Source organism: Coregonus clupeaformis, chromosome 12 (assembly GCF_020615455.1).
Source record: "Coregonus clupeaformis isolate EN_2021a chromosome 12, ASM2061545v1, whole genome shotgun sequence".
NCBI classification, from domain to species: Eukaryota; Metazoa; Chordata; class Actinopteri; order Salmoniformes; family Salmonidae; genus Coregonus; species Coregonus clupeaformis.
Window position 1 is genome coordinate 44,134,719 of NC_059203.1, and position 144,179 is coordinate 44,278,897.

The 144,179-nt window shown below is 43.2% G+C and overlaps 3 protein-coding genes, 1 long non-coding RNA gene and 1 pseudogene across 9 annotated transcripts; 2 read left to right on the forward strand and 3 right to left on the reverse strand.

Moving 5' to 3' along the window:
- Nucleotides 1–376: 376 nt before the first annotated feature.
- Nucleotides 377–2,628, reverse strand: LOC121578677 (oxytocin receptor-like). The gene is made up of 2 exons (XM_041893063.1): nucleotides 1,512–2,628; nucleotides 377–1,304 (listed from the first exon to the last, which is right to left on the reverse strand). Exons 1-2 carry the CDS (start codon nucleotides 2,374–2,376, stop codon nucleotides 1,099–1,101), a joined length of 1,071 nt encoding a protein of 356 aa, XP_041748997.1. The 5' UTR covers nucleotides 2,377–2,628; the 3' UTR covers nucleotides 377–1,098.
- A 9,921-nt stretch (nucleotides 2,629–12,549) lies between these two features.
- LOC121578266 lies at nucleotides 12,550–27,883 on the reverse strand (annotated as a pseudogene).
- Nucleotides 27,884–29,890: 2,007 nt separating this feature from the next.
- Nucleotides 29,891–34,873, forward strand: LOC121578267 (PRA1 family protein 3). Its single transcript, XM_041892507.1, has 3 exons — nucleotides 29,891–30,218; nucleotides 33,422–33,639; nucleotides 33,780–34,873. Exons 1-3 carry the CDS (start codon nucleotides 30,040–30,042, stop codon nucleotides 33,956–33,958), a joined length of 576 nt encoding a protein of 191 aa, XP_041748441.1. The 5' UTR covers nucleotides 29,891–30,039; the 3' UTR covers nucleotides 33,959–34,873.
- A 6,714-nt stretch (nucleotides 34,874–41,587) lies between these two features.
- LOC121578268 (FERM domain-containing protein 4B) lies at nucleotides 41,588–111,740 on the reverse strand. Of its 6 annotated transcripts, XM_041892512.1 has the most exons (24): nucleotides 111,503–111,740; nucleotides 78,708–78,773; nucleotides 78,495–78,589; nucleotides 78,119–78,211; nucleotides 77,541–77,625; nucleotides 72,855–72,911; nucleotides 72,449–72,471; nucleotides 61,454–61,537; nucleotides 60,489–60,554; nucleotides 59,924–59,981; nucleotides 59,064–59,150; nucleotides 49,875–49,951; nucleotides 49,052–49,190; nucleotides 48,306–48,447; nucleotides 48,042–48,175; nucleotides 47,837–47,953; nucleotides 47,433–47,661; nucleotides 47,015–47,071; nucleotides 46,757–46,904; nucleotides 45,930–46,094; nucleotides 44,953–45,701; nucleotides 44,570–44,720; nucleotides 43,903–44,184; nucleotides 42,794–42,882 (listed from the first exon to the last, which is right to left on the reverse strand). In XM_041892512.1, exons 2-23 carry the CDS (start codon nucleotides 78,771–78,773, stop codon nucleotides 43,908–43,910), a joined length of 3,099 nt encoding a protein of 1,032 aa, XP_041748446.1. In that variant the 5' UTR covers nucleotides 111,503–111,740; the 3' UTR covers nucleotides 42,794–42,882; nucleotides 43,903–43,907. The 6 variants fall into 6 exon arrangements, with proteins under 6 accessions (XP_041748447.1, XP_041748446.1, XP_041748445.1 ...); XM_041892511.1 differs by lacking the exon at nucleotides 111,503–111,740 and having other exon boundaries at nucleotides 48,042–48,166; nucleotides 78,708–78,796; XM_041892509.1 differs by lacking the exon at nucleotides 111,503–111,740 and having other exon boundaries at nucleotides 78,708–78,796.
- Nucleotides 73,256–82,509, forward strand: LOC121578269. Its single transcript, XR_006002756.1, has 4 exons — nucleotides 73,256–73,321; nucleotides 78,539–78,607; nucleotides 78,693–78,803; nucleotides 82,405–82,509. It is a non-coding gene; the product is annotated as an uncharacterized LOC121578269 (long non-coding RNA).
- Nucleotides 111,741–144,179: the final 32,439 nt, after the last annotated feature.

The following is a 144,179-nucleotide window of genomic DNA, read 5'->3' on the forward strand; positions in this document are numbered from 1 at the left end:
AAATTGGAGTGGGTCTAGGGTTTCTGGGATAATGGTGTTGATGTGAGCCATGACCAGCCTTTCAAAGCACTTCATGGCTACAGACGTCAGTGCTACAGGTCGGTAGTAATTTAGGCAGGTTATCTTAGTGTCCTTGGTCACGGGACTATGGTGGTCTGCTTGAAACATGTTGCTATTACAGACTCAGTCAGGGACATGTTGAAAATGTCAGTGAAGACACTTGCCAGTTGGTCAGCACATGCTCGGAGTACACGTCCTGGTATTCCGTCTGGCCCTGCGGCCTTGTGAATGTTGACCTGCTTACTCACATCGGCTACGGAGAGCGTGATCACATAGTCATCCGGAACAGCTGGTGCTCTCATGCATGCTTCAGTGTTGCTTGCCTCGAAGCGAGCATAGAAGTGGTTTAGCTCGTCTGGTAGGCTTGTGTCACTGGGCACAATGACTATCTGTGTTCAAACATATGCAATGAGGTTTCTTTATAACACTGTCAGTATTTACATCTTTGTACACAGCTCCCTGTCTATATTCATTTTCAGTGACAGAAAAACGTATAAACATAGATGTGCTGTAACATTTTGCAGTGTGTCATCTACAGAAATAATTACATTTTTTTTTCTAAGATGTAGCTAGATGATCTAAGACTCATAGCCGCGGGAAGATGTTTGGGGGTGCTGCGATTTTTATTTTGCCTGTGCTATAGATGCCTATATCGGTCCCCTAATACAGGACTAGTAAATGCCTGTATTAGCTAAACATAATACATATATACACTATCGGTCAAAAGTTTTAGAACACCTACTCATTCAAGGTTTTCAAAACATTTGACCGGTAGTGTATATATATATATATTTAATACTTGCACTACAGACGGCTGGCTATATTGGTCGTCTAATACAGGACAAGTAAAAGGCCCAGTGCACTACTTTAAAAATAAAAAATAAAAATTGTATTCTGATTTTTCTGGGGGTGCAGCAGCACCCTCAGCCCCCCTATTTCCTGCGGCTATGCTTAGAGTGACCGGAATATTTCATATATGCTCTTTATATCTATATACACCAAGCTCTATCAGCCAGACTGAGCTCTGGTCAACTTGTTTCATCTGGAGTTGGAAAGGCTCTTGAAACTGTACAGCGAGCTAACCACAGTGGCATCCTCTTGTATGGAGTCATTCATGTCTGACTGGCTAACACACACCAAAGCCATACGTATCTTGGGGTGCTTCCCACTGAATAGCAGGTAGATGCAGGGGTTTGCACAGCTGTTCAGACTCGCCAGGAGCATCAGGATGGTGAAAGTTGCAGCTGAAATATTATCAAAGATATAAACACAGAATATTATCAACAGCATCCTAATGTATTTATATTCCTTAATACATATAGGAGGTTGTGCCAAAATGCCAAATAAATAGGCTATAATAAACATACATTGCAAGTAAAGTTGTAATCCAGGCATTAAAACATGTGACAAAAGGAGTGCATTCTTAGAAATACAGATTGAATAGCTCTTACTCTCAGTGGGTGCTTGGACATCCCAGACAGACCACAGCTGGACAGTGAAGAAAGGAGTCCAACAGATAATGTAGGCAAGAACAATGACCAAAGTCATCTTCACGGTCTTAATCCTGGCTTTGGACAACCCAGCAACGCTACTTGCCCTGGAGGGCAGCGGTTTGCCGATACATTTCGATACTTGATGAGTTTTCATGTGAAAGTTGATTTGAACAGCTCGGCAAATACGCACCTGGCACATGATAACAGTTATGATGGGCAAGACAAATATCACCAGAGTTGTCCAGGTCACGTAAGCTTTTAGTCCCCACGGTTTGATGAAGTCAGCCCAGCAGTCATAGACACCAGGCGCGATTTGAACTCGGGAGAAGATGAACACTTGAGGGAGACTGCAGATGAGGGATACAGACCACGCAACGCACACAGGCACGTTCCAGCGCGCTCGCCGCCTCTGGAAAGTAACCATGGGGTTACAGATTGCTTGGTAGCGATCAATGGTCATCACTACAATCATGTAAGTGGAGGCAAACATGCCAACGACCTGCAGGTATTTCACCAGGCGGCACAAAATGTCAGGACCGAAGAATCTGTCCGTTATATCCCACATCAGCTGCGGACAAACTTGGAAAAATGTGACCACCAGGTCTGCCAGGCAAAGGTGAAAAACAAAGACGCGCATCCTCGAGAGCTGCTTCCTCCGCTTCCACAGCACACATAGCAGTCCAAAGTTTAAGATTGCTGCACTGAAAAATATTATGCTTAAAAGGGCTATTTCAACTCGAGCCAAGCGCTCATCCCGGGGCAAATTCTCGGCCAATTCCGTTTCCAAACTTATATTACTAATATTTGAACTATTGAAACTCATACTTTCAAGCAAAATGTCACAGTTTTACAGATAAAAACGAAAACAATTTGGAACCTAAGCCAATGTCCGCGTCTGACTACAGGTAAAAGATGGGCTAGTACAGCAAATATTAACCAAAATCTGCCTAAATGTATGCAACTGAAATACACGTTGTCTATGTAAATGTTCACATATATATAACAGACTAAATAAATTTCCTATTTTCCAGCAATTGTTGAAAGTGTAGATCTAGAAAGCGTAGACGCGGGAAAACTTTGGAGACCGATAGCACCACCAATGCGCACAACGATGTGAATGAATAGAGGAGCAGCGGAGGCGAAGGATTTATATCTACGGATGCGCCGCATGAGGGAGGGGCTACCCTTCTCTACTTTACAATAACAAACAACGCCTTCTATATATTTACATTTTAGTCATTTAGCAGACGCTCTTATGCTGAACGACTTACAGAAGTGTGCATAGATTTTCATACCTTTTTTCGTACTGGTCGCCCGTGGGAATCGAACCCACACCCTGGCGTGGCAAACGCAATGCTCTACCAACTGAGCCCCAAAAAACAATACAACGCAATACATCTGAAAACAATATAGGCTACCAGCACTAAGGATCTCACTGCAAAAAGCAGAAAGCGGCATGCATTAATGTTCAAACATAGTTATTAGGACTAATGGCTACACAGTAAACTGCATAGGGATGTAAACTAAGGATTAAGAATAATATCATTTTGTATTTTGTTCTAGTCAAACTTGGGCTTTATTCTTGCCACTAACAAGTAACATCCTTTAGAAGAGAGATTCCTCACGAAACCAGGACAAAGAAAAATCATGATTTGGGGGATTTTCACGACATTTTATCCATAGAATGGTCCTTTGGAGAAAGGATTGTGTGTGTGTGTGTATATACAGTGGGGAGAACAAGTATTTGATACACTGCCGATTTTGCAGGTTTTCCTACTTACAAAGCATGTAGAGGTCTGTAATTTTTATCATAGGTACACTTCAACTGTGAGAGACGGAATCTAAAACAAAAATCCAGAAAATCACATTGTATGATTTTTAAGTAATTAATTTGCATTTTATTGCATGACATAAGTATTTGATCACCTACCAACCAGTAAGAATTCCGGCTCTCACAGACCTGTTAGTTTTTCTTTAAGAAGCCCTCCTTTTCTCCACTCATTACCTGTATTAACTGCACCTGTTTGAACTTGTTACCTGTATAAAAGACACCTGTCCACACACTCAATCAAACAAACTCCAACCTCTCCACAATGGCCAAGACCAGCGAAATGTGTAAGGACATCAGGGATAAAATTGTAGACCTGCACAAGGCTGGGATGGGCTACAGGACAATATGCAAGCAGCTTGGTGAGAAGGCAACAACTGTTGGCGCAATTATTAGAAAATGGAAGAAGTTCAAGATGACAGTCAATCACCCTCGGTCTGGGGCTCCATGCAAGATCTCACCTCGTGGGGCATCAATGATCATGAGGAAGGTGAGGGATCAGCCCAGAACTACACGGCAGGACCTGGTCAATGACCTGAAGAGAGCTGGGACCACAGTCTCAAAGAAAACCATTAGTAACACACTACGCCGTCATGGATTAAAATCCTGCAGCGCATGCAAGGTCCCCCTGCTCAAGCCAGCGCATGTCCAGGCCCGTCTGAAGTTTGCCAATGACCATCTGGATGATCCAGAGGAGGAATGGGAGAAGGTCATGTGGTCTGATGAGACAAAAATATAGCTTTTTGGTCTAAACTCCACTCGCCGTGTTTGGAGGAAGAAGAAGGATGAAAACAACCCCAAGAACACCATCCCAACCGTGAAGCATGGAGGTGGAAACATCATTCTTTGGGGATGCTTTTCTGCAAAGGGGACAGGACGACTGCACCGTATTGAGGGGAGGATGGATGAGGCCATGTATCGCGAGATCTTGGCCAACAACCTCCTTCCCTCAGTAAGAGCATTGAAGATGGGTCGTGGCTGAGTCTTCCAGCATGACAACGACCCAAAACACACAGCCAGGGCAACTAAGGAGTGGCTCCGTAAGAAGCATCTCAAGGTCCTGGAGTGGCCTAGCCAGTCTCCAGACCTGAACCCAATAGAAAATCTTTGGAGGGAGCTAAAAGTCCGTATTGCCCAGCGACAGCCCCGAAACCTGAAGGATCTGGAGAAGGTCTGTATGGAGGAGTGGGCCAAAATCCCTGCTGCAGTGTGTGCAAACCTGGTCAAGACCTACAGGAAACATATGATCTCTGTAATTGCAAACAAAGGTTTCTGTACCAAATATTAAGTTCAGCTTTTCTGATGTATCAAATACTTATGTCATGCAATAAAATGCTAATTAATTACTTAAAAATCATACAATGTGATTTTCTGGATTTTTGTTTTAGAGTCCGTCTCTCACAGTTGAAGTGTACCTATGATAAAAAATTACAGACCTCTACATGCTTTGTAAGTAGGGAAACCTGCAAAATCGGCAGTGTATCAAATACTTGTTCTCCCCACTGTATACAGTGGGGAAAACAAGTATTTAGTCAGCCACCAATTGTGCAAGTTCTCCCACTTAAAAAGATGAGAGAAGCCTGTAATTTTCATCATAGGTACACGTCAACTATGACAGACAAAATGAGAGAAAAAAATCCAGAAAATCACATTGTAGGATTTTTAATGAATTTATTTGCAAATTATGGTGGAAAATAAGTATTTGGTCAATAACAAAAGTTTCTCAATACTTTGTTATATACCCTTTGTTGGCAATGACACAGGTCAAACGTTTTCTGTAAGTCTTCACAAGGTTTTCACACACTGTTGCTGGTATTTTGGCCCATTCCTCCATGCAGATCTCCTCTAGAGCAGTGATGGTTTGGGGCTGTCGCTGGGCAACACGGACTTTCAACTCCCTCCAAAGATTTTCTATGGGGTTGAGATCTGGAGACTGGCTAGGCCACTCCAGGACCTTGAAATGCTTCTACGAAGCCACTCCTTCCTTGCCCGGGCGGTGTGTTTGGGATCATTGTCATGCTGAAAGACCCAGCCACGTTTCATCTTCAATGCCCTTGCTGATGGAAGGAGGTTTTCACTCAAAATCTCACGATACATGGCCCCATTCATTCTTTCCTTTACACGGATCAGTCGTCCTGGTCCCTTTGCAGAAAAAACAGCCCCAAAGCATGATGTTTCCACCCCCCATGCTTCACAGTAGGTATGGTGTTCTTTGGATGCAACTCAGCATTCTTTGTCCTCCAAACACGACAAGTTGAGTTTTTACCAAAAAAGTTCTATTTTGGTTTCATCTGATCATATGACATTCTCCCCAATCCTCTTCTGGATCATCCAAGTGCACTCTAGCAAACTTCAGACGGGCCTGGACATGTACTGGCTTAAGCAGGGGGACACGTCTGGCACTGCAGGATTTGAGTCCCTGGCGGCGTAGTGTGTTACTGATGGTAGGCTTTGTTACTTTGGTCCCAGCTCTCTGCAGGTCATTCACTAGGTCCCCCCGTGTGGTTCTGGGATTTTTGCTCACCGTTCTTGTGATCATTTTGACCCCACGGGGTGAGATCTTGCTTGGAGCCCCAGATCGAGGGAGATTATTAGTGGTCTTGTATGTCTTCCATTTCCTAATAATTGCTCCCACAGTTGATTTCTTCAAAAACCAAGCTGCTTACCTATTGCAGATTCAGTCTTCCCAGCCTGGTGCAGGTCTACAATTTTGTTTCTGGTGTCCTTTGACAGCTCTTTGGTCTTGGCCATAGTGGAGTTTGGAGTGTGACTGTTTGAGGTTGTGGACAGGTGTCTTTTATACTGATAACAAGTTCAAACAGGTGCCATTAATACAGGTAACGAGTGGAGGACAGAGGAGCCTCTTAAAGAATAAGTTACAGGTCTGTGAGAGCCAGAAATCTTGCTTGTTTGTAGGTGACCAAATACTTATTTTCCACCATAATTTACAAAAAATTCATTAAAAATCCTACAATGTGATCTTCTGGATTTTTTTTTTCTCAATTTGTCTGTCATAGTTGACGTGTACCTATGATGAAAATTACAGGCCGCTCTCATCTTTTTAAGTGGGAGAACTTGCACAATTGGTGGCTGACTAAATACTTTTTTCCCCACTGTATACAGTAAGTACCAGTCAAAAGTTTGGACACACCTACTCATTCAAGGGTTTTTCTTTATTTTTACATTGTAGCATAATAGTGAAGACATCAAAACTATGAAATAACACACATGGACTCATGTAGTAACCAAAAAAGTGTTAAACAAATCAAATAGCCACCCTTTGCCTTGATCACAGCTTTGCACACTATTGGCATTCTCTCAACCAGCTTCAACTGGAATGCTTTTCCAACAGTCTTGAAGGAGTTCCCAAATATGCTGAGCACTTGTTGGCTGCTTTTCCTTCACTCTGCCGTCCGACTCATCCCAAACCATCTCAATTGGGTTGAGGTCGTGGGACTGTGGAGGCCAGGTCTCCTGATGCAGCACTCCATTCCATCCCTCTCCTTTTTTATATATATATATATATATATATACACACACACACACATACACACACACACACACAGTGGGGAGAACAAGTATTTGATACACTGCCGATTTTGCAGGTTTTCCTATTTACAAAGCATGTAGAGGTCTGTAATTTTTATCATAGGTACACTTCAACTGTGAGAGACGGAATCCAAAACAAAAATCCAGAAAATCACATTGTATGATTTTTAAGTAATTAATTTGCATTTTATTGCATGACATAAGTATTTGATACATCAGAAAAGCAGAACTTAATATTTGGTACAGAAACCTTTGATTGCAATTACAGAGATCATACGTTTCCTGTAGGTCTTGACCAGGTTTGCACACACTGCAGCAGGGATTTTGGCCCACTCCTCCATACAGACCTTCTCCAGATCCTTCAGTTTTTGGGGCTGTCGCTGGGCAATACGGACTTTCAGCTCCCTCCAAAGATTTTCTATTGGGTTCAGGTCTGGAGACTGGCTAGGCCACTCCAGGACCTTGAGATGCTTCTTACGGAGCCACTCCTTAGTTGCCCTGGCTGTGTGTTTCGGGTCGTTGTCATGCTGGAAGACTCAGCCACGACCCATCTTCAATGCTCTTACTGAGGGAAGGAGGTTGTTGGCCAAGATCTAGCGATACATGGCCCCATCCATCCTCCCCTCAATACGGTGCAGTCGTACTGTCCCCTTTTCAGAAAAGCATCCCCAAAGAATGATGTTTCCACCTCCATGCTTCACGGTTGGGATGGTGTTCTTGGGGTTGTACTCATCCTTCTTCTTCCTCCAAACACGGCGAGTGGAGTTTAGACCAAAAAGCTCAATTTTTGTCTCATCAGACCACATGACCTTCTCCCATTCCTCCTCTGGATCATCCAGATGGTCATTGGCAAACTTCAGACGGGCCTGGACATGCGCTGGCTTGAGCAGGGGGACCTTGCGTGCGCTGCAGGATTTTAATCCATGACGGCGTAGTGTGTTACTAATGGTTTTCTTTGAGACTGTAGTCCCAGCTCTCTTCAGGTCATTGACCAGGTCCTGCCGTGTAGTTCTGGGCTGATCCCTCACCTTCCTCATGATTATTGATGCCCCACGAGGTGAGATCTTGCATGGAGCCCCAGACAGAGGGTGATTGACCGTCATAGCCCCGAAACCTGAAGGATCTGGTTGAAGGTCTGTTTGGAGGAGTGGGCCAAAGTCCCTGCTGCAGTGTGTGCAAACCTGGTCAAGACCTACAGGAAACGTATGATCTCTGTAATTGCAAACAAAGGTTTCTGTACCAAATATTAAGTTCTGCTTTTCTGATGTATCAAATACTTATATCATGCAATAAAATGCAAATTAATTACTTAAAAATCATACAATGTGATTTTCTGGATTTTTGTTTTAGATTCCGTCTCTCACAGTTGAAGTGTACCTATGATAAAAATTACAGACCTCTACATGCTTTGTAAGTAGGGAAACCTGCAAAATCGGCAGTGTATCCCCAGACCGAGGGTGATTGACTGTCATCTTGAACTTCTTCCATTTTCTAATAATTGCGCCAACAGTTGTTGCCTTCTCACCAAGCTGCTTGCCTATTGTCCTGTAGCCCATCCCAGCCTTGTGCAGGTCTACAATTTTATCACTGATGTCCTTACACATTTCGCTGGTCTTGGCCATTGTGGAGAGGTTGGAGTCTGTTTGATTGAGTGTGTGGACAGGTGTCTTTTATACAGGTAACAAGTTCAAACAGGGGCAGTTAATACAGGTAATGAGTGGAGAACAGGAGGGCTTCTTAAAGAAAAACTAACAGGTCTGTGAGAGCCGGAATTCTTACTGGTTGGTAGGTGATCAAATACTTATGTCATGCAATAAAATGCAAATTAATTACTTAAAAATCATACAATGTGATTTTCTGGATTTTTGTTTGAGTGGCTCCGTAAGAAGCATCTCAAGGTCCTGGAGTGGCCTAGCCAGTCTCCAGACCTGAACCCAATAGAAAATCTTTGGAGGGAGCTGAAAGTCCGTATTGCCCAGCGACAGCCCCAAAAACTGAAGGATCTGGAGAAGGTCTGTATGGAGGAGTGGGCCAAAATCCCTGCTGCAGTGTGTGCAAACCTGGTCAAGACCTACAGGAAACGTATGATCTCTGTAATTGCAATCAAAGGTTTCTGTACCAAATATTAAGTTCTGCTTTTCTGATGTATCAAATACTTATGTCATGCAATAAAATGCAAATTAATTACTTAAAAATCATACAATGTGATTTTCTGGATTTTTGTTTTAGATTCCGTCTCTCACAGTTGAAGTGTACCTATGATAAAAATTACAGACCTCTACATGCTTTGTAAGTAGGAAAACCTGCAAAATCGGCAATGTTTCAAATACTTGTTCTCCCCACTGTACATACATATACAGTGAGGGAAAAAATTATTTGATCCCCTGCTGATTTTGTACGTTTGCCCACTGACAAAGACATGATCAGTCTATAATTTTAATGGTAGGTTTATTTGAACAGTGAGAGACAGAATAACAACAAAAAAGTCAAGAAAAACGCATGTCAAAAATGTTATAAATTGATTTGCATTTTAATGAGGGAAATAAGTATTTGACCCCTCTGAAAACTTAGTACTTCGTGGCAAAACCCTTGTTGGCAATCACAGAGGTCAGACGTTTCTTGTAGTTGGCCACCAGGTTTGCACACATCTCAGGAGGGATTTTGTCCCACTCCTCTTTGCAGATCTTCTCCAAGTCATTAAGGTTTCGAGCCTGACGTTTGGCAACTCGAACCTTCAGCTCCCTCCACAGATTTTCTATGGGATTAAGGTCTGGAGACTGGCTAGGCCACTCCAGGACCTTAATGTGCTTCTTTTTGAGCCACTCCTTTGTTGCCTTGGCCGTGTGTTTTGGGTCATTGTCATGCTGGAATACCCATCCACGATGCCAAAGAGCTCCATTTTGGAGTTCTCCTCTAAATAATTCAGAGTTCATTGGCAAACTTCAGACGGGCCTGTATATGTGCTTTCTTGAGCAGGGGGACCTTGCGGGCGCTGCAGGATTTCAGTCCTTCACGGCGTAGTGTGTTACCAATTGTTTTCTTGGTGACTATGGTCCCAGCTGCCTTGAGATCATTGACAAGATCCTCCCATGTAGTTCTGGGCTGATTCCTCACCGTTCTCATGATCATTGCAACTCCACGAGGTGAGATATTGCATGGAGCCCCAGGCCAAGGGAGATTGACAGGTCTTTTGTGTTTCTTCCATTTGCGAATAATCGCACCAACTGTTGTCACCTTCTCACCAAGCTGCTTGGCGATGGTCTTGTAGCCCATTCCAGCCTTGTGTAGGTCTACAATCTTGTCCCTGACATCCTTGGAGAGCTCTTTGGTCTTGGCCATGGTGGAGAGTTTGGAATCTGATTGATTGATTGCTTCTGTGGACAGGTGTCTTTTATACAGGTAACAAACTGAGATTAGGAGCACTCCCTTTAAGAGTGTGCTCCTAATCTCAGCTCGTTACCTGTATAAAAAGACACCTGGGAGCCAGAAATCTTTCTGATTGAGAGGGGGTCAAATACCAATTTCCCTCATTAAAATGCAAATCAATTTATAAAAAAATGTACATGCGTTTTTCTGGATTTTTTTGTTGTTATTCTGTTTCTCACTCTTCAAATAAACCTACCATTAAAATTATAGACTGATCATTTCTTTGTCAGTGGGCAAACGTACAAAATCAGCAGGGGATCAAATACTTTTTTCCCTCACTGTATATACACATACACAGCTCTGGAAAAAAGTAAGAGACCACTGCAAAATGATCAGCTTCTCTGGTTTTACTATTTATAGGTATGTGTTTGGGTAAAAATAACATTTTTGTTTTATTCTATAAACTACTGACAACATTTCTCCCAAATTCCAAATAAAAATATTGTAATTTAGAGCATTTATTTGCAGAAAATAACTGGTCAAAATAACAAAAAAGATGCAGTGTTGTCAGACAGTTACATTGACATTTTAGTCATTTAGCAGACGCTCTTATCCAGAGCGACTTACAGTTTAGTAAGTGCATACATTTTCATACTGGCTTTTCCTCACTCAAAACTTTTATTCTCAACTCTTTTGGAATGGTCAATATTTATTTTTTGATTAATATTACTTTTGAGGTACTATTAGCACTGTTTTTGCCATCCAGCTGGTCCTATTCCAAGAGGATAGTGATGACCAGAGCAGTGGCTTTTCTACTTTTCCTCATTAAATAAGATTTGGTTCAGGTGATCACCTAATCAGTACCTAATTCAGTAGAATGAGGTGTGCCTGTGTTGGAATTCAACAGACACTGGAATGGAATGGCTGTCATACATGTAGAGATGCTGATTTAAGAAACATTTGCAGTGGTCTCTTCATTTTTTCCACAGCTGTATACACACACACACACACACACACACACACACACACACACACACACACACACACACACACACACACACACACACACACACACACACACACACACACACACACACACACACACACATATCCTTTAAAAAAATATATTTCCCTTTATTACTTTCCAACCCCACCACCCCTTCCCTAATCCTTTCCTTCTTGGTAAAATATCCATTATACAGCCAGTAGGCTGTATAAAAACAAAAGATAGTCCCACTAATCCCAAACCAGATGGGATGGCGTATCGCTGCAGAATGCTTTACGGTGGGAAATACACATGTGGAGATCATCCGTTCACCCATATCACGTCTCACAAAGACACGGCGGTTTGAACCAAAAATCTCCAATTTGGACTCCAGACCAAAGGACACATTTCCACCAGTCTAATGCCCATTGCTCATGTTTCTTGGCCCAAGCAGGTCTCTTCTTCTTATTGGTGTCCTTTAGTAGTGTTTTTTTTTGCAGCAATTTGACCATGAAGGCCTGATTCACACACTCTGAACAGTTGATGTTGAGATGTGTCTGTTACTTGAACTCTGTGAAGCATTTATTTGGGCTGCAATTTCTGAGGCTGGTAACTCTAATGAACTCTGGGTCTTCCATTCCTGTGGCGGTCCTCATGAGAGCCAGTTGCATCATAGCGCTTGATTGTTTTTGCAACTGCACTTGAAGAAACTTTCAAAGTTCTTGAAATGTTCCGTATTGACTGACCTTCATGTCTTAAAGTAATGATGGACTGTTGTTTCTCTTTGCTTATTTGAGCTGTTCTTGCTATAATATGGACGTGGTCTTTTACCAAATAGGGCTATCTTCTGTATTCTGTACACATGCAAAAAGGTAGGGATTTTGGGTCTAGAAATGACTGGAGGGATTAAACTAGCAAAAGAGTGGGTGGAATATACAGTAATTTAACATCCTATGCTTCATTTTTTCTCAATGTGTTCTGGTACCTCAGAGCCCCCCGGATATCCGCCCACCCCCTTCTCGCGCTCATGATGTGTTCCGGGACCTACCTCAAGAGCCCCCCGGATATACAATTTATCATAACTGTAAAATATCAGAGATCTCACTCTGGAACTTTGTTATTCCATAACCCTGGGAAAAGCCAAAATGTCATATGCCAACTTTGATTAATTATTTCTCATGCATTTAGGACCATTCTATGGATCAAATTTAGTCAAAATCATGTTCTTTTTTTGTCCTGGTTTCGTGAGGAATCACCCAAGACCTTCATTATATAGCATAAATATTTAATTGGAGAAACCACACTATACACAAGCTGCTTTCACCCTCAAGCCATTTGATGAGTCATTCTCAAAACAAAATAGAAAATTCCTGGATTAACAGGGTTTTTTCGCCCCACAAAGACTTTCTGAGATATGATAATAGGACATTTAAATGAATCCCACATTATTCATTAGCCTTTCATTGCTCTAATCTCACCAAGCACCATTGAGAATTGGCAAACTATCCAGTTTTCAGTTACTCTTATTGACTGAATCCAAACTAAACTCACAACACCAGATTTCCCAATCTCAAAGGCATTTCAGGGCAGGCAACATACAAATGGTTCTGGTATCTATAATGCCACAGATGCTGAGAGACTGCAGTGGCTCTGGTTGATTACAAACGTAAACTTTTTTCATAGACTACAAACTGAAACTTTTTTCAGACAGCTGTTCATCTGAGAGCACAATATCCAAACTCTAAGTGCTGCACTGGGATAAATTAGTTAATTTCAACATAGTAAAAATGTAGGCTTTCTCGCTCATTCTCATATCCAACACTCAGTCTAGAAAATCAACAAAGGTGTATGTGGGGGTAACACCTGCTAGTTGCAGACGTATACAGTTCTGTGATCCAGTGCAATCAACAGATTTCAGTCAGCAGAAGGGCCTTGCACACACACACTCACCCCCTTCCAGCCCTGCACACACTGTGTGTCTTGTTGACATGACTAAGAAGCTCATCTTTGTCCATTTGGTAACAGCTCTTTTTCCACACGTCTCGTAGGTTCTGTAGGATAGTGCCGATCTCCTTGCCAGAGGTAATGCCCATCTTCCTCAAGTCGTGCCTACTCACGGGGAAGCGAGGAATGGACCATCTGCACATCTCTGCCAGTAACTTGTCCTCCCACTGGTACTTAAACAGCTCACACACTTTACTTTGAGCATCCACCTCTCGACTCCGCAAACAAGATACATAGAAATGATCTACTAGACCATGTGCTGCTATCAGGTTAGTCCATCCAGTGCAAACTCAGTTCCAAAAGGACATCATCTAGACAGTCTTAAAATTCTAAATACAGTAAGTATCATTACATCAACTCATTTTGTTATGCAATGGCTGTGCTTACATCTATGATAAAGTCAGTGTAGGGCTTCAGGCTGTCTGGATCACCCTGCGATTTATGGAGGTCTCGTCTGTGTTTGACCAGGAACAGACCCAGGTTCTTCTCCTCCCTGGAGACCTTCAGCCTCAGGTCCATCTTCTCCACCTCTTCAGAGCAGCGGAACAGGGCAGACAGGACAGTCATGGGCTTGGGAGAATGGTCCTTCACATGCTGCCAGACCCGCTGCATCTCCTCCACGTCACCCTCTGCAGGTAAACCTGGGAATAAAAGCATAACTCTTCCATAACTATAATTATGGGACCATCTAAAAAAAAATCTATGCTCTGGCTGAGAACATTTCTAGTGATCTGTCACCATGACTCCTACATGCATACTTTAGGGTTTAGTTTGGATTCAGTCAATAAGAGTAACTGAAATAGTGGATAACTGGATAGTTTGCCAATTCTCAATGGTGCATGGTGAGATTAGAGCAATGAAAGGATAATGAGTAATGTGGGATTGGTTTAAATGTCCTATAATCATATCTCAGAGAGGTGGTCTTCTTTTAACCAATGCAGTGAACAGAATTAATGTTTATTTTATGGGAAGAAAAAAAAAAAGTTAATCCAGGAATTTTCTATTTTGTTTTGAGAAATGGCTTTAGGGTGAAAGCAGCTTGTTTATCCCACTGAACATTTAGGCTATTTAAGTGCTGAGTGAGTAACCGAAAGGGTTTTTTGGTTATTAAACAACTAATTGACCTAAGTCGGTTCAATTACTTGAATTGCATTTAGTTTTTTTTTGTAAACCCAACGCGCCGTTTCTCTAGAGAGGAATCAAATAATTCATAAGAGAAATCAAGTCACAAACTATCTGGGACGCTGGGCTGAAGGGAGTTGTCATTAAGGAAATATTAAACATAGTTCAGCGCAGAAACGTGGTAATTAACTAAAATTACCATAATCCATTGCAGCTGTTGTTTCCAGCTCAGACAAAGATGGATACACTTTTACGCCTGCTACGTTAGGTTAGATACACACAGACCGCATGAGAGAGGAATATACACAACACAATGATAAGAGAGAGGGATAGAGACAGTTTGATGTCTACCAAATGTGGACCTGACAGAGACTATGGAATATTGTCAATGTTTTGGTAATTGAATGTTCACTATTTTTGGCTTTGGAATTTCTATTAAAAAAATGTCATAATGCATTTAATGTATATATTTTAACAAATGTCACCGAAATTGAAAACCGTGATATTTCTTTAAATAATCTAACCGAAACGATCTCAAAAAGCACTAATTACTCAGCACTACTGTTTAATCAAGGTTTTGGGTGATCCTCCCAAAACCAGGACAAAAAAAGGCCATGATTTTTTGGGACTTTACCTACATTTAATTCATAGAATGGTCCTTTAGAGTAACGAATGATGACATATTTGACATCTCCCCATACCATAGTTCCTAGGGAAACAGGGCTTTCTACCTCACCTATGTACTGAGCCAGGCCCAGCTCATACATGACCTCTAGTAGGTGGGCAGCATGGTTGCCTAACACCATCTTTCAGCTAAACCCAGATGTGCTCCCCTGATATGGCTGCTAGACCACGGGCGTTCTCCCTGATAGCCTCCAGGGTGGCAGGGTCATGTTGCCCTGCCTTGACTGACACCCGACCATAAAACCTGGGGGCAGACCCGGAGATATTGACAAGGACAAAAACGACATGCAGATACCCTCACATACTAAAGTTTCATTTGTTAATAGCCATAGCCAAGTCCAAAATTAACACCTGGCCCATTTACACCCCAGACAACTCTGGATTACCTGAAGTACCATAATATTCTCAAGTAGTCCTCCTGAATCCTTTGCTCAGCGCTGCCAACAAACCGAACCTTTCGGTTTTTGAGGTCCTCATATCCATTTTGAGTCCCATCTAACCCTGTTTGGACAGAAATCAAACAAATGTTTTTTTGGCATTAATGTCAGAAGAGGTGAATATATACTATAAATACACCTAAACATGGAGTTGATGGTGAGGTCTCTGCGCCTTTCTGCCAGTCTGTAGTGAACCTCTGCATGCCGTCCATCAGTCTGAACATCCATGCGCAGTGTGGTCACCTCAAAGTTCTCATTGTGAAGCTATAGATGAAAATACAAATATCATGTGTTTTAAAGTCATACACACATCCTGTACAGCATCATTTGCACTGTGATTTTTCCCATCATGGAAAAATCTGATTGTAAAAAGAAAGGTAGCTAGTGAAAGACAACATAACTTTCTTTCACAACAGCAGTCTTACATCCTGTATCTTTAATTGGATTGCAGGGAATACTTGTGTATAGCTGGTCAAACGTAATGGTAATCTTGGGATGCTCTTACTCAGGCAGTCTGGAACATGCTCTTCATCTCCTCTGGTGTTGCCATGGTCGCAAAGTCCACATCCTCTGTCCGCTTCCCAGACAAGAGGTCCCGCACTGCACCCCCTGCTATCCTCAGCTCAAACTGCCTAAATACATAAGTTGATAAGATCTATACTGTTGACATGCATTGACCCCTGCATCACCCAATATAATTACAAAACAAGTAGACACACTGATTAATACATTCTGATCCAAACCTGCTTCTCAAGTCCTGGCCTCATCACTAAGTAGAGAAGAAAAAAAGAACTTGAGAGGGTGTGAGCGAGTGTGCGTGCATGTGTGTGTGCGAGTTTGTGTCTCGTGGGGGGGGGGGTTGAATCGCAGTGGTTGTTTGCTGAAGTGGTAGTTGCTTGTTAAAAATGAAATGTAATGTAATACAATGGCATTTCGGGTTATAGGTTAAAATCCTACACATGAACTGCCGACATTATTACGCACATTAATTGATAATGATGGAAAATAAGATATGCAAGATATTTGAATAAATCTTTTTTAAATAGCTATATAAATACACTGCTCAAAAAAATAAAGTGAACACTTAAACAACACAATGTAACTCCAAGTCAATCACACTTCTGTGAAATCAAACTGTCCACTTAGGAAGCAACACTGATTGACAATAAATGTCACATGCTCTTGTGCAAATGGAATAGACAACAGGTGGAAATTATAGGCAATTAGCAAGACACCCCCAATAAAGGACTGGTTTTGCAGGTGGTGACCACAGACCACTTCTCAGTTCCTTTGCTTCCTGGCTGATGTTTTTGTCACTTTTGAATGCTGGCAGTGCTTTCACTCTAGTGGTAGCATGAGACGGAGTCTACAACCCACACGAGTGGCTCAGGTAGTGCAGCTCATCCAGGATGGCACATCAATGCGAGCTGTGGCAAGAAGGTTTGCTGTGTCTGTCAGCGTAGTGTCCAGAGCATGGAGGCGCTACCAGGAGACAGGCCAGTACATCAGGAGACGTGGAGGAGGCCGTAAGAGGGCAACAACCCAGCAGCAGGACCGCTACCTCCGCCTTTGTGCAAGGAGGAGCAGGAGGAGCACTGCCAGAGCCCTGCAAAATGACCTCCAGCAGGCCACAAATGTGCATGTGTCTGCTCAAACGGTCAGAAACAGACTCCATGAGGGTGGTATGAGGGCCCGACGTCCACAGGTGGGGGGTTGTGCTTACAGCCCAACACCGTGCAGGACGTTTGGCATTTGCCAGAGAACACCAAGATTGGCAAATTCGCCACTGGCGCCCTGTGCTCTTCACAGATGAGAGCAGGTTCACACTGAGCACGTGACAGACGTGACAGAGTCTGGAGACGCCGTGGAGAACGTTCTGCTGCCTGCAACATCCTCCAGCATGACCGGTTTGGCGGTGGGTCAGTCATGGTGTGGGGTGGCATTTCTTTGGGGGGCCGCACAGCCCTCCATGTGCTCGCCAGAGGTAGCCTGACTGCCATTAGGTACCGAGATGAGATCCTCAGACCCCTTGTGAGACCATATGCTGGTGCGGTTGGCCCTGGGTTCCTCCTAATGCAAGACAATGCTAGACCTCATGTGGCTATGGACTGGCCCGCCCGTTCCCCAGACCTGAATCCAATTGAGCACATCTGGGACATCATGTCTCGCTCCATCCACCAATGCCACGTTGCACCACAGACTGTCCAGGAGTTGGCGGATGCTTTAGTCCAGGTCTGGGAGGAGATCCCTCAGGAGACCATCCGCCACCTCATCAGGAGCATGCCCAGGCGCTGTAGGGAGGTCATACAGGCACGTGGAGGCCACACACACACTACTGAGCCTCATTTTGACTTGTTTTAAGGACATTACATCAAAGTTGGATCAGCCTGTAGTGTGGTTTTCCACTTTAATTTTGAGGGTGACTCCAAATCCAGACCTCCATGGGTTGATAAATTTGATTTCCATTGATAATTTTTGTGTGATTTTGTTGTCAGCACATTCAACTACGTAAAGAAAAAAGTATTTAATAAGATTATTTCAATCATTCAGATCTAGGATGTGTTATTTTAGTGTTCCCTTAATTTTTTTGAGCAGTGTATATTGAGGTGAGAGCATTGGAAATGCTTTTGGCGGTGGACCTGCTTATGTTTTGTGGGTGGCACTATGTGATGTTTTCGATGGATGGGTCCTGGCCACTCGGGGGCATAGGGATCCGGGGGGACAGGGGTGGTATGCTGATCACTGGGATGAAAACCCAACTTAGGATGGGGAGGGGTTTTAGCGGGGGGAATAGTGGAGAACAATTGGAGGGTTATTTAGTAACATTGCAAATGTCATGGTATAGCTATATGGACACTCAATCACTATGGTATTTTCTATTGGTAAATTTACAAACATATATAATGACAAATAGATTTGAAACTTGTATCTCATTATGGTATGTGGTGAAATAAGTATAGCCAGTTATAATTGTAATGGCTTAGCAGATAATAACAAAAGAAGAACAATATTTACATGGCTCAAAGGAATATAATATCTATTGTTTACAGGAAACCCATTCAACAATTCTAGATGAAGTTGCGTGGAAAAAGAAATGGGGGGGGGGGGGGGAAATATACTTCTCCCATGGGCTAAGAAACTCAAAAGGGTTGATATTAATTAACAGTAATTTCAATCCGAATGTGCAAATTGTCCAAACAGATATGCAAGGTAGATGGATTATTTTAAATATGTTATTGGACCTTAAACAAATATGGCTCATTAAATAATGATGATCCACACTATAAATATATTTAATAAATTATCGACCTTGCAAGCAATTCAAGACTCTATTATTATGGTGGGAGATTATAATACCGTTTTAAATAGCTCAATGGACCGTAAAGGAAATCACACTACAAACAATCACCCTCATGCTCTTAAGGAAATTGTGAATGTCATGGATACATTAGAACTAGTTGATATATGGAGGCTTAAATATCCTGATCTAGTGAGATATACAGTGGGGAGAACAAGTATTTGATACACTGGCGATTTTGCAGGTTTTCCTACTTACAAAGCATGTAGAGGTCTGTAATTTTTTATCATAGGTACACTTCAACTGTGAGAGACGGAATCTAAAACAAAAATCCAGAAAATCACATTGTATGATTTTTAAGTAATTCATTTGCATTTTATTGCATGACATAAGTATTTGATACATCAGAAAAGCAGAACTTAATATTTGGTACAGAAACCTTTGTTTGCAATTACAGAGATCATACGTTTCCTGTAGGTCTTGACCAGGTTTGCACACACTGCAGCAGCGATTTTCGCCCACTCCGCCATACAGACCTTCTCCAGATCCTTCAGGTTTCGGGGCTGTCGCTGGGCAATACGGACTTTCAGCTCCCTCCAAAGATTTTCTATTGGGTTCAGGTCTGGAGACTGGCTAGGCCACTCCAGGACCTTGAGATGATTCTTACGGAGCCACTCCTTAGTTGCCCTGGCTGTGTGTTTCATGCTGGAAGACCCAGCCACCACCCATCTTCAATGCTCTTACTGAGGGAAGGAGGTTGTTGGCCAAGATCTCGCGATACATGGCCCCATCCATCCTCCCCTCAATACGGTGCAGTCGTCCTGTCCCCTTTGCAGAAAAGCATCCCCAAAGAATGATGTTTCCACCTCCATGCTTCACAGTTGGGATGGTGTTCTTGGGGTTGTACTCATCCTTCTTCTTCCTCCAAACACGGCGAGTGGAGTTTAGACCAAAAAGCTATATTTTTGTCTCATCAGACCACATGACCTTCTCCCATTCCTCCTCTGGATCATCCAGATGGTCATTGGCAAACTTCAGACGGGCCTGGACATGCGCTGGCTTGAGCAGGGGGACCTTGCGTGCGCTGCAGGATTTTAATCCATGACGGCATAGTGTGTTACTAATGGTTTTCTTTGAGACTGTGGTCCCAGCTCTCTTCAGGTCATTGACCAGGTCCTGCCGTATAGTTCTGGGCTGATCCCTCACCTTCCTCATTATCATTGATGCCCCACGAGGTGAGATCTTGCATGGAGCCCCAGACCGAGGGCGATTGACCGTCATCTTGAACTTCTTCCATTTTCTAATAATTGCGCCAACAGTTGTTGCCTTCTCACCAAGCTGCTTGCCTATTGTCCTGTAGCCCATCCCAGCCTTGTGCAGGTCTACAATTTTATCCATGATGTCCTTACACAGCTCTCTGGTCTTGGCCATTGTGGAGAGGTTGGAATGTGTTTGATTGAGTTTGTGGACAGGTGTCTTTTATACAGGTAACGAGTTCAAACAGGTGCAGTTAATACAGGTAATGAGTGGAGAACAGGAGGGCTTCTTAAAGAAAAACTAACAGGTCTGTGAGTGCCGGAATTCTTACTGGTTGGTAGGTGATCAAATACTTATGTCATGCAATAAAATGCAAATGAATTACTTAAAAATCATACAATGTGATTTTCTGGATTTTTGTTGAAGTGTACCTATGATAAAAATTACAGACCTCTACATGCTTTGTAAGTAGGAAAACCTGCAAGATCGGCAGTGTATCAAATACTTGTTCTCCCCACTGTACATGGCGGCGACTCAATCAAGCTAGTCATCTTGACTTGACCATCATATAATTGGCATATACAGTGAGGGAAAAAAAGTTTTTGATCCCCTGCTGATTTTGTACGTTTGCCCACTGACAAAGACATGATCAGTCTATAATTTTAATGGTAGGTTTATTTGAACAGTGAGAGACAGAATAACAACAATAAAATCCAGAAAAACGCATGTCAAAAATGTTATAAATTGATTTGCATTTTAATGAGGGAAATAAGTATTTGACCCCTCTGAAAAACATGGCTTAGTACTTGGTGGCAAAACCCTTGTTGGCAATCACAGAGGTCAGATGTTTCTTGTAGTTGGCCACCAGGTTTGCACACATCTCAGGAGGGATTTTGTCCCACTCCTCTTTGCAGATCTTCTCCAAGTCATTAAGGTTTTGAGGCTGACGTTTGGCAACTCCAACCTTCAGCTCCCTCCACAGATTGTCTATGGGATTAAGGTCTGGAGACTGGCTAGGCCACTCCAGGACCTTAATGTGCTTCTTCTTGAGCCACTCATTTGTTGCCTTGGCCGTGTGTTTTGGGTCATTGTCATGCTGGAATACCCATCCACGACCCATTTTCAATGACCTGGCTGAGGGAAAGGGGGTTCTCACCCAAGATTTGACAGTACATGGCGCCGTCCATCGTCCCTTTGATGCGGTGAAGTTGTCCTGTCCCCTTAGCAGAAAAACACCCCCAAAGCATAATGTTTCCACCTCCATGTTTGAAGGTGGGGATGGTGTTATTGGGGTCATAAGCAGCATTCCTCCTCCTCCAAACACGGCGAGTTGAGTTGATGCCAAAGAGCTCGATTTTGGTCTCATCTGACCACAACACTTTCACCCAGTTCTCCTCTGAATCATTCAGATGTTCATAGGCAAACTTCAGACGGGCCTGTATACAGTGGGGAAAAAAGTATTTAGTCAGCCACCAATTGTGCAAGTTCTCCCACTTAAAAAGATGAGAGAGGCCTGTAATTTTCATCATAGGTACACGTCAACTATGACAGACAAATTGAGATTTTTTTTCCCAGAAAATCACATTTTTAATGAATTTATTTACAAATTGTGGTGGAAAATAAGTATTTGGTCACCTACAAACATGCAAGATTTCTGGCTCTCACAGACCTGTAACTTCTTCTTTAAGAGGCTCCTCTGTCCTCCACTCGTTACCTGTATTAATGGCACCTGTTTGAACTTGTTATCAGTATAAAAGACACCTGTCCACAACCTCAAACAGTCACACTCCAAACTCCACTATGGCCAAGGCCAAAGAGCTGTCAAAGGACACCAGAAACAAAATTGTAGACCTGCACCAGGTTGGGATGACTGAATCTGCAATGGGTAAGCAGCTTGGTTTGAAGAAATCAACTGTGGGAGCAATTATTAGGAAATGGAAGACATACAAGACCACTGAGAATCTCCCTCGATCTGGGGCTCCACGCAAGATCTCACCCTGTGGGGTCAAAATGATCACAAGAACGGTGAGCAAAAATCCCAGAACCACACGGGGGACCAAGTGAAGACCTGCAGAGAGCTGGGACCAAAGTAACAAAGCCTACCATCAGTAACACACTACACCGCCAGGGACTCAAATCCTGCAGTGCCAGACGTGTCCCCCTGCTTAAGCCAGTACATGTCCAGGCCCGTCTGAAGTTTGCTAGAGTGCATTTGGATGATCCAGAAGAGGATTGGGAGAATGTCATATGGTCAGATGAAACCAAAATATAACTTTTTGGTAAAAACTCAACTCGTCGTGTTTGGAGGACAAAGAATGCTGAGTTGCATGCAAAGAACACCATACCTACTGTGCAGCATGGGGGTGGAAACATCATGCTTTGGGGCTGTTTTTTCTGCAAAGGGACCAGGACGACTGATCCGTGTAAAGGAAAGAATGAATGGGGCCATGTATCGTGAGATTTTGAGTGAAAACCTCCTTCCATCAGCAAGGGCATTGAAGATGAAACGTGGCTGGGTCTTTCAGCATGACAATGATCCCAAACACACCGCCCGGGCAACAAAGGAGTGGCTTCGTAAGAAGCATTTCAAGGTCCTGGAGTGGCCTAGCCAGTCTCCAGATCTCAACCCCATAGAAAATCTTTGGAGGGAGTTGAAAGTCTGTGTTGCCCAGCGACAGCCCCAAAACGTCACTGCTCTAGAGGAGATCTGCATGGAGGAATGGGCTAAAATACCAGCAACAGTGTGTGAAAACCTTGTGAAGACTTACAGAAAACATTTGACCTGTGTCATTGCCAACAAAGGGTATATAACAAAGTATTGAGAAACTTTTGTTATTGACCAAATACTTATTTTCCACCATAATTTGCAAATAAATTCATTAAAAATCCTACAATGTGATTTTCTGGATTTTTTTTTCCTCATTTTGTCTGTCATAGTTGACATGTACCTATGATGAAAATTACAGGCCTCTCTCATCTTTTTAAGTGGGAGAACTTGCACAATTGGTGGCTGACTAAATACTTTTTTCCCCACTGTATCCCAAATGAAATAAATGATCTCACTTCAATACATTTTAATAGAAAGTTAGCAAAAATAGATAAGCTCTTGCTACCATGGAAAGGTAAATACCTGTCAATTTGTGGAAAAATCACCCTGATTAGCTCTTTAGTATTATCCCAGTTTACCTATTTGTTTATGGTCTTGCCTACGCCTAGCGAACAGTTTTTTAAATTATATGAGAAAAAAATATTCCATTTTATTTGGAACGGCAAGCCAGGCAAAATTAAACGGGCCTATTTATATAATGAATATGAATTCGGAGGACAGAAATTATTAAATATTAAAGCATTAGACCTATCACTAAAAGCTTCAGTCATACAAAAATGATACTTAAATCCGAACTGGTTCTCTAGCAAACTAGTAAGATTGTTTCACCCAATGTTCAAGAAGGGACTTTTTCCCTTTATTCAGATTACAACCCCTCACTTTCAGTTATTTGAAAAGGAAATCATCTCCCAAATATCACTATTTCTAAAACAAGCCATAGAAAGTTGGTTGCAATTTCAATTTAATCCTCCAGAAATGACAGAACATATATTGCAACAAATATTGTGGTTAAACTCAAATATACTAATTGATAAAAAAAAACGTAATTTTTTTAGAAAATGTTTATAAAAGGTATAATCTTCGTAAATGATATTATCGGTAGGAATGGTGGAGTTATGTTGCATATGCAGCTAACAAAAACATATGGAAATGTCTGCTCTACCCAAAATTACAACCAAATAATTGCAGCATTACCGCAAAAATGGAAGAGGAAAGTGGAAGGGGGAGAAAGTAAGGAACTTGTCTGTCGGCCTTGTATTAAAGAACATAATTGGTTAAAGAAAATTGTGATAACTAAAAAAGTTTACCAGTTTAATTTAAGGATCAAAAGATTGACAGCCGTCCCATATAGATTGCAAAATAGTTGGGAAGAGATTTTTGATGTACCGATTCCATGGCATAGTGTTTATGAACTGATACGCAAAACGACGCCGGATTCAAAACTTAGAATTTTTCAATTTTAATTATTATATAAAATTCTTGCTACCAATAGAATGTTATTTGTATGGCAGATACAATCTTCCCAGCTCTGCAGATTTGGCTGTGAAGAGACAGAATCATTAGATCATTTGTTTTGGTACTGTCCATTTGAAGCTTGTTTCTGGACACAGGTCCAGGAATGGCTGAAGGATTGCAATATTTGCATGGAGCTGACCCTGCATATAGCACTACTGGGTGATCTGAAAAGTCATAGTCAATCAATCAATAACATAATAATAATACTTTTAGCAAAAATGTTTATTTTCAATTCACAAACTGTAGAAACAATGAGAATAGAAAGGTTCAGAACTTTTGTAAAACATCACAGTACAGTTGAAAAATATATGGCAAATAGAAATCCAATATGGATGGTGTTAAGAGATATATGGGAGGTGTTGAATGAGCTGAAGGATGGGACTAATAACAATAACTAATAACAACAAGATAACTAGTGTAAGACATGCTGTGTCCATAATAAGTATATAGGTTATATATTGTGAGCTTTTGTGAAAGAGCACAGTTAGAAAGATATGGCATATACAGTGAGGGAAAAAAGTATTTGATCCCCTGCTGATTTTGTACGTTTGCCCACTGACAAAGAAATGATCAGTCTATCATTTTAATGGTAGGTTTATTTGAACAGTGAGGGACAGAATAAATAAAAAAAATCCAGAAAAACGCATGTCAAAAATGTTATAAATTGATTTGCATTTTAATGAGGGAAATAAGTATTTGACCCCCTCTCAATCAGAAAGATTTCTGGCACCCAGGTGTCTTTTATACAGGTAACGAGCTGAGATTAGGAACACACTCTTAAAGGGTGTGCTCCTAATCTCAGCTTGTTACCTGTATAAAAGACACCTGTCCACAGAAGCAATCAATCAATCAGATTCCAAACTCTCCACCATGGCCAAGACCAAAGAGCGCTCCAAGGATGTCAGGGACAAGATTGTAGACCTACACAAGGCTGGAATGGGCTACAAGACCAACGCCAAGCAGCTTGGTGAGAAGGTGACAACAGTTTTTGCGATTATTCGCAAATGGAAGTAACACAAAATAACTGTCAATCTCCCTCGGCCTGGGGCTCCATGCAAGATATCACCTCGTGGAGTTGCAATAATCATGAGAACGGTGAGGAATCAGCCCAGAACTACACGGGAAAATCTTGTCAATGATCTCAAGGCAGCTGGGACCATAGTCACCAAGAAAATAATTGGTAACACACTACGCCGTGAAGGACTGAAATCCTGCAGCGCCCGCAAGGTCCCCCTGCTCAAGAAAGCACATATACAGGGCCGTCTGAAGTTTGCCAATGAACATCTGAATGATTCAGAGGAGGACTGGGTGAAAGTGTTGTGGTCAGATGAGACCAAAATCAAGTTCTTTGGCATCAACTCAACTCGCCATGTTTGGAGGAGGATGAATGCTGCCTATGACCCCAGGAACACCATCAAACATGGAGGTGGAAACATTATGCTTTGGGGGTGTTTTTCTGCTAAGGGGACAGGACAACTTCACCGCATCAAAGGGACGATGGACGGGGCCATGTACCATCAAATCTTGGGTGAGAACCTCCTTCCCTCAGCCAGGGCAATGAAAATGGGTCGTGGATGGGTATTCCAACATGACAATGACCCAAAACACACGGCCAAGGCAACAAAGGAGAGGCTCAAGAAGAAGCACATTAAGGTCCTGGAGTGGCCTAGCCAGTCTCCAGACCTTAATCCCATAGGAAATCTGTGGAGGGAGCTGAAGGCTCGAGTTGCCAAACATCAGCCTCGAAACCTTAATGACTTGGAGAAGATCTGCAAAGAGGGACAAAATCCCTCCTGAGATGTGTGCAAACCTGGTGGCCAACTACAAGAAACGTCTGACCTCTGTGATTGCCAACAAGGGTTTTGCCACCAAGTACTAAGTCATGTTTTGCAGAGGGGTCAAATACTTATTTCCCTCATTAAAATGCAAATCAATTTATAACATTTTTGACATGCGTTTTTCTGGATTTTTTTGTTGTTATTCTGTCTCTCACTGTTCAAATAAACCTACCATTAAAATTATACACTGATCATGTCTTTGTCAGTGGGCAAACATACAAAATCAGCAGGGGATCAAATACTTTTTTCCCTCACTGTAGAAGCATACCAGATGGACATCATGAAAATGATCGGAGGAAGTTCAGGATTAAAAACAAACAAAATATAATTATTGACTGTGTCCATAAAATGTATGTAGTATGTATAAGCATGAAGTAGAGGCCTAAGCATTGTTGTTCACTAGTTTACTCCAATTATGGAAGGGATGGTGGGGTTGGAAAGTAATAAAAGGGAAATATATATATATATTTTTTAAAGGATATGTATGTATATGTATGTATATGCGTATATGTATGTATGTATGTATGTAGTGATATATATATATATATATATATATATATATATATATATATATATATATATATATATGCAAGAGGGAAAAAAACAAAGAAAAAAACATATGGGGGTTTGGAAGTGATGCAGACAATTACATCGTTGGAAGTTACAATCTATCTGCAATATTAAAGCGGATCTACCCCCCCAAAAAGAAAAAAGAAAAAAAAGAACTTGTGAGGATCAACTTCTGCCAATGAATTTGCATGCCACCGACCTTCAAAGGCAACTATGAATTCCTAGACTTTGATACAGCTAAATTGGTTGGTAGTTAGCTAAGTCAAAGTTGATGATAATGTGATAAGAGTAGACCTGGCTTCTGCTCTCACCTGCTATGCCATTCAGTCCATCACTGAATAAGGACTGGAACTCTGTAGTCTTCAGCTGCATGGTAAAGAGACTTCTGGAACTCCAAGTGAGACGAACTCTGCTAATCACCACAGGATTCAGGATTCTCCCCCACCTCTAGATGCTGTTGAGCAGAGGGACTGTTAGTTATAGCTAGTTGTGGTTAGCTAGCTATGATGTGCAGTGGCAATGAATGAACTAACGTTAGTGGTGGTTGCAACACGCATTCAGCTAACGTAAGCTAACCCTAGTGACCAAGCAACTACCGTAGACATTTCATTACAGCTAGTAGCTAGCCTGCAGACATGGATTCCAGATTTCTCACATTCCAGGTTCCACTAGCTAACGTTAGATAGCTACAGTACAGTAGCTAACTGAAGCAAGCATATTGGCTCGGTGAGCGATATATATATATATATATATATATATATATATATATATATATATATATATATATATATTGTAACGACCCTGTATTGTGTTCTGTGTTCATGGATGTGTTATCGTTCTCATGGGTACTAGCAGGGGTTAAATATGCCGGGACAGATGGAAAGGTTGGGGGGTATGATGGGTAATCCCGCGGGATTTTGGGAATGATTAAATAGGGGTTACGGTCTCATATCTCTCTCTTCGGTTCGGGACCCTTGATTTGACATGTTCTATTTGTGTATGTTCGAGGTTTAGCGGCGTGGGTTGTGGCCTGAACAATAGCCCATTTAGGAATAAACCTGTGTTCTGCCTGTACACCTGGTGCCCGTCTCTCTTTTACTTTATGACCCAGCTGGGTCATTACAATATATATAAAACAAGTAAATCTGGTATACTTGTATCATCATGCTGCTGGGTATCAATTTCATGTGAACTGACCTTCAACAAAATGTGAAGAATTTCGCTACTTTGGGAGTGTTGTTAGAAACGCCCATTCCATTCTTGTTCAACAGCAGGAAATATACTTTCACAACACGAGCTTGCTGACCAATAAGAGTGCGGTTCGTCATAAAAAGGGCGGGGTAAAGACGAAACAACGTGCGATGTCATGCGAAGATTATTTGCATGAACTGTTAATTTGTTGTACACTTTTGCGTCCTACGTCTGTTCATTTGTTATGACTCTTGCGCAGTGTCACCGAACATTTCCCCAAAACGAAATACTAAATGTCATAATTTCACTTGTCATTTCAATTTGACTGAGCTAGACACAGATGAAAAGAGACTGGAAATATATGGTGATGACTCTTACATTTATTCATCAGATCACGCTAACATATATAAAACTTAATCAGAGAGATTCGTGTTGCACCGTATACCGAAACGTCGGTACTTTTTCGATACTAGAACATGAAAAACGGTTCGGTACTATAATTTGTGTACATACGGTACTTCTGTAAAATGTGTCTCACTTCATCTACTGATTGGGAGAGGATCAAGTCTTTTAGTGCATTCAAGACTACTGGGAACTCTAAAAAAAACACAATATGAGGTCATGACGTCAGTGATCTTCAGGTTGGAAGTCCGAGCTCTAGAAAGAGGTCCAAGTTCCCGAGTTGGAATTCCGAGTAGGATGACCGTTAAAAACGATTTTTCCCAGTCGGAGCTTGTATTTTTTTCCGAGTTCCCAGTTGTCTTGAACGCACTGAAGTCGGAGATGTCCGAGTTCCCATTTGTTTTGAAAGTGACATGTCTACAAACGCAGCAAATGCCCCCTTATAGTGCGAGAGCCCCATAGCTGATGCCTCATTCAAAACAACTTGCTTCTTCTATGCAAAAGTTGTTGATCAGTACAATAAAATAAGTCCCTAATTGTTTTTAATCTGTAGCCCCATGAAATCAGCCAAAACAAGCTCAATAAATCAATGCATGCACACACTCGTATTGAATATGAATGAAATTGTAATATAAATAAGGCTACATCTTTATTTTCCCAGTTTATCAATATTCTAGAGATATACCATTCAAATAAATGATTACCATTATGTTGTTATGTAGTTTGATTGGTAAAAAAACAAAGTCAAATTGATTGTATGATTGATTAATTAATGCATACGTTCAAAAATCATACATTTAAAATGTAATGATATTTAACTCAAAAGATCTGTCTGGATCAAGTGCCATTCTGTGACTTTGGCTACAAGCCTTTTTTTTGTAGTGGTATCATTTTGGTATTGAGTATGAAAATGTATGCACTCACTAACTGTAAGTCGCTCTGGATAATAGAGTCTGCTAAATGACTACAATGTAAAATGTAAAATGAGTATCTTGATGGCATCTAGCATCATGATGGTATCGAGTATCGTTATACTAAACCTGGTATCGAAGTCAAAATTCTGGTATCGCGACAACATTACTGGGGAGTGCCAATATGGCCGACCGGTGGCTTCAAAGCCGCTCAATGGCCAATACATGGCAAGCCCAACCCAGGGTTTATATCAATGAGTATATAAACCGTGGATTGCTGATTCTCTGTATCGGCCAGTGTGATGGTTTGAGAAAGAGGTCCACCTGTCAGCCATATTGGCACTCCCCATATGGCTTAGTCCTCCATAGGAATAAATGGAATTCTACAGTATTTCAATTAAATGTTTAAAGGACAAAATTACATGTATTTCAGTTTTTGTTGTTGTTGTTGTTGTTGTAGTGGTGACAGTAACACTATAACTTTTTAAAAAATTACTCTTTAAGGAAAATGTTTTTTTATATATATATATTTTTCATGTTTTATTTGTATGTTTAGTTCACATAATATAATTTAATGCATGAAGGTGTCTAATAGAATAAACGTGGAAAAAACAAATTTAGACATTCATAAATGCATTTCTATAGCTTCCAAAATATTTGTTTACGACGGTGGGGGTGTTCCAAGATGGAGGCGAATATGCTTCAAAACAGTACCCCAGGAAGTCATCTAGTATGTTTATAAATATTTATTTGTATACATCGTTTGGTTGACTGGTTGGTTTAAAAGCTATCGCGAGAAATTGAAGGGGTATTGTTTTAATGACAGTTAAGCGTTATCTTCCGTTTGCTGTAGCAATAAATACTTTCTGCAGCCTACAACAACCACATTAATTATATTTTATAGTCTTCATACAGTACCAAATGGCTAAGGTAGAACTCACACCGCTGCGACCCTGGGACGATTTCTTCCCAGGTTCTGACCGATTTGCTAAACCAGACGTGAGAGATTTACCTAAATGGAACAACAGGGTTGTCAACAACTTGCTTTACTATCAGACAAACTATTTGGCAATGGCTATCATGGTTTTCCTTATTGTGGGGTAAGTAGCATGAGACACTGTCCACAATTTTTTATCGAGAACATAAAATATCTGGACATCTGCTTTACTGTAGGCCACAATCACCTAGTCTATTCATCTAGGTTAACTCTAGCCATCACCATAACTGTTGTGTTGAGGTCCATAAAAGCTACAATCTGGGATTCGTTTTTGAGCAAAATGACAGCCCCGCCACATGTTTATGTATAGAGGCCTACATTATTTGTGTTTCTTGTTTTTTTGTGAACAATTGAGTATATGTTGGGTTATGATAGGGTAAAACAGTTGTGCTAAGAGCTGAGGCATAAGTTCTTCAAGAATAATTTTCAATGGGTAGCCTATACATGACCGATGAACCGATTCCCAGAACCAAGATTGTACCTTTAACTGATGCCTGCCTGAAATTAAAGTGTTGGGTGTCATTGGATAATTATACAGTGGGGAGAACAAGTATTTGATACACTGCCGGTTTTGCAGGTTTTCCTACTTACAAAGCATGTAGAGGTCTGTAATTTTTATCATAGGTACACTTCAACTGTGAGAGACGGAATCTAAAACAAAAATCCAGAAAATCACATTGTATGATTTTTAAGTAATTAATTTGCATTTTATTGCATGACATAAGTATTTGATACATCAGAAAAGCAGAACTTAATATTTGGTACAGAAACCTTTGTTTGCAATTACAGAGATCATACGTTTCCTGTCGGTCTTGACCAGGTTTGCCCACACTGCAGCAGGGATTTTGGCCCACCCTCCACACAGACCTTCTCCAGATCCTTCAGGTTTCGGGGCTGTCGCTGGGCAATACGGACTTTCAGCTCCCCTCCAAAGATTTTCTATTGGGTTCAGGTCTGGAGACTGACTAGGCCACTCCAGGACCTTGAGATGCTTCTTACGGAGCCACTCCTTAGTTGCCCTGGCTGTGTGTTTCGGTCGTTGTCATGCTGGAAGACCCAGACACGACCCATCTTCAATGCTCTTACTGAGGGAAGGAGGTTGTTGGCCAAGATCTCGCGATACATGGCCCCATCCATCCTCCCCTCAATACGGTGCAGTCGTCCTGTCCCCTATGCAGAAAAGCATCCCCAAAGAATGATGTTATTACCTCCATGCTTCACGGTTGGGATGGTGTTCTTGGGGTTGTACTCATCCTTCTTCTTCCTCCAAACACGGCGAGTGGAGTTTAGACCAAAAAGCTCTATTTTTGTCTCATCAGACCACATGACCTTCTCCCATTCCTCCTCTGGATCATCCAGATGGTCATTGGCAAACTTCAGATGGGCCTGGACATGCGCTAGCTTGAGCAGGGGGACCTTGCGTGCGCTGCAGGATTTTAATCCATGACGGCGTAGTGTGTTACTAATGGTTTTCTTTGAGACTGTGGTCCCAGCTCTCTTCAGGTCATTGACCAGGTCCTGCCGTGTAGTTCTGGGCTGATCCCTCATCTTACTCATGATCATTGATGCCCCACGAGGTGAGATCTTGCATGGAGCCCCAGACCAAGGGTGATTGACCGTTATCTTGAACTTCTTCCATTTTCTAATAATTGCGCTAACAGTTGTTGCCTTCTCACCAAGCTGCTTGCCTATTGTCCTGTTGCCCATCCCAGCCTTGTGCAGGTCTACAATTTTATCCCTGATGTCCTTACACAGCTCTCTGGTCTTGGCCATTGTGGAGAGATTGGAGTCTGTTTGATTGAGTGTGTGGACAGGTGTCTTTTATACAGGTAACGAGTTCAAACAGGTGCAGTTAATACAGGTAATGAGTGGAGAACAGGAGGGCTTCTTAAATAAAAACTAACAGGTCTGTGAGAGACGGAATTCTTACTGGTTGGTAGGTGATCAAATACTTATGTCATGCAATAAAATGCAAATTAATTACTTAAAAATCAAACAATGTGATTTTCTGGATTTTTGTTTTAGATTCCGTCTCTCACAGTTTAAGTGTACCTTTGATAAAAACTACAGACCTCTACATGCTTTGTAAGTAGGAAAACCTGCAAAATCGGCAGTGTATCAAATACTTGTTCTCCCCACTGTAGGTGCAGAGCGACTCACTTTAAAGTCTAAACATAGGAGCTACCTGCCATGTTAATTGCTACCAAAGCATATGTTGCCATTTTGTAATTTCTTACAATTCATCTGAATAAGCTTTCTCCTTCTATTGCCATGTCTGAAGGTTGGCAGCATGCTAGGCCTATTGCTTGGCTAATGCGAAGGGAGAATGAGTGCATGATTGGTAAAACAAAAAGTCTCCAGACCTATTTTGGGCATAGAGGATGTGGGCACGCTTCACAGGTTGAGAGACTCATGTCTTGCTACCGCCTGAAACTCTGCTTGCAAAGTCTTATTCCAAATGTAGTTAAGCTTTTCTGTTATGACGTTCACATTTAATTTCACAATCATTTTAGAAAATGAATATAAAGGCCTTGCTAGTGTCTCATTTGTTGCTTAGATTTATAATGACATTGTTATTTCACAAATGGTGAAACATAGTGGGATCCTGTCATGACTACATTACTAACAATTGATCACAAAAAGTACTTTAGAGGAAGAGTTTCCACTTTAAAAATGTGGAGTCCGTTTTTCTAAAAATAGTCATCTTTTGGCTAGGCCTACTTGATTATGATGACACACTGTTGCTATGGTGGTCAGCTACTAGGCCTCTAATCCCTGCTCACTTATCAGCTGCTGTTCTAGATAACAGGAATATGAGATGGATAGAGCACAGAGAGTAAGCTGTCCTTATTAACTGGGGGTTGGGGAAAGTTCACCATTGGAGTCTGGAGATGTAACGTCAGAATAAAGTTTGAGACAAACCATTGGAAATTATATCATTCCTAACATTGCTTCATAGGCTATGTCAAAACTACTTGCTGTATAAAAGTCCCTTCCATCCTTCATTAGGCAATATTATTTTGCCAGTTATATTAAATGTTACTGCTTTGTAATCTTTTTATTTGTAGATTCACTTCTGTAACACGTCACCATAATGTTTGAAATTGCTCTCATTGTGATTGTTAATGAAAAGTGTTTTGGGGTAATAATCATTTTCATTCGAAAAATGTGGAAGTCATGTTGATGTGTTGACAATCTTTCACCACTAGATGGTGTCACTGACTACAATGTATGAAAGATCAACTGTTCCACTCCACCCAGCCAGTGTATGGTCCTACCTTCTCATTATGTTGTCCTTCCCTGCAGGTTCCTGAACCCTATGGAGATGTTCATGGGCATGGCGGTGGTGTCGCTGGTCTTCCTGGGCTCAGTGTGGGCTGGAGAGAATAAGGCCATGGTCAAGGACTTTAAGAGGCAGAACCCCACATTATTTGTCATGGCAGTAATGGTCGCCAGCTACTTCCTCATGTCTCTCTTCGATGGTGTCATGGTCTTCATATTTGGGATCACATTTCCTCTTCTCTGTACGTTTTTTTTATTTAAATAATTGTTTCTTTAGACTACACTTTGTTATGTCATCACATTAGTTCTAGGCAGAGAGGTGTCATGCAAATTAAGAGTATTTACATTTACATTCATCTGCATCTATTTCTTTGGATTTCAGTGATCTTTGCACACGCCTCATTTCGCCTTCGCAACATGAAGAATAAACTGGAGAATAAGATGGAGGGGGCGGGGCTAAAGAAGTCACCAATAGGTATTCTACTGGATGCACTGGGCCAGCAGGAAGAGAGTCTGCAAAAGATCCAGGAATTCCTGGAGGGAAAACTAAAGGAAGGATGAGAACTCCACACAGACACACGCCACAGTCCCTGTGTTGTCGTAGGTCCCCTATCAGCCTCCTTGGCCTCTGACGGATGGGAAAGCATTCCTTTGCACACCCCCTTTTAACGTGCAGTCTCATTGCATGCAGTCAATGTTGAATAGGAATGATTGTAATACATCTCAGCTTGTTTGAAAACTTCAGCTACAAACCGTATAGCCTATTGCACATGCAGGTGTGTGTGTGTTTAGACTAGAGAACATGTGTTGAAAACACAAGCGTTAGTTTTACCTCAGGATATGTGTTATTCCACCCAGAACTTGTCAGGGCACTTCTTTCAAGTAGTGATGTCAGCAACACAATTGTCTCACATCCATGCTATGCAAACAAGTTGCAAATGAGTCTTCCCTGTTGAATGTATTTGTGTGTGTAGGTGGGCAAATGTTTCCAAATCCTATCTGCAATATTTATACAACCTATTTATATTTTGTGACTTTTGTAAATATAACAAGTGAAAATATTGTGGTGTTAAAAGCAAAACTGTGACCTGACTGATTGAGGTCACTTGGTTTTAAAAATAAACGAACAGAACTATGTTTATTGTTCCATGAATGAATTCACAATTATCTCGCAAATTAAGCAGTAGGGAATGAGCTTTTTAAAGTGCTGTGCATTCCCACTTTTATTGATGCAAACATTGCAATGTGAAAATGCTGATTTGTGGAGAGTAGAACTTTGCTACTAAGCTTTAGTACTTTTCTTATTGGTCTCAGTCCTCAACAAAGGATCTGGAGGTGTTTAATCTATGCTTAATTATTTTCAATTAAGAGAAACAACAGCCTTGCCTATGAATGAGAAATTGTGAAATCACTGTAAATTATTAGTTGTGAATTTTTGTTTTTAACAAATGTTAAATAAACATCATTGCTAAACTATTCTGACGGTAAGAGAGTTTCAAGTTTCATTTCGTACAGCGTGTTTCTTCTCACTAAATGTAAAAGTTTATTTAATAACAACATGGGATGGAAAGTAACCAGACATTCTACGTTAATAAAAGGACCAAACAAAAGAACCAAGCCAATGCTTTGTGTCCTAAACTATATGAGAGATATTTAATATTGTGAATTTCATAATCGAATGGTCTTTGAACAAGCGTTTGATTTATAACTTCAAAGGAATGTGGGATCCTAACTCATGTCCCATCAGCATTCACTCAGCACCTCACCCTGTTTTATCTCCACAGTATCTCCGGGGTGATGGATGGTGTAACTTCCACCTTCTCTCACTTGTCCCAATGCTAATCAATAGGCTGCAGTAGATTATTGTGAAGAGCGGAATACTGCACAGTCAGTGACAGAGTGGATTCATCTGCAGTCACTCAACGCCAAACCTCTGGATTGCTGTGTCAGCTACTTCGGCCTCTCATTGGCTCACATTGGAAATTCATTACAAATCATGAAGAATCACTCTATTGCACTCTGCACTTAAAAGCCTTGCACAGAAAGTTTTCAAGAACGTTTTATGATTTATGTAACAATAGTGTCTTTTTTAAGGGTGTGTGTGTGAGAGCGATGGAGAGAAAGAGAAAGATAGACGGCAGGAAGTGATGACCTGGGTGTACTCAGGTGCAGTGTTTTAAGAGTAAGAGGTAGAGAGAGTTCAGCTGCAAGGCCTTATCTGTCCTCTCAGAGAACTACACAAGTGTGATTTATGTCTCCTCCTGCTGTACTTTTCCTTCATGCAGACTACATTGAGCAACCTGGGAGCACACAAACACACAAGCCCCAGCGGCAGTAAACTCAAGTACAGTCTCAGAGCAGAGAACAGAGTGGAGGCATTTGTTCTCTCTCTCCCCTGCAGCTTTTGTACTGATTCACACAAACATGTCTGTTGTGTGAATCAGCTCGCCCAACAGGCATGTGTTTGGTGAATTGCCTCCTGATCTGAACAGATGTGAAGTGTGAGGCTTTAAGAACATATATGTTACTCTGGCAAGGAGCCCGGTGAGGAAACATCCTTTGTGCTGCAGAGACTCTCCAAAACACATGTATCTTTGTTGTAGTGTGTTTGGTATATTTTGAACAGGGATTCAAAAAAGTGTTTCCTAACTAGTCATTACTGGCATCCCATGACCAGTGTAATCCTACCTACAGGCCTTTCAACTTTGCTGTGTGAATGCATTTGACCACAGTTTGCTGACACAGCACATGTAGTTTGTATTTTTCATTTTGGCAGTTGTGTTCTCCTCATGTGCTGTTTGGGGATGACAGCATCTGTATCTTGTTCTCTTTGTTGCAACAAGTCAGTCATTGGGCATGAAATGGAGTAATTCAGCATAATGCAACATCATAAATAGTCAGCTCATCCAGGCACACTTCAACGCTGTCAGCTGGCTGTGCATGCGTTGATCCATCATGCCATCAGAACACTGTGTCAGTCTGTCATATCCGCATGAGACCACTTTAACCTGCAGTGCTATGATATATCTACCCTATATTACTCTTGTTTCTTCATGGGAAGGTTATGCATGATCTCATGAACATTGACCCCCAGTTTAGGTACAGAACACAGATCCAGCTATCCCCTACTCAACTACAAGTCAGGAGTATTGCTCCCTGAGCAGAGGTAGAATCTGCTGCCCTGAGGTGTGATGACCCATTATCATCCAGATTTACAGTTGCTTTACCCTGAGCAGGGTAAGCAGCAGGCAGGGTCTACAGTGGGGAGAACAAGTATTTGATACACTGCCGATTTTGCAGGTTTTCCTACTTACGAAGCATGTAGAGGTCTGTAATTTTTATCATAGGTACACTTCAACAAAAATCCAGAAAATCACATTGTATGATTTTTAAGTAATTAATTTGCATTTTATTGCATGACATAAGTATTTGATCACCTACCAACCAGTAAGAATTCCGGCTCTCACAGACCTGTTAGTTTTTCTTTAAGAAGCCCTTCTGTTCTCCACTCATTACCTGTATTAACTGCACCTGTTTGAACTCGTTACCTGTATAAAAGATACCTGTCCACACACTCAATCAAACAGACTCCAACCTCTCAACAATGGCCAAGACCAGAGAGCTGTGTAAGGACATCAGGGATAAAATTGTAGACCTGCACAAGGCTGGGATGGGCTACAGGACAATAGGCAAGCAGCTTGGTGAGAAGGCAATAACTGTTGGCGCAATTATTAGAAAATGGAAGAAGTTCAAGATGACGGTCAATCACCCTCGGTATGGGGCTCCATGCAAGATCTCACCTCGTGGGGCATCAATGATCATGAGGAAGGTGAGGGATCAGCCCAGAACTACACGGCAGGACCTGGTCAATGACCTGAAGCGAGCTGGGACCACAGTTTCAAAGAAAACCATTAGTAACACACTACGCCGTCATGGATTAAAATCCTGCAGCGCACGCAAGGTCCCCCTGCTCAAGCCAGCGCATGTCCAGGCCCGTCTGAAGTTTGCCAATGACCATCTGGATGATTCAGAGGAGGAATGGGAGAAGGTCATGTGGTCTGATGAGACAAAAATATAGCTTTTTGGTCTAAACTCCACTCGCCGTGTTTGGAGGAAGAAGGATGAGTACAACCCCAAGAACACCATCCCAACCGTGAAGCATGGAGGTGGAAACATCATTCTTTGGGGATGCTTTTCTGCAAAGGGGACAGGACGACTGCACCGTATTGAGGGGAGGATGGATGGGGCCATGTATCGCAAGATCTTGGCCAACAACCTCCTTCCCTCAGTAAGAGCATTGAAGATGGGTGGTGGCTGGGTCTTCCAGCATGACAATGACCCGAAACACACAGCCAGGGTAACTAAGGAGTGGCTCCGTAAGAAGCATCTCAAGGTCTAGCCAGTCTCCAGATCTGAATCCAATAGAAAATCTTTGGAGAGAGCTGAAAGTCCGTATTGCCCAGCAACAGCCCCGAAACCTGAAGGATCTGGAGAAGGTGTGTATGAAGGAGTGGGCCAAAATCCCTGCTGCAGTGTGTGCAAACCTGGTCAAGACCTACAGGAAACGTATGATCTCTGTAATTGCAAACAAAGGTTTCTGTACCAAATATTAAGTTCTGCTTTTCTGATGTATCAAATACTTATATCATGCAATAAAATGCAAATTCATTACTTAAAAATCATACAATGTGATTTTCTGGATTTTTGTTTTAGATTCCGTCTCTCACAGTTGAAGTGTACCTATGACCTCTACATTCTTTGTAAGTAGGACAACCTGCAAAATCGGCAGTGTATCAAATACTTGTTTTCCCCACTGTAGCTAGCCACATATATGCACTTGACATCAGGGGAGTGTGTTAGTGGTCCATAGACACATACAGTGAGGGAAAAAAGTATTTGATCCCCTGCTGATTTTGTACGTTTGCCCACTGACAAAGACATGATCAGTGTATAATTTTAATGGTAGGTTTATTTGAACAGTGAGAGACAGAATAACAACAATAAAATCCAGAAAAACGCATGTCAAAAATGTTATAAATTGATTTGCATTTTAATGAGGGAAATAAGTATTTGACCCCTCTGAAAAACATGGCTTAGTACTTGGTGGCAAAACCCTTGTTGGCAATCACAGAGGTCAGACGTTTCTTGTAGTTGGCCACCAGGTTTGCACACATCTCAGGAGGGATTTTGTCCCACTCCTCTTTGCAGATCTTCTCCAAGTCATTAAGGTTTTGAGGCTGACGTTTGGTAACTCCAACCTTCAGCTCCCTCCACAGATTTTCTATGGAATTAAGGTCTGGAGACTGGCTAGGCCACTCCAGGACCTTAATGTGCTTCTTCTTGAGCCACTCATTTGTTGCCTTGGCCGTGTGTTTTGGGTCATTATCATGCTGGAATACCCATCCACGACCACTTTTCAATGCCCTGGCTGAGGGAAGGAGGTTCTCACCCAAGATTTGACGGTACATGGCCCCGTCCATCGTCCCTTTGATGCGGTGAAGTTGTCCTGTCCCCTTAGCAGAAAAACACCCCCAAAGCATAATGTTTCCACCTCCATGTTTGACGGTGAGGATGGTGTTCTTGGGGTCATAGGCAGCATTCCTCCTCCTCCAAACACGGCGAGTTGAGTTGATGCCAAAGAGCTCCATTTTGGTCTCATCTGACCACAACACTTTCACCCAGTTCTCCTCTGAATCATTCAGATGTTCATTGGCAAACTTCAGATGGGCCTGTATATGTGCTTTCTTGAGCAGGGGGACCTTGTGGGCGCTGCAGGATTTCAGTCCTTCACGGCGTAGTGTGTTAACAATTGTTTTCTTGGTGACTATGGTCCCAGCTGCCTTGAGATCATTGACAAGATCCTCCCGTGTAGTTCTGGGCTGATTCCTCACCATTCTCATGATCATTGCAACTCCACGAGGTGAGATCTTGCATGGAGCCCCAGGCAGAGGGAGATTGACAGGTCTTTTTTGTTTCTTCCATTTGCGAATAATCGCACCAACTGTTGTCACCTTCTCACCAAGCTGCTTGGCGATGGTCTTGTAACCCATTCCAGCCTTGTGTAGGTCTACAATCTTGTCCCTGACATCCTTGGAGAGCTCTTTGGTCTTGGCCATGGTGGAGAGTTTGGAATCTGATTGATTGATTGCTTCTGTGGACAGGTGTCTTTTATACAGGTAACAAACTGAGATTAGGAGCACTCCCTTTAAGAGTGTGCTCCTAATCTCAGCTCGTTACCTGTATAAAAGACACCTGGGAGACAGAAATCTTTCTGATTGAGAGGGGGTCAAATACTTATTTCCCTCATTAAAATAAAAAATCAATTTATAACATTTTTGACATGCGTCTTTCTGGATTTTTGTTGTTGTTATTCTTTCACTGTTCAAATAAACCTACCATTAAAATTATAGACTGATCATGTCTTCGTCAGTGGGCAAATGTACAAAATCAGCAGGGGTTCAAATACTTTTTTCCCTCACTGTACAGGAGCCCATTGTTTATGTAGTCATGTGTCAGCTGCAACAGAAGTCGTGATATTCCAGTGCAGCTGTTGTCCAGAGAGGAGGTGGAGAGAGACTGGGGAAGACAGCTGCAGAATAATGTCTTTCTCTCCTTCTCTGCCTGGAACCCTCCCCAGAGTTCACTGGCATTAAGAGCCATAACACTCCAAGGAGGGATACACAACGCAAGCTGGTGAACTGTAGCCTCAATAGTAGGGTCAACAGTGGTGGAATGGTAGTAGGATACACTTGAAGTGCTGAGAAATGTGTGCTGGCTGGCTGGGGAGTGAGGAAAGAGGTGAAGGGTCACATTCTGCTCCATGGATGAGTTGAGGTGCCATGTTCCGGCATCACACTACATGGACAGAGTTTTGACTAGTCAGTGAGGTGAAACGCTCAAAATGTAGATAGAAATCTAATGAACAGAGCTGACTCCTTTCCCTATTCAGCATGACCATTATATCTGTACTTCTGTATTTCTTTTTGAATGTTCTTCAATGTTGTACCTTTCTGAACAGGCTCAAGTTTAGAGCAGTTTACTCTAGCTTGTCATATGTGGGATGGGCAGTGGGTGTTAGTCTTTAAACAAACTGGTTTGTCTGGTTTACAATTTAAGCAGACACAAAACCAGATAGACTACACAGTGGTCTGAAAATGGAGCCAAAGCAGCCTAAATGAGTCTTGAGTTCTGAGGCTAGCAACAGTCGTTTACAGCTATGACAGGTTATACTCTGCTACTCTGATATAGGTGACATGTTCTGTGTCATTGTCATATTGTCATATTTCACAGGCATATTTCATTCCAATAAGTTGCCACTAGAAAGTGCAGTGGGATAGATATACACTGAGTGTACAAAACATTAAGGACACCTGCTCTTTCCATTACATAGACTGACCAGGTGAAAGCTATGATCCCTTATTGATGTCACTTGTTAAATCCACTTCAAATCAGTATGGATGAAGGGGAGGAGACAGGTTAAAGAAGGATTTTTAAGCCTTGAGACAATTGAGACATGGATTGTGTTTGTGTGCCATTCAGAGGGTGTATAATACTGTGGCATTATGATAATGCCCTTTTAGCGTAAGAGCCGTTTGAAAAGACCACCTGAAATGTCAGTATTTTGGTGGGATGGTGTTTTGGCCTGCCTGGTGACATCACCAGGCGGTACATTAGTTAATAGGCCAATAAGAAAGAGTTCCAAACCTCTCTGCCAATAACAGCTAGTTTTCAGTTTACCCCTCCCCACTCATAGCACTCCCAGACAGTCTAGCAAAAATCTTGCATGAGAAATTGCTCTTTGCTAAGAAGCTATTTTTGTTTCTTTTTGACCATTTTAATTAAAAACAAATCACAGTAAGGTACTTAATTGTTACCCAGGAATTATTTGATATTGAGATAAAAACAGCTGCATTGGATATTTAAAGAGTCATTACATTATTGTCCTGAGTGCTAAGTTCATTATCTTAAGTAAAAAAACATTGTACTTTCTTTACGGTAAAGCTCAATGAACTAATTACACTGGAGGAATGGAGACAATTTAATTGAAGTGCTTGATTAAATGGATCTGGATTTAAATCCTGTTTTACTGAATCAGTAACTGGAGAGTTGTTCTTTTCAGTTATAACAGTGTTTCTCATAACAGACATAATAGCAACCATTTTAGAGAGTGAAACATGAATGAACTGAGGATATAGTTTAAAATGTTTATGTTTTAATTCAAACGCATTTCAATTATACAAATAACTAAGAACCAGCTTAATATTTGATTGTTTACTATATATATCTATACACACATACACACACATACATATTACATGCTTCTTAAAATACAAAAAAAATATCTAAAAACAGACAGAACCGTACAATCTATTTACATTATCAACATGTACATACACATTCCTTCTTGAGAGGAATGGAGAGCACCAGTCCATTCCAGCATGGGATGCAGTAAGCATTTCTTTTTTTAAACTCTGGAATTTTGTCTTGATAGCCCTGTAATAGACTTAGGATTAACATAACAGTCATTGATAAAGTATTAACATGGTCTTTGAAAGTATAAAAGCCGACATGGTTGAGTCTAGACTTTAATTGTTAGACTGTGAAGCATTTGGCAGTAAAGATACAATTACTGAGAATGAGAGAGGTCCAAATACTTGTAAATGGCTGGTGCAAAAAGACTGACAAACTAAGAATAGCACAAAGTGCAGTAGATAGCTACAAACAACGCTACCATAGAATGGGCTCTGGAAACTGGTAGAGACTGGAGAATGTTTCAGCAGGTCACCATTGGTAGCCATCCTCACACTAAAAATCCAATTTCAAGCCTTAATTTCAACATGTCTTTGTTTGAGAGATCATTGTAATGGTGAGCATACAGCTTCCCCAATTATTGGTCATGCAGGACAAGTTATGTTCATTGTCCTCCATCCTCCTACAGTCATCCCAGCCCCTCAGACTAATCCAACCAGCCACAGCACCAAGTGCAACTCAGTGTGCAACACAAGTGCCAACAAACACACAAAATCTAGCAATCCAGAACATTCAGATCAGGTGACCGTGTTGTAATTTTGCTTTCAGAGAGTGTACGCAGGTAGACCCACTTTGGCAATTCCGTGTAGGAGAAATCCAATCAGCTGTACATAGACTTTAGGTCCTTCCCTGTGTGAATTCCATAGTGTTGTTCTTTGATTCTTTGGATCCCTTCTTCCATCCAGAAAAACAGCTAAGTGCAGTCTGACCGCTAGACTATAGTTCCAGGTTTGGAGGAGCCCTCGTGCCAGTAAAGTCGCTGGTCGTCTGGATCCAAGCTGCAGTTTGTTTGGCTGTTGATGTGTACATTTGTTTGGCTATCAACATATGTTTCTGTTTGGCTGTTGATGAATGGATCTGTTTTGCTGTTGATGACTGGATTGGTTTGGCTGTTGATAAATTGATCTGTTTGGCTGTTGATAAATGGATCTGTTTGGTTCACATCTACATAGGATCTGCAACACATACAGGATACAAAAAAAGGTCAGGCTAAAAATAAACATTGCTGTAACACAATCCAAGCAAATAGACATGTCTCACTGGTGGAAAGATATTTGAATAATTTAACCCTGGGTTGTTAATTGATTGGGATTACTGGAGAAATGAAAATGGACACCAACTTTTAGAGAATTCTATCCCAGTTTGAAAATGACAAAAGGTGTTTGTATGTTTGACCCAGGATTAAACTTTTCTCACACCTAAAAACAAAAGCAGATGCACAGAACAACAAGCATCAAACACACCGCATTCAGATATCCAATATGCAGGGTCACATCTTCCACCACCACCACCACCACCACCACCACCATTGAGTAAAGAGTAGGAGAACAACCAAAGCAGTTTTGTGCTTTATTTTTTATTTTCTTTCTCTGCCACGTACAAAATGAGTCTCCACCAACACCATAGCAACTGTGTGGGTAGTTTGTTTCTTATCTCACCCTTTCTTTAGTGCGGTGCCTTTGATTAGGCTGTTTCATTTCGCTGGTCAGAACTCAGTACCATGATAGGCATCAGCGGCATACATCTCTAATGACCCTGGAGCCCTTGCTGGCCCCGGCTCCAGTCTATCACAGCGCCTCCACTCATACTCTGCTGGGGGACATCTGTGCACGAGAGGGTCAAGGGTGAGTGATAGCAATAATGGAGAGGGAGGAGGCAGCTTAAGTGGTGTATGTATGCTTAAGTGGTGTATGTATGCCTTTGCACACCCCATAAGAGAAATGTGACCGCTGGATGTCAATTGAAACTAGTAAGGCAGCTGAAAGAGATGGCAGACATGAACACCAATCGTAAAAGCCATGCAGTTACCAGAGAGCGATCGAGAGAGAGAGAGCGAGAGAGATGGCTCAAACAAACAGCTTTGATACTCCAGGAGGTTTTTAGCTCACTTTAAAAAAAACAAGCAAGCAATGAAGTCACGCTGAGGACAGACTGATAAGCAAACCCACAGACAGGCCTGGTAGCTGGTTACTTACTACTATCAAGGGCTACACTTAGCAAAGGACACTTTACTAAGTCTCTGGCTTCTGGAGCTGTGGGGCTGCTGCAGGGGACTAGAGCCCTGGCCTACCCGCCCTGGGCCCAGCCGGAGCCCACAGCGAGGGGAGGAGGAGGAGGAAGGGAAGGGGGAGGAGAGGAGGGAGGAGGAGGAAGCAGAGGAGGAAGAGCTGGCAGGGACAAAGCCACAGCATCTCTGGCCGTCAGGGCTGTACCAGGAGCCCTTAGAGTGCTGGGAGGAGGAGGAAGAGGAGCCGTATCTATGAAGAGAGCGGTCCAGTGGACAGTTAAAGCAGGAGAGGAACCACCATTCCTAATCCCAGTAAGAGGAAGAGCTGACCATTGGCTGCACAAACAGACGCGATACGCTATAATCCAATCCAAGCAGTCATGCTAATTGACTTGTGACTGAGTGAGCACCAACTATCAAAGGGTATTGTAAACTTCTGGGACATATCATGGTCAGTAAGGTAGCCTAATGTCGGCCACACTGGTCACAATGGTGTGTGTGACCGATAAACCAAAGAGCAGCTTAATTCTTTTCAGCGAGCATCCATTCTCCATAATGACACAGTATTGGTGCTTAGTGCCATGGTTCAGGGAGGTCTAATTAGGTAAGAAGCTGAAATGTAGCCAGGAGCTCACCTGCTGTAGGTGGGGTGGTAAGCTGTGCCGTAATGTGTTGTGCCATAGGAGGGGTAAGGCTGCTGCACCGGCAGGGGCATGTCGTACTCTACCATACCTCCACCCAGGTGACCTCGCCGGCCTCCTGCTGTAGAGGACTGCTGAGATGAGACTGGAACAGAAACAGGAAGAAAGTAAAGTTAGAACAGGATGACATAGCTCTGAGATAGAGCGCTAACGAGTGACTGAATGTTAGCGTTCGTTGAAATGCTTGAATGCAGAGTTGGCGGAGGCGCGTCGTTTTGCATTGCTCATACAAGTGAAACCAAATAATTGCCTTTGACTAACAGACTAGAATACCACTCTGTTTGCATGTGAGAGGAGAGTTGGCAGGCTGTCTGTACCTGAGGAGTAGGAAGCGGTTCTGCAGTAGGGAGCTGGCATGGTCTGGTAGCCCAGGCTCTGCTGGGAACCCCTCTGGTTGTAGTCATAGGCCTGTGGCTGCTTGTGGCTTGCGCTGCGGTGGTACCAGCCTCTCAGGTGCTCCTCCACCAGTGCCTTCTGGATGTTCTTGGTCACGTGTTCCGTCCTGGGCGGAGCTTGGCGGTTCCTGGGCGGCCTCAGCGTGGCGTAGGGGTTCTGGGCCATACTGTCCATTTCGTCATCACCATAGCGACTGCTGTACGCATCATGTCCCTGGTAGGCCGGCGCGGCGTTGTAGGAGGGGTGGACGTTGTAGTGACCCTCTACCTCGTTGTCGTACACTCTGTTACAGTAGGGCTCTGGCTCTGTGTAGCTGGGGTAACCCGTCACATAGTAGGCCGTGGTGGTGGGTCGCGGTGCCCGGGGGGGCTGGTATGTGTTGTAGCGGGTATCAGTCTGTGCCAGGTTGGGCATGCTGCCCGTGTTGGCGTAGATGTTGCCCTTCCTGCCACGCCGTCGGTCCCTGGGGCGGTGGGTATGGTTCCCGGGTGCCGTGTACTCCACGCTGGACTGGCTGGTGTAGGATGAGCCATCGTCCAAGACCTCAGTGCTGTTGCTGCGGCGTGCCAAGACGGACGTGGGCGCCGGAGGCGTGGTCTCAACCATGAACTGAGACTGGGACTCCAGACTGCCACTACGCTGGCGGAAATGCTGAGGACCGTCCTCCGACCTGGAAATAAACAATACCATTACAATAGGATCCTCTGTCCTTTTCATATAAAATAAATATGGAAAACTATGTTATATAGGGTTACAATACTTTGTACAGCGAACAAAGCTCTAGACAGGAGGTTAGTCTAATTGGGGCTCATGGCTGGTGTTGAGGCAGATGTGTTAGTGAACATCAGAGGCAGCTGTGTATGTGAGGGGTGTATTGGGGCATGGAGGCCTGGCCTACCTGAGCTGGGTACTGCTGTAGGCGTTGCGGGTGAGGAGGGGAGTGGGAGGCATGCTGCGTGCATCACGCGGCTGTCTGGAGGCAGGCTTGTAAGGGCTGATGTGGCTCGATAAGGCATCTCTGTGATTGTAGTGAAATGGTTCCTGGACTTCGCCATCATTTAATCTGAAACACATAAGAACAATGCTTTTTCACAGACTTGACTTCCTCAGGGTGAAGCTTGTATCGTGATAACACAACCTCTCCCTCTCCTCTCCTCTCAAAACATAAAAAAATTAAAGCTCTATGCTTGCATGCTGCGATTTCAGTCAAAACTTTCCCCTGGATGACAGTCATTTCATAGCTCATTGATCTTTCTCTTCATGGAACGGTAAACAAATAACATTACAAAAACGGTAGCTGTATGAAACCTACATGAACCACTGAATTCTGCTCTCCTCTCTCCCAACAGCATATCATCCATGTAATTTGGTAAATGTTCACACAGTGAGCGAATACGTTCAAATTCTGAACTTTTCCAGACTGCTTTTTTCCCCTCCTTGGGATTGTGGTCTGTTCCTTAGCAGGCAGAGACATGCTTACTGCTGTCTATTTTTAAACGTGGAGCGCGTTTGGGCTGATAAGAGGAGATTGTGGGGGCAGAAGGAGAGAAGGAGGCGGCTGGTAGGAATGCAGGCGGCCCTCCCTAGTTCTCCTTTACAGGTCTATACTGGCTGCTGCTACGGCTCTCTGGGCCCCAAGAATAACTAAAACACAGACTGGATAACAAAACAACCCAGAGCCAGTAGAGCTGAAGCCACTAGCCAGGCCCGTGCCAGTGTGCCTACCTGCTGTTGGTGCTGAGTTCCTGGAGCTGGTTGTGAGCGGATGCCCGTCGGTCAGACTGGTAGTGGAGACTCAGGGTGTCTGAGTGGTGGGGCCGGGGAGAGTACTGCACCGAGCGGGACCGCTGCCTCTGGCCTCCCAGATCCTCGTCTGAAACACACAGGGGAATGAACTGTCATTGTCACGGCCTGCTAAGAGCTATGGCGGATGATACAGAGGTTTAGCTAATGTATGTATGATATAACCTCCGCAGCACTCACCATCGTCCAGAGTAAGGCTGTCGGACAGGGAGCTGAGTTCTGCAGGGTTCACATCATCTGAGCAAAGGGGAGAAACTGATGCTAAGACATGCTACTGAGGCTAAGACATGCTACTAAGGCTAAGACATGCTACTAAGGCTAAGACATGCTACTAAGGCTAAGACATGCTACTAAGGCTAAGACATGCTCGTGTTGTTGGGCTTTTCATTAGAAGCCACAGTGCATTAAATCAATCAATCCACATCTGATAAAAATCCATGTCCTGAGGTCTAGTTTCTTTCAGACTAGTACAGACAAGGTTCTGCTGGCAGGAATTCTGATATATTTGATTCCTCTGTAAGCTACATTCAATATAAACCATGTTATCAATGTGACTGTTTGTGATGTCTGCCGGTTGATATGGCATGGTGTAGGCTACCTGCTATGATTATTGATGCTCTCTGGGTGGGCTTCTTGCCCATCTTGATCCTGTATTCGTTGATCTCCTCCTCAATCTCATGCAGCTTCCTCATGGCGTCCAGGCAGTTCCTCCTCCTCTTCTTCTTCACAGTCTTACAGAGCTCAGCCTCGTTGGCCAGTTTCTTTGCCGCCTCCACGATCTTCTGCTGTAGGGCAAACCTGCTCTCCAGGTTCCTCAGGTGGGGATCCTGCAGGACAACACACAGTACAAACTGATGCGATCAGTAACTTACACACAGACATGCAGTATGAAGTCTAAATATATGATTTAAATATTTCATTACAATGTCAATCAAGTCTAAGATTTATTAGCTAAAATTGTTATGACAGCCTGTGCTCCCATCCTGTGACTGCCACACTAACCGCGTCATAGGGGAAGAGGTCGTCCAGTTTGAAGGCTGTCCCCATGCGGCGACGGACCATGGGGGGCTTCTCACCCGAGGCCAGAGGGTACTCTTTAGGCAGCCTGCCTGTCAGCTCCTGGAGGAACAAAACAAAAACGGAACAATCAGCTGTGATATAATTACTTGAAATAATGAAAGACCTTGAGATTGCTAAAGATGCTTACAGCTTCTCGCAGGCATATCTTCTTGAGCTCCTCCAGTTTCTGAGATAGAGTCTCCTGCAGATCCTTCTGTTTCTTCTTCAGGTCAGCAATATTCTCCTTCTTCTGTTCCTCGCTCACCTCCGAGTCTGCTGATCCTGCAACAGGCAGACATTATAGTCAGACCATTATGACCACTCTAATCTCATCTAATCATAATTTGTCTTAATGGAGGCTATAAGACAGATATGTCCATCCAGCATTGTTCATTGTTAGCTTATTGTCTACCTGCTGAGATGAGGGATCCGTTGCTGGCCATGATGAGCTGGTCTTTACTCTCTATGCTGGACAGCTTACTGATCCTGGGCGCTCTGATCTCCGTCAGGTCCATGGTGATGTCACCCAAACTTCTGGCCGTGGTAACTTTGGACTGGAGAGAGACAAGGAGAGAAGAAAAAGTCAGTATTTCATCTTAATGATTGCGCAGTGCGATAAGAGCCCCATTTGCATGCTTCAGTTTAGGCTGGGAGCGGAGCCCTGTCTCTCTCTGTCATCAATCAGCCTCAGCACTATTCCCGGATGAGCACTGGTAGAAACCCCATCTGCTTCTGAATGGCTAAAAAAAACATCTGACTTCAGCCACACACACACTCATTCACCCCCTCGGAGCAACTCATTGCTCACACTCAGCTTGTGTAACGACAGCAATGCACAATAATCCACTAAAATATGCACCATCTAAACAAACACGTCCAAAAGGGCCCTTCCGTTGATTCATCAAATAAAACAGCAATGCAACTCGGCATTAAATCAAGAATCACCAAAGCTATGCTTAGGCTATTCTAACAATAGTATAACATACATAAGATACTGGGGCTGAGACATGTTAGCAAACGGAGGAGTAAAGACAAGGCCAGATGTGCATGGTGGAGTGGAGAGATGGTGTGTGGAGATAGATAGATACCGTGGTGAGGGCGATGAGGCCTTGAGATAAGGCTAGGGGGGGTAGGGGGGGTAGGAGAGGAGACACTCACTTTGCTCTGCTTCCTGTCCAAATAGAACTGGTGCTGACTGATGGCCATCACCCAGATGGTCTTAATCAGAGAGTGGCTGGCATACCACGAGTGGATGACCGATCCTGTCTGCCCAAACGTACGCCTGGACACTGTCCTTCTGTGGATTAACAGAGAGAAAGATAGACACACACATTTTTAATCACTCATGTTACTGCTAGGTAGGAGTCATTTCATCTCTTTAATCCAGACCGTGAATACCTGGACCTCGCGTGTAGATACACTTTTAATAACATTATATGATGGGTACTGAATCATACACAATCAGGGATTACAAAAACAATTCCTCGCATAAACTAACTCAACGTCCAAATTAATCTCATGACTGGTTCTGTAATTCAATACATTCATGGCGGAGAGATGCAGCAACATTAAGTCAGTTTTGCACCAGTGATTTTTAATTACAGCCAAGCTGGCTAGCAGCACCATATTAAACCTGTGATAAAGCACTGAGGCTAGAAGTGCTGCAATGCCCCGAGAACACAGACTGCAGCAGTCCTTTACAGCAGGAAGGAAGGCCTTCATTTGAGACTAGCAGGTTGTTGTATTGGAGACAGCTCATTAACACTAGGCTCTGAAGGGGGGCTAAAGGCAGCAGACAGACACCTTCTAAGTTAGTTGTCTAAGGCTTCGGATAACGATTCCGAAAGGCTAGTATTGGAATATAAGGAGTGATTTCTGGGTCTAGTCCAATAACATTTTCCAGTTCAAAACATTTTGCCATGTCGGGCCCTACAGAACTTAACCCAGGATCGATAGATGCATCCAGTATCGGTTTTCTCACCTGTGAGGGTCGTTCACCTCAACTGCAAATTTCTTCTCACGGAAATACAAATTATCGAGCTGCTTCCACTGAAACAACTGCAGACAGAGAGAAAAAACAGGACACACCACTTAGTAAATAGTACACGGGACCATGCCTTGTTTGAGTGAGCGCAGACCTACAAAGAGAAGTGGTTTGATACAGCGCTGCATGAAAACAAACATTTACATCCTTATTCATTCCAAACTGCTTGAGGCGTCCAGTGTGTTGACCATCGAAACACAAAGAAAATGCCACTAGCATGGGAAAACACTCTAGCTTTGTCCCAGACACACCAGCCTTTCTCTTGGCCCTGCCTCGTTAAATTCCAGTGAACTTGAAACATTAACAACAACAGCAGCCTCAGCAGCAGCTGTGAACAGAGGACAGCCACTCAGTCAGGTGGAAGGTCAATTTAGTTACTACTCAGTAATGAAGCCAGCACAGAGAGCAAGACTTGCCTAGCAAAAACTAAGCCTCTCATTTCATTCTGTCTGAAGGGAGAACGCTGAAAACAGGGCAAGAAGGAGTAAACTTTAGTCAGGGTGAAACATCTGCTTACAGTGAAAACTGGATTTATTTAGAGAGAGTTGGAGCTATCATGTTGTGTGAGAAACAGAGAATCCACCACTAACACCAGAATCCGGGGGTGTAGATTTATGGCAGAGTGACTTAATAAACATTCTCTACCAGGTACCAGCGAGCCAGCGAGCCAGTCAAAGCTCTAAATAATAGAACACATTACCCTGGACTACAGAGGAATATGGGTAATATATCATAGACTACCTACAGTCCTCAGCGAGAAATCAAAATGATCTCACAAGAAGCCCATGACACTACTGTGTATCATTCTTTGCAGTGTATTATGGCTATTCTTTCACTCCTCTATGATCTGCTCTTAGTACATTGAAGTAGCTTTGTCAAAAATATATACTGTCAGTCTGCTTTAAATTGGTGGATTAGACAGCACGTTAACATAGTTACTAACAGGTAACCCAAAAAACAGAATGACAACAAAAATACAACTGAATATATCCTGAACTACCTAGTCAGGTAAATGGGAACTAAATGGAGGGCTTACCAGAGCAGGTTTTAGTGCTTATTAAATCCCTGGTGAATTTTCAGGGTGCTGTTGAATCCTCTGGCTGTTTCCCACAGGGCTTCCTTGAACAATACGCTCGTCTGTTCTCAGGCAGACAGATAGGTGTTGCAAGAGTTTCAGCTGAGCAGGCTCCACCCCTCTCCCCCCACTGCCTCTGACATCACAGACACCTCACTCTATAATAATAATATAATATGCCATTTAGCAGACGCCTTTATCCAAAGCGACTTACAGACATGCGTGCATACATTTTTTTTTTTTTGTGTATGGGTGGTCCCGGGGATCGAACCCACTACCTTGGCGTTACAAGCGCCGTGCTCTACCAGCTGAGCTACAGAGGACCACACTACTGCAGCAAATTGAGTATGTCTGTGTTTATGTGGGCGAGCAAGGTGGTGTGTGTGTTTCTGTTTGTGTCAGAGTGACATTGACACATCCCTGATGTCAATACCATTCTGTTCTATTGACAGACAGTTTTGTAATAGACAATTATATAGTTATGCAATAGTGTGTGCAGACGCTGATACCCATGAATAGTATAGGTAGGGTATGTACCAGCAAACAAGTCCAAACATCATTACACAAAGTCAAACATTTGAAGACTGGGGCTCAGTGAAGTGTCCATGTTCTGTCCAGATAAGAGTGATCACACACACGTATTATGCAGTAAAAAACCTGGACATGGTTCAAACCCAGTTAGCCACAGGGGTAAAAGCCCTGGTCCTTGTCGTGTCTGGCATGTCCTTTCATGGCTATGTAGAGAGGTGCACACTGGATGTGCTGGGCGGTGGTGGGAGATACACACAGGCAAACTGTCATTTCATATAACCATACTTCTCATTGAGACCCTATTACAGAGCAGCCCCTTGCTTATCACCACTCTGACCTCACCCAGCTTGCACCACGCTACTCCCTCGCTCATTTACATTTTAGTCATTTAGCAGGCGCTCTTATCCAGAGTGACTTACAGTTAGTGAGTGCATACATTTTTTTATTCATACTGGCCCCCAGTGGGAATCGAACCCACAACCCTGGCGTTGCAAGCGCCATGCTCTACCAACTGAGCTACACGGGGCCCATGAATTCTCTCTGTGTTACTCACTCCTTCTCCCTCGATTACTCACTTCCTCTTCAGTCAAACCTGATGAACAGGTTGTGTACAGTGCACACAGAAAGGTATTCTACCTCTCCTCTTCTGGGAACTGACCATTGTTACTCTCTTTCAGTCTGCTTCAGTTCCCTTTATCCACAGATCTTAGATTAGCCTTCCAGTCATACCTAACTCTTAGTACCTCCATTACCCTCTGTGATGTGTTTTCTGTGTTCTAAATACCTTGCCAACCCCTGTTGTTTAGAGTGCTATCAACTCCAGCCTCCCACCGCTCCCCCAAGGCAAATATGTCAGGAATCTACTACTTTAGTCTTAATCATTAATAGCAGGCCCCTCCTCACCTCCGTGTGAATACAGGACAGCTCTCAGTCAGTTCTTAGAACTGGGCACTACCTGACAAGGAAGAATCTCTCATTACACCTCTAAAGTCACTTACTTAAACCAGCAAACCAAACTACCACAGGAAAATGTAAAACAATCTCTGCAACTGGCTAAATAAATTGCTGTAGCCAATAACATGAGTATATTAGGTAGCAATGTTTCACAAGATAATACTTCATACTTCAAGACTTTAGCCCCCCCCCCCCTCAAAAACAAAGAGACAGTAGTTTAGGATTCACAGTCTGTAAAGAGAAGCATCTCCAGAGATCCGGGGTAGTAAAGTGATCCCGTTTCTCCATTGCTGCTCCAGATGATACTGCAGGCCTAGCCTAATCAATTAGATTCCTAGTCTCACCGTGGATTGGGAGCATGGTAATTCCTGAACAATGGGAACCAGCAGCCTCCACACTTCCCACAGGCTCATCCCATCGTGGTGGACACCCCTTTCCAATTTACAACCCCCCTGGCCACTTACCACTCAATTAATAGTAGAGCACATTCAGAAAAGACACAGATAAGTCAAATTAGGTCATTCGATAATTTCAACAGAGACACATTTAATAGGTGCTCATGTGTGGCTGATGGTAGTGACTGCCAAAATATGTCAAAAATGTGACACACCTCAAACTCTGATTACAAGACCACACTGTCTGGACAGAGACCAGTCTAAGACAGTGCTGCTAACAGCCTTGAAACCACCACCAGAACTAAACATGAGGTGAAAATGGTGGAGACACCGTTCAGTCATCTGGAGTACAGAACAGTAGTTCCCCATCTCTGTCTTATTTCAGCTGTTACGCTTCTCATTAGAGGCTGAGCCCATGCCAAAATGCCTGTGGTCTCAGATAGTCCCAGAACGTTCTGATCAAGACCCAACCCTGAACCCACAACAACCTCCCCAGACCACCCCCCAGGGCTCTGTGACGTGACGGATGAAACCTCTGAGGAGGATAAAAAAATATTGTGTGTCAAAGGCCGTGACTCGCACCCCTATGCAGGATGCACATGGCCACACCCTTCTCATACCATGTCACATGGCACGCTGGCTGGTAACACTGAACATTTCCACCAGAAGCATGACAGGAGAGATTGCTACAGTCGACTAGACTCCACAAACACGCATTAAGGCTATGACTTTAACCCAATATATACTGGAATGAAAGAAGTGTGAAAATGGCTTGTATGGAATGGATTTGTACAGACACTGCCACAGCTGGCCTTTGATTTTAAATATTTGAGCAGCCTTTTACTGTTCCAAGACCAAAATGTATGGTCTGTCATATGATTATTACTGAAATAATTTCATAATAATTACTTGCTGAGAGGAAGAGTGAGATGGACTGAAACACAGACAGAGAGACGGGGAGTGAAAAAGAGCTCATGAATGATTCAAGCCTGTATGAATCAAGCTGGGCTTTAAAAGCTCTCTACATCACGGATGCTTGCTCCTTGGACCATCTTAGAAATCACTTTTCATTTATAGTACAGCTTTTGTATAAATGTGGTGCTCTAACATACATATGATTATCCTGTATGGTCGTCAGTCCTGTACCCACTCAAATGCAAACATCCCTTCTTCCATAACGTGTTCCATCTATGGCTATGCCTGAACACACAGTTCAATAGACAGACTGATCAGAATGACATGTTGGTTACTACTGAGATTGGGAGAATCTTTACTAGTCCTTTTAACCCCAGCAGGCAGGGATAGGGAGTTGTGGTTCATCCCATTCATTAAGTCGTGATGAAGCTGACATCCATGAGGAGGAGGATAATGAGAGGTTAAGCTACAGTAACTTCTTTTAGCGCATGTCAATGAACTCTGGGAAAACCTTACTTAAAAGCCTTTTCATCCCGACGCCCCAAGATTCCTCAGGGGACGAGTGGTGCAGAAGTGGGCTCCTTCTTCTGCAGCCCCCCTCAGCTCCCTTCCAAGCCCCTCACAGCCTCCCAAGCGTCTCTCAGCCCCCCTGCCAAGGTGATTGTGTTTTATTACTTGATCAATTGTTTGCTAACCGAGACACACACACACACACACAATGACAGGCCGCTTTGCATAATGAGTGTGGCATGCTGGGAGAAGGGCAAAGGGGGGCTGCGCTGAATACAAAGGGGGCCAGCCTCAACAGGAAGCACTATCAATATTCTACCAGATGACAGGCCCTTCTAGAACAGCGGCTAGAGTTGTGTACTTAAAAAAAAAAAAAAGCATATGAAAAGAAAAAGTCCACCCTTTCACCAGGGGACTGCTGAGGAGGAGTTCTGGCATGAATGCCCCCTCCTTCCATGGTCAGTGGGTTGGGTTGGCCTGGGTAGAGCATGGCTCCCTCTCAGAGCAGAGCCCCTCACAGAAACAGCCCAGGCTGGCTTGGTGCCAGCTCCTCCAGCCCCAGAGCCCTGCCTGCTCCCCATGGCGCGCCATAATTACACCTTCCACTGGGAGGGTTGCTGAGAAAGGAGTTGCAATACGCTGGGTTTAATAAGCGGGACATGTGCATTAATGCCTTGGCATTCGCTGCAACAGCATATCCAGCTGTGTCAACAGGGATCCAACATCGAACAGGTAAGACACATACTAGTAATGAAGCTGGCTGAGGAAAACACACAAGAGAAAAAATGTGCATAGAAAGTAACATAACAATCCCCTGAAAATAGAGTGGGTGAGAAGAAGGGAATTGCCAGGGACCTCACGATATGATATTATCACAATGCTTAGGTGCCGATACGATATGTATTGCGATTCTATATGGATTGTGATTCGATACTGTGATTTTATTGCGATTCGATGTTCCAAACATATTGCTCACCATATGTCTGCTGCAGAGGGACGAGAAAGAACCATGAGAAAACGAGTTTTGATCAGTCATGGAAATAAAAGTGCTGAAAACAAATTGGCTCCCAATCTATGAAGGAAAAATACTGGACTTTTGTTGCAAGTACAGCCAACTAGCGCAAAAATAATATTGTGACATTGTCAAAACGATACGATATATCGTCAAAAATAATATCCCGATATGGAACTATTATTTTCCCCCATCACTAGCGAGCAGAGGATGTTTAGAGGGATAATGATATAGATGACAATCTTTCTTTCAAAAGTAGCATTTTCTTTTTTTTACTTTGACCATTATTTAAGGCCAAAACTGTAACTAAGTTTCATATTTGTAATCACAGTCATAGTTATTACCATCACACCCTAAATGAGGAATACCACAATCTTATCACTATGGATGTGCAGCTTTCCCTTTCGAGACGATTTGATACGCATCTACATACATGGGCTCCGATACGTTTTAGTTTGAAACGATTCGGTGTGAATCAGTTTGATTAGAGGAACGATTCGGTGCGATATGATTCTATGCACTAACATTTGTTGCATAAACACATTGATTTTCCATTCTAAATTAAAACCTGCTGCTGATGGAGCTCATGAGCTGGGCCTCTCTGAGCGCGATCTGTCTGAGCCAACAAAAAGTGTGTGAGTGTGTGTAAATTATGTCTGTCGTATGTAGGCACCTGAGCTGAGCCATAAGGGAAACTGGGCGTCTACCACCCCATTATCAGTTCGAGGAGGAGGGAGACATATCCTTTTGAGCATGGTGAAGTTATTAATTACACTTTGGATGGTGTAGCAATACATTACATTTCACCATGAGGCCAATGGTGACTTTAAAACAGTTAAGAGTTTAATGGCTTTCATAGGAGAAAACTGAGGATGGATCAGCATTGTAGTTACTCCACAATACTAACCACATTTTTCACCTAATCGGCTCGGGATTGAACTAGCAACCTTCAGGTTACTGGCCCAATGCTCTAGCCCGAACTAGCAAACTTCAGGTTACTGGCCCAACGCTCTAGCCCGAACTAGCAACCTTCAGGTTACTGGCCCAACGCTCTAGCCCGAACTAGCAATCTTCAGGTTACTGGCCCAACGTTCTAGCCCGAACTAGCAACCTTCAGGTTACTGGCCCAACGTTCTAGCCCGAACTAGCAACCTTCAAGTTACTGGCCCAACGTTCTAGCCCGAACTAGCAACCTTCAGGTTACTGGTCCAACGTTCTAGCCCGAACTAGCAACCTTCAGGTTACTGGCCCAACGCTCTAGCCCGAACTAGCAACCTTCAAGTTACTGGCCCAACGTTCTAGCCTGAACTAGCAACCTTCAGGTTACTGGTCCAACGTTCTAGCCCGAACTAGCAACCTTCAGGTTACTGGCCCAACGCTCTAGCCCGAACTAGCAATCTTCAGGTTACTGGCCCAACGCTCTAGCCCGAACTAGCAACCTTCAGGTTACTGGCCCAACGCTCTAGCCCGAACTAGCAATCTTCAGGTTACTGGTCCAACGTTCTAGCCCGAACTAGCAACCTTCAGGTTACTGGCCCAACGTTCTAGCCCGAACTAGCAACCTTCAGGTTACTGGCCCAACGCTCTAGCCCGAACTAGCAACCTTCAAGTTACTGGCCCAACGTTCTAGCCTGAACTAGCAACCTTCAGGTTACTGGTCCAACGTTCTAGCCCGAACTAGCAACCTTCAGGTTACTGGCCCAACGCTCTAGCCCGAACTAGCAATCTTCAGGTTACTGGCCCAACGTTCTAGCCCGAACTAGCAACCTTCAGGTTACTGGCCCAACACTCTAGCCCGAACTAGCAACCTTCAGGTTACTGGCCCAACGCTCTAGCCCGAACTAGCAACCTTCAGGTTACTGGTCCAACGTTCTAGCCCGAACTAGCAACCTTCAGGTTACTGGCCCAACGCTCTAGCCCGAACTAGCAACCTTCAGGTTACTGGCCCAACGCTCTAGCCCGAACTAGCAACCTTCAGGTTACTGGCCCAACGCTCTAGCCCGAACTAGCAATCTTCAGGTTACTGGCCCAACACTCTAGCCCGAACTAGCAACCTTCAGGTTACTGGCCCAACGCTCTAGCCCGAACTAGCAACCTTCAGGTTACTGGCCCAACGCTCTAGCCCGAACTAGCAATCTTCAGGTTACTGGCCCAACACTCTAGCCCGAACTAGCAACCTTCAGGTTACTGGCCCAACGCTCTAGCCCGAACTAGCAACCTTCAGGTTACTGGCCCAACGTTCTAGCCCGAACTAGCAACCTTCAGGTTACTGGCCCAACGCTCTAGCCCGAACTAGCAACCTTCAGGTTACTGGCCCAACGCTCTAGCCCGAACTAGCAACCTTCAGGTTACTGGCCCAACGTTCTAGCCCGAACTAGCAACCTTCAGGTTACTGGCCCAACGTTCTAGCCCGAACTAGCAACCTTCAGGTTACTGGCCCAACGCTCTAGCCCGAACTAGCAATCTTCAGGTTACTGGTCCAACGTTCTAGCCCGAACTAGCAACCTTCAGGTTACTGGCCCAACGTTCTAGCCCGAACTAGCAACCTTCAGGTTACTGGCCCAACGTTCTAGCCCGAACTAGCAATCTTCAGGTTACTGGTCCAATGCTCTAGCCCGAACTAGCAACCTTCAGGTTACTGGCCCAACGCTCTAGCCCGAACTAGCAACCTTCAGGTTACTGGTCCAACGCTCTAGCCCGAACTAGCAACCTTCAGGTTACTGGTCCAACGCTCTAGCCCGAACTAGCAATCTTCAGGTTACTGGTCCAACGCTCTAGCCCGAACTAGCAATCTTCAGGTTACTGGTCCAACGTTCTAGCCCGAACTAGCAACCTTCAGGTTACTGGCCCAACGCTCTAGCCCGAACTAGCAACCTTCAGGTTACTGGTCCAACGTTCTAGCCCGAACTAGCAACCTTCAGGTTACTGGCCCAACGTTCTAGCCCGAACTAGCAATCTTCAGGTTACTGGTCCAACGCTCTAGCCCGAACTAGCAACCTTCAGGTTACTGGTCCAACGCTCTAGCCCGAACTAGCAATCTTCAGGTTACTGGTCCAACGCTCTAGCCCGAACTAGCAATCTTCAGGTTACTGGTCCAACGTTCTAGCCCGAACTAGCAACCTTCAGGTTACTGGCCCAACGCTCTAGCCCGAACTAGCAACCTTCAGGTTACTGGTCCAACGTTCTAGCCCGAACTAGCAACCTTCAGGTTACTGGCCCAACGTTCTAGCCCGAACTAGCAATCTTCAGGTTACTGGTCCAACGTTCTAGCCCGAACTAGCAACCTTCAGGTTACTGGCCCAACGCTCTAGCCCGAACTAGCAATCTTCAGGTTACTGGCCCAACGCTCTAGCCCGAACTAGCAACCTTCAGGTTACTGGTCCAACGTTCTAGCCCGAACTAGCAACCTTCAGGTTACTGGCCCAACGTTCTAGCCCGAACTAGCAACCTTCAGGTTACTGGCCCAACGTTCTAGCCGCTAAGCTACCTGCTGCCCCTAAGATACCATCACACTCACGTTGATAACACAACTTTACCTCCCTTTTCTCCCTCTCTTTTTCCACTTCTCCACTTTTATTCCATGACACTGGCCAAGAACACAAGCTTTTTGTTGCCGTTATTTACAGTTTGGTGGCTTATTAACCAGAGGAGTGGGGGTGGGTGTTGAGTTGGAGCGTAGGAATGACAAAAGGAACAAAAGCCACAGAAGGACTTATAAAGGGAGGCCAACCTACCTTCCGAGGTTTCAACTTGTCCTGTAAATCGTACTGTCCGATGCCTTTATAGCTGACTCCCAGCCACCACGGTAGGCCCTGCTTGTCCTGTTGAGAAGGAAAGGCACACCACTCATTAAGAGCAGCTTCAGTGGTACAGTTTTAAAAGAAGAAAGGGCCATTACTGTGGCAATTACCCCATTAGGCTAGCAGCACTAGCAACACAAGGAGATCAAATACATTGAAGCAGCCCTAAAAATCCACAGCATGAGGGAGTCATTTTAACACCAGCGTTTGATGTGCTCAGACACCCTGCTTTAATGAGTGAGTTCGGAGGGGGCTGGTGGGGATGAGGCTCTGGGAGAGAGTTGCTGAGAGGGATCACTCAATCATCAGTTAACTAAGCATGGGGCCAGAGCAAACACCCAGCTTAAGTCCCCTGTTCAGCCTCCAGAGGGAAAACGGCTGTATTTATATCTGAAATAACTACTTCTTAATAGGGTTGTCACAACACCAGTATTGCGATACTCAGAGGTATCGTGGCAAGGAAACCAAACATGTAGCGGACTGAATTTCTTGAGTAAAACAGCTGTAATGTTGGAAACAAGCAGCCTTATGTCATCATCACGTTTCTTTTCCAAGCTATAGCACACTATATTTTCCATACAGTAGGTTTTTTAAAGGACCAAAGAGTTTAGTCTGCTTTGTGTTTTCCTTTTTGCCATGGAAAATCAGGTATCGTAGTATCGTGATACTGGTATCATGACAACTCTACTTCTTAATAATATCAAACAATGTTAGTTAGATTGGAAAGCAAACATGAACACAACGGTACAGATGGTGGATGCTTTCTACTGTTTGATACAGGGTGCAGCTCTTACCTTTACTGGATAATAATGGACTCCATATGTAGGGAGGGACTCCACTAAGGCCAAATACCTTCAAAACAGAGGGGACACGTTAACAGTAATTCAGGCAGTTACACTTCATCAATGTCTGTGAGTGGCCGTTGTACAGAGGTTAGAATGGGCTTTAAGCCCCAGTCATTTACCAGACAGTCATTTACAGTGGCAGAGCCATCGATTTCTTTACAGGGCCTTGACAGAGAGAGGGAGAGTTCATTGATCAACTCAATGCCACAAATCATACACCCCGGGTGTAAATGACCTCGCTAGGCTAATCTCTCCCAGGTAAAACAAAGTAGACCACTGCCCCACGCTGCTGGCTGCCCACAGTAAGAGCTAGCTGTCCCCTAATTAAATGACACATTCTGGCAGAGCAACAGCAATCCACTTCAAACAACAACACCCAGGAGTAGTCGCTACAGAGTGGGCTGCGGAGGGAGTAGTGCTGATGAACGTGCTGGACTAGAGGTGCACAGCAGCTCATTTCCTCCATGCACTTGACCCAGATAAGCATAAAAGGACGATTCATTACATTACTTACTGCACAATGGCTTGCCCTCTGCTGAGGCCCTTCAGGTTCTCGTAGTGCTCGATCACTCGGTCTTCACTGTAAAAGAGAAATAAAAGCCGTAATGAATAATCCATCACCGATTGTAACACATCCCCAAACTGAAAGATGTGGTGAGACAGTCCTTCCCTGACACATTCTGCCTGTTCATGCAGACAATTCTGGCTGGCCTACGGACCTGGCCAGCCAATGGTCCTCATCTCCCTCTCAGCTCTCACACAAACATGCCATCTCGTTCCGACTGCAATCATTCCCCTTAACAGCATGGATTGATTCAATGGGGTTGGGTTAAATGCGGAAGACATGTCAGTTGAATGCATTCAATTGTACAACTGAATAGGTATCCCCCTTTCCCTTTCCTTAACAGTATGTAGGGATTGCAGCATACACACACACACACCCCTGTAATTCCAATCTGCCCATTGATCCAACTTCAGCTGCTGTTCATCAGTGAGCGGAGCTTCAGCCTCAGATGACCGCTGAGCATGCACTCAGACACTAGCACAGAGACACAGGAGCTCTAAACCAATGGCTGGCATGGCCGCCTGCCTCCCTCTCCAGCCTAGCTCCCATGAGGACATGATGAAGTCAGCACCTCCCTGGCTGTGCACGGTGCTCTCAGAGCAGATCCACTGGCCAGCCAGTCTAATTAACACAGAGCACTAATTAATACAGCCCATCTGAGATAAACAGGCTGCTGGTACCAGGCAGAACTCTGCGTGCATATCCACCCTCATCTGCATGGGAAAATAATTGCTTTGTGCATCCAGGTGTTAGCTACAATTAAAAAGCCTTTTGACGGGGATGGGGACTTGGTGGGGGAGGGATGGTATCGACAGGACTGCGGTCTGGTATCTATGGGACTGTGTGTAATCCACTTGGATTAATTCCCCCTGTGCATTTGTGGTTAAAGTGCTGTTAATAATGGCACTGCCTACCAGTAAACCAGGGAGGGGTGCTCTCTCAGGACTCTGGTGGGTAGAACTGGTAGCTTATTCAGGTCCGATCTGGAGCTTTCAACACTGGAAACACACAGATTGTACAAATGATTAACAGAGTTCATTCACAACAACATCCTTGTAAGAGTTGTTTTAACTTGTAAAGAAGGTGCAATTAATATCCAATAGGGCCAGGGGGCATTTTAAGGCTCCATAATAGCAACACTGCCTATTGGTACTCTTTTCATACACACACACACACACACACACATCTATATGTATATACACACATACATATTTATATATGTCATTACAGTTATTACAATGTCTAATTACTAGCCTAGATCTCTCTATGATGACTGAGTTCAATAAACCCCCATATCCAATAATGACAGAGCAGAACATCATGTGAAATATGAATATTCAAGTATTGTATAGAGTATTGTTGATGCGTTTGTGGTTTTACAGAACAGGTAAATTCCCAAGTCTTACAGCATGAACGTGATAACTCATAAGAAATGCAAAAGCAAAGGTGCAATGTCAACATTTTTCATATTTTTATGAGGCAGGCTATCGATGCTTCCCTACAGACTAGGTTTAATATCCACTTATGTCTTGCCAAAGTGCCTCAATGGAAGCAGATAAGAGCCCTTTTAAGTTAACAGAGGGTCTTCCTTAAAAGGTAATTTCAATAGTTATATTGTGTCAAGGCCCCTTTCATCTACAGTTGCGGCCAAATATATTGGCACCATTGCACTTTTCTTAAATAATTCCTTATTTCTTCTAAAATAAGTTAACTTTGCCACCACAATTTATATTGAATTTTAAGTTTACAATTGTAATTCCTGGGTGCTTTTTGATGTGTGTTTGTGGTTGTTGTCCTGCTGGAAGACCCAAAACCTTTAATGGAGAGGCAGTTTTTGAACACTGGGTTGAACATTGGATTCCAACACCTGATAATCTGCTGATTACATGATGCCTTGCTCAAGTTCAAAGCACCCTGGAATGTATCAAGAACAAATGTTGGAGTGGCCAGCGAAAAGTCCAGATCTGAATCACATCCATAACCTACAGTGAGGGAAAAAAGTATTTGATCCCCTGCTGATTTTGTACGTTTGCCCACTGACAAAGAAATGATCAGTCTATAATTTTAATGGTAAATTTATTTGAACAGTGAGAGACAGAATAACAACAAAAAAATGCTGAAAAACGCATGTGAAAAATGTTATAAATTGATTTGCATTTTAATGAGGGAAATAAGTATTTGACTCCCTCTCAATCAGAAAGATTTCTGGCTCCCAGTTGTCTTTTATACAGGTAACGAGCTGAGATTAGGAGCACTCCCTTTAAGAGTGTGCTCCTAATCTCAGCTCGTTACCTGTGCAAAAGACACCTGTCCACACAAGCAATCAATCAGATTCCAAACTCTCCACCATTGCCAAGACCAAAGAGCTCTCCAAGGATGTCAGGGACAAGATTGTAGACCTACACAAGGCTGGAATGGGCTACAAGACCATCGCCAAGCAGCTTGGTGAGAAGGTGACAACAGTTGGTGCGATTATTCGCAAATGGAAGAAACACAAAAGAACTGTCAATTTCCCTCGGCCTGGGGCTCCATGCAAGATCTCACCTCGTGGAGTTGCAATGATCATGAGAACGGTGAGGAATCAGCCCAGAACTACACGGGAGGATCTTGTCAATGATCTCAAGGCAGCTGGGACCATAGTCACCAAGAAAACAAATTGGTAACACACTACGCCATGAAGGACTGAAATCCTGCACTGCCCGCAAGGTCTCCCTGCTCAAGAAAGCACATATAAAAGGCCCGTCTGAAGTTTGCCAATGAACATCTGAATGATTCAGAGGAGAACTGGGTGAAAGTGTTGTGGTCAGATGAGACCAAAATGGAGCTCTTTGGCATCAACTCAACTCGCCGTGTTTGGAGGAGGAGGAATGCTGCCTATGACCCCAAGAACACCATCCCCACCGTCAAACATGGAGGTGGAAACATTATGCTTTGGGGGTGTTTTTCTGCTAAGGGGACAGGACAACTTCACCGCATATCAAAGGAATGATGGACAGGGCCATGTACCGTCAAATCTTGGGTGAGAACCTCCTTCCCTCAGCCAGGGCATTGAAAATGGGTCGTGGATGGGTATTCCAGCATGACAATGACCCAAAACACACGGCCAAGGCAACAAAGGAGTGGCTCAAGAAGAAGCACATTAAGGTCCTGGAGTGGCCTAGCCAGTCTCCAGACCTTAATCCCACAGAAAATCTGTGGAGGGAGCTGAAGGTTCGAGGTTGCCAAACGTCAGCCTCGAAACCTTAATGACTTGGAGAAGATCTGCAAAGAGGAGTGGAACAAAATCCCTCCTGAGATGTGTGCAAACCTGGTGGCCAACTACAAGAAACGTCTGACCTCTGTGATTGCCAACAAGGGTTTTGCCACCAAGTACTAAGTCATGTTTTGCAGAGGGGTCAAATACTTATTTCCCTCATTAAAATGCAAATCAATTTATAACATTTTATAACGTTTTTCTGGATTATGTTGTTATTCTGTCTCTCACTGTTCAAATAAACCTACCATTAAAATTATAGACTGATCATGTCTTTGTCAGTGGGCAAACGTACAAAATCAGCAGGGGATCAAATACTTTTTTCCCTCACTGTATGGCGAGAGCTGAAAACAGCAGTTGATGGAGGGAACCCCTCAAACATTAAAGAATTGGAGACGTTTGCTGCTGAAAAGTGGGCAAGCTCATTGATGGCTACAAGAAGCATTTGTTGGCAGTTACCTTGGCCAAAGGCAGCACAACCAAGTACTAGCCCCAGGGCGCAAATAACTTTGTCCATGCCATGTCTTTATTTTGACAATTTAAATTGTAAACTTAAGTTTACAAAAATATAATTGGTTTTGCAATGTTGAAAACACAATAAGGTGTGGAGACCTTATTATTATTATTATTTGTTTTACGTATTTGACTAGAAATAGGGAATTATTTAAGAAAAGTGCAAGGGCACTAATATCTTTGGCAGCAACTGTATGTGCTGGTACTTGTGACTCCTGAGTAGGGTTGCAAAATTCCAGGAACGTTCAATAAATTCCCTGGTTTTCCAGAAATCCTGGGTTGGAGGATACCGGATTTCCTGCTTATTCAAATCAAAAATCTAATTTTATTGGTCGCGTACACATTTTGCAGCTGTTATCGCAGGTGTAGCAAAATGCTTATATTCCTAGCTCCAACAGTGCATTAATAGCTAATACAAAACAATGCACGCAAAGCCAAAACATTTTAATAAAGGAATTAAGAAATATAAGAATGAGCAATGTCAGTATATGAATAGCAAAGGTGTGTACAGCAGAAGTTACAGTGCATTCGGAAAGTATTCAGACCCCTTGACTTTTTCCACATTGTTACGTTACAACCTTATTCTAAAATGGATTAAATTGTTGTTTTCCCCTCATCAATCTACACACAATACCCCATAATGACAAAGCAAAAACAGGATGTTTAGAAATTTGGGCAAAAAGGTCAGGTTGGATGGGGACCGTCGCTGAACAGCTATTTTCAGGTTTCTCCAGAGATGTCCGGCCTCTGGCTGGGCCACTCAAGGACGTTCAGAGACTTGTCCGGAAGCCACTCCTGCGTTGTCTTGGCTGTGTGCTTAGGGTCGTTGTCCTGTTGGAAGGTGAACCTTCGCCCCAGTCTGAGGTCCTGAGCGCTCTGGAAAAGGTTTTCATCAAGGATCTCTCTGTACTTTGCTCCGTTCATCTTTCCCTCGATCCTGACAAGTCTCCCAGTCCCTGTTGCTGAAAAACATCCCCACAGCATGGTGCTGCCACCACCATGCTTCACCTTTGGGATGGTGCCAGGTTTTCTCCAGACATGACACTTGACATTCAGGCCAAAGAGTTCAATCTTGGTTTCATCAGACCAGAGAATCTAGTTTCTCATGGTCTGAGAGTCCTTTAGATGCCTTTTGGCAAACTCCAAGTGGGCTGTCAGGTGCCTTTTACTGAGGAGTGACTTCCGTCTGGCCACTCTACCATAAAGGCCTGATTGGTGGAGTGCTGCAGAGATTGTTGATCTTCTGGAAGATTCTCCCATCTCCACAGAGGAACTCTGGAGCTCTTTCCTAGTGACCATCGGATTCTTGTTGGTACCCTTCCCCAGATATGTGCCTCGACACAATCCTGTCTCGGAGCTCTACCAACAATTCCTTCAACCTCATGGCTTGGTTTTTGCTCTGACATGCACTGTCAACTGTGGGACCTTATATAAGGTGTGTGCCTTTCCAAATCATGTCCAATCAATTGAATTTACCAAATATGGACTCCAAGTTGTAGAAACATCTCAAGGATGATCAATGGAAATAGGATGCACCTGAGCTGAATTTCGAGTCTCATAGCAAAGGGTCTGAATACTTATGTAAATAAGTTTTTTCTTTTTTTATAAAGTATCAAAAAATTCTAAAAACCTGTTTTCGCTTTGTCATTATGGAGTATTGTGTGTAGATTGATGAGGAAAAACCATTAATTTAAGCCATTTTAGAATAAGGCTGTAACATAACGTGGAAAAAGGGAAGGGGTCTGAATACTTTCCAAATGACCTGTATATAGGATGAGCCTTGACTAGAATACAGTATATACATATGAAGTGGGTAAAACAGTATGTAAACATTCCCTCCTGATTCCGGGAATCCTCCAACTGGGACTTTGGGAAAATCTGGGAATTTATTTCAAGTTCCCGGAATTTTGCAACCCTACTCATGATTATTTGTTTGTTATTGTTACCACATTTACATTGAACATTCTTTGAGGTTGGTGTGTACAGTTTACCTAAATAATCTATGATACCAGTACAACGAGTGAGACATAGCCCTACCATACTTTGTCAATTTGCATACCATTTCCTCACACACAATAAAATACCTAATTTAATCATACATGCAACAGGTACCTCTCACTTTTGAGTAATGATTAGTATGTAGAACGGAGAAGTCTGGAGGTGATCTAAAACACAGCAATAGCATGTTATCTCTCTGTACTAACTGTGTTGCACGTCACTGTCAAGGTCTGTCATAGTGAACTATGAGTCACTCCAAACACATGAGGGGGAGCACTTGCTCTACAATTACTGATCGCCAAAGAGGGCTATGACTTGGCAGGCCAGAGCACTGGAACCCAGAACAAAAGCCATTCACCAGTTTTGGCATGCAGTGTTAAAAGGCACTGTACAACTCAAGAGGAGAGCTTTTCAAAAATATGACTTGGCCTCTAGGACAGGACTCAGACCGGCAGGTCTTTCATATATTTAGCATGTTCTCAACTACTGGGACAACTTTTAATACTTATGTGTTGGTCCTTTTTCATTGAATGTATTGGATGTATGTACTAACAAAATAAAAAGCATGAGCTGAACTTACATTTTCAAATATCTCACTTGAGGTTTCTCTATCAACTTCAAAGTTAATGAAAAAAGCATGAAGAGGCCATAATGATCTAGTTATGTGAACCTGCTTACTCCACACAAAGGTGAAACACTACAGAGAGAAAGACTCACTTGAATAATTGCTCCCAAGCTAGCTGCTTCTTCAAGGTTCACTAGTTTCTGCTGCTATGGCAGTTCGTTCACTGCTATGGAGTTTAATGGCATACATTTTATAGGGCGCTGAGCCTGGTGTTGTCGGGTGATCTACTCTGAAGCCACATCGCCTTACGATGTGTGTTATCTTCCTGCAGCGTGGGCTGGGGGCAACTCCTCCACCCAGCCAGCCAGCCAGCCAGTGTGTAGGCTAAACACTCATATGTCAGCTATTTCAGTGGGCTGAGAGTTGTTCATTGGTAAGGAAATGCAGGGAAAGAGACTGGGGTGTGAAAAGAGATGTGGTCCACATTGCTGTGCAAGTCTCAGTAAAAGCAGCCTGAATCTACACTCCAGTGAGTGAATTGACAGTGCCAGGCAGGGGTGCTGTAACTCAGGGGTTCCTAACCTTTTTTCCCCAGGGCCCCTTTTTCACATAGCCACTAGCTTGATTTTGTTTCATTTGAGGGACCTAGGAAAATTGTTATTTTGATGCTCATTTCCTGCAATTCTACGTAGTTTGACAATACATATTTTAGATACACTATTTAATAATAATAATAATAATAATAGAAAATAAAGTCTAGACCCGATTTACGCAAATATTATTCCGCTACCAAATATGTTATGATAGTTTATATGAACACTACATTTTATTAAACATATTCTCTTCTACATAAAGTGAATAGATCAATTGATAGCAACAGAGTCACACATTGTATAAGATTACTTCCCAAGCAAAGTCCAATTTCTTTGACTTGTCAACTTTAGAAGGTCGTAACTCTGCTTCTGAATGTCGTAGAGACAAAGCAAATATATTCCCATGTGCATCAGGGCCGTGACTTCATAGGGCATTTTACTGCTTGTTTCAAGCTTAAAGCATTGCGGATTTCGTGAATTGTAAAAATACAATTAGGAGAGTATTCAGACCACTTGACTTTTTCCACATTGTTACGTTACAGCCTTATTCTAAAATTGATTAAATAAACTATTTCTCATCAATCTACACACAATACCCCATTATGACAAAGCAAAATCAGGTTTTTAGAAATGTTTGCAACGTTATTAAAAATAAGAAACAGAAATATGAGACTCAAAATTGAGCTCAGGGGCATCCTGTTTCCATTGATCATCCTTGAAATATTTCTGCAACTTGATTGGAGTCCACCTTAAGTCAATTCAAATCATGTCCAATCAATTGAAAAGGCACACACGTCTGTATAAGGTCCCACAGTTGACATTGCATGTCAGAGCAAAAACCAAGCCATGAGGTCAAAGGAATTGTCGGTAAAGCTCTGAGACAGGATTGTGTCGAGGCACAGATCTAGGGAAGGGTACCAACACATTTCTGCAGCATTGAAGGTCCCCAAGAACACAGTGACCTCCATCATTCTTAAATGGAAGAACTTCCTAGAGCTGGCCGCAAGGCCAAAATTAGCAATCGGGGGAGAAGGGACTTGGTCAGGGAGGTGACCAAGAAGCCGATGGTCACTCTGACAGAGCTCCAGAGTTCCTCTGTGGAGATGGGAGAATCTTCCAGAAGGACAACCATCTCTGCAGCACTCCACCAATCAGGCCTTTATGGTAGAGTGGCCAGACGGAAGCTACTCCTCCGTAAAACGCACATGACAGCCCGCTTGGAGTTTGCCAAAATGCACCTGAAGGACTCTCAGACCATGAGAAACAAGATTCTCTGGTCTGATGAAACCAAGATTGAACTCTTTGGTCTGAATGCCAAGCATCACGTCTGGAGGAAACCTGGCAGCATCCCTACGGTGAAGCACGGTGGTGGCAGCGTCATGCTGTGAGGATGTTTTTCAGCATCAGGGACTGGGAGACTTGTCAGGATTGAGGGAAAGTTGAACGGAGCAAAGAGAGACCCTTGATGAAAACCTGCTCCAGAGCACTCAGAACCTCAGACTGGGGCGAAGGATCACCTTCTAACAGCACAACGACCCTACGCACACAGCCAAGACAACGCAGGAGTGGCTTCGGGACAAGTCTCTGAATGTCTTTGAGTGGGCCAGGCAGAGCCCGGACTTGAACCCGATCGAACATCTCTGGAGAGACCTGAAAATAGCTGTTCAGCGACGCTCCCCATCCAACCTGACAGAGCTTGATAGGATCTGCAGAGAAGAATAGGAGAAACTTCCCAAATACAGGTGTGCCAAGCTTGTAGCGTCATACCCAAGAAGACTCGAGGCTGTAATCGCTGCCAAAGGTGCTTCAACAAAGTACTGAGTAAAGGGTCTGAATACTTATGTAAATGTGATTTCAGTTTTTTATTTTTAATACATTTGCAAACATTACTAAAAACCTGTTTTTGCTTTGTCATTATGGGGTATTGTGTGTAGATTGATGAGGGGCAATTTTTTTTTGTTTTAATCAATTTTAGAATAAGGCTGTAACGTAAACAAAATGTGGAAAAAGTCAAGGGGTGTGAATACTTCCCAAATGCACTGAGCAAAAATATAAAACGCAACATGAAGTGTTGGTCCCATGTTACTACATGAGCTGAAAAAAAATATCCCAGAAATGTACATCCCTGTTAGTGAGTGTTTCTCCTTTGCCAAGATAACCCATCCACCTGACAGGTGTGGCATATCAAAAAGCTGATTAAACGGCATGATCATTACACAGGTGCACCTTGTGCTGGAGACAATAAAAGGCCACTAAAATGTGCAGTTCTGTCACACAACAATGCCACTAATGTCAAGTTTTGAGGGAGCGTGCAATTGGCATGCTGACTGCAGGAATGTCCACCAGAGCTGTTGCCAGACAATTGAATGTTAATTTCTCTACCATAATCTCTACCACGTCGTTTTAGAGAATTTGGCAGAACGTCCAACCGGCATCACAACCGCAGACCACGTATATGGTGTCATGTGGGCAAGCAGTTTGCTGATGTCAACGTTGTGAACAGAGTGCCCCATGGTGGCGGTGGGGTTATGGTATGGGCAGGCATAAGCTACGGACAACGAACCCAATTGCATTTTATTGATGGCAATTTGAATGCACAAAAATATTGTGACGAGATCTTGAAGCCCAGGTATCTGTGACCAACAGATGCATATCTGTATTCACAGTCATGAGAAATCCATAGATTAGGGCCTAATAACTGATTTCCTCATATGAACTGTAACTCAGTAAAATCAATGAAATTGTTGCATGTTGCATTTATATTTTTGTTCAGTATATATATATATATATATATATATATATTTATTTATTTTTTCAAATCAAGGAATGCCCCCCCCCATGACATGTTGGCGCCCCCATGCCCCCTAGTTTGGAAACCCCTGCTGTAACCTATAAACCTAATGTATTAGCCTATACTAAAGGACATCGGACTGATGTGACAAAATCGACTGAAAAGCACTAGGTAGACTTACACTATGCGTCATCTACTACATAACATTTCAGCTAAAATTACAACCCCTAGGCTACATTTTTTTCTTTACACATCTACAGTGACATATAGCGTACCGGTATGAACATGGCCCTGATGAAGATTCAAGCCAAGGCACAACAGGAAAACACAGAGCGATATCTCGGCAGGGGGTTGGCTTTGACCACGAGAAATGACATCATAATGGTTAGTCCCTCTGACGCCTGGCAGTCTACCGTGGGCAAGGGGGTCTGCACTCTTAAGGCTCATCCCTCTTAGAACAGGCTGTATGTTGGAAGGGGGGGGGGGTCTCCCTAACTCCTCCACATCTAATCTCAGAGCTGCAGGGCCCTTTGCAATGCCTGTTTTAAGCAGCATATGTTTTATGAGGGGATTTGCCAACCTTCCTCTCCAAAAAGGTACAAATGAAAACCATCAGAGAGGAAAAAGATGTATTAGCCTAAGAACAACCCAGGAGAGGGTAGGCTGGGCTATATAGTTGGACAGGCTGCCATCCACACTGATTTTACAGACTTTGCTGACAGGGTCTGTTTCATTGTGCTTTCAGTCAGGACAAAGTGCAGCACATCCCCATGCCCTCACAGGATGAAACATTAACTCACCTAGCTGCCTGACACCTCTGGGCTAAACAATCTGAAAACTCACCCCTAACATACTGCAATACAAAGCTGTGAAGGGCTTCACTGGCCAGTCTGAATAGAATACAATCACCATCAACTCTGTGAAGTTTGCTGAGAAGTTGGCTTAAAAAAAAAAAAAAGGTCCTGCTGAAATTAGAGTTTTTGAGAGTACAAAGATAGGACTTTGACGTAGAAACAAACTGCATTTTCAGCATTAAATATCACGGTGTGCATTCACACCATACAATTCCTTACAGAGCAGAACACAAAGCCTTGTGCTCAGATAATGGCCAGGGGCCTCTAGAGGACCCAAGCTGGGGAAAACGCCCCACAGGTTCAGCCATATAACCAGCTTGTCCACTCTGACGGACAGGACAATATTTACTGATTACCTCAGCCCTCTCCTCTCCATCTGACGACTAAAATAACAAACCTTATCACCAGGTCAAGCCTTTCAGTGCTTTATCCCGCCACAAAAACATATGTCCTAGTTCTAAATAACATTCTGAGGGAGAAGATGAATGATTGTTATCTGTATCTTGTGCAGGCAACAACAATCTAACCCAAGACATACTTACACTGAACTAGATGCGGGGAAAGGAAATGCAATAGCCAGGACACAAACTCAAACAGAAAGCAATTGAGGTCAGGTTTGCCAGAGTAAAGCCTATAGCATTTGGCTACTGAGGAATGGAGATTGAAAACAATAAAACACGTTCCATTTAACACGTAATCAGAACTGAGCAGGAAAACAGCATCTAGAAACATCACTGTGTATGTTCTACAGATGCTTTTATCAACAGGGAATATATAAAACATAGAGTTGCATGTAAAGCAAATTTCAGCTCAATTTAACACCAAAAGAACAACATCAAGGAAATCATCAACTAAGGGAACTCCAAGATAAAACTCAAAATCTGAGCCAACGTGATTAACCCTTAAATGACCACTGCGACCCTCCCTGCCTGGGTTGTTCACTGAGCTTTGACCCAACACCACAGGTCTCAAACATTTGGTATAGACTACATAGAAGCATTGATTATGGGGTAAATAATAAATATGTGTAGATTGCTTACTGTAATATGACTGTAGACTGCTTAAGAAACTTAAAGCTTACACAAAAACGTGTTTCATGAGTTAGCCCAAGTAACATAACAGTTTTACTATTTAATACATGTTTTAGAACGTCCCTTTCCAAATAGCCTACTGTGGCTGTAAATGTGACTGAATGAGTAGCCTGTGCAAGCTGAAGCAATTTATTACAATGGTATTAAACAAAAGATGCATGCAGATCATCATTTCACAGAATTGACTGTATTCTAATAATAATACATATGTATTTATTTATCGATTAGTGTTAACATGAGTGAATCCTTACTTTGTGTAGTCTCCTTTAGCTTCCTGGGAGAAAAAAAAAATAGCACCCTTATTAGTGAGAATGATGATACAACAAGTAGCCTACTAGACTGGAGGACTTGAACATCAATAGGCCTATGTCATTGCAAGTCTTGAATGTTACTTGGGACTACGGGAACACTTTTCAATCTCACTCAGTGTTGAATAGCATTACAGCAAAGCATATAATTGTACGCTAAAGAACTACAATCATTGTAGTATAATGATTTCAAGATTGAAGTAAAAACTTAACTACTACACATTTCTCAAAATAAGGTTCCGAAACCCTAACCCTTTTTGTAACAGCGTGCATGCACAGTGTTCATTCAGTTTAGATTCAAATCGCTGATGAATGACAATTACTCCACAAATAACAAAAATGAATTTACCTGCAACGCGTAAGCAGCTAATTTGAAAACGTTTTCACTCTCCACTTCGATGATCTCCTGTCGTGAAAAAAACAGAAAATGCGAACATTATAGGGTGAAAAACAAGTGTACCGTGTTCGACCAGTAGCACTTGATTTGAGGCAAATCTCATTACCACCCGTACCTCCGCTCAACAGTTACCGACTGAACCATTGTCACTGAAAAGCGGGTGCGCATGTTTAAGGTTGAGTCGGAATTTTAGAAGAGTTTTTAATATTCTTCATCCACGTTCGAAACGAATTATTGTTATGTTTATAATAACATAGAACGAACGTCCATACAATAGTTACAAAAAGACAGTATAATCGTAGTTATTTATCATTTCAACCTCCTTATAATCAAAATGGTACATTCTGAGAGCAGGTTCACGTTCCTCCAGTGTCGAAAAAAAGTTCCTCCTGGCAACGTTGTATCACTATCTCAAAAATGTACGTATCCCATTACTTATTTATAGTGTGTATGATATCAAATGGATTTATATTAAGTTCCATACAGGGTTATGAAGTGGCAGTGCGCATGAAGTTTTTAGGTCACTCGATGGAGGACACGGTGGAGCTGTTGTTAGTTTGCTCTAGTACCCTCTAAAGTAGAAAGACAGACAGGCGGCTCAAGATATAAGACCATCTCCATGGCGTGGAGAAGATCAATGGGCGCTTAAATACATGAGTAGCCTCCCAGATAGCAAAAAATGTCCCCCTATTACATCTGAAGGATTGGGAATGGTATCCATCGTTTCCTCTAGGTAATTCAGCAACTTTAGGTGATAAAACTTATGCAGATGTCTGTTGGCTACTCTGCCTTACTGATGTATATATATATACTGAACAACAATATAAACACAGCATGTAAAGTGTTGGTCCCATGTTTCATGAGCTGAAATAAAAGATCCCAGAAATTGTCCATATGCACAAAAAGCTTATTTCTCTCAAATGTTGTGCACAAATTAGTTTACATCCCTGTTAATGAGCATTTCTCCTTTACCAAGATAATCCATCCACCTGACAGGTGTGGCATATCAAGAAGCTGATTAAACAGCATGATCATTACACAAGTGCACCTTGTGCTGGGGACAATAAAAGGCCACTCTAAAATGTGCAGTTTTGTCAGACAACACAATGCCACAGATGTCTCAGGTTTTGAGGGAGTGTGCAATTGGCATGCTGACTGCAGGAATGTCCACCAGAGTTGTTGCCAGAGAATTGAATGTTCATTTCTCTACCATAAGTCACCTCTAACGTCTTTTTAGAGAATTTGGCAGTATGTCCAGCCGGCCTCACAACCGCAGACCACGTGTAACCACGCCAGCCCAGGAACTCCACATCTGGCTTCTTCACCTTCGGGATTGTCTGAGACCAGCCACCCAGACAGCTGATGAAACTGAGGAGTATTTTTGTCTGTAATAAAGCCCTTTTGTGGGGAAAAACTCATTCTGATTGGCTGGGCCTGGCTCCCCAGTGGGTAGGTCTGGCTCCCAAGTGCGTGGGCCTATGCCCTCCCAGGCCAACCCATGGCTGCACCCTTGCCCACTCATGTGAAATCCATAGATTAGAACCTAATTAATTGATTTCAATTGACTGATTTCCTTATATGAAATGTAACTTAGTAAAATCATTGAAATTGTTGCATGTTGCGTTTATATTTTTGTTCAGTATAAATCTATGTTAAGTTTCAAGTTTTATTAGTCGTATGTATGGGATACATCATCCAATGAAATGTTTACTTTCAGGTTCCTTCCCGACAGTGCAACAATAATAAGAAAATAAAAGATATGAATACAAACAATGTAAATGGCAGTAGAATCTAATAATACATTTTAGCATAAGTATAATACAGGAGGAGGAAATAATGCAATAGACAGTATGAGTGCTATTGATTATCATTAATCAATGCATCTGCCAAAATTGAATTGCAATAAAAAAGTTATTGATGGTCAAAAGGTCAGCTTTCCAATGTCAGACTAATAAGGAAAGTCAACAGTGGGTGCAGAACTCAACCCTTTACAATCACTGCTAGATAACAACACTGCTTTCCTTTACAATTCTCACGTGTGTGTGTGTGTGTGTGTGTGTGTGTGTGTGTGTGTGTGTGTGTGTGTGACCATGTAATATGTGATGTATGTGTGTCTGTATGTGTATGAAATGTTACACCTGTTCCTCCAGTTGCATTATCCAACATGTACAGTGGGGGGAAAAAAGTATTTAGTCAGCCACCAATTGTGCAAGATCTCACACTTAAAAAGATGAGAGAGGCCTGTAATTTTCATCATAGGTACACGTCAACTATGACAGACAAAATGAAGAAAAAAAAATCCAGAAAGTCACATTGTAGGATTTGTAATGAATTTATTTGCAAATTATGGTGGAAAATAAGTATTTGGTCAATAACAAAAGTTTCTCAATACTTTCTTATATACCCTTTGTTGGCAATGACACAGGTCAAACGTATTCTGTAAGTCTTCACAAGATCTTCACACACTGTTGCTGGTATTTTGGCCCATTCCTCCATGCAGATCTCCTCTAGAGCAGTGATGTTTTGGGGCTGTCGCTGGGCAACACGGACTTTCAACTCCCTCCAAATATTTTCTATGGGGTTGAGATCTGGAGACTGGCTAGGCCACTCCAGGACCTTGAAATGCTTCTTACGAAGCCACTCCTTCATTGCCCGGGCGGTGTTTTTGGGATCATTGTCATGCTGAAAGACCCAGCCACGTTTCATCTTCAATGCCCTTGCTGATGGAAGGAGGTTTTCACTCAAAATCTCACGATACATGGCCCCATTCATTCTTTCCTTTACACGGATCAGTCGTCCTGGTCCCTTTGCAGAAAAAACAGCCCCAAAGCATGATGTTTCCACCCCCATGCTTCACAGTAGGTATGGTGTTCTTTGGATGCAACTCAGCATTCTTTGTCCTCCAAACACGACCGAGTTGAGTTTTTACCAAAAAGTTCTATTTTGGTTTCATCTGACCATATGACATTCTCCCAATCCTCTTCTGGATCATCCAAATGCACTCTAGCAAACTTCAGACGGGGCTGGACATGTACTGGCTTAAGCAGGGGGACACGTCTGGCACTGCAGGATTTGAGTCCCTGGCGGCGTAGTGTGTTACTGATGGTAGGCTTTGTTACTTTGGTCCCAGCTCTCTGCAGGTCATTCACTAGGTCCCCCCGTGTGGTTCTGGGATTTTTGCTCACCGTTCTTGTGATCATTTTGACCCCACGGAGTGAGATCTTGCGTGGAGCCCCAGATCGAGGGAGATTATCAGTGGTCTTGTATGTCTTCCATTTCCTAATAATTGCTCCCACAGTTGATTTCTTCAAACCAAGCTGCTTACCTATTGCAGATTCAGTCTTCCCAGCCTGGTGCAGGTCTACAATTTTGTTTCTGGTGTCCTTTGACAGCTCTTTGGTCTTGGCCATAGTGGAGTTTGGAGTGTGACTGTTTGAGGTTGTGGACAGGTGTCTTTTATACTGATAACAAGTTCAAACAGGTGCCATTAATACAGGTAACGAGTGGAGGACAGAGGAGCCTCTTAAAGAAGAAGTTACAGGTCTGTGAGAGCCAGAAATCTTGCTTGTTTGTAGGTGACCAAATACTTATTTTCCACCATAATTTGCAAATAAATTCATTAAAAATCCTACAATGTGATTTTCTGGATTTCTTTTTCCCATTTTGTCTGTCATAGTTGACATGTACCTATGATGAAAATTACAGGCCTCTCTCATCTTTTTAAGTGGGAGAACTTGCACAATTGGTGGCTGACTAAATACTATTTTTCCCCACTATATGGTAGCCTAGATGATTTCCTCCTCTTAATTATCACAAACATTATCTAATATTTGTACAACAACACAGCTCAGAGATTTCTGCTAGTCTGGCTGAGCTGTGTGTGGCATGGGAAATATGCACAGGTCTCAGAGAGAAGAGGGAGTGAATCAGGATATTGTTATTTTTCATGTTGTTACAGTGCAGCATTTCCAAAAGAAAGCCCTAAATCAAATTATATTTTGGAGGATTAGGGAACTATTTGGTACTCTTGGAGAAAGCCTGAAAGCCATCATTGTGTTAAAGAATGTTGTATTAGAGTAGCCTACATAAAACAAAAGCAGGGAAGTCTCTGAGAAGTCAGCAAGTCAAGTGACTTTAGCCCACATTACAAAATAACTCTGTAGAATAATTACTATAAAAACTGTTTTTGAAAGAGCTTAAAATAATGAATAGTAATGAGAATGGAGAGTGTCCAGTCAAACAGCTAGTCCTTACTGTATTTTGTAAATGATGTGTAGACAAGAATTATCTGGCCACCAACTGTGTTTCTGGCCCACAGGCTTGTTGTTTTAAGATATTGACGTCTGGAGCCAACTTTCAGTTCCAGCAGCCACTCATCCTATCAGCTAGAATGCCCCACTATAATTCCACAACAGGAACCTTTGGCTTGTAATTACATTTGTGGGATTATATTTTCACTCCTCAAATGATCACAGGTCATACAATTGGTTTATGTCTGAGCATGCAGTGGAACAGGGTAAGCACAATATGTGCATTGGCATGGACATTGAAGGACAGGCTATGGAGGACTGACTCGTGGTATGCTCAATACAATCATATTGAGTAACAAATGTAAGGAAAGTAATTACATCCACTTACATTAAAGACTGACGATTTGGCATTTAGGAAAAACAGCTCCACTGTTGTATTCTCTTTCAAGAATGTTATCTTCTCAATATAAAACCTGTAAAACACAAATAGACATGATGTAATTAAATGGAGTCCTTGAATTAGGTGTAAGGGTAATGCTCCTTGTAGCCTACCACAATTTAAGTCGTTCATATTGCAGAATATTACATTAGCACCATCTACTGGACATGACTAGCTACATGTGGTCAGGGTTACAAGTACCTCCGATCAACACTGGGGGAATTAACAATGTAGTAGCTCTTTGAGCCTTCTCTTGGGCAACATTTATAGATACCAACTTTTTTTTGTTGATGGATTTTCAAATAAACCACATATAGCCTAGTTCGCAAAGAGGAAGGGTAAATCTATGGATTTAAGAAAATGTAAGATACACTGTCAAAGCCTCAGCCTGATGGTAGATGTGATAGAGTACACTATGGGGTAGCCGGCTGGTACAGTATGGTGGTCCATACTGTAGGCTACCAGCTGAGAGGCAGTGAGAGAGAGAGAGAGAGAGAGAGAGAGAGAGAGAGAGAGAGATCACTCACCTGACCAGGAATTTGAGCTCCAGTGGACCAGTCTTTTTAGTGAAGTCATGATCCAGCACCCTGCGATCCAGCTGGAGCCAGTTATGCTGACCACTTTGGAAGAATACAAGCAGAGTTATAGGGTTATAGGCAGACTACTCTGTTAGAACTCATGTTACTTACAACAGATGCTATCCATTTAACTGTGGTGTCAACTGCTACACTGATACAAAGTTGTCTCATAAATTGCATCATTTCAACTTGTGTCATGGAGATGCAATCAGCAGCATGGAAAAGGAGCTAGACTGGTTTACACCCATGCACAGTATTTTGTATCTGACACCACAATATTGGACATATATCAGTGAACTAGAATGTAGCTAGGAGTTGTACATACGTGTCATCGATGAAGAATAGTCCAAAATACTCCTTCTCCTTCAGGTTAAAGTGTGAGGACACCAAATCTAACAGATCCCGGGACAAGAGCTTCGGCTAGGAAGATGTAACCAGGTAGAGTATAAATGAACACAAATCCATGAAGTATCCACATTAGAGAATAACGACAATTAAAAGTACAGAGGTTGAGTTTGTGTAGAGGGTGTGTACCTACCTGGACCAGCAGCTCCAGCTTCCTGTCGTCCAGGAGGTGCACCTGGCACAGCCGGCCCTCCGTCATCTGTGGGAAGGGAACAGACATGACAGCATGGTGAGTACACCTTCACTACACCCAGCACATCGACTACTACACCCTCACTCTAGTACCACCATCTAATTCCTGGTATCTCCATGCACTGTTGAGACCAAACCAGGGGCACGGAAGCTATCTTCCCTACATCCATGACCTTCCTCTGCACCACTCATTAACATGAACCAAATCGAATGATCCGAGCCTTTCCTCCAATGTGAGACAAGATAATTCCTCATCTACGGTATAGCAGTTGAATAGATCAATTGATTCCTTTTTCATTGCCCAAATGGATGTTAGTGTTCGGGTGCTGTCAGCACATTTTACAGGTATGTGTGTGCTTGCCGTGTGCTATTCCATGTCCTTGGGTGAGATTAGTGTGTGGCGATGTTTGGAGTGCACACCATGTAGTGGGCATTCAAACTGCTGTTTGGGTTGGTGATATTTTAAGACCCATAATCTGCTTTCCTTATTCTGTTACTTCTGAGAGTGTGTAGATGATAAAGGACATTTGTTTACAACACAGTTGTAAGAAACAAGAAACAATGAATGGTCTGGTAAAACTGAGAGATTTAAACAAAGAATGGCCATGTAAGAGGTCTGTGAAAGCTGCAGGGAAACCAGGGAAAGATGCTGCACAGGATTCGTGTCAATGTTGACTCAAGGCTGCTTGACACTCAGGAATGTGGCGAAGAAGACATTTTACTTCTGTGACTCGTTGGAGTGAAAAACATGTGGCTCCCAACTGGTTTGGCTGGCCTGGCCTCTGTGGTGGAAAGTGACGGTCCGTTAGGGACCAGTGACCACAGGGTGGGAATAGACATTCTGGGCTGATGTTAACTGCAGTCTAACATAACCTATTGTTCCCTTCACCACAACAGAGTTACTGTTATACAAGCTACTTTTTTGCTTTGTCTTTGAACACATAAACCTCATAGAAATGTACTCAATTGTGAGCATGTCTGGACCAAATTATGTAAACTCTCTTTTTCTAAACTCAAACTGTAGTTTCTAGGCATTCCAAAAACAAAATTGAATCTCTATTTCCCTTGAGAATTCAAGCCCTTTCAGAATGGTTCAATAGCCCACCTATAAGGCAAAGAACAAAAACACAATCATGGATTACTGGATGACAATCAAATTCTTCAAGTTTTTGTAACACAGAAGAAACTATAGGGCCTGTCTGCATAGAACAACATGTGTGTTTTCTGTGTAATCCGTCTTAATAGAGAGAATTATTGTAGCTGTTAACTACACAAGCTCCATTGTCTATGCAGGGATTAGTCACTATAGTAACCCTTTAAGGGATTGTGCGGTTGTCCAGTGCATGATCCACACCACATTACATTTATCAATGTTGCATTGTTATGGACAAATGACATCAAAACATAGAAACAAAGAGGTCAGTAGCTCCAAGGTCTAAAATGCTCACTGCACAACCAATTTCAGAAAGACAGAAACTCATAAAACATTTAAACAGACAACGCCTAAAATACCCTTAGACTATAAAGATGTACAATGTGCTGTGGATAAAATGTTGTTTTCACTCATTACATTTTTCCTAACACTAGTAGCATGGCAGTAAAATAAGAGTTTTGTTGGTGACTATCACCCTGAAGAAGGCACAGTGATGCCGAAACGTTGGTGTTTTTTAACCCAATACATTACTGGGAGGTTATACATATGGAGTGTGCAACTCTGTTTTTATAGCTTACAGTTTATTCACCGTTAGCCAGCACCTCTACACTAAATAATTTTCTCTGGGTGTGCACCAGCTTATGCTTTTTATTTGACTATCTATCCTAACAATTTTTTTACTTTAAGTAACTTTACGTTTTAAGAATCACTAAGGATGGACCGCCCCCCTGCACAAAGCTAGAGGCCATGGCTTTAGAGAGGTTGACCCGCAGGTTTAAAGGAAGGTCATGTGATGTGTAATAGCCATGACACAGAGGTCATCCCCCTGACGGCCTGTCATTAGGGCAGGGCGTTCCAGCCGTGGCCTCTTCACACGACCTCCAGCCACTGACCTACATGGGCTTAGCTCCAGCCCCGCAGCCTTAGCCCCCGCCTGTCATTGACTGCTTAACAGACATTTTTGAACATTTTCCAAATTTGACAGACATGTACATATAGTTAAAGAGGATGTCTCATTTGTGCACAAGCAAGATCCCATTCAGGTGTTCCAACAAAAGACAGCATTTCAAAAGTGCTTCACTTCAAACTGGGAGATCAAAAGACTGCCCATGCTGCTTCCTGATGACTTCCACATGTGACATGAGACCCCTGTTAAACCCGTCCTCACAGGCACAAACAGCAAACAGTAAACTTTTATCCAATAGACACCATAAACTGGACACTAACCATTCCAAGACAATCTATCAAAAACAATATGTCATTCTAAAAGTGAAATTAAAATGTAGTTTCCCTTTGGACATACTCCGTTATAGCCACAACATGATGGTTATTCTACAGACCCCAGACAACTCTTGACAGATATGCCCATTTACATGAAGCAAGATATCAACAAGACAAGTCAAATTAGAATAGATCAGATATGATCTTGCTCCAGGCACCTGTACCTCCCAGTTAGCAGCTGGCACAGTAACTGTCAACAGAGCAGTCAATAAAAGCCACATTGATTTGAGCAGCATGTACAGTACAACCTTTCCCCTGGAGTAAAGGGATTGATTAGTAACACAGTTTCAGCGTACCTGATAGAACTCCCCGAGCTGCCACCATGTCTGTAGGAAGCGGCGGGTTGGCATGAGCCCCTGAGAGGACCACCTTCTGAGGGTCTGCTCCGCCAAGCTCCACACAATCTGGCTGCTTGAGGCCAGCAGCTCCACCACTCTAGACATGAAGCTCACAGCCATGGCTGTCACTTCACCGCTCACTCACTCACTCACTCCCAGAGATCAAGGTTTGCAGTGCCCAGCACAGCCTTTCTCTACTGATACTAGTTGTAGAACGTCTGTGATGCTTGAGAGATTCTTGGCCCAAGAGAATGTACGCTGCTGAGTATGACACCGACTTCACTCTGTGTCTAGATGCTGTTGTGAATGTCAATACCCTGGAGGAACTTCAGTAGTAGTCTACTACTACACACACGCTTTACTATGTCTCTCTGCTGATGTAATCTGTGAGAGTCACAGCTCTGGAGTTGTAGAGCTGGAGTAGAGTCTCCCAGCCTCCCGCACTGGGCCCTGGTCCAAGACACAGCCTCACACTCACAGGACGAACGGAAGAGGGAGGGCACGACACAGCCACAGAGAACCAGCCTAAAGAAGCTTGGTCTGCTCACCACATAAACACACTTTACACACACATACTGTACACACACAGACTGACGGACAGCTCAATCACTCCATCTCCGCCTCATAAACATTATATTTACTTTCTGACTAACACTATAGTTTTTTTTCCTTGAGGTCGTTAACTCTGATGCCCAGTCTTTTTGCACACAGTGTACTGTAGTTGTTCACTCATTATCAGGGAAAGGATAAACTATAATGGTATTAAAAATATATATCATATCACATTAGATATTGTTATATAATAGTGTGAAATAGATTTGAGTGATTCAGGATGGTTTCTGAAGGTCATTCATTTTCTCTATAAGGTACTCCGGATACAGTTTCCTGAAGACAGCAGATGTCTCCACCCATCATATTCCACAGGAAAACTCAAAATAACCTGTATGATTTGGACCAGCAGAGGCGTTACAGCAGAAAACACTATTACTAAAACTGAAACTGTCTTTCTTTGGAAAATGTTCAATGTTGGAAACTGACAATAAACAGAATGTAATGCATATAGCTTAGGAAATGTGTTGAAGATTTCCATAGTGTTGCTTTTGATTTCAAACATTGACATTTGAAATACTGTTGAAATATTTGTTTATTTAGAATAAGCATTTTTACATTCCTTTTACCAAAGAAGGATGTTCATATTTTCCCAAAGAGCCACACACCATTCTGACAGAAACTGAAGAAAACAAGTGAAAAGAGAGAAAATGTGCTCTCGGCTGTAGAATCCCAATTATATAAGTCTATAGTTGAGTCAGACGATGTGTCTCATCTGGAAACAATATCCTGCTGTTTGTTTGAGTGATCCGAGTCTCCTAGAACACAAAATATTCTGCAGTCAACACGTACAACAGAACATGCTACAAAGCCCTCTGAACAACATCCGAGGGATTATCTGAAACAAAGTTGAATTAATACTCATAACAGGCCTGATTACTGTGGGGGTCAAATCAATGCTAAACCATTGTCTACATCATAAAAATGGGTTAATCAATTGTTCCCAAGCAGCACTGTCCACTGTGGCCAGAACATTAGCAGCTGTGGGATTGTGACTAGGAGGATGACACCGCAGTCTCAGAAGTGTAACCTGTCATCTATGGAAAATCAATCTCTCATCATCTGTTCCGTCTGCCCATTGTCCTGACTGGAAGGACATGGATGATTCTTAAATCCTTTGGACTACATGTGTATAGTCTTATAGTTACAGTGAGGGAAAAAAGTATTTGATCCCCTGCTGATTTTGTACGTTTGCCCACTGACAAAGACATGATCAGTCTATAATTTTAATTGTAGGTTGATTTGAACAGTGAGAGACAGAATAACAACAAAAACATCCAGAAAAACGCATGTCAAAAATGTTATAAATTGATTTGCATTTTCATGAGGGAAATAAGTATTTGACCCCTCTGCAAAACATGACTTAGTACTTGGTGGCAAAACCCTTGTTGCCAATCACAGAGGTCAGACGTTTCTTGTAGTTGGCCACCAGGTTTGCACACATCTCAGGAGGGATTTTGTCCCACTCCTCTTTGCAGATCTTCTCCAAGTCATAAGGCTTCGAGGCTGACATTTGGCAACTCGAACCTTCAGCTCCCTCCACAGATATTCTATGGGATTAAGGTCTGGAGACTGGCTAGGCCACTCCAGGACCTTAATGTGCTTCTTCTTGAGCCACTCCTTTGTTGCTTTGGCCATGTGTTTTGGGTCATTGTCATGCTGGAATACCCATCCACGACCCATTTTCAATGCCCTGGCTGTGGGAAGGAGGTTCTCACCCAAGATTTGACGGTACATGGCCCCGTCCATCGTCCCTTTGATGCGGTGAAGTTGTCCTGTCCCCTTAGCAGAAAAACACCCCCAAAGCATAATGTTTCCACCTCCATGTTTGACGGTGGGGATGGTGTTCTTGGGGTCATAGGCAGCATTCCTCCTCCTCCAAACATGGCGTGTTGAGTTGATGCCAAACAGCTCGATTTTGGTCTCATCTGACCACAACACTTTCACCCAGTTCTCCTCTGAATAATTCAGAGTTCATTGGCAAACTTCAGACAGGCCTGTATATGTGCTTTCTTGAGCAGGGGGACCTTGCAGGCGCTGCAGGATTTCAGTCCTTCACGGTGTGGTGTGTTACCAATTGTTTTCTTGGTGACTATGGTCCCAGCTGCCTTGAGATCATTGACAAGATCCTCCCGTGTAGTTCTGGGCTGATTCCTCACCGTTCTCATGATCATTGCAACTCCACGAGGTGAGATCTTGCATGGAGCCCCAGGCAGAGGGAGATTGACAGTTATTTTGTGTTTCTTCCATTTGCGAATAATCGCACCAACTGTTGTCACCTTCTCACCAAGCTGCTTGGCGATGGTCTTGTAGCCCATTCCAGCCTTGTGTAGGTCTACAATCTTGTCCCTGACATCCTTGGAGAGCTCTTTGGTCTTGGTCATGGTGGAGAGTTTGGAATCTGATTGATTAATTGCATCTGTGGACAGGTGTCTTTTATACAGGTAACAAGCTGAGATTAGGAGCACTCCCTTTAAGAGTGTGCTCCTAATCACAGCTCGTTACCTGTATAAAAGACACCTGGGAGCCAGAAATCTTTCTGATTGAGAGGGGGTCAAATACTTATTTCCCTCATTAAAATGCAAATCAATTTATAACATTTTTGACATGTGTTTTTCTGGATTTTTGTTGTTGTTATTCTGTCTCTCACTGTTCAAATAAACCTACCATTAAAATTATAGACGGATCATGTCTTTGTCAGTGGGCAAACGTACAAAATCAGCAGGGGATCAAATACTTTTTTCCCTCACTGTATAGTATAGTTTTCTAGTGCGGTAAAGACAAACACTTATTGAACTAAACAATCAACTGCAATAACTTTAACAATTTTGCAATAATGTATCTACTACAGATAAAACACAGTGTATCTAGCTCCATTAAGAAAATACCTTCAGGAGGAATTTAATTATTCCATTTCGACGTCAAAATTACAAAATACTTTCTGGTTAATATTTAAAATTGTATATTCAAAATGTTTTTTGATAAAAAAAACAGCTGCCTGTGTCCGCTAGATAAAGCAAGAACGTACAATATAAAACCAGTGCAGAACCTATAGATGACATAACTTACATTCTGTACTTTAAATTAAAGTGTAATCCCCTCTAGCCGTATCTACCATCCCATACTATGTTGAGACTTGGACCAGGCAGTAGTCAGATGATTCCCTCCACAGTGAGAGGGGAAATGTATGTTTGCTTCTATAACACATACAGGCATGCACGGGCTGTCTTCCATTGAGAGACAAAGGAACAGCCAAGCCAGAGGCCAAAACACACACACACACACACACACACACGTGCACACAGAAACCCCAGAAGACAGAAACACACACATGCACAATGCCCGCAGGTGCCTGCTATTCACAGCTGATGTGTGATTGTGCTCCAGTCGGCAGCTTTGGGGTAGAGGTAGGGGTGAGACCAAAACAAGAAACAGTCTGTGAATTTACAGACTGAGGGGATCCCAGGGGAAAGTAAGAACTGTATGCCTCTCTCGCCTCTCATCGGGAGTAACCACTCTTTATCTATTCCTAAAATCATCCATGTCCATGTCTCGAGTAGATTCTATTCAGCTCTATACACAGATGCCTCTGTCCACTTTGTCATTTCCCCTCACACTAGTCTCGCTTTGCCAACCTTATAGTGCAATGTAAGGGAATGAGACTACCCTCACACAAAATCCAAATTTTCAGTTCATCTGGGCCTTTTGAAGAATGGTGGTGGTGATACAATGCAGAGGAGCAGTGTACACTATTATCTGTCACACCCATCTGTGAAACCTTAAATATTTCCCTATAGTCCCTGATGAAAGAAAGTATGGATCTATCTTTTCCTCTCACTCTTCTGGTGCCTTATGCATTGTGAGTGGACAGCTCCAGCTGTCCCTCTCACTCTCATTCACCCATATGTCTCCATAATGAGAGACCCGCTGGAGAGGCTGGTACCACTGACTGCAGCATGACCTCACACTCTGGCCCACTCTTCGCTCTGAGGTCACACTCGTAAACACGTCACTGACAAGCCCCCTCCAAGTCATATATGCTCCACAGAGGAATTTATTTATTTCAGCGCTAATTATTGTCCTCATGACTTCAAGAGTGTGCTTTACCACCAATTGTGTTTTTTCTCTCCTTACGACCAGAATACAATCAATTGTTGTGGAGAATCAGGGAACTGCTGCCTTGTTGAACATACTGCAGTTTCCAGACATCACCAGTAGGCGGAGTAATATCACACTACTAGACTAGACTCCACTACTGAATAAGTGTAAGGCAGTGGTCTACAACATTCGTCATTTTGTTCTAGCCCACAGTGTTAGTGCTGGGCTGAAACAAAAGCATGCACCTCCTGTCATGCTCCAGAACAGGCATTGGAGACCCCTGATCTGGTGTAGCCTTTTACACTCTTATCTGTGTACGGGTTGAAAATAGCACTGATAAAAGCCTACATTGGAATGCAGTGGCTATACAGTAACATCCTATACATGACGGCAGACCTCAGGCTCTGCGCTTCACGGCGATGTATGGGTTTTGACTGACAGTCATTCTGAACTTGAGCACCGCGCTCGTCAATACGTTTTGCCCATCCCTCCCGCTAATTGGGCAACTTCTGCATATTTTTTGTTTACTGAGTGAGGGAGATGCTGCAAATTTAGAGGATTCTATGTATTTATTAAGATGAGACGTTGAGGATTATAATAAATACTGCTTTGATGTCATACAAGCAAGCCAAACAACCTTGAGTCCAAATGTGCACTTCACATTTCCATATCATAAAACTCATGTCATATACAGTGTCAACGTTTAAAATCACTATGTTTGATGTAAAGTTACAAGATGACGTAGTGTATTACTCTGGGTTATTCTGAACAGAATTAGTCTGTTTATCTACTGTGAAGAAAATTAGCCGCGGCACACGCACCTGAATGCATTCAAGTCTCTTTTCTATGCACACCAAAATTACGATCTGTTTCTCTGACTTGCATTGGCTAGTCATTGTTGGCAATAGGACAAGCTTTCAAATGATGCCCACCTGACCCAGATTGCGATTTATAAGGGAGCGTTTTTGGATTGCGTAACAACAGTAATTGTGTGATGGCAGGGTTGAGTTGGTCAGCCATGGTTTGCCAGTGCTGTGATAAGATCAGTGGCAGTTCCTCAGAGGAGGAAGGGGAGGATCATCCTCCTCAGTGAATTTCAGAAAAATCTAAATAGTGAAACATTAAAAAAGTTATCCTTTTTAGATAAAACTATACTAAATATATTCACATCACCAAATAATTGATTTAAACACACTGTTTTGAAATGACGCTCTACAGTAGCCTCAACAGCACTCTGTAGGGTAGCACCATGGTGTAGCCGGAGGACAGCTAGTTTCCATCCTCCTCTAGGTACATTGACTTCAACACAAAACCTAGGAGGCTCATGGTTCTCACCCCCTTTCATAACCTTACACCGTAATTATGACAACTTCCAGAGGATGTCCCACAACCTATAAGAGCTCTTGCAGCATAAACTGACATGTTGTCCACCCAATCAAAGGATCAGAGAATGAATATAGTACTCAAAGCATAAGCTACAGTTAGCTAACACTGCAGTGCATAAAATGTGATGTGTAGTTGACTCAAACAGAGAGAAAGACAATAGTAAATTCATTTCTTTAAAAATAAAGGACATCACAGTGCTTGAGGCGTCACTACAGACCCGGGTTCGATTCCCGACTGTAACTACCAATTGGATATCACCAAATTGGGGAGAAAAAAGGAGTAAAAAAAATACAATAATGAAGGAGAAGCAAGAAAGGGAGAGAGCGCGAGAGAGATATTTCTATGGATTTTTAAAACTTTCCCTTAGGTAGCGAATGTAGCTAGCTAGTTTAGTCCACTCAAACACCCGGCTCAAACAGAGGGGGATGCTATGTTAGCTGCCTATGGCTATCCAATACTGGAACTTTTCCAAGTCAAGGTTAGCTTTTGATTTTATTAATTTATTGCCACCGGAGCCCACCGGTGTAACTGCTAAACTGCTTGCTGACTGTACACTGTACTGCACGATTGTAGCGGGTTTACTAATGTGTTAGTTTTGTCAGAGGTGTGCTCTATACAGAAAATTGACATATAATTTAGTACCAGTCAAACATTTGGACACACCTACTCATTCAAGGGTTTTTCTATTTTTTTCTACTATTTTCTACATTGTAGAATAATATTGAAGACATCAAAACTATTAAATAACACATTTGGAATCATGTAGTAACCAAAAAAGTGTTAAACAAATCAAAATATATTTTATATTTGAGGTTCTTCAATAGCCACCCTTTGCCTTGATGACAGCTTTGCACACTCTTGGCATTCTCTCAACCAGCTTCATGAGGTAGTCACCTGGAATCCATTTAAATTAACAGGTGTGTCTTCTTAAAAGTTAATTTGTGGAATTTCTTTCCTTCTTAATGCGTTTGATCCAAACAGTTGTGTTGTGACAAGGTAGGGGGGGCATACAGAAGATAGCCCTATTTGGTAAAATAACAAGTCCATATTATGGCAAGAACAGCTCAAATAAGCAAAGAGAAACGACAGTCCATCATTACTGTAAGACATGACGGTCAGTCAATACGGAACATTTGAAGAACTTTGAAAGTTTCTTCAAGTGCAGTCGCAAAAAACCATCAAGCGCTATGATGAAACTGGCTCTCATGAGGACCGCCACAGGAATGGAAGATCCAAAGTTACCTCTGCTGCAGAGGATAAGTTCATTAGAGTTACCAGCCTCAGAAATTGCAGCCCAAATAAATGCTTCACAGAGTTCAAGTAACAGACACATCTCAACCTCAACTGTTCAGAGGGGACTGTGTGAATCAGGCCTTCATGGTAGAATTGCTGCAAAGAAACCACTGCTAAAGGACACCAATAAGAAGAAGAGACCTGCTTGGGCCAAGAAACATGAGCAATGGACATTAGACCGGTGGAAATTTGTCCTTTGGTCTGGAGTCCAAATTGGAGATTTTTGGTTCCAACCGCCGTGTCTTTTTGAGACGCGGTGTGGGTGAACGGATGATCTCCGCATGTGTATTTCCCACCGTAAAGCATGGAGGAGGAGGTGTTATGGTGTAGGGGTGATTTGCTGGTGACACTGTCTGTGATTTATTTAGAATTCAAGGCACACTTAACCAGCATGGCTGCCACAGCATTCTACAGTGTATTGCCATCCCATCTGGTTTGGGCTTAGTGGGACTATAATTTGTTTTTCAACAGGACAATGACCCAACACACCTCCAGGCTGTGTAAGGGCTATTTTACCAAGAAGGAGAGGGATGGAGTGGAGTGCTGCATCAGATGACCTGGCCTCCACAATCCCCCGACCTCAACCCAATTGAGATGGTTTGGGATGAGACGAACCGCAGAGTGAAGGAAAAGCAGCCAACAAGTGCTCAGCATATGTGGACACTCCTTCAAGACTGTTGGAAAAGCATTCCAGGTGAAGCTGGTTGAGAGAATGCCAAGAGTGTGCAAAGCTGTCATCAAGGCAAAGGGTGGCTATTTGAATAATCTCAAATAAGAAATATATTTTCATTTGTTTAACACTTTTTTGGTTACTACATGAGTCCATGTGTGTTATTTCATAGTTTTGATGTCTTCACTATTATTCTGCAATGTAAAAATAAAGAAAAACCCTTGAATGAGTAGGTGTGTCCAAACTTTTGACTGGTACTGTATATACACACACACACAATCCTTCCTCCAAAAGGACCATTCTATGGATAAAATGTCATGAAAATCCCCAAAATATTGATATTTCTTTGTCCTGGTTTCGTGAGGAATCACTCTGTTATGTGTGTCCAAACTTTTGACTGGTAGTGTACATGTACATATTACCTCAATTACCTCGACTACTAACCTGTGCCCCCGCACATTGACTCTTGTACTAGTACCTCCTGTATATAGCCTCACTACTGTTATTTTACTGCTGCTCTTTTTGTTATCAATTTTTTACATAACACTTATTTTTCTTAAAACTGCATTGTTGGTTAAGGGCTTGTAAGTAAGCATTTCACTGTAAGGTATACACCTGTCGTAGTCTGCGCATGTGACAAATAACATTTGATTTGATTTGAAGTAGTAGAGTCATTTTGGTTGTGAAGTGCATTATCAAAAAGCTTTGTTCTTTCTTGAAAACAAAATGTAATTCACCACTTGGCTGTCTATTGTATCACCCTGTCACAGGCCCTACCAGTCAACACCACCTCATAAGATGAGGAAGTACATTGTTTATGAGGATTGCCTGCTGCAGTTGTTCGAGAGATCCAGTTTGCAGCTGAACATGCAACATAGAGAAGACCAGCAATGGAACCCTCAGCATCACGCAGACATGCCCTCACTGTGAGCATTCCTATAAATGGAACAGGGAGGACACTTGAATCAGGTTGGTGACTTTTGACCTGGTCAAAGGTCAAACTGTTTTGAGTTTGTCCCAATTCACCTTCATAACCTAGCCTGGTGGAACCAGCCTGATCGCTGTGTTTACCATTCTATTTCACTTCATATATCATAATATCTGAAGTGAAATAGAAAGGTGAATGCAGAACTCAGGTTGGTGCAACCATGCTAATCATAACCACCATTGATAATGTAATCAGTGCTCTGTGTGTGTGTGTTTCTGTGTGAACAACCAGTATCTTTGATGAGGGGCCAGGAGCTGATCTACACTGCCATGCCCATCAATGGGGCTCTTGCAAAGACCTCACAAAGACCTTGTCAGATATCACCTATCCTAACTGCCATTGGTAATTGATGTTCACAGATGCATCTATGGAGCCAGCACTTGGAGACTTGCAAGATGATGTGATGGAGTCTGACCGACAGACAGGCTTGATATTGACGCCTCTGAATGGAGAGACCTGGCGCTCGGCATTAAAATCTTAATACACACAACATTTACTTGTATTGTCTTGTTTTTATTATTGAATTGAATGTTATCAGTCAGTATGGGGAGGGATAAACCCTGTGTATCCTGCACTGGGATCAGGGAACTCCTGTTGTATACGGGACACCACACAGGAAGGTATGACCATTCTGACATGTTTGCCAAGGTAGCCCCATTACCACCAGACAAAATGCCGATAGGCACAGTATCTGTATCGGATAGGAATGACAACGAAAGGTGAAAAGTGCACATTCTTATATTAACAGAACCTTGCTTCTATGGTATTATGTAAAGGGTTGCTTATTCTACATGGACCTGTTACTACATTTTAAAGTTATCAAAACACTTAGTTTAAAATATCTACATAAATTCAGCAATTGCATTCTTCTCATATTACTCTGTAGGCTACTGACCTATTCAAAGCGTCCTCCGGCATCTCACCATACATATGCCTGTAGTTATTGAACTCAACCTGCAGGAGATTTGTTTGTTCTAATTGAGTGTGGGGAAACAGCTGCGGGCAAGTTTCTGACACATCCAAGAAACACCCCCATCAAACCACACCCCCAAGCCAACTCACGTTTGGCTTCTGTCATGGCCGCCAGCATTTCATGAGGAACAAGCCAGAAAACGAGGCCAAATCAGTGGGTGCAGTTCCCCTTTAAGGAGTACATATTAGTCCTGAGTGTTACCTGACAATTGTTCACATAGCGTTTCATCTGACTAGCGAGTCCTTCGAGGAGATGATTACACACCTCAGGCATGCTCTGGCTCTGGTACTGAGGCAGCGGATGTCTGTTTCAATTTAGATAACTCTCAGTCCAATTCCATAACTTATCAGTATTAATAGGCTTGGGTCTATGGGGAATACAATGAGGGCATGACAGTGCTGCCATGATCATAAAGCATCTGTGTCCCCTAGCTAATTTCATTAGGATGGCAATTACCACGTACCGTAAGCGCTCCATTAATTGTCTAAAAGAGGATGGTCTCCCACAGTAGCAGACATACAGCTCCAGCACAGGGCAACAGCTGCTAACACAGAGCTACAGCTGACGGGCCACAGCCCCATTCCACATACAGAGCTACAGCTGACAGGCAGGCAGGCTAGGACACGAACACATACAGTACAGTACGGCTGAGGCAAGGGCAGCATGGTGGGCAGTGTTAGCATTCCCTTTCCTCTCAGAGATGACACCCATGCCATGCCTTCAGAGTGACAGGGACAGTGCCATGGCTTTACATGGAAAGCATGCTGACTGCTGCCTGTTTAGAAGCAGAACATGTGTCCAATCTGTTCCAGGTCATGACATCCCGATGGGGGCATTTTGTAGTCATAAATCAAATATGAGAGGATTAAAATAAATCTAATAAAACATTTAAAATAATCAAGTCTAGCAGTTATGCATAAGTGATTGGTTGATTACTATGCTACACGTCTCATATGTTGTAGTGTTTACCAAATTAAATCAAGTCTGATAACTTACTCTTACTCTTCCCCTGTGCTCCAATAAGCTCTCCCAATTCAGAATGGTTGCTATTAAGCACACATTCTGCATTCAATCAACCAGGGATGAAACTATAGATTCTGAGAAGGATTTGTATTTTCTTTCCCTAACAGTCAAACATCTCCAGTATGTCTGTGAATGAGAGGTCTCCATTATATGCCTTGAGGGAAGTTCTCAGTGCATATGTTTAATACACAGGACTCAATAATACCCAATTAAAGTCATGTGATAAAGCTCCAGTTGGTGAATGAGAGAGAGAGAGAAAAGCTTTTTGTGTGTGGGGGTGCGGTCCAGTCAAGCCCTGCTTTGTGCAGCCAGGCAAGGGGTGGAGGAGAGAGAGGGGTCTGGGGGTCAGTACTGCCACCACCGTCCCATTGAGATGTCTGTTATGACCGGGGATTTGGGATCTGGTTCTCTGCTTTCCAGGACACTGCTCTGAGGCCTGCTGGAGGCCCTGGCCTGTGACAAACACAGTGTGCATAACCCAGATGCCACCAAGCTGAGGGGGCTGAGGGGGTGGGACGGAGGCCATGGTGTCAGTCGCACACTGTCTGCCCCCATCAAATAAGCCCCCGGCCCCAAGGGATTGTGGGTGCTGCTGAGATTTGCAAAGGCAGAGGCTGTTAGAGAGAGAAAAAATTAACTAGAGCTGCAGGGTTTTAATATGATATGCAAGAGATGGAGGACATGAATGGTTACTCTCTGTGGGGGTCCTAAGAGACAGACAAAGACAGGGAGAGAGTAAGCGAGCAAACGAGAGAGAGAGAGACAGAAAGACAGAGAATGGTTAATATAACATGTATGCTGATTTCTCATGCTTGATTGTCTAGCTTCTCTAACGTACTTTATTTGTTTAGGTTGTTTAGGTATTCATAAATGAGGAAGTTACTTTATTCTATAAATGACATGAGTGCCAAGCTATGCCTGGTCAACAAAACGTCCCTGTTCAGTCATGTTGTAAAATAAATTTTTCTTGTCTTGTTTTATTCAACACAATAGCAAAATGCCTGTTTTTATTTATAGCTATGTTCAGCAATGACATTGTCCTTGTTCGGTAAATATAGATGAATTACCACCATCATGCCTCCAATTTCCACAGTAATTTGAATGGTGCCCAGAGGAAGGTCTTTAGCGACCCAGTGAAAAGGTTATACTGAATGCTTAACTAGGGCCATGGCGGTCATGAAATGTTGTCAGCCGGTGATTGTCAAGCAAATGACTGCCGGTCTCACGTTAATTGACCGTTAATTAACATAAACACATTTAGCATCTCCTGGCTTCCACGCATAGCCTACAAGCCACTGATGCAGACCTTTGGAACATCTACATTTATAATGGATTTATTGTGATGGTATAGGCTATAATAAATCAATTTAATATAGCCTATACCATCACAATAAATCCATTATTTATTTTAAACAGGATATGAAGAAAATGTAGAACAGAATAGCATACTCCGAGTTTTTCTTATGTTAGGCCCTGATCTGGCTATGCAATATGTGTCATGAATTCAGCCGAGGCAGCCCCTCCTCCTTGCTCGGGCAGGTTTCGGCGTTCGTCGTCACCGGCTTACTAGCCACTACCGCTCCATTTATCATCACTCCATTTGTTTTGTCTTGTCTTGTCTTGTCAATCACACACACCTGGTACTCATTCCCTCATTAGTCTGTGTATAAGTGTTCCCTCTGCTCCCTTGTCCTTTGTGAGTGATTGTTCATTGTGAGAGTGAGTAGCTCGGTTGAGCTACTCTTTCCTTGTATGTAGCCAAGGTGGATTTTTCCCTTGTGCTAGTTTCGTTTTGACGCTTGCTGCGCTTTATTCATGTAACACTGAATAAACTCTGGATTTCGGTGTTTTACCTCCTGCGCCTGACTCCGTCATTCACACCTCAACACAATATGGCTGTGGGCTACACTAGTTCATTTAGCACACAAGATTTGCTTAGAAGTCCATGGCATTATTTTACATTAGTTTATAGTATGAACAATACAATTTAACATAGCTGAATAAAATAGAAAGGATGTTTTCTCCCAAACATTTCTGAGGGAGTGCACACATGCGGCTATTCTGTGTTGAGCGGTTAACAAAGAAACAGGTCCTCCTATATGCTTAATTTAGAGTTATTTATGCAACTTTAGTTGTGATACAAACGTTGGGATATATGTTTTGATTTTTAAGGCTGCATGATGCAACTCTAATGATTTGAAAAAAGTTGCATGAAAGGCATGAGCTCTGCTTGCGCAGGCTGCACACACTTCATCAGTCTTTGATTCCCAATTTGACAAGCACTTGATAATGCCTTGAATTTCCCGACGGCATCCCCCTAGTGTGGCCGTAAGGCCCCCTAAAGAAATCCATACCTTTTGCGGCCAGCGGCCGTTGTGGCCTTGGGATTAATATATAATAATTATAATTCCCTTCTCCCGACTGCTTGTTCCTAAGCACCTCTCACTCACATGGCTCTCACAGATATCTCAATTCCTATTAGCCAATGCCGTCATGTGATCGGGTTCAAGTGAAGACAGACACATAAGGGATGCAACTGCGCGCGTCCTTCTTATCGAATTCCAAGGCGCATATTTAAGATGTTAGAACTGTCCAGATTTACTTTTCGTCAGCCAACAAGATGAGTAGGCCTAACGAACAGCAAAAGCACTAGCCTATGTCGATCTACTATCCCCCATAGTACAAAAGTTGACCTACTCTATTGGTCAACATGTCCTTCTGTGCGAGAAATAAATATTCCAAACATAGTCTGGGATAGTTGTGGGATGTGATAGATCCCAAATTAACACAACCACACGCATCAAAAAACCTTTTAAAATCAATGAGGCTGATGCAACAGATCAGAACGTTTATCTTAAAATGTTGATAAACCATTAGGCTATTTCTTCACACAAGCGCAGCAATGCGCACACGGTAATAGGCTACAAGCGCGAATGTTCCAAAATGCAATCAATTAGCAGGAAAACACCATTCTCAAAAGTGACCACAAATGCGATTATGTATGAAATGCTTTATTATAAAGGTGCATTTTAATGGTGAAAATTATCTTTACCAAACTTGAAACTCACGTTCCGACTATGTACAGTTGAAGTCGGAAGTTTACATACACCTTAGCCAAATACATTTAAACTCCGTTCCTGACATTTAATCCTAGTAAAAATTCCCTGTCTTAGGTCAGTTAGGATCACCACTTTATTTTAAGAATGTGAAATGTCAGAATAATAGTAGAGAGAATGATTTATTTCAGCTTTTATTTATTTCATCACATTCCCAGTGGGTCAGAAGTTTACAAACACTCAATTAGTATTTGGTAGCATTACCTTTAAATTGTTCAACTTGGGTCAAACGTTTCGGGTAGACTTCTACAAGCTTCCCACAATAAGTTGGGTGAATTTTGGCCCATTCCTCCTGACAGAGCTGGTGTAACTGAGTCAGGTTTGTAGGCCTCCTTGCTCGCACACGCTTTTTCAGTTCTGCCCACAAATTTTTTATAGATTGAGGTCAGGGCTTTGTGATGGCTACTCCAATACCTTGACTTTGTTGTCCTTAAGCCATTTTGCCACAACTTTGGAAGTATGCTTGGGGTCATTGTCCATTTATAATAATAATAATAATAATAATAATATGCCATTTAGCAGACGCTTTTATCCAAAGCGACTTACAGTCATGTGTGCATACATTTTTACGTTTGGAAGACCCATTTGCGACCAAGCTTTAAATTCCTGACTGATGTCTTGAGATGTTGCTTCAATATGTCCACATAATTTTCCTTCCTCATGATGCCATCTATTTTGTGAAGTGCACCAGTCCCTCCTGCAGCAAAGCACCCCCACAGCATGATGCTGCCACCCACGTGCTTCACGGTTGGGATGGTGTTCTTCGGCTTGCAAGCCTTCCCCTTTTTCCTCCAAACATAACGATGGTCATTATAGCACTCTTTTTACTGTGGATATAGATACTTTTGTACCTATTTTCTCCAGCATCTTCACAAGGTCCTTTGCTGTTGTTCTGGGATTGATTTGCACTTTTCGCACCAAAGTACGTTCATCTGTAGGAGACAGAACGCGTCTCCTTCCTGAGTGGTATGATGGCTGCGTGGTCCCATGATGTTTATACTTGCGTACTATTGTTTGTACAGATGAACGTGGTACCTTCAGGCGTTTGGAAATTGCTCCCAAGGATGAACCAGACTTGTGGAGGTCTACAATTAATTTTCTGAGGTCTTGGCTGATTTCTTTTGATTTTCCCATGATGTCAAGCAAAGAGGCACTGAGTTTGAAGGTAGGCCTTGAAATACATCCACAGGTACACCTCCAGTTGACTCAAATGAAGTCAATCAGCCTATCAGAAGCTTCTAAAGCCATGACATCATTTTCTGGAATTTTCCAAGCTGTTTAAAAGGCACAGTCAACTTAGTGTATGTAAACTTCTGACCCACTGGAATTGTGATTAAGTGAATTATAAGTGAAATAATCTGTCTGTAAACAATTGTTGGAAAAATTACTTGTGTCATGTACAAAGTAGATGTCCTAACGGACTAACAAGAAATTTGTGGAGTGGTTGAAAAACTAGTTTTAATGACTCCAACCTAAGTGTATGTAAACTTCCGACTTCAACTGTATGTCAGTTAGACTCTACACCGGTTGTAAAGAGGATTAATGTGCTTAATTTTAAGAAGTTATTTGGCCACTTTAGTTGTGATACAAACCTTATCAATACTTAAATAGCGAATGGAGGATGCTTTTCCCGTGGTTCATTTTCATGCCTGCAAGGTAGGCTATACTCCTGTTTTAAAGCGAAGCAATGTGTTTAATATTAGGAAAGTTGAGAAATGAATACAGTAGGCCTAGCCTATAGAAAGCTGATGGGATCCTCCTATTTTTAATAGAGGCCATCAAAACTCTGTTTTCTCACGCAATTGCATAGCCTATAGAAATGTTGTGCAACATAAGCTCGTGGGTTCTCATTAAGTGTTTGATTTGATTTTCGATTACATTTGCATTGATGTCAGAGTGATTAGAGGGACAATAGAGTGCTGAATAACAGGCAGTTAGCAAGTTTGGTAGGCTACTAATGACCATCAGCAGCATCAGAGCTTGGAGAAGCCTAGTTACCGTGACTTAACGGTCACATGGAATTTGACTGCGGTCATGACGGTGTGGCGGTAATACGGTAACAGCCCTATGCTAAACCAACTGTCAAGTACGCAGACACACACAGTGGAGATATATGGCATTGTCAATGCTAAAAATCAATGCTTCAAAGATCTATATAACCACCATCCGTAATACGTATATCTCTCAAATTAAACCCAACCCCATCATATCACTTACTGACTTCTTTGATACACTGCTCCTACTTGTACTTGTACAAATATAACATCATCCATTAGAGAGTGATAACTACTATAACTACTGGATATTGTAATGAGACTATCAAACAATTCTCTAACTACATTAATCAGATCAATTACACAGCTTTATCAGGCCAGCAAAACATGCATAGGGAAGACCTCCCTAACTGACAGAGGGTAATGAAAACCTCAGACCGTGACTACTCAGAGTGTGGATTTTATAGACAGAACAGTCCCTGAGGCATTAAGGGGAAAAACGCTAGCAGATACCCAGCAGTCAATGTGGATTAGTCACCATTGGTCCATTGCAGCAAACCACCAATGTGACAGAGGACCTATCAATCTGTCACAGTGTGAACACTTATCCCAGGGTCTGTCTAGTCCACTTCGGCGGAGAACTGAGCATTTGGAGATTCACGATTTGGCATGGAGGGGTGCTGGGGTGGGGGGTACATAAGTGCTGAGTGTGGTAGTACCAGTAAGTATTCTGACTGCTTCTGATACTCTACAATCCCTGGAAAGGATTGATAACACGCCGTCTCATATGTACACACAAGCACAACATATACAGTAAGACATTTGATTCCATACTGCTTACAGTAAAGCATAAGTGGTTTGTAGTATCAAAAGTGCCAACGGGTAAACCTGTATGTTTTTACATCGCTACTGCAGACTACAAGAATGATCTTGACAAACGTATCCCCGAAGGGTAGCATATCTTTCAAATATGAACAAGGTCACCACCCTGCACCCTTTAACACAACCTCCCCCCGGTCTCTGCATTCTCCCTCAGGGGTGAATATTACTTTACCATAGTGTGGATGACACCTGTTGCCACCCTCTTATGGGGAGGTGGTGGGGTCGTCTCTATTGCACGATCCCGAGGCATCCAGCTTTAGAGCCAAGCACACTGACACTGTATCAGGCTATTCTCAATGTTCAGTGTGGTATACTACGAAGCATGCTAGATCTGCTTAGGATTTTATAAAGCTAGCCAGCTTCAGTTAGCATCATATTCCAGGTCAGGCTTTATCCTTACTACGATGGTGGATATTGCTATTCCGCCTGCCGTTAACTCTAGCAGGCCAATTGTCCGGCAGAAGGAAAAATCCCATTGCAAAATAAGGCTTTTTAGCATAATTTAGTGGAATTAAATTTGCAAGTGTCTACAGTATTGTAGCGACCCGCACAGACAGCTGTGTGTTATGTGTTATGCTGTTCATTGGTTGTGTTGTACTTACCAGTACCCAGTGTTCGTGGGGTCAACCTGCTATCTGCCAACCACGGGAATGCCTGGAATGTTCTGGTGCCGGGCATCCTGGTGGTTGGTGGAGCGGGGGGTTTGGCAGTGGGGTGGAGTTCGCAAGTTCGCAAGTTTAAGACCATGCTTAGCCATTCTTCTCTCTCTTTCATCTGGTCTTAACAAGAGGTGGTCACGGTTGTTTTATACGGGTATCCTGGATTTATTTGGCGCGGGCTACGGCCAAACAGTAGCCTGTGTTGAGTTTGGTTAATAAACCGAGGAATTCGTCAACTCAAACCTCTGTCTGGACAATTGCTCATTTATGATCTAGCCAGGTAATTACAGTATATTAGTTATGCATCGTATGTATCACACGCGTACAGCATACAGATCCAGAGCCTTTGAGCAGAAAATCTGTCAGACAGCACGAGAGCTGCTGCTACAGCATCTCAAACAGCAAATGCATAGGCAACGGAAGGCAGGCTTCGTCAGCGAGTCACACACCACTTTGCAATGAACTGGAGGCAGTAGGCTATGCATTTTGAAAACATATACTTAATTGTTTGAAACCTGAACGTTTACCTTGCTTTAAAGTAGCCTAGCCAAAATCAGACCATATCCATGGAGGCAATTATTTTATATCAACTTTCTTTCATTGTCCAGTAGCCAAAGGCACAATCCTAGTCCTATTAGCAAACCATGCTAGTTGTTGCGTATTAGATCTCCCCTCTCAAAATTTCTAACGGATATTTTCATCTCTGTCATATGAAACGGCTCACATGTGCGGTGCGCTTTTGGCAACAGTGTTTTCCCGCTAATTGCATTATGGAACGGACATTTGCACGTAGCCTATACTGCCTTGTGCGCATTGCTGCACTTACAATGTGAAGAAATAGCCTAATAGTTCATCAACATTTTAAGCTAAACGTTCTGATCTGTTCACAATTTTTTTAAATGTAGCCTAGGCCTACTGGTTGCATGAATTTGGGATCTATCGTCCCACAACTGTCCCCGAGTCTGTTTGGAATAGGCTACTTATTTCTCGACAAGCTGACCAATAGAATAGGTCAACTTTTCTACTATGGGGGATAGTAGATTGACATAGGCTAGTGGTTTTGCTGTTCATTTCTCATCTTGTTGGCTGAGGAAAAGTAGCCTAAATGTGGACAGTTATTCTAACATCTTCAAAGTGCCCATCATAATTCGGTAAGAAGGACCGCATATTGTTGCATCTTCGATTTGCATGTTCTGTTAATATAAATTACTATAATCTAAAGCACAGGAGGTTGGTGGCACCTTAATTGGGGAGGACAGGCTAGTGGTAATGGCTGGAGCAGAATAAGTGGAATTTGTTCCATTCCAGACATTATTATGAGCCGTCCTCCCCTCAGCAGCCTCCACTGTGACTGTGGGTGGACGCCCTAATCAGGTTACACATCGAATGCATATGAATCCGGTAAATTTCTAAAATATTCGGTAAGTGTCTGAATCCGTTCAAATGTCTGACACATTTTCCTAACGGAAACTCTGCTGCGTGTGTATGTCGCACATGGCTAATCGAACGCCAAACTTTTTATTGAGACAATGCTGAAACATCAATCTACGGGCGAGTCAGTGCTACATTTTCATTTGTGCCAAAATCAAATGAAAGAAAAGTATATTGCAAATTCAGCAGGCTATGGTGTGAAAGGCTTTTAGAAGTGGCGTCTATATTTTATTACTTATCGTTAATGCCTTCTTCGGTGTGCTTATCATTGCTCAAGCCCCCTTTTTCCCACTCCCATTGCTCCTTCTTTCTGTAGAACAGTTTGTTGTGTTGTGGCCATAGACATGTAATCCATAGAAGGCTTTTGGAACCTCTAACCCTGGCAATTTGACTGTTCAACTCATGGGTACGCTAGCAATGGCTTCCAGTCTTGATTTGAATGGGAATAATCTATGGATTATACTTCTGTGGTTAGTTGCAGCTGTGAATTCGCCTTTCAAAATACAATCGCGCGAAAAACATAGTTTGGAAAGCAAATGCTGTCATTAAAACATTTGTAATATGTATTTTAACATTACTATTTTCTACACACAAAAAAACATTTGATTAATAAAATATTTAAATCAGTTGTCTTCCTCAAATGTAGGGAATGATGACAATCTTTGCGAGAGGGAGGGAATCTGATTTAATTGGTCCTCAACTCGTGGCTCAGACACTTCATTCAGGATAAATGGAGTTAGCCCGGAGTTAGCCTGCCCCGAAGCAGTTTAGTTCTGAAGCATTCGTTGCCATAGAAATGTACCTGGCTAAACGGTGAGCCACTTTCGTGGTACCGGTAATCCCGAGATGAACCAGAGTTGACCAAAGTTACCTCGCTAAGTCCTGAAACCTGCTTTGTAGTATAGGGCTCAGGTCATTATCAGGGGCTACACTCAACACGCAGGCTGACAACATTAATTAGCACTGCAGGCCATGCCAATGATTGATTGTGACTAAAGGGTAGTGCCATACAGAGACCTCTGCACACTAATGGGAGTGGTGATAACATACCATGGTGCTATGAGGGACTCCTGTTCCTGATGGATGGACAGTCTGTATGTGTTGTACACGTAACTGCTCCTGCTATTTGAGACACACTGTCCTTGCAACAATAGATTGCAGTGAGTGAAACATCACGTGATCATAAGATATCTGTAGCATTGAAGTGTGTAGGAAGTGACGAAGCCCATTTGAACCCTACACTACAGTGTGCAGCCACCCTTTACAGTATCAAAAGACAGTATTCCATTGAAGAACTCTCTATATTGTCTGTCTGTATCACAATGATGCAACAGGGCACCTTGTGTCTTTATATCAATCTCAGTGTTCCCTTTGTAACAGGACCGTATTCCCATATACAGTGAGGGAAAAAAGTATTTGATCCCCTGCTGATTTTCTACGTTTGCCCACTGACAAATGGTAGGTTTATTTGAACAGTGAGAGACAGAATAACAACAAAACAATCCAGAAAAACGCATGTCAAAAATGTTATAAATTGATTTGCATTTTAAATGAGGGAAATAAGTATTTGACCCCCTCTCAATCAGAAAGATTTCTGGCTCCCAGGTGTATTTTATACAGGTAACGAGCTGAGATTAGGAGCACACTCTTAAAGGGAGAAAATCTCAGCTTGTTACCTGTATAAAAGACACCTGTCCACAGAAGCAATCAATCAGATTTCCAAACTCTCCACCATGGCCAAGACCAAAGAGCACTCCAAGGATGTCAGGGACAAGATTGTAGACCTACACAAGGCTGGAATGGGCTACAAGACCATCGCCAAGCAGCTTGGTGAGAAGGTGACAACAGTTGGTGCGATTATTCGCAAATGGAAGAAACACAAAAGAACTGTCAATCTCCCTCAGCCTGGGGCTCCATGCAAGATCTCACCTCGTGGAGTTGCAATGATCATGAGAACGGTGAGGAATCAGCCCAGAACTACACGGGAGGATCTTGTCAGTGATCTCAAGGCAGCTGGGACCATAGTCACCAAGAAAACAATTGGTAACACTACGCCGTGAAGGACTGAAATCATGCAGCGCCCGCAAGGTCCCCCTGCTCAAGAAAGCACATATTCAGGCCCGTCTGAAGTTTGCCAATGAACATCTGAATGATTCAGAGGAGAACTGGGTGAAAGTGTTGTGGTCAGATGAGACCAAAATGGAGCTCTTTGGCATCAACTCAACTCGCCGTGTTTGGAGGAGGAGGAATGCTGCCTATGACCCCAAGAACACCATCCCCACCGTCAAACATGGAGGTGGAAACATTATGCTTTGGGGGTGTTTTTTGGGGGACAGGACAACTTCACCGCATCAAAGAGACGATGGACGGGGCCATGTACCGTCAAATCTTGGGTGAGAACCTCCTTCCCTCAGCCAGGGCATTGAAAATGGGTTGTGGATGGGTATTCCAGCATGACAATGACCCAAAACACACAGCCAAGGCAACAAAGGAGTGGCTCAAGAAGAAGCACATTAAGGTCCTGGAGTGGCCTAGCCAGTTTCCAGACCTTAATCCCATAGAATATCTGTGGAGGGAGCTGAAGGTTCGAGTTGCCAAACGTCAGCCTCGAACCCTTAATGGCTTGGAGAAGATCTGCAAGAGGAGTGGTCAAAGATCCCTCCTGAGATGTGTGCAAACCTGGTTGCCAACTACAAGAAACGTCTGACCTCTGTGATTGCCAACAAGGGTTTTGCCACCAAGTACTAAGTCATGTTTTGCAGAGGGGTCAAATACTTATTTCCATCATTAAAATGCAAATCAATTTATATCATTTTTGACATGCGTTTTTCTGGATTATTTTGTTGTTATTCTGTCTCTCACTGTTCAAATAAACCTACCATTAAAATTATAGACTGATCATGTCTTTGTCAGGGGATCAAATACTTTTTTCCCTCACTGTAGCTGTCTTCCTGTAGCAGTGATCAGGGCTCTCATTGTATTGAATGGATCAGCAGGGTGCTGGGTTCTGTTCCATGGGGCAGGTATTCCTCTGTCCTCTCGGCAGCAGCTGCAGCAGTGAGGGTGACTGACTGCTACTGGCTACCTGCTTAGTAGCTTGCTGCTGTGAATCTGAAGAGGTGGGGAGGGACAGCAGTGTGGAGGGGGACAGGACAGGTGGCCTCTACTGAGGGAGGGGGGCTCATATAACAACATTAATGATGCAGGGCTCATCCACGCGTGGGATATACACATTGTCTTCCATCTGCCAAACAGCACAGAAATTACTCCTAAATCCACAACATATACACCTTTCATGATCAGCACAGTCTACCAATATGATCAAACAGAGTATATGCTTGTACAAGGAGAGGCAATCTCGCAAACATAAGACATTAAGAATAAAGAGTACACTTCAGGATTTAGACAAGCTATTGAGGAGAAAAGTCAATATATATCACAGGTTCAGAAGGCTCTGTAGCTAGCTAGCCGTGTCTTTACCAAGCAAACCCCTCCAGCAGTAGCCATGGGAAACACTCACATGGGGATTTAACCACTGAGCAGTATTGATCACTCTGGTTTCAAGGCTTTGGGGTATGTCTGCTCCCTGAACACGGCTGCTTCCATGAACATCTCTATTGCTGCTACAGTGAGAGAATAATAGCTGCTCAGCTCTCTCCATCCATATTCATCCACCCAATCAGCACAGAGTTCTCTCAGTGGTCATTATCATTCAGGCCCTCAAAAACCTCTTAAATGAGCACTCCAGCTCCTCTGTGTGTGTGTGTGTGTGTGTGTGTGTGTGTGCATGTATGTCTGTGAGAGAGAAAGATGGAACGATATAGTGAGAAAGAGAGAGCAAGAGTAATAAAAAGAAGAGGAGAGACAGAGAGAGACACAGTAATTATAGGAAGGGTCATCGACAGCTCCCCCCAGCTTGCAGGCAAAGCAGCAGGATACTAAAGCATCCACAGCCAGCAGACAGACACAGAGTAAAGGCTAGGGATTGGGGTCTGCTTTGTTGGTGTTCTCATTTTCCAAGCCTCAGCGTAATTGAGTGCTGGTCTGCAACACAGAGGAAGAGACTAACAAAAACAAAAGGATGGTGCTTTCTACGCTGTGGTGCAGCTAATGTTGGCTCTTCTTAAGGAAATTATTACCCTACAGCCTGTGGCCTTCCTCACTGCACAACCATTGCCTGTGGTACCACTGGGACACAGGTTGGTCTATAGCTCAGGCTCCATCTTAGACCTGTTAGATATAGAAAAGGCCTACCTATACACCACAATATCCTCTGAGAGGTGGAAGGTGACCAAATGTACACACAGAATGGTTTCTCAAAATGGCTACATAGTTCATTCTTAGAGCTCCCCATAAATAGGCATATAAAAGATAGGTCGAATCGATTGCAAGCTATTTTCCGTTTCCATTTTGTGTATGAATGGGGCCATGCCCAAAGACCGAGTGTCTGGAATCTGGATGCTTGGAATTGTGACATTACCCGCATTATTCCCATGAGACAGGGGCACTTAATGTGAAGTGCCTCAGTCAATGTCCACTGACAAAAATGGGTAATCTATAAATCCATCCTTATATCCATCCTCTAAATTATGTATATGGAAATGCATGTGCTCTGGGAATCCTTAAATAGATTGCTTGTTGTCTTAATGCATTCTCTTTCATCTAAATGATATGGGCCCTGCCTCCCAAAGGAATTCCCTGCCAGCTGAGGAGCCCCTTTCAGGCCTAATCCCCATGCTTTCTGCTCTCTGCATCGCACTGAACACCAAACACATGATGAGTCAAAGCATGAAATGTATGTCATTGTCAGGCAGTAGGGGATTCAAACCTTCCACTCACGTAAGAGGACGAGTACAGTCACTCAGAAACCATAACAGAAAATAATCTAACAGTACAAAGAAACACATGTGCTTCCTAAATGTCTGCTAAATCAAACAAAAACATTCAGTTTATTTATGTATTTCAAAAGACTGTGCCTAAATTGACAAAGGGACATTTCAGAATGTCCATTGTTTAGTACATGAAAATAAATTACAGACTATTTGTTATATTTCAAGCCATCTATTTTGTGAAGTGCACCAGTCCCTCCTGCAGCAAAGCACCCCCACAGCATGATGCTGCCACCCCCGTTCTTCACGGTTGGGATGATGTTACTCGGCTTGCAAGCTCCCTCTTTCTCCTCCAAACATAACGATGGTCATTATGCCAAACAGTTCTATTTTTGTTTCATCAGACCAGAGGACATTTCTCCAAAAAGTATGATCTTTGTCCCCATGTGCAGTTGCAAACCGTAGTCTGGGTTTTTTATGGCGGTTTTGGAGCAGTGGCTTCTTCCTTGCTGAGCGGCCTTTCAGGTTATGTCGATATAGGTCTCGTTTTACTGTGGATATAGATACTTTTGTACCTGTTTCCTCCAGCATCTTCACAAGGTCCTTTGCTGTTGTTCTGGGATTGATTTGCACTTTCCACACCAAAGTACGTTCATCTCTAGGAGACAGAACGCGTCTCCTTCCTGAGCGGTATGACGGCTGCGTGGTCCCATGGTGTTTATACTTGCGTACTATTGTTTGTACAGATTAACGTGGTACCTTCAGGCGTTTGGAAATTGCTCCCAAGGATGAACCATACTTGTGGAGGTCTACAATTTACTTTCTGAGGTCTTGGCTGATTTCTTTGGATATTCCCATGATGTCAAGCAAAGAGGCACTGAGTTTGAAGGTAGGCCTTGAAATACATCCACAGGTACACCTCAATTGACTCAAATAATGTCAATTAGCCTATCAGAAGCTTCTAAAGCCATGACATCATTTTCTGGAATTTTCCAAGCTGTTTAAAAGGCACAGTCAATTTAGTGTATGTAAACTTCTGACCACTGGAATTGTGATACAGTGAATTATAAGTGAAATAATCTGTCTCTATACAATTGTTGGAGAAATTACTTGTGTCATGCACAAAGTAGATGTCCTAACCGACTTGCCAAAACTATAGTTTGTTAACAAGAAATGTGTGGAGTGGTTGAAAACAAGTTTGAATGACTCCAACCTAAGTGTATTTAAACTTCCGACTTCAACTGTACACCCTGCCATCTAAAGTGCGAGGGGCTTTGAATTGATTTCCACTGCTAAGCCTAAAGATTACTGTTGCCCCACAAACAGGCATTGACCAGCACTGCTTTGGGGCATGAACTTACATTAGGCACCACCATAATCAAGTTGAGTAGCCACACTAGTAGGCCTACTCATAAAAGCAAGCATACTGAACTAGAGAAACTATTTGAAATTCTACAAAAGTTCATAACATTGAGAAGAGAGAGGTCATTAACTTATTGCGTTAGTCTTTTTTTCCTATTATGTATTTTTGTGGTAATCTTTATTCAGTAAAAGGGTTTAGAGTATTGCCTGTAGACTACAATGCCCTGTTTGGAAAACCTATTCAACAGGACCTGCTCACTCTGTCAAATAACATGATTTGTACGAACCTGTATGACCACAGTATCGAATAACTACCAATCTTCCTGTTCAATGTGCATGAAAAAAAAACATTCAAATGATAGGTGTGTGGGAAAAACAGAAATGCTGATGACCAAATCTTAGGACAAAAGAAAGGATTGGTCTAAAGGTGGGAAATAACACTATTCCCAGGCCCAGGTTTCTGCATGTGTTGCCTCTGTAGGCTAAACAGTTACGTCTAGACAGAAAAGGTACAGTTGAAGTCGGAAGTTTACATACACCTTAGCCAAATTCATTTAAACTCAGTTTTTCACAATTCCTGACATTTAATCCTAGTACATATTCCCTGTCTTACGTCAGTTAGGTTCACCACTTTATTTTAAGAATGTGAAATGTCAGAATACTAGTAGAGAGAATGATTTATTTCAGCTTTTATTTATTTCATCACATTCCCAGTGGGTCAGAAGTTTACATACACTCAATTGGTATTTGGTAGCATTGCCTTTAAATTGTTTAACTTGGGTCAAACGTTTCGGGTAGCCTTCTACAAGCTTCCCACAATAAGTTGGGTGAATTTTGGCCCGTTCCTCCTGACAGAGCTGGTGTAACTGAGTCAGGATTGTAGGACTCCTTGCTCGCACACACTTTTTCAGTTCGCACACGCTTTTTCAGTTCTGCCCACAAATTTTCTATAGGATTGAGGTCAGGGCTTTCTGATGGCCACTCCAATACCTTGACTTTGTTGTCCTTAAGCCATTTTGCCACAACTTTGGAAGTATGCTTGGGGTCATTGTCCATTTGGAAGACCCATTTGTGACCAAGCTTTAACTTCCTGACTGATGTCTTGAGATATTGCTTCAATATATCCACATAATTTTCCTTCCTCATGATGCCATCTATTTTGTGAAGTGCACCAGTCCCTCCTGCAGCAAAGCACCCCCACAGCATGATCCTGCCACCCACGTGCTTCACGGTTGGGATGGTGTTCTTCGGCTTGCAAAGTCCCCCTTTTTCCTCCAAACAGAAAGATTGTCATTATGGTCAAACAGTTCTATTTTTGTTTCATCGGACCAGAGGACATTTCTCCAAAAAGTACGATCTTTGTCCCCATGTGCAGTTGCAAACCGTAGTCTGGTTTTTTTATGGCGGTTTTGGAGCAGTGGCTTCTGCCTTGCTGAGTGGCCTTTCAGGTTATGTCAATAGAGGACTCGTTTTACTGTGGATATAGATACTTTGTACTTGTTTCCTCCAGCATCTCCACAAGGTCCTTTGCTGTTGTTCTGGGATTGATTTGCACTTTTCGCACCAAAGTACGTTCATCTCTAGGAGACAGAACGCGTCTCCTTCCTGAGCAGTATGACGGCAGCGTGGTCCCACGGTGTTTATAGTTGCGTACTATTGTTTGTACAGATGAACGTGGTACCTTCAGGCATTTGGAAATTTCTCACAACGATGAACCAGACTTGTGGAGGTCTACAATTTACTATCTGAGGTCTTGGCTGATTTCTTTGGATTTTCCCATGATGTCAAGCAAAGAGGCACTGAGTTTGAAGGTAGGCCTTGAAATACATCCACAGGTACTCCTCCAATTGACTCAAATTATGTCAATTAACCTATCAGAAGCTTCTAAATCCATGACATAATTTTCTGGAATTTTCCAAGCTGTTTAAAGGCACAGTCAACGTAGTGTATGTAAACTTCTGACCCACTGGAATTGTGATGAAGTGAATTATAAGTGAAATAATCTGTCTGTAAACAATTGTTGGAAAAATTACTTGTGTCATACACAAAGTAGATGTCCTCACTGACTTGCCAAAAGTATAGTTTGTTAACAACAAATTTGTGGAGTGGTTGAAAAACGAGTTTTAATGACTCCAACCTAAGTGTATGTAAACTTCAACTGTATGTTTCTATTGTTTACACTCTGAAAGGCTAGATTGTATTGATGGGTCCATTATTGTACTCTGATTGTCAAATAACTTATCTGTGCTGGCTGGGCACCAGCGATGGAATCTTCTGTGACAGTTAATAGCTTTATTGAATTGGAAGCGCTGACCCCATTAAAAGCAACTGAACATCCTAGACTAAAGTCAACACAATGCTGTCCTGCTTTTGTACTCTACTGTAATGGTGTGTGTGTGTGTGTGTGTGTGTGTGTGTACACGTTTTACTATACTTGTGAGTACCAGAAGTCCTTACAAGAATAGTCAACCAACTAAAACAGAAAAGTGAGGACATTTTGCCAGTCCTCACTTGTAAAAAGGCTATTTTAGGTTTAGGGGTTAGGTTAAGGGTTAAGGGAAATAGGATTTTGAATGGGAATCAATTGTTGGGCCCCAAAAAGTATTCACAAGTATAGTAAGACATAGCTGTCTGTGTCTGTCTGTCTATGTGTGTGTGTGTGCGTGCGTGCCACTTATTTTATGAACCGCAAATTCAATATTGACCCCTTTACAAATCAGCCCCATGCTTTTGTTCAATATCACTGTAGCGACAGGGACAGCCATATTAGCACTGCCTGTTCTCAGCATGTATAGCTATTTCAACAACCATTGAATGACACAGGATATCACATGCTTTCTCTCTCCCATTGTTGGTCTTTCCCAGGAAACAGGAAACTCAGGCCGAAGTTGTAAGTCTGTGGCTGGCTGTTTGTTTGTGTCTGCCCGTGTCTGTTGTCTGTTATGTCTTTATTGTCCCCCTGGACTCGTGCCGTCCTCATAATTAACACCTTGTTGGTGCATTTCCATACAGGATTTACCCCAGTGTTTTTTACCCAAAAGGCCGGCACCCGTGTCTCACTGGGCCATGGCTTCGGCGGACCTGCTCTCACTTGGGGCCAAAGCCAGGCCACTGGGTACTTTTCAACTTGTATTTACATAACAATGGCTAACTGATCTTTAACACCTTCTCACAAAGCAACTGTTTTGATTATGCAGAGGTTGTTGATTCTGCTCTTCACAAGTCCTCACTGTCAGCCCTAGCTATGGAAACATGATTTCCCTAGTATAACATAAGGGTGTATACACTAGTGTAACACTGGTGTTACAGTCGAAAAGCAGCATGTGCATGTTTACAGCATATTTACAAGAAAACAAGCATGTTTTGGTGTGATACCTCAGTCGGTCATGTAATGTGGTCTCGGAGCATTTCGTATTATTCTGTACGTAAATTCACATTTAGTATGATATGTTACATTTCGTAAGGTTTGTATTAATTTGTGGATGTCCGTCACCCATTTTGTATGATATGTTACGAATTACAATTCGTATTATATGTTATGAATTTGCAAAATGTAAAATGTAAATGTTATGGATTTGCAAAAAGTATGATATGTTACGAATTCTAGCTAGGTGGTTAACGTTAGCTAGCTGGCTAACGTTAGCTAGGCAAGGGGTTAGGGTTAAGGTTAAGTTTAGGAGTTAGGTTAAAGGGGAAGGGTTAGCTAAAAGGGTCAAGGTTAGGGGAAGGGTTAGCTAAAAGGGTCAAGGTTAGGGGAAGGGTTAGCTAAAAGTGTCAAGGTTAGGGGAAGGGTTAGCTAAAAGGGTTAAGGTTAAGGGAAGGGTTAGCTAACATGCTAAGTAGTTGCAAAGTAGCTAAAAGTAGTAAGTAGTTGAAAGGTTGCTAATTAGCTATAATGCTAAAGTTGTCCATGATGTGATTTGAACTCGGAACCTTTGGATTGTTAGACGTTCGGGTTATACGCCCACTCATCCATCCACCCTACTTTCATTTTTGCCTTAAGTAACCATCTCTGTCTTAGGTAACCATACCAAACGTAACATATCATACTAATTTGAGCGTCCCGGATTTTCATGTACTATGTTACGTCTAGTCTGAGACCAGGCTGGGTCATCATCTGATAGCAGCAGTGAGAGTAAGTAAATGAAGGTGATGGAAAGAAATGCATGTGCATGTTCTCTTCTCATATTGGTAGATGATCTTATCTGAGATAAACAAATAAATTAACATTACTGGCAATGATGAAATGGCACAAACGAAGTAAAATCTATAAACTGCGTCAATACATATTATTGTACAGTGTCTAAGTCATAATAATAGGTATTCATACTGTAGGCCACTAGCTTGTTTAAAATAGTTAAGTGTATAACATGTGCCAAATAATGCACAATGCAACAGAATAAAGGAAGAGAACAGGGGGAGAGAACACAGAGCAGTTACCAGCTTAGGTTGGCTTAGAACTTAAGAAAAAAATAATCAGAGTGTAGCCTACAAAAGCAGGTGAAAATATAACTTACACCATAAACAAGTTGGGCATGGCACAAATAACAGATGTTTGCCAGCCTCATCAGTATTGATATCGATAAACATTGCTTCAATTATTAATAAAACATGATTGGTTTGTTTGAGAAGCAACTGGACAGTTCCTTACCTTGTCTTTATTGTTGCCGTTATGATCGATTTGAGCTCCAGGACTTTTTGTATGAACAGAAGGTTTTTACCGGCACCGATAAAAACAAATTATTCCACCGGCGTTCTCTCCTGCTGTAGCCAACTAAAACTCATAAAGAAGGTACAATTAACCGCTGCTCTTTCTCTATAGACTACTGATCTGTTGGAGCCCGGAAGCGAACCTGCCGCTCCGCATATCCTTATCCCGTACAGTCCTATCCATTCACAATCCGCCTCCTCCCCTCCTACCTTCAGCCAATTCACAGAACAGACGAACGTCCCACTAGCTGTGCCAGTAACGCGCTCTCCAGTGCGTAAACGCACGTTCCACGCACAAGCGATGTGGTGCTGCTGAACTGCCAATATCAACAAAGCCCTGTCTCTGCTCAGCAATCTCAGCTCTGCAAGCTGCTCTGCATTGAATGTAACACACTGTAGCTAGCTACAGTTGTTTAACTATTTACTGAACTATATCATTTATTCACGCTGGTCATTCACTTTAGTAAATGTTGAACAAACGTTGCATCCTTCAGTTATTAGAGAATAACCAAGCCCACCTGATGAAAACATGCGGGATCCCAACTTTTTAAAGTGTTGATGGTAGAGAGCTGAATGTGTCCTTTCTTGTGAAGGCCACAACCTATCAGAAACCTCAATTTACATGTCAAGATATTTGCAGATCACAGAAATGTGTATTTTGGTTTCAGGGGAATATAATTACAAGATATCAGTCTTGTCTAGACCACTGATTTCACACATGGCTGGTTCTGTGGAGAGGATACTGCTGCTCTCTCTCACACATTCATCTTGATCTCAGTGATAGTCTAACCAATGGGGTAATGAGTGTTCTGGACTTTGTCTGCAGAAAGTTCCACTTTTATGGGCACAGAGAGACCAAGAGGGATTTTTTTTTCTCTCACACAATGAACAATGATTGATCTATTAGGTGAAAAAGTAAGCTGGTAGAATTGAATATGATGAATTAGTAGCTTTTAACAAGCCCGTTACTAAAATGGAAATGTATTGAGTACTTGGTCAGTAGAATGTATGTGAATGTGCAAAAATGCATATCTTTCAACTGACAGAATTGTGGAACAAGTTGTAAGGGGAAGGAAGGGAGTGCCAGATCATTGTGGAGTCTGAACAATGAAAAAGCTCTGAAATCCACAGAAACTGCAGGACTACGAAATGGGAGGGATCAAAAAATGACTAAGATTACTGTAAGGTACACTACATTACCAAATGTATGTGGACACCACCTCGCCGAACATCTCATTCCAAAATCATGGGCATTAATATAGGGAGTTGGTCCCCCCTTTGCTGCTAAAACAGCCTCCACTCTTCTGGGAAGGCTTTCCACTAGATTTTGTAACATTGCCGCGGAGACTTGCTTCCATTCAGCCACAAGAGCATTAGTGAGGTCGGGCACTGATGTTGGGCGATTAGACCTGGCTCGCAGTCTGCGTTCCAAATCATCCCAAATATGTTAGATGGGGTTAAGGTCAGGGCTCTTTGCAGGCCAGTCAAGTTCTTCCAGACCGATCTCGGCCATGAAAACCCATTTCATGACGAACAGTTCTTGTGCTGACGTTGCTTCCAGAGGCAGTTTGGAACTCGGTCGTGAGTGTTGCAACCGAGGACAGATGATTTTTCAGCACTCTGCGGTCCCACTCTGTGAGATTGTGTGGCCTACCATTTCACGTCTAAGCTGTTGTTGCTCCTAGATGTTTCCACTTCACAATAACAGCACTTACTGTACAGTTGACTGGGGCAGCTCTAGCAGGACAGAAATTTGACCAACTGACTTGTTGGAAAGGTGGCATCCTATGACGGTGTCCCGTTGAAAGTCACTGAGCTCTTCATTAAGGCCATTCTACTGCCAATGTTTGTCTATGGAGATTGCATGGCGGTGTGCTCGATTTTATACACCTTTCAGCAATGGGTGTGGCTGAAATAGCCTAATCCACTAATTTGAAGGGGTGTCCACATACTTTTGTGTATATATAGTGTAGCTCAAAGCATTAACAGACAAACCAAAGGTGGGTGGTGCCCTCTTAGCAATCTCACCCTTGCATTCCCATTTGAAACAAATGATTATCCTTTGTGTCTAGGCAACCGACTGGTGTGTACGGAGGCAAAATGCTTCCTTCAAATAGAAATGAGTCACCCAGGGGACTGCCCCACCCCCATCCCCCATTTGTGGGGATTTCTGGTAGCGAGTGATTAGGCTCACCCCAGTGCCATGTGTGCACTAAGAATCTCTACCCCCAAATCTCTGCCTGGCTTCACGTCCCATGGAGATTACCACAGAAGGCCTTGTCACTTTGGCTGCGTTTAGACAGGCAGACCATTTCTGATCTATTTTCAACTAATTGGTATTTTGAGCAATCACATCAGATCTTTTCACATCAGATCTTTTTTTAGAGCTGATCTGATTGGTCAAATGCCTCACATAAGTATTTATTTATAGGCCACTGTTCTATTGCAGTTCAGAATAGGTCCAAATTATGAGGAAATGTACAGATCCTTTAAGAAAATGTTAAGTAATTACTGATTTTGAGAATATTTTGTAAAATTGTTTAATAATACAAAAATGAATACATTTAGATGAATGGCATGTACAGTAAGTAATGTTTTGATAGTTAATTTCAAAATACCATGCTGAGATATCGACTGATAAAGTGGAGGAATCATTGTTTTAGGCAGAGGAGGTTAACACCATGAATATTAAATAGAAGGGATTATGTCCCATCAGTGTCCCTCATGGAGCAGATGTTAACATGGAAAGGAGGGGTAACCTTCAGGACGGGAGAGACCTTGAGCTGATTGACACACTGTGCCCATCTCCCCGCTGGGGCCATTGTCAGTGTGCATCCTGTCACCATGCATCTCCAAGAATCTGTCTCCTTTTACATGCCTCAGGCCAGTTTAACTCTGACCACCACTACCATTAGACTTGACATTGGTTAACTGGTAATATGGTATTTGATGCTCAGACATCACCTCTCATTAACTTTGCAAACCACAACGTTTTCTTTGTTGTGAACTTGTGTACAATCCCTAATATCAAACAAAGGACATAAGAAGAATTGTGGGTGTTGAGTCCATATGGGCTAGTTTCTATATGGGCTATAGACATCCCATCTCACTCAGCAGAGCAGTCAAAACAGGTCGACTGTACAATAGTATTGTACTGATACAGCCACCAGCCTTCATTCTGCTTGTTAATTTCTTTGGAATGAAAGGATAAATGTAGTATTTTCCAGGTCATAGTGTATTAAGCCACCATTAGTCTAGTATCTCCTTCAGCTTTGTCCGCCCATCCCCCACTCCTCATTTAAAAAGAGGAGGGTAGAGTGGTTTTTCATTTGGCAATTTCCTTTATTTCTCCCATATGTGTCTCTCTGTACCTCCTGTTTCAGGTTATATGTGCTGCATTCATGCATTATGGTCTGCAAATACTCAAATGTTGATTTATGATCATATTTTGAGCTAAAGCCATACTATCAGCACTGAATATTACCTGAATTTATACCTGAAACTTTTTTGTAATGTTTATCTGAATGAAAGTGAAATGAATGATGAGCAACATATTAGACCAGACAATGTGACATAATATATCATAATATATGAATAGTGCAATTTTGTGACCCTTTAAAAAAACGGAGCATATTTACAGGTCAAGTGTGTATCATTAAAACACACTTTTAAATACAATAAAACTAAAACATTAAGATCTCTTCAAATATCCTCAACAACAAACAAAAAATCCCAGGGCTTTGATGATATCTGTTTCAATATACATAGATTACAAACAGGTAGGCTAATGAGTATTCCTGGACTTCCTCTTGCCTTACACTACCATCTAGTGGAGTGCACGTGGAACTGGACAGTCTGCATACACACTGATTCGCGTAGTAAATGGCTTAATTCATGCTAGATTTTTTTTTTAGGTAGACCTAGAATATTCTGGGAAGGCTATTAAAAATCACAGCCGTGTGCTGCTCTCTGCCAGCTAAGTATAAATAACACCGTTGTAGTTAGTGTAGGCTAGTTCATTATCTCTGGCTGTTGCTTTCTCTGTATCACCATGGAAAACAAACAGTTGTTGGCTAAACGCCATCTAGAGTGTTTAGAGGACATGACTGGAGAAATAACTTTCGTTTTCAAATGACAGTTTATCATCATTTTGTTTAGGCTATTTGTAGCTATTGTCGATACATGCTAGAATTTCACTTGGAAAGTATGCACTCAGACTCGGGAATTGTTCCAGATATTGTTGAAGAGCAAGCCCATGAAAAAACTGGTCAGTGCAGATTTCAACAACCTACTGCCTGAAGCTGGATGAATAAAACGATGATGATGATTAGTGATGTTGAATTTATGAATGTCCTTTATGATTGCTGATAGAAATATTTCACATTGATTTTTTCAAAAATATCCATTAGTCTGATAAACTAGAGTTATTAAGGATAATAAGAGTAGCTTCATTACAGTATGTGATGTAAACCTTGGGCCATTCGTTGTTTGGACTGGACTGGAGGTAATCCTAATGTGGAGACAACATGTGACTCAGTTACTGAACAGCATTACCCCTGGAATGAAGACGATTGCCTTTTCTCATTTGGGCAAAAGTCAGTCCTCCACGCTCTCTCCTCCGTCCTCCGTCCTCCGTCCACTCTCCTCCGTGACCCCTAAACACATAAGTGGTTAAGATGTTAATTCGTTAGTAGGCGAACGGAATGTCGTCCACCCCCGATAGCCACCTTACAACAAGGATAGTTATGTGTATCCTAACTGAGTCCTTCGTGGAAATGTTTAGAAATCTGGCACACAGCTTTTGTTTTGTCGGAGGAGAAAAGCATGCAAACGTTTAAAAACCATATGCTACTGTACTTGTTATCTATAAAAATGTCTTGCACAACTAACTTATATATATATATTTTATCACTTTGCACATTTATTTTGGGATCCACCCCCGTAAACGTCATTTGCCTGATGACGTGCGGTGGAGAAGGTTAGTCCCGCTGCCTCTCCTTAATTACTTTGGAACTTTTTCAAAAGGAGGCAAGAGAGGATGTAGGAGAGAAGACGCAAGAGGAGCAAATCCAATTGAGAAAAGGCTTTCCTGTGTTCATCCAATTTAACGCTTCAAGCACTGGAGCTGAGCACGTTAAAAAAAACAAATCTCTCCTTTCTCAGTGGTAAATCTTTATCACCAGAATGTAGCAAGTATAGAATGCTGGCAGGATGGCTTAAATCGTATTAATATAAATTAATCTTTATCATGGTAAGATAATATTGTCGTGGTGTGCTCATCAGGTTTGTACCTTTGTTTCAGGATTGTGCACAAATATTTGCACCCAAAACCAAATCTCACGTGTGCACTCGTGAAAAGGACTCTATTTACACAAATACAGTAGGGGCTATAGTGGTTAGGCATCACTGTGCCTGAGGTGATGCTATTTCACAACCTCACTACCTCGTATTGTTACGGGGCTGTCAAACTTCTTATGGATCAGAGCAGATCCTTGTTGCAGAGACAGATATAAGCCGCCTCCAACGTCGTTTTAGAGAATTTGGCAGTATGTCCAACCGGCCTCACAACTGCAGACCACGTGTAACCACGCCAGCCCAGGACCTCCACATCCAGCTTCTTTAGCTTCGGGATCGTCTGAGACCAGCCACCCGGACAGCTGATGAAATTGAGGAATATTTCTGTCTGTAATAAAGGCATTTTGTGGGGAAAAACCCATTCTGATTGGCAGGTCCTGGCTCCCCAGTGGGTGGGCCTGGCTCCCAAGTGGGTGGGACTATGCCCTCCCAGGCCTACCCATGGCTGCGCCCCTGCCCATAGATTAGTGCCTAATGAATTAATTTCAATTGACTGATTTCCTTATATGAACTGTAACTTGTTGAAATTGTTGCATGTTGCGTTTATATTTTTGTTCAGTATACTTTATAATGGACATTTCTGGGAATCTAGACTATGTAATTTGGTTACATTAATGCAGAAATGTGAGTGACATGTTCTGTAGATGGATTCAGAACAGAATGTCTTGATGGTTTTGGTTCAATTTGAGTGAATATTGTGGCTGATTATAATCTCTTCTCAATCATATTCCCATCTTGGGAAATGTTACTGAACCAACATACTATCTGATACTCTCCTGGGTTTGGTAATCCGAAAGAATATTAACAGCATTTTAAATATACATTGGAATACTATTTTGTCTGTGTGCTTGTGAAGTGAACACAAGATGGTGCTTGAACTCATTTGACTGTAAGCCGAAGGCTGTCTGAACTCCTTTAAGTTAGTGGATTCGGCTATTTCAGCCAAACCCGTTGCTGACAGGTGTATCAAATCGAGCACCATGCAATCTCCATAGACAAACACTGACAGTAGAATGGCCTTACTGAAGAGCTCAGTGACTTTCAACGTGGCACCTGTGATAGGATGCCACCTTTCCAACAAGTCAGTTAGTCAAATTTCTGCCCTGCTAGAGCTGCCACGGTCAACTGTAAGTGCTGTTATTGTGAAGTGCAAACGTCTAGGAGCAACAACAGCTCAGATGCAAAGTGGTAGGCCATATAAGCTTACAGAACAGGGCCGCCGAATGCTGAAGCGCGTAGCGTGTAAAAATCGTCTGTCCTCGGTTGCAACACTCACTACCAAGTTCCAAACTGTCTCTGGAAGCAATGTCAGCACAATAACTGTTCGTCGGGAGCTTCATGAAATGGGTTTCCTTGGTCGAGCAGCAGCACACACGCCTAAGATCACCATTCGCAATGCCCAGCTTCAGCTAGAGTGGTGTAAAGCTCGCCACCATTGGACTGTGGAGCAGTGGAAACCCGTTCTCTAGAGTAATAAATCACGCTTCACCATCCGACAGACTAATCTGGGTATGGAGGATGCCAGGAGAACCCTACCTGCCCCAATGCATAGTGCCAACTGTCCAATTTGGTGGAGGAGGAATAATGGTCTGGGGCTGTTTTTCATGGTTCGGGCTAGGACCCTTAGTTCCAGTGAAGGGAAATCTTAACGCTACAGCAGACAATGACATTCTAGATTATTCTGTGCTTCCGACTTTGTGGCAACAGATTGGGGAAGGCCCTTTCCTGTTTCAGCATGGCAATGCCCCTGTGCACAAAGCGAGGTCCATACAGAAATGGTTTGTCGAGATCGGTGTGGAAGAACTTGACTGGCCTGCACAGAGCCCTGACCTCAACCGCATCGAACACCTTTGGGGTGAATTGGAACACCTACTGCAAGCCAGGCCTAATCGCCCAACATCAGTTCCTGACTTCACTAATGCTTTCCACATGTTCCAACATCTGGTGGAAAGCCTTCCCAGAAGAGTGGAGGCTGTTATAGCAGCAAAGGGGGGACCAACTCCATATTAATGCCCATGATTTTGTAATGAGATGTTCGACGAGCAGGTGTCCACATACCTTTGGTCATGTAGTGTATATATATTTATACTCCGGACTCCGACATTGCTCGTCCTAATATTTCTATATTTCTTAATTCCATTCTTTTACCTTTTAGATTGTTGTGTATTGTTAGATATTACTGCACATTTTGCTACACCCGCAATAACAGCTGCTAAATATGTGAATGCGACCAATACAATTTGATTTGATTTAGTTACACTTAGGCCTACAGTGCATTTTCCGAGATCTCCAAGATCCATGATTCGTACAGGGTTTAAGTTCAATGTGCTAATTCAATTGTTAAATGTTTAATGACAAATAACACTGTCATAAATGTAATTAATGTAAGGAAAGAAAGGTAGTGTTTTATGTCACACGATCTGTGAAGACTCCAAGCATTAACTCATTAATTATAAACCACTCATGATTGTCACACCCTGGCTCTGGGACTCATTATGTTGAGCCAGGGTGTGTTCATTCTATGTGTGTATTTCTATGTTGGTAATTCTGTTGTGTTTAATTCTATGTTTGCCTGAGTGACTCCCAATCAGAGGCAACGAGTGTCAGCTGTTGGCTGGTTGTCTCTGATTGGGAGCCATATTTAAACTGTCTGTTTTCCCTTTGTGTTTGTGGGTTTTTGTTCCGTGTTCGGTCATTGATACCGTGGACGTCACGAGTCGTTTCTTGTTTTGTATTCATGTTTAAACTTTAACGAATTAAAGTATGTTTGTTCATCACGCTGCGCCTTGGTCTACTCCTTACCTCGATCGTGACAGAAAAACCCACCATGCAACGACCAAGCAGCGTGTCCAGGGGCAGCTCTTGGGCTGGACATGGGAGGAAGCGCCGGGAGAAGAGACGGTGGAGGCGCGCCGTAGAGAGGAGCAACGGCGTGATCAGGGTCGTCGTCGGGCGGTCGAGAGGCAACCCCAGAAATTTTTTAGGGGGGGGCACATGGCATGGACGACGGGGCTGACGGAGGCAAAAGAGGGGCGGATTCTGGAGGCCACCAGGTTACGGATACACCGCCCTGTACGTCCTGTGCGGATGCCTCACACAGAGTGTGTGAGGGTAGGCATTCAGCCAGGACGGGTTGTGGCCGCTCTTCACTCCAGGGCTCCTATCCGTCTCCACAGCCCGGTTCGGCCTGTCCCTGCTCCACGCACCAAGCCTACGGTTTGCGTCGCCAGCCCAGTCCGGCCAGTCCCTGCTCCACGCACCAAGCCTACGGTGTGCGTCGCCAGCCCGGTCCGGCCTGTCCCTGCTCCACGCACCAAGCCTACGGTGTGCGTCGCCAGCCCGGTCCGGCCAGTCCCTGCTCCACGCACCAAGCCTACGGTGTGCGTCGACAGCCCAGCCCGGCCTGTCCCTGCTCCACGCACCAAGCCTACGGTGTGCGTCGCCAGCCTGGTCCGGCCTGTCCCTGCCACTCGCACCAAGTATACGGTGCGCGTCGCCAGCCCGGCCCGGCCTGTTCCTGCCACTCGCACCAAGTCTACGGTGCGCGTCGCCAGCCCGGCCCGGCCTGTTCCTGCCACTCGCACCAAGTATACGGTGCGCGTCGCCAGCCCGGCCCGGCCTGTTCCTGCCACTCGCACCAAGTATACGGTGCGCGTCGCCAGCCCGGCCCGGCCTGTTCCTGCCACTCGCACCAAGTCTACGGTGCGCGTCGCCAGCCCGGCCCGGCCTGTTCTGCCACTCGCACCAAGCCAGGGGTGCGAGTCGTCAGCCTGGTAAGGCCCGTCCCTCCTCCACGCACCAAGCCAGGGGGTGCGAGTCGTCAGCCTGGTAAGGCCCGTCCCTCCTCCACGCACCAAGCCAGGGGTGCGCGTCGTCAGCCTGGTAAGGCCCGTTCCTCCTCCACGCACCAAGCCAGGGGTGCGCGTCGTCAGTCCAGCACAACCCGTGCCTGGGTCACCGGTGCCTGGTAAGGTACCGGTCAACTGCTCCACGATGGAGCTGAAGCTAACCGCTCCTGCTAAGTCCAGTTCGGCTCCAGCCGGCGGGGCCAGACTGGACCAGGGGCGCTATGGGGGGTGTATTGGAGGGTGGTGGTCAAGGCCGGAGCCAGAACCGCCGCCGAGGAGGTATGCCCGCCCAGCCATCCCCTGTTTTGTTTAGTTGAGGCGCGGTCGCAGTCCGCGCCTTTAGGGGGGGGGTACTGTCACACCCTGGCTCTGGGACTCATTATGTTGAGCCAGGGTGTGTTCATTCTATGTGTGTATTTCTATGTTGGTAATTCTGTTGTGTTTAATTCTATGTTTGCCTGAGTGACTCCCAATCAGAGGCAACGAGTGTCAGCTGTTGGCTGGTTGTCTCTGATTGGGAGCCATATTTAAACTGTCTGTTTTCCCTTTGTGTTTGTGGGTTTTTGTTCCGTGTTCGGTCATTGATACCGTGGACGTCACGAGTCGTTTCTTGTTTTGTATTCATGTTTAAACTTTAACTAATTAAAGTATGTTTGTTCATCACGCTGCGCCTTGGTCTACTCCTTACCTCGATCGTGACAATGATCTAGGGTGTAAAACATGTTTTGATTCGACTCGTATTAAATTGAATGTAGGCTACCTGTTCTGCATGTGTTCATGTGTGTAAAATTGCCTCGGCTGAGAGGGTAGGCTACCGGCAGTGGTGTAGGCCTAGTGGAGGGTAAACGCAAGTAAACGCCGTTTACCCACCTTTTTCAGAAAAATGCATTGAAAGTATAGGGAGCTTAACCTTTTATTTTTACCACGACCGGCAATCAGATATTAGCCACCTATTTTTTTTAACACTACATCATTGGCTAATGGTTGGCCTAGTCTAGTAAATTGACCGTGTGCGTTTTTCCCAGGACAGTATCAGCCCTATTTCAGTGGTCCCGACTTATCATGCTACAAAAAAGGTAAATTTGTCAGCAAGGAGCATCAATTAATGCAGACCTAATCAATGGAAATTTGAATTGTTTTAAGAAGGTCAAACCAAGGATCATTTTGCTATTTGATTCAGAATTTTAAGACCCCTTGAACTATAAAAAAATAAGATACAGCTAGTCCCCCCAAAAAAATCAAAAGGAAGTTTGTTCTTTAGTGTCTATCCTATATCTGAGACATTTAAGAAAGATCAGGAAACATTATTATATGATTATTATTATTTTTTACATGTATTTAACCCCTTATTTGTCACTAAATAGTCTCCATATACAGTGCCTTCGAAAGTATTCAGACCCCTTGACTTTTTCCACATTTTGTTACGTTGCAGCTTTATTCTAAAATTGATTAAATAAATGTTTTTCCTCAGCAATCTACACAAAATACCCCATAATGACAAAGCGAAAACAGGTTTTTAAACATATTTGCACATTTATTAAAGATTAAAAACATAAATACCTTATTTACATAAGTATTCAGAGCCTTTGCTATGAGACTCGACATTGAGCTCAGGTGGATCCTGTTTCCATTGATCATCCTTGAGATGTTTCCACAACTTGATTTGAGTCCACCTGTGGTAAATTAAATTGAATGGACATGATTTGGAAAGGCACACACCTGTCTATATAAGGTCCCACAGTTGACAGTGCATGTCAGAGCAAAAACCAACCCATAAGGTCAAAGGAATTGCCCTTAGAGCTCCGAGACAGGATTGTGTCGAGGCAAAGATCTGGGGAAGGGTACCAAAAAATGTCTGCAGCATTGAAGGTCCCCAAGAACACAGTGGCCTCCATCATTCTTAAATGGAAGAAGTTTGGAACCACCAATACTCTTCCTAGAGCTGGCCACCCGGCCAAACTGAGCAATCGGGGAGAAGGGCCTTGGTCAGGGAGGGGACCAAGAATTCAATGGTCACTCTGACAGAGCTCTAGAGTTCCTCTGTGGAGATGGGAGAAACTTCCAGAAGGACAACCATCTGTGCAGCACTCCACCAATTAGGCCTTTATGGTAGGCCAGACAGAAGCCACTCCTCAGTAAAAGGCACATGACAGCCCGCTTGGAGTTTGCCAAAAGGCGCCTAAAGGACTCTCAGACCATGAGAAACAAGATTCTCTGGTCTGATGAAACCAAGACTGAACTCTTTGACCTGAATGCCAAGCATCATGTCTGGAGGACAGTGAAGCATGGTGGTGGCAGCATTATGTTGTGGGGATGTTTTTCAGTGGCAGGAACTGGGAGACTAGTCAAGATCGAGGCAAAGATGAACAGAGCAAAGTACAGAGAGATCCTTGATGAAAACCTGCTCCAGAGCGCTCAGGACCTCGGAGTGGGGCGAAGGTTCACCTTCCAACAGGACAATGACCCTAAGCCAAGACAACGCAGGAGGGGCTTCGGCACAAGTCTCTGAATGTCCTTGAGTGGCCCAACCAGAGCCCGGACTTGAACCCGATCGAACATCTCTGGAGAGACCTGAAAATAGCTGTGCAGCAACGCTCACCATCCAACCTAACAGAGCTTGAGAGGATCTGCAGAGAAGAATGCGAGACACTCCCCAAATACAGGTGTGCCAAGCTTGTAATGTCATACCCAAGAAGACACAAGGCTGTAATCACTGCCAAAGGTGCTTCAACAAAGTACTGAGTAAAGGGTCTGAATACTTATGTGAATGTCATATTTCCGTTTTTTATTTGTAATTATGGGGTATTGTATTGATGAGGAAATAAAACAATTAATCAATTTTAGAATAAGGTTGTAACGTAATAAAATTTGGAAAAAGTGAAGGGGTCTTTATACTTTCCGAAGGCACTGTATACTTCCATGAATTGTTTTGACTGGTAACTGGGGACCTTCAGACGAGTCTTGTGAGGCCTGTGTGCGTCCTAGAACAAAACAACCGAAATATACTTGTTCGTGAGAGTCTCATCTTTCCATAGAGGGTTATAGTTTTGTAGGCCAAACCGTTCGGACGCTACAGACGATTTTGTGAGAAGACCGATTTTCGGGATGTCTCATGGTCTGACAAACATAGTCTGTCACCTTTGACCGCAGATGCGGAAGTGTTACATAGGCGGATGCTGTGGATTGAGACGCATCCAATGCAAAAAAAAACCGGATATCTCTACCTTAACCTGATGGATTTTTATGGGGATTTTTTTATTATACTAATTAGATTTTCGTGGGGGCGCAGACATCGACCTTAGGGGTTACTGAGTTGGTATCCCCAGTGAGTTAGGTGCATGACACATGCTCCCAAATTTTCCATGCTTCTTCTGAATTAAGCAATAAGGCCCGACGGGGTGTGGTATATGGCCAAAATACCACAGCTAAGGGCTGTTCTTAGGCACTACCCAACGCGGATACAGCCCTTAGCCGTGGTATATTGGCAATATACCACAAACACCCGAGGTGCCTTGTTGCAATTATAAACTTGTTACCAATGTAATTAGAACAGTAAAAATCAGTTTCTTACAGGGCAGGCAGAGAGGGAGGTTTTTTGTGGACAGCCAGACACGATCACCAGGCTGGAATACAGGGGCCTGACTGCGGTGGCGGTTGGCTTGGTCCTTCTGCCGACGAATGGCCCTCTGGAGACGGACATGGGCGGCGTCCCAGACCTGTCCGGCCCTGCGGAACCACTTGTTGACAGCGGGCGCATCGTTCTGGCTGGGTGTCCAAGGGGCCAGGGCCGGCTGGTACCTCAGGACACATTGGAAGGGAGTGAGCCCTGTGGAGGAGTGAACAAGGGAGTTCTGAGCATATTCTGCCCAGGGAAGAAACCTCGCCCACTCACCCAGCCGGTCCTGACAGTGACAACGAAGAAACCTCCCCAGCTCCTGGTTCATGCGCTCCACCTGCCCATTTGACTGAGGCCTATACCCGGAAGTGAGGCTGGCCGTGGTCCGATCTTCTCCAGGAAAGCTTTCCACACTCGGGAGGTGAATTGGGGGCCACGGTCCGGGACGATGTCCTCCGGAAGTCCATAGTGCTGGAAGACCTGTTGGAACAGGACCTCAGCGACCTGGAGAGCAGAAGACCAGTTATTGGAAAAAAACTGCATGATTTTGAGAACTGATCTACAACCACCATGACTGTGGTGAAGCCGTCAGAACGTGGGAGGTCGGTGACAAAGTCTATGGACAGATGTGACCAAGGTCACTGAGGCACTGGTAGAGGAACTAGTTTGCCTGCCGGGGCGTTCCGAGGTGTCTTCATTTGGGCACATACGGAACAGAAGTTGACATAGCGAGAGACATCAGAAGCCAAGTTGGTCCACCAGTATTTTTGTGCTAGAGAATGCAGGGTGCGCGTAAAACTAGAGTGCCCTGCCGTAAGGGTGGTGCGCGCCCAGATCAGCAGGCAGTCACGGACACTGGTTGGTACATTCACGCGCCCCGGAGTGGCTTTGGCAGGCACTGGGTCCTCCTGAGCCGCCAGGTGGATGTCTTCATCCACATCCCAAACGACAGGTGCAATGATGAGTGACGAGGGCAGGATAGGACCCCCCAGATCCTTCCTCTCTACGGTATGGTGCATCCTGGAGAGTGTGTCGGCTTTCACATTCTGGGATCCTGGGCGGTAGGACAGAATGAATTGAAAGTGAGTAAGAAATTGGGCCCACCTGGCTTGACGGGAATTCATCCGTTTTGCTGCCCGTATGTGCTCCAAATTCTGGTGGTCAGTAAGAATCCGGAATGGATGGACTGCGCCCTCCAGCCAGTGTCTCCATTACTCCAGAGCGAGGACCACCGCCAACAGCTCCCTGTCTCCAACTCCATAGTTCCTCAAAGCTTTTTAGAGAAAAAGGCACAGGGATACATTTTCTCTGGCTTACCGTGCCACTGGGAGAGGACCGCACACACACCCTCCTCCGATGCATCCACCTCCAGGATGAAAGGACGAGATGGATCTGGGTGTTTTAGGATGGGCGCTGTGGTGAACCTCTCCTTCAGCCTCTTGAAGGCAGCGTCATCCTCAGGGTTCCAGGCCAGCTTCTGAGGCCCACCCTTAAGGAGAGAGGTGAGCGGGGCGGCTATGGCGCTGAAGGACCTGATGAAACGCCGGTAGAAATTGGCGAAGCACAGGAAGCTCTGTAGGCCCTTGATGGTGGTGAGGACTGGCCATGACCTGACGGCGTCCGTCTTCACTCTTTCCATGAACACCCCCTGAGGACTGATCCTGTATCCCAGGAAGGAGATGGCCTGTTGGTGGAATTCGCATTTCTCCCCCTTCACCAACAGGATGTGTTCCCGGAGGGGGAGTAGGACGTGCTCCACAAACGTAGCCGAGTAGATCAGGATATCGTTGATGTACACCACCACCTGTCTACTCAGCATGTCTCAGAACACGTCATTGATGAAGGACTGGAACACAGAAGGTGCGTTGGCGAGGCCGTATGGCATGACGCAGTATTCATAGTGGCCTGAGGTAGTGCTGAATGCCGTCTTCCACTCATCTCCTTCCCGGATTTGGATCAGGTTGTAGGCACTCCTCAGGTCCAACTTGGTAAAGTACCGGGCCCCTCGTAGCTGCTCGATGGCACCAGAGGGAGTGGGTACCGGTACTTGGTGGTAACTGCATTCAGCCCCCTGTAGTCAATGCATGGTCTCAGTCCCCCATCTTTTTTGGCCACGAAGAAGAAGCTGGCGGAGGCAGGAGAGGTAGAGCGTCTGATGAACCCCTGTTTCAGGGTCTCCGCCACATACTTCTCCATGGCCTCAGTCTCCGCCATGGAAAGGGGGTAAATGTGACTCTTCGGGGGGTGTTGTCCCTCCAGCAGGTCAATGGCGCAGTCCCAGGGCCTGTGAGGAGGGAGACACGTAGCCTTTGATGAAGAGAAGACATCGGAGAGATCTGCGTACTCACGTGGAATGTTTGGCTGGAGGGCGGACTCCGGACTCTCCACTGACGTGGAACAACAAACCACCGCCAGGCAGGTCTTCCGGCATGAGGTGGACCAGGCCGTGATCCTCTTGGTGATCCAATTGATGGTGTGGTTGTGTAGTCTGAGCCAGGGCAATCCCAAGACGATCCGGTGAAGGGGTGACGTGACGATATGGAATGACAGCTCCTCGTGGTGCTCCGGTAGTGTCGGAATGGTGATGGTGATGGGGAGAGTGATGTGCGTAATGGTGCCTGATCCAAGGGGTTTATTGTCCAGCGAGGTGACGTGTAGTGGAGATGGCAGTGGCACGGTGGGCAACCCCCATTCAGAGACCAGCTCCCTATCTATAAGGTTCCCCGCTGATCCGGAATCTATCATTGCAGTAGAAATGGAAGAGAAGGAATAACCAGTCACCGTTATGGGAACTAAAAACAATGGTTTTGTGATAGGAGATGACGTAACACTCATGGAGCGGCTACGGGAGTCATACCCCCTAGATAGGGAGCTGCCAGGATATCTGTGGTGGTGTAGGGGGTGCTGCCCACCTCCATGGGTGAGGACTCGGAGGCAGGACGGCTTCCATAGCTGAGATGGGGTGAGCGTCGAGGCTCCGGGAGGTGTTGGGAACGCCGTCTCTCTCTCAACATGTCATCAAGACGGATGGACGTGGTGATGAGGGTATCAAGGTCCATCTCGTCGTCCCGACATGCGAGTTCCATCTTAATGTCCTCCTGTAAGCCTCTCCTGAAGACCGTGCGCAGAGCACGCTCATTCCAGCTGGAAGATGTCGCCACCGTGCGAAGCTCAGAGCGTACTCGGACTGTTGTAACTGGAGGAGACGCTCACCCCCGTCCTTTCCCTCCGTGGGATGATCAAACACCGCCCTGAACCGAGCGAGGAAGGTGGAGTAGGGAAGCGCCACTGCCTCCCCTTCTTCCCAGACTGCCGTGGCCCAATCCAGCGCCTTTCCTTTAAGTAGCGAAATCACTAGCACTATCCTGGCTTGGTCAGATGGATATGCCCCAGGCTGACGCGCCAGATAAAGTGAAACCTGTAGCAGGAAGCCGCTACATTTAGTAGTTTTACCGTCATAGCGCTCTGGTAGGGCGATGGTTCCCTCAGAAGTGGGTGATAGCACGGGAACAGGTGGATTGGGTGCACTTGCCGCTCCCTGAGGTGGAACTGGAGCGCTGGGCAGATTATGCAGAGTTTGGAGCACTTCCTGCATGGTGGTGTTCAACTGGGCAAGCTGCTGCTGATGCTGGTCGAGGCACTGGGAAACTCCTGTTGCATCCATGTTCGTGAGTGGTGTGTAATACTGTGACGAGTACATGAAGAGGCAGGACGCAGATGCAGGAATTAACAAGGTAAAGGTTTACTTAATAATGAGAAAGAGAATAACAAAGAGAGCGTAAACGACACGACACTAACAATTACACACAACAATGACTGAACAGTCCAGGGCTATATAGTGGTGGTGATGAGATGATGAGGTGCAGGTGCGCTGGAGGTGATTAGGGTGCGTTGGGTTTTCATTCCTGTGTTTGCCGAGGTGGTGCGCTCAGACCGGTGGCTCAGTAGACCGGCGAATCCGAGTGCCGGAGGGGAGCAATGGGAGGAGACGTGACAGATGTGCTTAATTGATCTCAGTGGTCTGGAACAGGATGGCCCAAAGATATTTATGATGTTTTGGATCTTCCTGAAATTAATTCCATTCAAAAAAGTAATTTGCTTTGGGGTAAGGATGTTTGGCATAACTTTGATATCTGTATCCAAAATAGTTTTTGAGAAGTACATTTGTGACATTTTGGCCTTACCCTTCTTTAAGACATTACAGTGATGTGTCTATAGATGCTACAAAGTCAGTCTTCATCTAAAACCTTACTGTGTGTTCTGAAATATAAGTAGTGTTTAGATTAAGAATACAAATTGTTAACATACATTTATGGATAACTAAAAATATATCTCAAAAGTACCCTTTTTGATTTTGTTTATTCTTAGACATTTTGTTTGGAACAAAATACTCTTTAAAAACTTCACATTTCCAGAGTGGGCTCTCTGGTACTTTTTAAGATTAGGAATTGCTAGTAAATAACAACAATACACACATTTTGCATGCCTTTAGACTTTTAATTTGACTTACCTTTAGAAAACACATGTGGCCTACAGTGTTGCGTGACTTATGTGAAAATTAATATAGTGTATTGGATGATGTTACACTGTATGGTACATAACATTTGTCCTTACTGCCCTATATACATGTATAATAATAATATTTTATATATATGCTATTTAGCAGACACTTTTATTCCAAGTGACTTACAGTACAATGAGTGCATACATGTTTTGAATAACGGTCCCAGCGGGAATCTAACCCCCAACCTAAGCATTGCTAGCGTCACGCTCTACTAACTGAGCTACACAGGACCATGCCCTTAATGGTTTGTGGCTATGATCAATGGAGGTCAGTCTGACACAGCCTGAAGATGAACCTATATGATGAGAAATATTCCCTGTTTTGTTCAGAAGGGATGGTCCTGTTAGCCCATGTAGTTCCTGTATGGCACAATGATGATTTGATATTTGTTTTGGTTTAGTCCATTTTTGTATCCTTTCCCCTGATGTCCCTCTGTAGCTTAAGTGGCCACAAACTCCACAAACCTCATGTCTTTATAAAGGCCTGCAGCTCAACATCTGTGTAGTTCCTGTAACTGTGTGGACATGAACAAGAGCCAGAGGAATCTTGCTTGTTGTTTTGGGCGGTTTCAGTCTGCATGAATAGTGGGATGGTATAGATATTTTAGGGTGGGGTTAAACGATCATGAAGCCTCCACTGTGCTGTAATATGGGCATTGTGATGCTAAGTGATAGTTGCAGACCGTGGCTGGATTTGACATGACTGTCTAATTAGTGCGATTATCACACAGCTGTGCAGGCTGAGAGGCTTTGCGGTGGTTTTATCAAAAGGATCACTTACCCAGGGAATGCCTCGTCCTGACAGTACATGCACTGCCACATCCATTTAGGTCTGGGATCGGCAGAGTCCGTCTTGAGAAACACATTGTACATTTCATAAGGGGAGAAGAGAGTGGATGGGAATAATAGTGATAAACGGAGAGGAATGACTTATTGCTCATTTGTATTATTGAACACGAGTAAGACTGCAAAGCTTGATTAGACTAGATGTGGAGTCTTGTTCCAAGAAGGCAGGTCAGTATTGTAGCCAGTCTGCTGTTGCCACGTCTCTGAGGTTATAGGGCCACAGGCCACTTCTAGGAGCTGAGTGGCCCAGTCTTGGTCACAGCTTTCCCAGAATTCCACTCTGATCAGGCATCAGGGGAGAATAGTCCAAGTTTAGATTGCCAACAGTTTCTCACTAGTACTTGGCCATTGTTTTAGTGTTTTTTTCTATGTAAGAATCTTCCAGCATCTCTCACTCTCCCCCACCAACCTCAGGTGTAGGATCTTAATTTGATCACTATTTTGTGATGAGAATTTTCCTGCACCGTAGGAAATACAGATGAGCTTTGTGAATTACATATATTCACTGAAAACCCTCACTATCACATGGTTTTATTAACAGTATTCCATTTTTCATGTAGCCTCATTTTGAACAGCTAATAGCCTAACCATTATGGACTAAATGTTCATGTTGCTGCAGGATTCTTTTGCTGCGACAATACAGGTCATATTAAGGTCCTACACCTGTACCTGCAGCTGCCCCTTATTTGCTAGTCTCTTGCTACCTACATAATAATGTATGTGCCTCTCTCATATATTGTTCTCCTCATGCTTCTAACAATATCTCTCCTTTCCCCACATACTCATAATTCCTCGCTCTACCTCCCTCTCTCGTTGAATTGTATTGTAATATGATGCCTCATCCTGCTCGTTAAACCTGGATTGCTCAGAATAATGCAATCCGCCTCTCACTGTATTGTGTGTGTGTGTGTGTGTGTGTGTGTGTGTGTCCTGACTGATTGTGTCTCTCTCCCCCACCTCTGCCCTGCTCTGGGTGGGCCTTGGCCTGCAGAGATCCCCTGGACCTGCATGGGTTCCCCAAGCCCCCCTGGAGCCCCAGCGTGCCCCCCGTGGTGACATCACACGTCCTTCTCCGCCAGCAGCTGATGCAGGGACAGCTACAGGAGCAGGACCAGTGGGAACAGGGGGAATAGAGAGAAAGGAGCACCATGCACCCCTCACAGCACCTCCTGCACTCCAGCACCCCCCAGACCCCCGCCATCAATGTCACGCCGCTCCCCAACCTGCCTGCTGTGACCCATGTGTCCATGGAAGTCCTCAAGCTAAGACGACCACAGTCCCAGGCAGGTAGGGTTTGACACTCTCTTTTCACCACTCTGGGTGGCGGTACTAGAGCAGCTGCTAGGAGGTAGAGGCATGGGTTCCCATCTGTAACTTTTGTCTGTCTTTCACTGATAGATTCCTAGGTACATGGGTTCTCATTGTTAGTGCTGCAGTGGAATTGTCTTTCAGTGCCCAGTTTTTCAGAATTTCATTTAGATCCTTGATTAAACGTGATTACAAATGGATTACAGTTTATAGCATTTTGTTAAGATTGTTAATTTAACATGATTATGGAGTTTCACTACATAAATTCCGGTGACTGTGTCACCTTAAAACTGAAAACTACAGCTCTTTTAGACTGAACTGTGTTAAATCCATATAGGGATTATCTGCTGACAAAATTCCTCTGACAAAAATCCAGACATTTGGCATTCAACATGTTTAATCCTATTTGCTCCACTACATTGACTATTTTCATTGCTTTGATTTCTGGTATGTCATAGTGGACCCTAAAAACTGATGGTTGTATTAGTATGTTTCTGCAATGAAACAAAGGATGTTACAATGTTTTCTCAAGCCAACTGTTAGGAATCAAGATCGGGTAAGATTTGATATTTTCTAAATTGCATGTATTCGTTGTTTTATTTTACTCTCTCTCGCTAGGTTTCCATCCAATTTGCGAAACATTTTCAAACTTACATTTCTCGGATAAAAGACTGTGCGTGATGACCTAGTCCACATAAAAATAACTTTTGCGGTTAAATGCACATGTACCGAATGAAAAATACAAGTTAAATGGGTTTCCAAGGTATTTTCTTCTCTACTGATGGTTTTGACACAAAAACTGTTGCGTTATATAGCAAATGTGCCCACTCTTGTCTTGGCAGGTGCGCGCTACCCAACAGCTCGCCGATACAGTGCGGTTAGGCTACTTACGTTATGATATTATTATGGATAAAATCGATATTATTTGCATTTGTCAAATGGCAGCCAAGCATCGATCATCATGTCACCAGAATAAGACCCTCGATATTTATCGGAAAGGAGCATCAAGCTCATCCCCTTGCACATGCACTACCCTGTGAAATTCACCAGAATTTATCTGTACTGTAGCCTATTGCCGCATTCAAGTGCTAGTCGGAACTAGGAAACTCTGACATTTCCAACTAGCTAACTACTGCTTGTAGTTATACACGTGCCGCGTTCAACGAATTAGCAAATCGGAAATGTAAGAGTTTCCTATTTCCGACTAGCACGTAAATGCGGCATAATAAACTGCAGGCTTTCCCGAGTCGTAGTGTGAGGACCACACAACATATCATCGCGTGACTCCAAATGTACTTCAATATGATGGTTATTATATCAAATCTCCATATCAAAGGAACCTACTGCATGGAGAATGTGTGTTGTGCTTGTTATAAACAAGAAAGGGGTTGTAGTGTCGGTTATTCGTAGGTGTTACCGTCAATCAAGGAGTCTGCTTAGGCTGTATCGTGTTCAAAGGCCTTTATTAAAACCACGAGGTTACAGCATAAGTTCACAGACCCGCGGAGATCCGGAGAAACAGTCCCAAATAAATCTTACTGTGTTCTGCCCCTCCGTCGTTGTTCCCCCCTTATATATAACCTTCCAAGATGTGGGTGGCTCCCTCTACTGTCCAATCCCCGTGTCTACACCACACTTCCTGTCTGTGGTAGATGACGTTACAATAAAACAGTCCCTCTTGATACCAAAATCAACATTCTTTCAGTTCCATTTGAAAAACATTTAACACCATCATATTGTCAATACACTACAGGGTCAAGCAGCAACTCTCTGCGTTTTAAATGTGTCGAACCCTAGGCCCTTTTGGGATTTTGTCTGCCATTAATCTCAGTTCAGAAAGAAAACACCACGTGTAAATTTAACCATTTATTAGAAAAGATAACATTGCATGTCTTGGTGTTAGGGCTCTGCTCCTTCAGGGTAGCGAACTGCCAGAGCGAAGAGACATATTAAGATGATCATATAATTACAGACAGTGAGCACGATATGTTATATGAAATCCCCCGATGCTATATGAAAGGAAGAAACACAGAACCCATACAGGTGGAGGCTGGGGTGGTGGTGGGATATCAGAACAGCCAGCATTGCGAGCAACAGCTAGTTGCAGCAGCACGGTAGCAAGAGACACCAGCGCGGAGAAGGGGGTACTGATTCGCTTTCCACACACCCACTCGCCCATACTCTGGTCGCCATATTGGGTTCCAGCTACCCACACTTGCCAGCGCATGTGAGCGGGATCCTGGCATCGAGGAAGCGTGTGTAGAACTGGTCAATTTAAATAGACCGCATGTAATTAGAGTGTGAAACCAATTGGTGCAATATCAGCTGATGCACTCGAGTTGCCCTTCTGAACTGGTTAAGCTTAATTGGTTCTATATGTTTGTTACTGTTTACACTGACTGATTGTTTGGCAGGGTGTCCTCTTCTACTAAATGCTCCAGAAGAGATGAATAATCATAAAAATGCATGTGCTGCTGTTGTGGCTGATAAGATATTTAAGTAAAGAATCTAGCAATATTATACCTGTTCTGATTGAGATGGTATTGGTTAACAATCAGAGATCTATGCTAGCGCATTATCCGCTCCTACAGGTGCAGGATCTTCATTTGAGCCAGTTTGCTACAGCTGGAAAATAATTCTGCAGCTACAGGAAATGTGAATTATTATGTGGATTATAATGAATGGACATTGTTGTAGGGGTTGATACATTTATCATAAGGGAAAATAAAGTCTGACATTTTAAAGTGGAAATTACAAACTTCAGAAGCCTTTTGAAACCTTAAATACACTACAAGTTTTACATTTCCTGCATTGCATGAATGTTCTCCTACAACAGGGTGATCAAATTACGATCCTACTGTACAACTGTACCGCCATAGGTAGCCCACAATCGTTTTTGGGGGAAATTATCTTGGTGTTTTTGATCTAAATGTTTTTTGGGGAAGTTTTTGAGTTCTACTTACTTTGTGATAACCAGAGTAGTCTGTAGTGACCAGCAGAGTTAGTTCACATTTGATAGCCTTGTATCTCCTTTCTGCAGATTTATCAGATGTCTTGTTTCTATTTCAGTCACACAGTGGTTGTGGCCCCACCCTCCTAAAGCATTGCACAACACATTAGTTAATGTTTTGTTTAGATAAATATTGTATTTTTTTCAAGTTTCTTTGGATTTAAGATGGTTGTAATATTTTAAGAGAATATTATACATTTTACATTCAACAACGTTAAAACAGCTGTGAAGCCAAAGCTTTATAGAAGCGTCAAGCTGTTTCCAGGAAAGCTTTGGAGAAATGCTTGACATTAAAGAGCTTCTTAGATGTGTAGGGTTTTCTTTCATTGTAAAAATTACCCACCAGAATCTGACGTCCCTAAACGCATTGTGGCAGTTCGAACTTGACCTGTCTGTGCCTAGATTAATAGGGTCCCTCCAAAGCTATGCAGGCAGGCAAAATTAGCTTAAAGGTACCAGGCAGAGCCGCTGGGCCATGAAAGTGAAAACATTAAGTTTATCTAAAGACTGAGGGGACCCTTAATTAGCCAAGTTACCTTTGACCCTATGAGAAACTAGTAAGGAACCAGTTCAGGGATCAAGACAATGGCAGGCACAGAGTTTTACAACACAGAGAACACTAAGTCAGCAAAGAATGCTCTTAATTAGGCTCAATACTTTCATTCTTGAGCTTGTTTAAGAAAATAAACACTGCATTGAAATAATGATCACAGGATCATATCCAATGAGCTCAAAATCATCACAAAGATACATTATCACAGTTGATGTTTGAAATTTTGGAAAGTACATACCAAACATACCATTTCATAATTACTACATGAGTGACCTTTAAGAAAAAATGTAATGTCATGAAAACCTGGTGAAGTTCATAAATCCCCTCCCTAAGAAGACCAAAATCCTACTTATTGGATTACATGTGAATATTAAAGGGGCAATCTGTGATTGATACTTCAATTTTTGGACTTTTGAAATAATACATAGCCATTGATTCTTGAAGAATATAACTTATAAATCCCTCATGAGATTAGTTCAACTGTCGTACCCCATCAGAACCCAAATTATAAGCTTGTTTTACTCCATTGTTTGTAAACAATTCAATTGTAAACAAACACTGTATAGCTTCTAAACATGGTTAAAACTATAATTTTGATCTCAGGTATGGTCAGTACTTGTATCCATAGCTTTGTCTATGAATTTGAGTGTGGTTACATTTCTCCAACCCCATCCCTCAGCTGTTAACCTAAACAGAGGATGGATGGTGCTTTGTTGTTGTTTGAGCTGCAGATTGCCCCTTTAAAGGAGTCTTAAAAACACAGCCATTCATATGTAGCCACTATAAATACAACCTTCCATATATGTATAGCCATTTGTGTACAGACGTACAGTAAAGTCTAGCTTAACCTCGGTACTGTAGGCCTATACAGTGTTTTAGCTTGTTGAGTCTCAGTGGTTAATGGGATTTGCAGTTCAAACTTGTCTGGTGTTGGGTACTCAAGAAAACACTTAAGTTGTTGTTTGGAGTCCACTCAGCTCTTCAAGTAACATAAACCCATTCAGAAATAACATCTACTCTGTCATTTTGCTTTGGAGGTTGTGTTGCAGTTATTGGACAAAAGGTAACATTTTCATTTCTGGCATACACAAAGGCATGTGTCAATACAGCAAGTCAATAGTTAAATTAGGAAAATTGCATGAAACCCGAACAGACTAAAATAAACAGACAAAACAGCAAGCAAACGAAATAGACAAGGATTGTTCTTATAGACATTATCTGTGTTGCAAGGGATCTTCTTCAGAATGTAACATTTTGGATTGTTTGGATTAAATCAAAGCTGTGCTGCAGTTATCCAGACTGCGGAAAGATCACATTGTTCCTGTGCGGAAAAAAGTACACTTTGGTACCTAAACCATTTTATAGCACAATAACAATAAAGGATTTATTAGGGCTTATCACTTGAGAGTCCTATTCTCTTTATGGTTGTGACCAGTAGAAGCTATGTTAGTGCTGTGGTGGGTAGTGCAGAATTAGGATAAGGGGTTCTTAGATGATTATCACATTTACATTACAGTCATTTAGCAGACGCTCTTATCCAGAGCGATTTACAGGAGCAATTAGGGTTAAGTGCCTTGCTTAAGGGCACATCGACAGATTTTTCACCTAGTCTGCTCGGGATTAGAACCAGCAACCTTTCGTTTACTGGCACAACGCTCTTACCCACTAAGCTACCTGCCGCCCATCACAGCTTGACATCAATAAGGTCTTTTGTACCCATGGAGCTCAACAAAGCTTCACCTGGGTGGGCACAGTAGGAGTAGGAGGGGGCTGAACTGGGAGGGGACTCAGTCTCATAAATAAATAGCCTCATAAATCATCCAAATGTATAAATTGTATGATTTGATATCAAATAAAGTTGGCCATTCTGCAATAAGCTGAGACAGTTGACTTTTAATTATCATCAGATTTATCTCCATGTGGAGAGTAGACTTGCTGTCCTTTCCCTCTCTCTGATAGTTGGTAGTCGGGTTTACCTTTGGAAATGCTCAGCTTAAGGCCTAGTGCAGAGCTGCATAAAATCTGGACCCCTACAAATCATCTGGGCTAGACAATCTGGACCCTTTCTTTCTAAAATTAGCCGCCGAAATTGTCGCGACCCCTATTACTAGCCTGTTCAACCTCTCTTTCGTAACGTCTGAGATCCCCAGAGATTGGAAAGCTGCCGCAGTCATCCCCCTCTTCAAAGGGGGTGACACTCTAGATCCAAACTGTTACAGACCTATATCCATCCTGCCCTGCCTTTCAAAATATTTTGAAAGCCAAGTTAACAAACAGATCACCGACCATTTCGAATCACACCGTACCTTCTCCGCTATGCAAATGACTGCCTCGCCTGGTTCACCAACTACTTCTCAGATAGAGTTCAATGTGTCAAATCGGAGGGCCTGTTGTCTGGACCTATGGCAGTCTCTATGGGGGTGCCACAGGGTTAAATTCTTGGGCCGACTCTTTTCTCTGTGTATATCAATGATGTCGCTCTTGCTGCTGGTGATACTCAGATCCACCTCTACGCAGACGACACCATTTTGTATACATCTGGCCCTTCATTGGACACTGTGTTAACAAACCTCCAAACGAGCTTCAATGCCATACAACACTCCTTCCGTAGCCTCCAACTGCTCTTAAACACAAGTAAAACTAAATGCATGCTCTTCAATCGAACGCTGCTGGCACCCGCCCACCCGACTAGAATCACTACTCTCGACGGGTCTGACCTAGAGTATGTGGACAACTACAAATACCTAGGTGTCTGGTTAGACTGTAAATTCTCCTTCCAGACTCACATTAAGCATCTCCAATCCAAAGTTAAATCTAGAATCAGCTTCCTATTTTACAACAAAGCCTCCTTCACTCATGCTGCCAAACATGCCCTCGTAAAACGGACTATCCTACCGATCCTTGACTTCGGCGATGTCATTTACAAAATAGCCTCCAACACTCTACTCAGCAAATTGGATGTAGTCTATCACAGTGCCATCCGTTTTGTCACCAAAGCCCCATATACTACCCACCACTGTGACCTGTTCGCTCTTGTTGGCTGGTCCTCACTACATATTCGTCGCCAAACCCACTGGCTCCAGGCCATCTATAAATCACTGCTAGGCAAATCCCTGCCTTATCTTAGCTGATTGGTCACCATAGCAACACCCACCCGTAGTATGCGCTCCAGCAGGTATATCTCACTGGTCATCCCCAAAGCCAACACCTCCTTTGGCCGCCATTCCTTCCAGTTCTCTGCTGCCAATGGCTGGAATGAACTGCAAAAATCTCTGAAGCTGGAGACTCTTATCTCCCTCACTAACTTTAAGCATCAGTTGTCAGAGCACCTTACCGATCACTGCACCTGTACACAGCCCATCTGTAATTAGCCCACCCAACTACCTCATCCCCATATTGTTATTTATTTTGCTCATTTGCACCCCAGTATCTCTATTTGCACATCATCTCTTGCACATCTATCATTCCAGTGTTAATACTAATTGTAATTATTTTGCACTATCCTATTTATTGCCTTACCTCCATAACTTGCTACATTTGCACACACTGTATATATATTTTCTGTTGTATTTTTGCCTTTATGTTTTGTTTTACCCCATATGTAACTCTGTGTTGTTGTTTTTATCGCACTGCTCTGCTTTATCTTGGCCAGGTCGCAGTTGTAAATGAGAACTTGTTCTCAACTGGCTTACCTGGTTAAATAAAGGTGAAATAAATAGAAAATAATAATGCTCCATCATTGTGCTCTTCATTTTGGAGAGGTTTAATGCTTTGTCAAAACCCAGCAATGTGAAAAAGGTATTTGTTTCAACACAGTTCAGTAAGTATACCAACATCACTCTGGATTTCTGAGAACTCTCTTCCTACCTCCATTTTAGGGGCTTTATGGCTAAGGATACCAATGCAATGTGAACTGATATGCTACGTTACTAATATGAGGGCAAAGTTAAAGGGATACTTCAGGATTTTGGCAATGAGCTGCATAAACCCACAGAGCTGGTTTATTATAGCCTGGCATGGGACAATGAGATCTCTCAGCTTAACTTGTTATGACATTGGAAGTCCATTAAACAAGGGAGGTCTGATACTGTACATGTAATCCAGACGCTTGGAGTCGAGAAGCAAGTACAAGGGGATAATTTAATAATACAATAAACATGGCACAAAACAAGCGTAGCGTCTGGACATGAAAAACATAACTAATACTGCCTAGGGAAAGAACCAAAGTGTCACGCCCTGGCTCTGGGGACTCTTAAATGTTGAGCCTTGGTCCACTGTTTATAACGAGCGTGACAGAGGCGCAGCGTGATATGCGTACATTCTTTATTTCTAGTACACACACGAACAAAAACAACAAAACAAACGATACGTGAAGTCCTAGGTTAAACACCAAAACAAACCTTACGGAACAAGATCCCACAATTAACTGGTGAAAAACAGGCTGCCTAAGTATGGTTCCCAATCAGAGACAACGAGAATCAGCTGCCTCTGATTGGGAACCACCCTGGCCAACATTGATCTACACGATCTAGATCATGAACATAGAAATTACAACATAGACACTACACACCCTGGCTCAACATTTAAGAGTCCCCAGAGCCAGGGCGTGACACAAAGGGACAGATATAGGGAAGGTAATCAGAGAAGTGCTGGAGACCAGGTGAGTCTCCTAATGAGGCGCAGGTGCGTGTAACGATGGTGGCAGGCGTGCGTAATGATAATTAAACTGCCGACGTCTAACGCCAGAGAGGGGAGTGGGAACAGACGTGACAGTACCTCTTGCTGTGGGGTCAAGAAGCTCAGAATGCATCAATGTGTCATATCATAAGTTCAGCCATGTATAGCACAACACCAGAAATACAAACTGCTAATGAATGCAATAGGCAGAACGTTTGTTCAATGTGTCTAACATATTTTTTTAACTACTCAGTGGTTCAAAAGTGGATCTGTGGCTGCATTGCAATGCATTTATCAAATCTGAAACCATATCCCTCATCACATCATGGATGAGAGATGTCATAGTCTCATGCCAGGCTATGATAAACCAGCTCTGTCAGTTTATGCAGCTGCACACATAAACTCTATTGTTCGTCATTTAGGCAAGTGTATTTCCTTAATCCCTCATAAATTGGACAATGTTTCCCATTCTGGGCAGAGGGGTTCCATTCTTGTTAACGTCTCTTGCCATAGGCCCAATACCACACAGCACAACCCCTGGTCCAAGCAGAAGACGCCTCTTTGTCTGTGGCCCCTCCTCTTAGCCGAACAGCCTATGGAATCACAGCGGCTCCTATGCCTGCAATGTCAGAGGCTTGTAACTATGGGCTGGGAGGCTAGAGAGCAAAACCCACTGCCTTGGGGCTAGGATGGAATCCAGAGCATATCGGTCACTTAAACACTCACAAAGTCTCTCTTGTTTCCAAGGAAGAGCTGTGTTTCACTGATATGCATTCAGCGTTTTGTTTATTCTCAACAGCTTTCGCTCTGTATCTCTCTCCCACTCTGTTGAACACATCATACCTTCTTGACACTTCCAAGCTGGAACATAATATTCTGAGAACCATATGTTTTTTAGAGTTTGGTGAGAGCGTGGTTGTCCTATGGTTATTTTGCATACGACCTTCCCACAACATTCTGGGAGTGGTGCAGAATAGTTGCTTCCCACCGGGCACAGATGTCAATTCAACGTTTATTCCACATTGGTTACACGTAATTTAATTGAAATGATGTAAAATTAATTTTGATTCAACCAGTGTGTGCCCAGTGGGTTGGCTTTGGAACATTCTCAGCACATTTAAGGAACTTGACAAAAACATGATTTACTTGGTATTTCGTTACTTTAACAGAACGTTTCCTAAAAGTTCAAACATGGTTACATTTAATTTCAATTTTGGTTATTTATTTATTTATTTTTATTTCACCTCTATTTAACCAGGTAAGCCAGTTGAGAACAAGTTCTCATTTACAACTGCGACCTGGCCAAGATAAAGCAAAGCAGTGCAATAAAAACAACAACACAGAGTTACATATGGGGTAAACAAAACATAAAGTCAAAAATACAACAGAAAATATATATACAGTGTGTGCGAATGTAGTAAGTTATGGAGGTAAGGCAATAAATAGGCCATAGTGCAAAATAGTTAGAATTTCATATTAACACTGGAATTATAGATGTGCAAAAGATGATGTGCAAATAGAGATACTGGGGTGCAAATGAGCAAAATAAATAACAATATGGGGATGAGGTAGTTGGGTGGCCTAATTTCAGAATGGCTGTGTACAGGTGCAGTGATCGGTAAGCTGCTCTGACAACTGACGCTTAAAGTTAGTGAGGGAGATAAGAGTCTCCAGCTTCAGAGATTTTTGCAGTTCGTTCCAGCCATTGGCAGCAGAGAACTGGAAGGAATGGCGGCCAAAGGAGGTGTTGGCTTTGGGGATGACCAGTGAGATATACCTGCTGGAGCGCAGACTACGGGTGGGTGTTGCTATGGTGACCAGTGAGCTAAGATAAGACGGGGATTTGCCTAGCAGTGATTTATAGATGACCTGGAGCCAGTGGGTTTGGCGACGAATATGTAGTGAGGGCCAGCCAACAAGAGCGTACAGGTCACAATGGTGGGTAGTATATGGGGCTTTGGTGACAAAACGGATGGCACTGTGATAGACTACATCCAATTTGCTGAGTAGAGTGTTGGAGGCTATTTTGTAAATGACATCGCTCGAAGTCAAGGATCGGTAGGATAGTCCGTTTACGAGGGCATGTTTGGCAGCATGAGTGAAGGAGGCTTTGTTGCGAAATAGGATGCCGATTCTAGATCTAACTTTTGATTGGAGATGCTTAATGTGAGTCTGGAAGGAGAGTTTACAGTCTAACCAGACACCTAGGTATTTGTAGTTGTCCACATACTCTAGGTCAGACCCGCCGAGAGTAGTGATTCTAGTCAGGTGAGCGGGTGCAAGCAGCGTTCGGTTGAAGAGCATGCATTTAGTTTTACTAGTGTTTAAGAGCAGTTGGAGGCTACGGAAGGAGTGTTGTATGGCGTTGAAGCTCATTTGGAGGTTTGTTAACACAGTGTCCAATGAAGGGCCAGATGTATACAAAATGGTGTCGTCTGCGTAGAGGTGGATCTGAGTATCACCAGCAGCAAGAGCGACATAATTGATATACACAGAGAATAGAGTCGGCCCAAGAATTGAACCCTGTGGCACCCCCATAGAGACTGCCAGAGGTCCAGACAACAGGCCCTCCGATTTGACACATTGAACTCTATCTGAGAAGTAGTTGGTGAACCATGGGCAAGTTGCAGCGGAGGGTGCAGAGCTGGTGGCCGGGGTAGTGGTAGCCAGGTGGAAAGCATGGCCAGCCGTAGCAAAATGCTTGTTGAAATTCTCGATTATTGTAGATTTATCGGTGGTTACAGTGTTTCCTAGCCTCAGTGCAGTGGGCAGTTAGGAGGAGGTGCTCTTATTCTCCATGGACTTTACAGTGTCCCAAAACTTTTTGGAGTTAGTGCTACAGGATGCACATTTCTGTTTGAAAAAGCTAGCCTTTGCTTTCCTAACTGATTGTGTATATTGGGGTTCCTGACTTCCCTGAAAAGTTGCATATCGCGGGGGCTGTTCAATGCTAATGCAGTACGCCACAGGATGTTTTTGTGCTGATCAAGGGCAGTTAAGTCTGAGGAGAACCAGGGGCTATATCTGTTCTTATTTCTGAATTTTTTGAATGGGGCATGCTTATTTAAGATTGAGAGGAAAGCACGTTTAAAGAACTTGTTCTGTAATGTTCTAGGAATGTTCTCCAACTGGTTTGACACATGGGAATGTTCTCAAATAGTTAAAAGAACGTTAAAAAACAATGTTCTTCTGTGGGAATTTCAGTACTTCAGCATAATGTTTCCTCATGGTTCTATTTAAAGTCATGTTCTCAAATTGTTCCGAAACGTGAAGAAATCTCCATAAAAACCACAAGAATACTTTAGTAACGTTCAGAAAACGTTTTAAGAATGTTTAAAAACATATACATTCCTTTCTCAGCATCAACAAAACTCTCTCTATCCTCTATCTTGTTAAGTGTGTTCAAGTGTGTTGGCCTCGCCCACTAATTGGTCACACCTGATCTTAATGCGTGCTTGTTTCCTTTGAAATGGGTCTGTTTGAATAGACTAAAAGGAACACCTTTGTATGCATTAAAAAACATGTCACGTTAGCTCCATCCTGGTGGCACATTGGACTAATTCCGTGGATAGAAAACAGAAGATTATAGGTTTGAATCTCACTGATGCCGTGTCACAATAAAAAATATATATCCCAAAATAAGCTAGCAGTGTTATTCAAGTCTTAATGAAACATTCAGTGAAAGTTTTAAGGAAGTTAATCAAAAACCTCCAAATGACCATAATTCCGTTCTCAGAGCGTTAATAAAACCTCCCAGGAAAACTTTCAAGGAACCAGAGTAAAACAGTCTCAGAACCTCCATGCGATCTAAAAATAGCGTTCCCAGAAATGTTCACTTCTGTTCTCAGAACATTTAAAAACCGTTCAGTTTTACCGGTCAGTAGTATGGCTTCTTTCTCGCAACCAATGAGAAACCAAAAACATACGTTCCCACAACTTCCAAGGAACCAAATGTGCTAGCTGGGTTATCTTAACCCTGCATCTAAGATATCACAGTCCAAGGGAAGAAGCGGTCAATAAGAGTGTATACGTCCCATCTATAAGATGGTTATGCTAAAACAGGAAAGGGCCTTCCCCAAACTGTTGCCACAAAGTTGGAAGCACAGAATAATCTAAAATGTCATTGTATGCTGTAGCATTAAGACTTTAAAGTTGGCACTATGTATTCGGGCAGGTAGCATTCTCTTGGCATCCGCCAAATCCAGATTCGTCCGTCGGACTGCCAGATGGTGAAGCGTGATTCATCACTCCAGAGAACACGTTTCCACTGCTCCAGAGTCCAATAGCGGCGAGCTTTACACCACTCCAGCCAACGCTTGGCATTATGCATGGTGATCTTAGGCTTGTGTGCAGCTGCTCGGCCATGGAAACCCATTTCCTGAAGCTCCTGACGAGCAGTACTTGTACTGACGTTGCTTCCAGAGGCAGTTTGGAACTCGGTAGTGAGTGTTGCAACCGAGGACAGACGATTTTTACTCGCTACGCACTTCAGCACTCGGCGGTCCTGTTCTGTGAGCTTGTGTGGCCTACCACTTCGCGGCTGAGCCGTTGTTGCTCCTAGACGTTTCCACTTCACAATAACAGCACTTACAGTTGACCGGGGCAGCTCTAGCAGGGCAGAAATTTGACGAACTGACTTGTTGGAAAGGTGGCATCTTAGTAAGGCCATTCTACTGCCAATGTTTGTCTATGGAGATTGCATGGCTGTGTGCTTGATTTTATACACCTGTCAGCAACGGGTGTGGCTGAAATAGCCGAATCCACTAATTTGATTAATTTGATACTTTTGTATATATAGTGTACTTTGATTGTTTGTTTTTTCCAACAACAGTATAACATGAC

Excerpts from the sequence above, each read along its gene's own strand:
- LOC121578677 (XM_041893063.1), bottom strand. The coding sequence starts at position 2,376 with ATGAGTTTCAATAGTTCAAATATTAGTAATATAAGTTTGGAAACGGAA. Across the intron at positions 1,305-1,511 it reads TGTCCAAGCACCCACTGAGA|CTGCAACTTTCACCATCCTG; the intron begins GTAAGAGCTATT and ends ATAATATTTCAG.
- LOC121578267 (XM_041892507.1), top strand. The coding sequence starts at position 30,040 with ATGGCTAAGGTAGAACTCACACCGCTGCGACCCTGGGACGATTTCTTC. Across the intron at positions 30,219-33,421 it reads ATGGTTTTCCTTATTGTGGG|GTTCCTGAACCCTATGGAGA; the intron begins GTAAGTAGCATG and ends CCTTCCCTGCAG. Across the intron at positions 33,640-33,779 it reads GATCACATTTCCTCTTCTCT|TGATCTTTGCACACGCCTCA; the intron begins GTACGTTTTTTT and ends TTTGGATTTCAG.
- LOC121578268 (XM_041892509.1), bottom strand. The coding sequence starts at position 78,794 with ATGTCTGTTCCCTTCCCACAGATGACGGAGGGCCGGCTGTGCCAGGTG. Across the intron at positions 77,626-78,118 it reads GAGCTCAAATTCCTGGTCAG|GTTTTATATTGAGAAGATAA; the intron begins GTGAGTGATCTC and ends TGTGTTTTACAG. Across the intron at positions 72,912-77,540 it reads CCAAATCGTCAGTCTTTAAT|GAGATCATCGAAGTGGAGAG; the intron begins GTAAGTGGATGT and ends TTTTCACGACAG.